The sequence below is a fragment of the Peromyscus maniculatus genome, chromosome 12, assembly GCF_049852395.1.
Source record: "Peromyscus maniculatus bairdii isolate BWxNUB_F1_BW_parent chromosome 12, HU_Pman_BW_mat_3.1, whole genome shotgun sequence".
Lineage (NCBI taxonomy): Eukaryota > Metazoa > Chordata > Mammalia > Rodentia > Cricetidae > Peromyscus > Peromyscus maniculatus.
Window position 1 is genome coordinate 5,574,284 of NC_134863.1, and position 129,766 is coordinate 5,704,049.

Genomic DNA, 129,766 nt, shown 5'->3' on the forward strand with positions numbered 1-129,766 from the left:
CATCATATAACCACACCTCAAGATAAGAACCCTTTAGCAATGCCTCACTGGCCCGAGTTACCAGGTTTCATGGCTTTCTTCCAACAAAAATGATTTCCAAGGTGTTTCAGTGCCTGGAAGACTGGCAGGTCCCACGTATCAGGCAGAGTGTCCACAAGAGCCCTGCCTCACCCTTCATGGCTTCCTCAACTCATTTTGCCAAGTTTGACAGAAGCGACTCTATTTTGCATTTCACAAAGCTACCAAAAAGGGGAGGTCTGGGGACCAAAGACAGACTGGAGGCACAGCACTCTGTACTCTGCATGTTCAGGCAGCATCTTGCTGACATTGACAGCCCTCTGTTCCCTAACTGGTCACCTGGGAAGCTGAACACAGGCGAGGCTCTTGATATTAACGGTGACATGTCCTGAGATGTCCCTGGTGATGGCTTGGGGACACCAGACACTGCACTGCCTGGTCTCATCTGAAGCTGGCTCAGAACCAGCATCCAGTGTGACTCTGACTGGGTTGGAGACCCCAAGGAGTCACCTTGGACAACAGGATCTTGCAGGGTTGTAAATAGTCTTTGAAAAGGAGAACAAGCAGAGCTTGATGGTAAGTCCCACAGGAGGAAGGGAGCATCACATGATGGTCTCCAAAACTGGGGGAGTTCTTAGACTCCAGTCAATTTGGGGCAACACACACACACACACACACACACACACACACACACACAGAGTCAATTTAGTTTCTTCTTTGTAAAACTTGTTTTACATTTGTGGTATATATGTGTGTGTACTTTGTACATCTTCGCTACCATATGGAGGTCAGAAGACAAGTATGAGAATCAGTTCTCTCCTTTTATCGTGTGGGCCCCAGGACTGAAGCCAGGTCATCAGTGTTGGTTATGAGGCGGCGCTTGAGGTGGCCGCTGCCCACAGTGGCCATGCCTACAGAGGAGAGTGCTGGATGTATCGGTGATGGAAGAATCACGAGCCATGGTTACCTTTCTAGAGCTTTATTGGGAAAGAGAGAGAGATGCAGTGAGAGGGAGAGAGAGACAGTGAGAGGGAGAGAGAGAGGGAGAGGAAGAGGGAGGGAGAGGGAGAGGGAGAGAGAAAGACTGAAGACTGTGAGGAAGAGGGAGAGTATGGAAGGAGAAGTGATATGGAAAGAGAGGGCACAGAGAGGGCACGCCCGCTTTTTAGGCTGGGACACCATCGCAGGCTGGTGACGTAATTAAGGACATAATCCTTACAATCAGGCTTGGAGGCCTTTATGCATGGAGCCATCTTGGCATCCCTAATTTAGTTGATTCTTAATTTGTTGTAATGCATGAATCAGACTAACAGATGTTAATGATTAATATCCACATTGTGGTAGATCGAATGAAATGTGCTCCATAAGTCCTGGGTATTTGAATACTGGGTTCCCAGCTGAGGGTTGTTTGGGGAGCATTAGGAGATGTGGCCTTGCTGGAGGAAGTGTGTCACTGGGGGTAGGCTTTGAGGTTTCAAAAGACTCCACTATTTTAAGACAGCTTTTCTCCACCTCCTGTTTGTGGGTCAGGATGTGAGCTCTCGTTTGCTATACTGGTTGCCATACCTACCTACCTAAGACATGATGGTGGTCTCACCCCCTGGAACTGAAAGCCCATACAAACCTTCCTTCTGTAAGTTGCCTTGGTCATGTTGCTTTATCTCAGCAACAGAAAAGTGAATAATGCACACACTGTGTAGAATGATGACAGGGTTCAACCAAGAAAAGGCACCCAGAAGAAAAATGGGCAAAGACTGAATTCCGTCTCAAAGACTGCCTGTGATTTTTAAAGATGCCTAAAACCACCAGTCGTCAATGGAATCTGAGTTAAAACTTCAAGAGGCAACCTTTTCATTAAGAGTACAGTCCAGGGCTGTGAAAGGCAGGGGTGGGGTGGCTGTTCTCAGCTGGCCAGGAACATCTGTTAAAACTCTAAACTAGTGTGCATTTCCTTTGACCCAGTAACTAGCTTGGAGAAACTCAGACCACAAAACCTCACACAAGCACACATGCTCAAAGATAATCACCGAAGCACTGTTTTTGAAACAGAGTCTCACCATGTAGCTCAGGCTAGCCTTAATATCATCACAATCCTCCTGCCTCAGGTTTGCAACACTATGTTTATTTTATTAGCTTAGCATTTCACTCATTTGTCCTATTAGCATAATTAATTGTACAAAATGATGGCGCTAGCTGCTCTCACCGCTGTCGCACCCTGCAGAAACAGCTTGGGAGGAAGGGTTCGTTTGGCGGCTCCCTGCGGCAGCAGAAGCCTTGGCCTGATTCTTCTCATGGCAGCCAGGTCAGGAAGCAGAGAGGGCTCTGGATGGAATGTAACTCCCCTTCCCATCCACCGACCTGTTTCCTCCAACTGTACCCCACCTCTCAAAGGCTCCGTGACCTCCTGAAGGTGCCGTCAGGTGAGGCGCAAGTGTTCAGGGTTGTGGGGAGCATGTTACACATACACCAGAAGATGGTTGTAATCATTTGAATGAAATTGGCCCCCATGATCTCATAGGGAGTGGCGCTCTGAGGACGTGTGGCTTTGTTGGAGTGGGCTTAATAATAAGTATGGACTTATTGGAGGAAGTGTGTCACTGTGGGGGTGGGCTTTGAGGTCTCTTTTGCTTTAGCTTCACTCAGTGTGACAGTCAGACCACTTCCTGTTGTCTGTAAGATGTAGGATGCTCAGCTGCTTCTCCAGCACCACGTCTGCCTGCATGCTGCCATGTCCCTCCATGATGATAATGGGCTGAACATCTGAGTTGTAAGTAAGCCACCTCAATTAAATGTTTTCATTTATAAGAGGTGCCATATAATGGTTCTTTCTTTATATCTCTAGCTCTCTAATAATGACATGGAGACTTTCTATTAATTATGAAAGCTTGGCCTTAGCTTAGGCTTGTTCCCCAACTATCTCTTAAAGCTTAAATTAACCCATTTATATTAATGTATGTTTTGCCACATGACTCATTACCTCTCCTCAGTACTGTATGTCCGACTTCCTCTGCATCTGGCTGGAAAAATCTCCCTGGCCTCCAATTATTTTCCAGCGTTCCTATCTCTGCTCAGAATTCCCGCCTATCCTCTCTTGCCTAGCTGTTGGCTATTCAGCTATTTATTAGACCAATCAGAAGGTGCCTTAGTCAGGTGAGGTTAAACAGAGACACATCTTCACACAGTGTAACAAAAGGTTATCCCAACATATCCCCCTTTTAGTTCAATAAAAAGCTCCTTCTCGAACATCAATAAACTATATACAATAAGACAATTATCAGGTAAGAACTGCATGTGGCGAAGGTACTCTATTATCTGTTCTATCTTGATGAGTCCAAAGTTTTGTACTTAAATCACTTTCTATCATAACTTGTATTAACAACCTAAAAATATCTTTTTAGACCTTAAAACATTTATTTATTTATTTATTTATTTATTTATTTATTTTGGTTTTTTGAGACAGAGTTTCTCTGTGTAGCTTTGCACCTTTCCTGGAACTCACTCTGTAGCCCAGGCTGGCTTTGAACTCACAAAGATCCACCTGGCTCTGCCTCCCAAGTGCTGGGATTAAAGGCATGTGCCACCACTGCCCGGCTCTTAAAACATTCTCTTTTTCTTTTCTTTTCTTTTTTTTTTTTTTTTTTAATGCCGAGTGCCATTTATTGAAGGAGGGAGGAGGTCTTAAATACAGGCTTACAGCACAATGGGAGAACCCTGGAGGGCAGAAGTTCGATACCAATGTTTTACAATCTTGCATCTAAGCTGTTAATACCCAATATGCAAGATACACAGACAAGGAACTTCCCTTAAGCATTCAGGAGGGTGCAACCTGGCAGGGAATTAACATAGGGAGGACATTAAGGTCAAGGTCAGCAAGCAAGACAACAGTTACCCAAAACGGGGGTCAGGACCCTATAGGTCTCCCCTTTTTACTAAAAAATGAGCTTCTGACTTAGGTTGCATGGGATGTCAGCAGGTTACCTTACCCATCATGGAGACACCTGCCCAGGCCACACAGGTGCTCTGTCTTAGGTTGGTGAGCGCCCCCCAGGCATTGCCCGTCTCTGAATACTCATTATCATAGAGGCTCAATCATGTGTGAGCTGCAGAGTTAACTGCTGCCAAAGATCTTAAAGTGGTGCTGGGCTTGCAATCTGTGTGTTCGATACAGAAAAGACCAACAGAGGTCCTCTCTCACCCATAGCCAGTAGGCTAAAGGCAACTGAGCCATTCCCTTCCTTAACGAGCCTTACTGCAAATTGGAGTCCTTATAAGATGGTATCCCAAAAGCAAATGGAACTTGAGTTTAAAACATTTTCTTCAATAAACAATTTAACTTTTATGTCTCTTAACCTTTATAAACTTTATATCTCTTTTGTGAGTTTCTTTTCTGAATTTGGTTAACAAGGAAAACTGTAAAACTATAACTATCTGGTCTTCAACATCATCAGAGACCTAAGGACAAACTATTACCTGAGTAAACAGGAAGTACAGAGCAAGCAACTTCCAAAGCTATAGAAATGACAGAGACAGATGACTGCCTAGACAGTTACCCAAGGCTCCTCTGCAACATTGGGGCATCCATCTTCAGCCTACAGGCCTAGAATATCTGACAGACTTTTCTGTGAAGCAGGAATTTTGAAGGACTGGCCTACCCTGTCTTGACAAAGTTTGGCAGTCAGCTTCCTTTGTGCACTGCTTGTTAAGTTTGGACAGCATTCTGTCAGCAGTCAAGGCAAGGGCAGTATTTTGCTCAGTGGATAACTTTGCCACATTTGAAGCAAACTCCATTTGGAGGTTCTTCATCGCCCATTATTTTCTTTGAAATAGATTGGTGCTGCCAGAAGAGATGTATCTCACTATAATGAAAGCCTTATGTTATTAAAACATCTTAAATGCCATATCCTGTAGATCTCTGAAGTGTTTGAATACCACCTATCTATCTAAAATATAACTCTGTTTAACCTTGAAAACATACCTAACATGACTAAAAGTTTGATTGTTATAGCTGACTAACTACTAACCTGAGTTTCTTAATTATCCTAAACAGTGTGTAATAATACCTTTCAAGAACTAGAACTTTACATTTTTAAATGAGTTGCATAGATGCAATACCTTAAACAAGAGTAGAAACATATATACAGCATGTTGTAACAAAAATAACCAATATACAAAAATCCATACCAATGTAAAATGTTTGAGACTAGTTGCTTTTTAGGTTAAAAGTAGATTCTATAATCTACCCTTTTATCTTATAGTTCCTACAGCCCCCCTTTTTTCTTTTCATCCTGTATCCCTCTTTCCCCCCAAACACTAGATAGGAGAGAATGAGGGAAAGAAAAGGAAAGAAAGAGATACCTAAATCTAAGCTTCTTTGCTTAGTTTTCTCCCTAACCATGACCAATAACAACTTGTAGCCATTCCCCCTAAATGATGACAAATGTCCATAACCCACCAAATGACCAAAAACCACATGTCCCACCTCTTGGAAAGATGGACATCATGTCTTTAAAATTGCTTCCTGATGTCTGGGGGTCATGGCATCTTTAAGGGACCCTAAAAAATTTAAGATGATGATCCTGGGAGAGCTAGCTGTATCATCTGTTGTCCAGTCTTTGTGTGATGGGAAAGTACAGGACTTATCTGAAGTCTTGACTGGAGTAGTCTGTGAGGCTGGACCCTCTCAGCTAGCTGCTTTGAAATTGTCCTGGATGCAGTTTTTTGAGGAAATGGTGACAGAAACATTCTGAGAGGCTGGATCACCTGGGCTACTTGTCTTCATTGGTGTCTGGTCCTTTTGTTCTGAAAACACACAAACTTTTAAAAGCAACATACGCATCAGTATTTACACAAGTATGGAATGTGTGTTGTGTGCCAATCAGCTAAAGATGATTTTTGTCTTATGTTTGAGGAGGTAAAAGGCATCTGTCAACTTTATAAATCTGTTTGGACTGCATAACCAAACTATAATATAAATCTCTATCCATGCCATATGAAAGGATGGCATGTAATAATAAGTCATGAGGACTCTGTAGCCAGCAAGATTTATCATGTCTCATCCAGTCTCAGAGCTGTTCCTATGTAGAGGGATCAGCATATACCTCACCTTTCCTCTAGTCTTCCTTGGTTTCCGTCTTCATGTCTGTAGCCAAGATTTTCAGGAGGTCTCTCCCAATCCAATCTGATCTTCATTAATTTTGAAGGAATCCATAGCTTTTCATTTCCTGTAGATACAAAAAGGCATAACCTCTCCCCCAATGCAACACATTTCCTGACTTCCATTCTGAAGTTAAGATATCTTTAAACTGTATAGGCTGGTTTAATTCAGCAGTTTTTCCCCCCACTATCCAGTGTCTCTCAGCAGCTGTTATTTTTTTGATAATTGGCATTTAAAAAATTTAAAGTTAATAAAATACAATACAGGGTCTAAACACCCTGTGTTATGGTATTTCCCATCTTTATGAGGCTTTTTAAAAATATTACTTTACTCTGTCTTTAAAGACTTCACTTTATTATTTTCAAACTATTATTTTTTCTTAGTGACTGTTTATACCCATTTTCTTTCTTCAGCACCTAGGCAAGCACCGGGACTGCCTGAGAGACTGGTTGCTAGAAAGCCTTGTCTGGCTTCGTGTCTGGAACTTTTCTTAGCTTTCTCAAGTCCTATAATTGGATTTACATGCCTCAGTGTTGGATGCCAAATATAACAGTCTTTCTTTATATAGCCAGCTCTCAAATAATGAATGGCACAGAGACCAAAAACCAGCTGGACTAACTTCCCACTTAGCATCTCCATGTAGAATGTTAAAACGTTCTTGGGATCTTCAACTCCTTTCAGCTCTGTTGACTGCAGCACACTTCTCTCTCTTGGGCTGGTTCCACTCCCTGTTAGCAGCTCTCCTTGGCAGGTATCCCATGACTCTGGCATCTCCAGCATCTTGGGGTCTCCAAGGGAATCCAGGTTTCAACTTCAAAGCTTCATGAAATGGCCTCTCTAAGCCTCCATTCAGGGACACCCCTGACACATGCCTGGCCTCAGTAGCTTTCCTTAGGTATGGAGGTAAATTTCATAACTGCCTTCTTCTTTCCTTAACTCTAAAGCCAGTGCCATGTGGCCAAAGCTGCCAAGTTCTGCTGCTTACTAGGGCTGGAACATGGCCTCTTTTTTCAATTACATTTTCACCAGATTGCTGTCCTTCACTGCCTAAGCTTGACTGTCCTGAAACTGGACTTCTAGACCAAGATGAGCTCTAACTCAGAGATCTGCTAGTCTCTGGTAAGTGCTGAGATTAATGGCGTGCACCACCACACACACGTGCTAAGATTTTCTTTAATTCCTTTTCAGAAGTTGGAAACTTTGCTGAGTGGGATCTTGCCTTGAGGTCTCTATTCCCTTTATTCCATTTCTTTATCTGTTTATCTCCTTAATCTGTTTATCTCCTTGAACAGAAGATTTAGCTCTGCTCCACTTCCTGGAATAGTGCCCCTTTTCTCAATCTGCACATTTTGTATTTTATTTGCTCATTTTTCTCCTTTTCATTGTAAATCTTCATTAGAATTAACACTAATAATCACATGACAAAGTCTATACTAGGCTGTTTTGAGATTTCCTCTGTCAAGGAATTAATCTAAAATCTTTCACTTTAGCCTTGCAGACTAGGACAAGGGAAAAAGTAGCCACATTCTTCACCAAAATACCACAAGAATGATATCTAGGCCCATATTAATATTCTTCTTCTCTGTAACTACTTGAGGAAGGTCCCTACAGTTCATTAAATCACATTCAGCACCACTGTCTTCCATGCTTCCACTAGTATGGTCCATTAAGCAGCACTTAAAGCATTCAACCGCCTTTCTAATCCGTAGCCCCAAAGTCCATATTACTCTAAACAAAAACATGGTCCAGCCTATCACAACAATACCCCAGTCCCTAGTACCAACTTTTGTCTTAGGATTTCTACTGCTGTGAAGAGACACCATGACCACAGCAACTCTTATAAAGGAAAACATTTAATTGAGGTGTCAGCTTACAGTTCCAGAGGTTCAGTCCATTATCATCATAGTGAGACATGTCGGCATGCAGGCAGACATAGTTCTGGAGAGGTACCTGAGAGTCCTACATCTTGCAGGCAACAGGAAATCAACTGTCACAATGGGAGTCGTTTGAGCATAGGAAACATCAAAGCCTGCCCCCACAGTGACACACTTCCTCCAACAAGGCCATACCTACTCCAACAAAGCCACATCTCCTAATAGTGACACTCTCTATGAGATTATGTGCTGCTAGCCACAGGAAAATGTAATGGAATTCGGCTACTATCACAAAAGATACTACTTGGAAAAGTCAAGGACCTTTCCAAAGGTCAAACCATGGCTTAAGTCTTGGTGATATTTTAGCTGATTCCTACAATGATTTTCTTGTATGCTTTGTGTGCTTCCAAGAACTCTTAACAGTGTATTTATCTAAAATACCTATCAAGCATCCAAGGCCAAACAATCTCCTTATGGAAACAATGCCTGTCTCCTAGGTCAGGTGGATAGCTTTATTTCTTGTGCAGTTTAAGCTGAGACCCTGCTTTCTTATACAGCCTTACTAACATTATAGACTCCTAACTTCTTACCTAACCACTTCTAGGAATGTAGACTGAGCACATAAATTCTCTTTTTTATATACTAACTGATCGTTAGTTCTCAGTTGATCTCCTCCTTTACCACTCCCCCTTTGGGTTGTAAAAGAAAGCCTGGTGGTCACTGCCTGAGGAAAACTCTAACCTGCCTTCCTGTAGGAGTCAAGCCTGGTGACCTGGCTGGAGGAGGGGGATTGCTATTGCTTTGGTTTATAACTGAATACCCTAGAGAACTTAAGGATGGAGGACTGAGAGGTATAAGGAGGATTTTGACCAGAGAGAACTTGAGGATGAGATGGAAGATGAAGAAGAGCCAGACGGGGAAGTATTAGATGGGTAAGAACAAGATGAGAAGGAACTAGATGAGGCAGAATTCAGATGAGGGAATTAAGATAGAACTTAGAGGGGACAGTAGATAAATATAGAGAGAAATCAGGCAAGAAAGGAGCTAGGCATGAGAACAGAACTGAAGCTGTGTAGATAGGCTTTTATCCCAGAGGAATAAAGTAGACAGACAAAGAGCTTGGTGTACTTAGATTCATTTCCTGAAAATAATTCTCACCGTTTGTAGCTTCTCTTCTGGGCCCCTGGAAAAAGATTATTAAGGCAGGTCCTTGTTAATATTCGAGATCTATGGGGGCCAATGGCATTCAAACTTCTGTAGTTCCTCTCTGGCCTGGGACTCCCCACTTAGGCTGGACTGGCTGCCAACAGCCCATTCTCTTGTCCCCACCTCCCCAGAACTGGAATTACAAGCATGTGCAGCCCACAATTCTTAGGTGGGTTCTCGAGATCACAGTTAGGTCCTCACACTTGCAAGAGAGAAGTGTTTCCTTGACTGAGCTAGCCTCACAGCTCCTTCCTTCTACCTTCATGCCGTGTGTGTGTGTGTGTGTGTGTGTGTGTGTGTGTGTGTGTACAAAATCTAGAGTCTACCAGTAGAAAAAACATTAACTGTCTTTCTGAGCTTGGTTTATTTTTCTTAGAATGATGTTCTCAAGTTCAACCTTCTCTCTCTCTCTCTCTCTCTCTCTCTCTCTCTCTCAATATATTTTGTTATAATAGAGTGTCACTATGTAGCTTTCTTGGAACTCACAGAGATCTGCCTGCCTCTCCCTCCTGAGTGCTGGGATTGATGTGTGTGCTCCATGCCTGGCCAGCTTCCTTTATTTTTAATGGTGTGTTTCTGAGTGTGTATCTGGGGCTGTAGTTACAAGAGGTTGTGTGCTCCCTGACATGAGTGCTGGGAACTGAATTTAAGGCATCTGCAAGAACAGCTCTGAGACAATTCCTCAGCCTTTCCTGGTGTGTGTGTGTGTGTGTGTGTGTGTGCTCATGTTGTATGTAAATGACATGTTCATATAGATGCCTGCTTTTGTGCATAGGGGTACATGTGCATGTGTATGCATGCACACACGTGAAGGCCAGAGGTCAGTAAATGGTGTGTGTCTTTCTCTCTTGATTCCACCTTATTTTTGAGATGGGTCTCACTGAACCTGGAGCTCACTGATTGGCTAGACTGGCCACCCTCCTGCTCTGCCAGGCTGTTGGGGTTACATAAGTGCACCTGCCTTTTGCATGTGGGTTCTGAGGATGTGCGCTCAGGTCCTCATCATTGTGCAGCAAGCACTGGGTCCATCAAACCATCTCTCAAGCTGTATTTGTTTATTTATTTTGGGTCAGAGTCCCTCACTAAGTCTGGAGCTCATGGTTTGGCTGGGCCAACTGGCCAGTGGGCTCCAGAGGTTTGCCTGTCTCTGCTCCCCTCCCCAAATGCTGGAGTTACAGACATGCACTACAGTACATGGCTTTTACATGTGTGCTAGGATTACAGACACGGCTTTTACATGGGTGTTAGGGATCCAAACTCTGACCCCATGTTCACACTGTGCCAACTGAGCATCTTCTGACCTCTCAATCCATTTTCTTGCAATACCACAACTTCATTCTCCTTTTCTTACTTGTTCTTTGGCTTGTTTTGTTGTTGTAAAGCAAGGTCTGGAGCCCAGGTTGGTCTGGAAGTCACTATAGAGTCCTGGATAGCCACCAACTCAGGGCGCTCATCCTGCTTCAGCCTCCGAGTATGGGGGTCACAGGTGTGAGCCCCCACACCGGGCTCTACTTTCCTTTGTTTAAATAGAACTCCATTCTGTGTGTGTGTTGTATGCACGTGTGCCGCATGTTCTATTTTTTATTTATTTCTATATGTGTGTGAAGAAGTATCTAGAAGGTTCACACCAGAAACCAAATCTGCAGACGCGGTGTGTACAGTCTCTCCACTTGCCTGGAGTCACATGTAGGACTTCGTCTTTGCCTTCTGCTCCAGGGTTCCTTCCTTGCAGATGAGCCCACTGCCATACAAGCTCATCTCTCCCTCTGCAGACACCAGCTCTTTCACCTGCCATTCATGCTCCACACAGCAGCCATGGAATAATATGAGGGTGGAAAGTGATTGGCAGTTACTCCTGCCAATGGTTGTTCACAACTTAACAAGACCTGCAAATACCCTGCTGTGGCTTGGTCCCTGTCCTGGTTAGGGTTTCTACTGCTGCAGCAAAACACCGTGACCAAAGTAAGTTGGAGAGGGAATGGTTTGTTCGGCTTACATTTCCATACTGTAGTTCATCACTGAAGGAAGTCAGGACAGGAACTCAAACGGCAGGAACCTGGAGGCAGGAGCTGAGGCCAAGGAGGGCTGCTGCTTACTGGCCTGCCCCCCTGGGTCTTGCTCAGCCTGCTTTATTATAGAACCCAGGACCACCAGCCCAGGGATGGCACCACCCACCATGGGCTGGGCCCTCCCCTATCAATCACTAATTAAGAAAATGCCCTACAGCCAGATCTTATGGAGGCATTTCCTCAATTGAGGCTCCCTCCTTTCAGATGGCTCCAGCTTGTGTCAAAGTGACATAAAACTATCCAGGACAGTCCCCTGTGTCACATTTAGAAGTGGGATTTTGGGAAGTGGGGGGTCCTCGTGTCTGACCTAATCAATGAAGTCTCCACTGGTAGATCAGTGCACTGATTGGGCGGTGGTGGGAACTGTGGAGAGGGGCTCAGGTCGGAGGAGCGGGGAGGCTGGAGCAGTGCCTTTGACGGGCCTGTCCCCCCAGGGCTTTTCCACTTTCTGCTTCCTGGCTACGGCTAGGTGAGAAGCTTTCCTCTGCCACACTGTCCCACCACACCACTGTGTACCTTTGCAAGCCTAAAGGTGATGGAGTCAACAACCAAGCATGCACTGGACCTCCGCAACCGGGAGCCAGAAGAGACTTGGCTGCCCTTAAGTTGATTTTCTCAAACATTTGTCGCAGTGACAAAGAAGTGATGAACTCCCCACCCCCACCCCACCCCTACCCTCCCACCCCCCATCACTCATTCTTCCCTCTGGGCCCCATCACTCTGGCGTCCCCCATGCCGAGGGATCACTTGTGAGAACCACAGTTATATTTCAAGTTTTAATTGCTATGCCATAGAGATCCATGAGACAAAAATGCCTCTGGTCCATAAGCCCCTTGCCCTAGGATGGATAGTTCCTGGAATGCTGGAGGCTACTGTTTATGGGAGAGAACAAGCCACATGTTTTCACTCCCCTGAACAGGTTTGTATGACCCATCTGTTCGAGTGTGCCTGATCACATGTGGGCGGGAGGCTCACAGGCAGGAAATGTGATGTGTGCTTGCCCCTGATTGGACCTGATGGGAAATGTGAATTGTAGGTTTGACCATCTTAAGCCCCTGCAAACCGTGACTCGGACCACTTCCTGGGAGCCCCAGGATGGACCTGGCCAGAGCCCATCCTCCTGGCCAGTATTTAATTAGAACTTGCTTCGAATTTGGTTTTAAATTATGGTAGTGGTCTTATTCTCGACTGGTGGGATTAACACACTGTGCAGTTAAGTCTCACTGCCTGGGATTCCATCCCCCTTCATCCCACAGTGCCCTCTTAATTCCTAGTCATTCTTCAGCTCTCAGCTCCTGTATTCCACCCCTCCCCCACGGCACCCCTCCCCCATGGGTTTCCTCTACCTACTGTCTTTATGCTCTGTGATGACTGGCCCTGATTGTAAACTTGACTGGACTAAGAGCTGGCTTAGACAGATGAGACTCAGTCTGTGTATCTGTTGGGGGCATTTCCAGGAAGACTGGCATGTGTGACAGTGACTAGGAGAAGAGACACACCCTGGATGTGGGTGGCACTTCCAGCAGGCTGACACCCTGGATATTAAGGGGAGTTGGTGGAAGGCAGCCTGTGTGGCCCTTTCCCGAGTAAGTGCTGCGGTTGGCTGACACAGACTCAAGCTTCCTCAGCCTTTCAGCGTGGACTCAACACCGGCCACTCTCAGGGTCTTCTGGGCTTTTGGTGCTGGGCTAAAACGCTCAGGTCCACTCCTCAGTGGAACCTGGTTCTCTGTCTCTCCAGAATCACTCAGCCTCTTCCTTCTGCCACTGAGGACACACTCCCCATCCGGCAGGCGAAGCTCAGCCAAAATGCCCACACCAGACGCCAGATGTTGGTGCCTCCATTTGAGCTTCTTGGCCTCTGGAAGTGTAGGAAGTTCATGTCTGCTGTGTACAAATATTGCTGTCATGTGGATTTTAAGTGTCCCCAAGGTCCATGTGGTAAAGGCTTGCTTTCAAGGGCAGTGATATTGGGAGGAGGTGGGGGCTTTAGGAGACAGAACCTGGGGTATCTGAGGTCATTGGAGGTATGGTCTTGAGAGGGAACAAGAGACTCCAGTCCCTTCCTCTCTCTCTCTCCTTCACCTCCTGGTCACACAAGGTGGATGCCTTTGCTGTGCCTTGCCAGGATATGCCTCCTCACAGACCTAAAGCTGTGGGCCAACAGACTGTGGACTCAAACCTCTTAAGAAGAGACCTTTTCTCTTTATGAGACATTTAAAAGAGATTTATGATGTTTTTCTTTATGTGTAGGAATGGTTTTGCCTGTACGTATGTAAGTGCACCACATGTGTGCCTGGTGCCCGAGGAGGCCAGGAAAAGGCACCGGGTCCTCTGGAGCTGGAGATACCGTCAGCTGGAGCCGCTGTGTGGTGCTAGACACGGAGCTGGGGCCAGGCTCTTAACCGCGGAGCCCCGTCTCCAGCCCCACCTCCTAGCAGTTTGTTTTGTTTTATTTTTCGGATTGTTGTTTGTTTGTTTGTTTTCGGAGACAGGGTTTCTCTGTGTATCCCTGGTTGTCCTGGAACTCCCGCTGTAGACCAGGCTGGTCGCGAACTCACAAAGATCCACCTGCCTCTGGGATCAAAGATGTGTGCCACCATGCCTGGCTACGTCATTTTAATTTAAATTGTTGTTAATTTCTTTTTTAAAGACAGGGTTGACTGTAGCTCAGTCAGATCTCAAACTCACTGTGTGGTCAAAGCTGGCTTCCAGCCCCTGTTCCTCCAGCTTCCCAAATGCCGGAATTACAGCTACGTGCCACCATGCTTGATTTCAGCTCTGGTGTCTCTGATACCTAACACAATTACCGAGACTCGGATATTTTATTATAGTAAGGCAAACACTGCATGTGTTTAAAAAACGATTGTATTTTGGAAATACTCTAATGCACAGAAAAGCAGAAGCGGTAATGAACTCGCGCGTACTCACCATTCAGCCTCAGCAACTGTCAAGATTCTGCCATTTCACTTTTTGACTGCCTGTGTGGTTCACACGGATCGTCAACTTGACAAGATCCAGAACCACCAGGCATGCCAGTTAAATTAGCCTCTGGCACGTGATGAAGGAGGTGGAAGACCCCTCTTTACTCTGGACAGCACCATTCCCCGGGGTGGGGTCCTGAACTAATTAGGAAGGAGAACGTGAGCTGAGAAGTCGCATTCATCTTGCTGTGCTCCTGACTGAGGGTGCGACGTGACCTGCCACCTCCGGCTGCTACACCGTGGCTCCGGCCACCGTGATGGACAAACCCTTCCTATTTAAGGTGCTCTCTGGGGTGTTTTGTCCCAGCAATCTGCAAAGCAGTGAATACACAGCACATCATCTTTTCTTTCTTTTTCTTCTCTCCTTCCCAGGTCCTCAGCATATAAGGAGATAAACGCTGTTTGAGGAGAAACTCTATGTGTAATGGCCCCCCGAACCGCACACAACCAGAATTCACCATGCAGGGTGGTGCCAAGGCCTTTGCAGAGCCTTCCCTTCCCCACACTTCATCTGTCTGTCTGGCCATCCTGGATGCTGCAAGCCACAGCAGAGGAACTGCCTCAGGTTCAGGTGCTAAAGTGATTTGGCCTTGAGCCCAGCCCACCCCCCCAGCCAAGCAAACACAAAGAGACGCATCCCACCGATTCACCTACTTGGCTGAACTGTGCACCTGGTAGCCTCCTCGGGAGCTTCCTTCTTGGGTATTTTCCTCTCCTACACAAAGTGCCTACGCCATCACTGGAGAAGGACAAAAACAGGAAAGTCCCATCTTACGAGAGCTAACAGTAAAGGCTGGCGTGGCCCAAATCCACAGCGAAGACGTGAGGGAAGGCGAGGGGTGTCGCTGTCCACTTCTGGCTAAGAAGTCTAGTAAGGAGAGGGAGGCTCACTGCCGCCAACGACTTCGACACTTGCCGATGTGAGCCGTAACGGGACAAAGGTGTTTATCCTGACTGGTGTCACAAATCATTTCGCAGCTGTCATTGTTGGCAGCTGCTGTGCTGGAGGGCTTGTGGTACATTATCGTCACCTCGGGGAAAGCTGTCACAGGCCAAAGCCCATTGTCATCCCAGGGAAAGGAGACGTAAGGGAGAAGAAGGCTTTTCTTTTGTGAGACCAAGCCCCATGCAGCCAAGGCTGACCCTAGGCCACCATGTGGCTGAGGACGCCCTGGAACTTCTGACCCACTGCCTTCAGCTTCCACGTGCTGAGATGGCGGATGCGTGCCGCTCTGCCCGTTTGTATAGTACTGGGGGTTGAACCCAGGGCTCTGCGCCTGCTAGGCAAACATGGAGTAACTGTGCTACATCTCTAGCCAGAACTTCTTAAGAGTCAGTCTAAAAGCATCTGAGGGCTGGTGGGGTGGCTTAGCGGGTAACCGCGCTTGCTGCTGGGCCTGGGGGCCTGCGTTCGTTTGTCCCTGGAACCCAGGGATGGCAGAAGAGAACCGGTTCCCGTCGGTTGTCCTCTGGCCTCATAGGAGCGCTGCGGTGTACATACACAGACACACTAAACAAAAGCGTCTGAAGGGCTTTCCAAAAAGCAGAGTCATAAAACCAGACCCGTGGGCAGAGGGCAGAGGCCAGCACAGAATGCTGGACTAGCAGGGCCACTCCGAGGCTTTTGTGTCCCAGCACCCCAAGGAAACAAACAGAACAATGAAGCCAGGCGTCTGTTACAGCCAGGGCTTTGTCCGTTTGTCAGTCCAGTCATACAACCATCACTAATGGTCTCCCGCGGCCAGATGACCTACCTGATCAAGCTAAGCATGGCAGTGCACACTCTAGTCCCAGCACTTGTGGGCGGCGGCCGGAGGAGTGCTGCAAGTCTGAGGCCAGCCTGGGCTACACAGCAAGGCTTTACCTCAACAAAACCAAAACCAGACAAAAGCCAGATGAACCTGTAAGGAATCTTACAAAACGCACTGTAGAGAAGACCAAATCCGGTCCCTGTGGGCCGCAGACTCCTCCGCCCACACTAGCCCCTTGTACCTGTCTCCCTCCGGCGAGGGGTGCCACAGACTCCTCCAAACTGTCCACCTGTGTGGTAGCCAGGCCATGTGGGGCTCGAGAGTCCTAAAGGCCAGAGAATCAAGTGACAGTTGTGCAGGGTAGGAGACTGGGGGCAGTGGGGGAACCAGAGGCTGAGAAATATGAAGGCCCCCATGCTACTGAATATCATTTTTCACAAAAAGAAATATTAACTTAGAAAAACCATCACTTCTTGGTCTTTGGCTAAGATCAAGTATAGAGAAATCATCATCCATGCACATGCTGGACTGTCCTTCTCCACCAGTGCAGGGGCTCTGCCTGCACCTTCCTCTGTGACCCAGGTTGTGATGTCACCCCCACTAGCCACGTGTGCTGTCCTCCTGAAGGCAGAGGCCACTCGCTCAGCTCAAAGTAGCACAGTTTGTGTGTTCCTCCATGTCCTCTCACAAACCCCTACTTAGTTCATATGAACAAGGAATGAAAGAGAAGGTAGGTGTGTAAAGGCATGTTACTGCAATTTGGAGGAGTTTCTTCTCAGTGCCAGGTGATACCGGGGAAATTTGGGGGTCCCTCTTGGGGTTAATGAAAACTCAAGGGCAATTTTATTAGCTTTTAAAAGAAAAGGCTCCAAATCCCACAAGCTGTACATTTCAGCAGCTTCTGGGTGAGGAGAATGGAGGAGAGAAGGCATGCTGTCTACCACACGGCAATAGGCAGTTGCATGTGTGTGTGGGTAGGTTGCTTTGGAAAAAAGTAAGAAGTTTGAAGTGTTGGGAAAGCATGCTTAGAACAGAGACGGAAGGAAGATGAGGAGAAGATGCAGTTTACTGGATAACCTAGAAAAACTGGAGGCTTACGAGGCTGTACAGCTGCGGCCTGGTGATCTACCGCACTAGGCACGAGGATGCTGGGAAGGAAAGCTACAGTATTTCATTAACAGACCGGTTATCCCGCCCATCCCCTATCATGGCAGGAAGGAGCCTCCTTCCTAGGAGTGGTCCTTTAGCCCAGCCACTTGACCAGCCTCCACTGAGGCCAGAGATTCTATTCTCTTGACCAGAAATTTCCCCTTAACCATCTTTTAGTTCTACTCTTGAAGTGACTAAGGTAATGCCATCTTGTTCAGACTCCATTTTGTGTCTGCTTAGACACTTCTTAGACAATCGTGTCTGTTCTGACAACATATTCATGATTTCCATGACCCTGACCATAGTCCAGATGTATTAATCAAATTGGTGCAAGCTAAACATAAAGTGAAGAAACTAAAAAAGGTATAAATCAAAATTAATCGTCGCCGGGCGGTAGTGGCACACGCCTTTAATCCCAGCACTCAGGAGGCAGAGGCAGGCGGATCTCTTTGAGTTCGAGGTCAGCCTGGGCTACAGAGTGAGATCCAGGACAGGCTCCAAAGCTACACAGAGAAACCTGTCTCGAAAAAAACAAAAAACAAAAAACAAACAACAACAACAAAATGTCATATTGTATCTGAAATAACTACTATGTTCCTCCAGAAACAAATGTTGCAAGGTTAGTTTGACTCTCACCTTAAATAAATGTAATTTTGGGTTTTGTGGGTTTTGCCTTTAAAAATGCTGGATCCTTGAGCTTCGTGACACTGAGATTTTCTGAGCATTAGGCCGCTCTTGGTTGCTGGCCAAAAATTAAATGACTCTTTTTTTCTTTTTGAGACAGGGTTTCTCTGTATAACCGCCCTGGCTGTCCTGGAACTTGCTCTGTAGACCAGGCTGGCCTCAAACTCACAGAGATCAGCCTGGCTCTGCCTCCCGAGTGCTGGGATTAAAGGCGTGCGCCACCATGCCTGGCTGGCTCTTGTACTCTTAATTGGCTTAATTATTGTGGTGGTCTGCTTCTTTCTTGTGTGAATTATTTTACTCTAACATCAAGACTTAAAAGCTGATGGTTTAGGCTGTTGAATTATAGCTGATCCAGTGAGATCTCAGATGTATCAAATAGGGCAAGAACATGACCAGCAGTCAAGGATTAAGCTTCGAGGCATTATGGACTGAGTTCAAGACGTGATTCTGCCTCTCTCTAACTGAATGACCTTGGACCAGTTACTTACCTTACCTTACCTTCCTCTAGCCTTCTTACCCCTGTCCAGCTGCTGTGGTTGGACATGAAAGGTCTTCAGAGACTCACATGCTGAAGGCACGATGCCCAGCTGGCAGACCCAGCCATTGAGAGGTGACTGGATCATGAGGGTTCTGACTTGGATTCATAATTTCATAGCCTATTTATTATATGGGGGGAGCTGGGCGAGGGTTGGAGGAAGAGTACCAGAGACTTGCAGGTAAGAGGTCTTTGTCTTTGATTTTTTCCTGTCTGTCTTAATGACTTTCCATTGCTGTGACAAAACACAATGACAAAGCAACCTATAAAAGAAAGTGTTTAATTTGGGACTTAGGGTTAGAGGGGCTTCGAGTCCACGACCACCATGGCCGGGTTCATGGCAGCAGGCAAGACTCTGTGGCCGTCGCTGAGGGTGCTCCGCTTGAGATACAGCCATGAGGCAGAGCCTGGGAATGGCATGAGTCTTTTGAAACCTCAAAGCCACACATCCCCCAGGACACACATGCTCTAACGAGGATGCACCTCCTAATCCTTCCCACATAGTTCCACCAAATGGAGCTCAAACATTCAAGCATGAGCCTAAGGGGGCCATGCTCCTTCAAACCACCACATGTCTCCCTGTTTCCTGGCTGCCATGAGGTGAGCAGCTTTTCCAACGGGACTCTTTCTCCACCATGTTCTACCTTCCCCTGGTCCCACATCAGCTCATGGAGGAACTGTGCATACAAATAAGTCATCCCTCCCTTTAGTTATGTCAATGACTGAGGCACAGTGAAAAATCCTGACAAAAATGTCACCAACCCCACCTCAATCCACCCCACATCCACCTTGCTCCAGCTCTACACACTTCGGTCTACCTTAGACCACCTTGCCACAAATTCACTCTGACTGTTAGTGAAAACTGTAATGATCACATTAAACACATGGGAAGTTATGTGGGATAATTAAGAAAATGCAGCTGGGCAGTGGTGGCACACACCTTTAATCCCAGCACTCACCAGGCAGAGGCAAAGCGATTCTCTGTGAGTTTGAGGCCAGCCTGGTCTACAGAGCAGCTTCTAGAACAACCAGGAGTGTTACACAGAGAAATCCTGTCTTGAAAAACAAAAATAACAACAACAAAGTTAACCTTTAAGTGCTGAAGCGATGGCTCAGCAAAGGACCCGGGTTTAATTCCCAGCATCCACGAGGCGGTTCACAACTGTCTGTAACTCCAGTTCCAGGAAATCTGAGACCCTCTTCCATGGCGTGTGGACATAGATGCAGACAATACTTCTGCACACAAAGAATGAAATAACTCTTTGTGGGGTGGAGAGTACCACACGTGGTGGCACACGCCTATAATCCCAGCACTCAGGAGGCAGAGGCAGGAAGATTTCTGAATTCAGTACTATTCTGGTCTGGTCTATATAGTAAGTTCCAGACCAACCTCAGAGCTGCATAGTGGGAGTGTATGAAGGAGGAGGGGAGAGACAGAGACAGACAGAGAGACAGAGAGAGACAGATGTTTCTTGCCTTTGGGGTCATCCTCTTTGGCCACCAGTTTATGAACCTTCTGTGCCTGGGGCTCCCATTTCCCTGCAATTCAGGGCTCCCTCCTTCAGGAAACCCTCTCTACTCTGTCTTAAGCAAAGATAGAAAATATCTGGAATTAGATATAATAGAAGGTATTCTATGCACTAAAGATAAAATTATCTGGCTATGCGCCTGCCTGTGCTAGTAAATTACAAACACTTTGGGGGAAGACTCTAGACCTTTCTGTTTTTCTATCTCTGATGCATGTGCCCGGTATCAGGCCTGCTCCGGACAGGAACTCAGCTGTCTTAATGATCACAGCAGGCGTTTCATCCCAGACTCCACTTTAACCTGGAGCCACCGAAGCCTGGCAATGACGATCTCTGAAATTTCTCTGGAACTCTGCTTCCTTCTCTGTCCCCTCTGTTAATATTCTGACTGGCCCCTTGGGGCCACCCTGTGTCCTGATGTAAAAACCTCATTTTAAGGAAAAACTCCTCCCTTTCCTCTCTCTCTTCCATGCTCTCTCTCTCTCCATTCCCACGAGGTGTGCACATCTCCTATCCCTCTCCCTTCTCTTTCTTCACTGTCTCCCTCATTCCTATCTTTCTCTCCATCTAGTATAATAAACTCTCCACGTGGATGCAGCGCCTGGATGTGCATGACTTTCCATGCACAGCTGTCCCCACTGCATCTGTCCAGCATGTTTTCCCTCACGCATGGGCTCTGGTCTGGTTAGCCTTGGGTCCCTCATGTGCATAATTCATAACACCCTCCGCAGTCCAGGTTCGCTTGGGCTTCTGTTATTCCTGGAAATCTGACTTAGACCTCCTTCCTCCAACATTCGCTGTGCACGATTCCAGTTCCTGTCTGGTTCCTGACCTACTGACTTCATTGAATCACACTTCTCACGGAAGTCCGAGCTACACACCCTCTGCTCACGTGCTTTCCATGTCTTCAGGTGAGGGAACTTCCACGGCCTTCCACACTGCTTCCCACCTCCTGCCTCCTCACAGCCCCCGAACTGTTCCAGCAGCTGTTCCCAGGCTGTGCACGCCCTGGACAGGCTCTTCAGACACTCTCTTTGCTAGGAGCACCCACTCCACCTCATCTTTCAAGATCAAGTTCAGTGCCCGCCCGTGAGATGGTGCGGTGGATAAAACTGCTTGTCTGGCAAGCGTGTGTCCCAAGTTCAAGCCCCAGGACCCACTGGGGAGGAAGAAAACAGACCCCGAAAGTCTTCTGACCTCTACATGCCCCTCGGCATGCAAATGCCCACATCCACTCACATATCTCACACATGGACACCTATATTACATACACATCACACATATTACACACAAACACCCATCCTGTGTGCATCACACACATTACATACACATCACATACATTACACACAAACACCCCATCCCATGTGCATCACACACAGGGCATACATACACACATCACACACATTACACACACACACATCACACACATTACACACACACACATCACACACATTTCACACACACACATCACACACATTACACACACACTTCACACACAGGGCATACACACCACACACATTACACGCACACTACACACATATTACACACATAGCACATACATTACAAGCATTACATACATCACATACACATCACATACACCACACACACAAAAAACACACACCACATATCAAGTTGAGAAATCTCTTCTTGAGGAGACATGAGCCATTCATTACACCTCTCCCACACAGATCTACTCCTTGCCTACACGCTGTGCCTCCAGGTTCTTTAAGAACTGTTATCCGCTACACCTTCTCCCCAGACCTCCTGGCACCCCACTGTAGCACCCAAAGCAAGCGCGTGCACCGAGTCACTCAAGTGGTCATCCGTTTCCTTCAATTTAATAGTCGGCAGCGTGCAACACGTTCACTGTGCGTCCTCTCATCTTAACAATGGGAATGAAGAGCTCCGGGGATATGCCGTGCCTGGCCCCCAGCCACTCCGGACCTAGACTTGCCAATTAGGAATCTTATTTACCCATGGCACTTAGCACTTGGCAGGGGAGAGCAGGACTTAAAGACAGGGAGTGGTTTCCCAAGTGGACCTCAGGCCGCCCAGCTCCAGAGCACTCCATGCTTGGTGGACTGCAGCTGTTCTCTCCACAGCGGAGGCCAGCCGCATTGCTCTTGATGGCAGCTGTGTGCCTGGCTGCCTGTGCTGACCGGCCTGGGTGGTGATGGAGGGCGCAGCACAGGCACCGGCTTGCGTGCAGACCTCTGCTCTAGCGCATGGCCTGACTCCCTGGCACTCTTACCACAGCTTAGGTTACGGCTTAGCCAGGCGGACTCAGGAGAACTTGTCCTGTTGGGGAGGTGGGGTCCCATGCAGGATCTGAGGTGGGAGACGCATGGGCTGAGCCCCGTCAGGGGAGGTAGTGCTAGGTAGGCAGGGGTAGCGGGCCAGCTCACAGAGGGGTGTCCCTGAGTGCCGAGGGTAAGATGGGGGTGTGTGTCAGTGTGTTGACGGTCAAGCTGTGGGACAGACAGGATGGGCTGACATTTGTACCCTATTCCCCCTTTGCTTTTTCAAGACAGGGTTTCTCTGTGTAGCCCTGGCTGTCCTGGAACTCACTCTAGACCAGGCTGGCCTCGAACTCCCAGAGATCCGCCTGCCTCTGCTGCCACCTAAGTGCTGGAATTTACGGCGTGCGCCGCCACTGCCGGGCGATATTTGTACCTTTTGCTCCTGATTGTTGGCTTGTTCCTGTGGAGTTTCCAACGTGCAGCGAAGCCATGGCTGTTGTGGTATTCTCCCTCTGCCTCTCTGGCTGAAAGATGCCCGAGTGTCGAGCAGTATCAACTCCAGCCCGAGGTGGCAGAGAGTCAAGTTAAAGTCCCCCGATTTCTTAGCCCAAGCGCGTAGGTAGTTACTTCTTCCTTAGTGGTTTCCTTGGCTGGAAGGCCTAGTGATCCCACTTCAGAGTGCCGCTTCGGAGGTTGGAAGCAGTGCCCTGGTGGAGAGGAGGCCAGTGGATCGCCGGAGAACACTGGGGTGGTTTGGCCGTGATTATTACCGTTCATTGCAACAGCAGGTCACAAGCTGGGCGTGGTGACTCAACCTGTGATCCCAGGACTCAGAAGCTGAGGCAGGAAGACACGGGTTTGAGGCCAGCCTGGACGGCATACTGGAGCATGACCTCGTCTTATAAAACAAACAAGAAAACTTATAATTTTGTGTAACTGGAGCATTTAATGGGCCTCTTCCTGTTACCCTGGGGACGATGAGTCAGGGCACAAGGGTAAAGACGCACTTAAAGATCTCTAGTATCCCATTCTGTAAAGAGAGCCCCAGCATGGTAACACCCAGTACTGCTTCTCAAAGGGCTACAGAGCCGGCCCTGCCTTCCCAGCCAGCACCACACTGCTGTGTGAGGCTCCACAGATCACCCCACCAAAGACCACCACTCACACATGCAAAGGCAAGAGCATTTATTTCTCGAGAAAAGAATTCCTGTATGCAGGAGTCAGCCACACAACAAAGTGGTGAGGACCCCCAGAGAGGCTCGCAGGGTCCTCTTATAGACAGCCAAGAGGGGATTATGTCATCCTAAACAGGACTGGCCAAGCGAGCAGCAGCCACACTAATGTGTTTCTGATTGACTGGGACTGTGAGTGCTGAATCATGCCTGGTGTGCCCTACCTCCCTCACCTGCCTTATCGGACACTGAAACAGAGACCTAAACAAAAACTGAAACTCAGGCCTATTAAAGACTGGGGCCATGAGAAGCCCACCATGGTTGGTGCTACCGTGGCCTCTCATTCCCCCATCTCGAATCCTAGAGATGTCCCGGTGTCAGGGCCCAGCGAGTCCTGACCTGGTGCTTTGTGCTGCTGTCTTAGGACCAGCAGCTGCACTGCAGAGATCTGCTTTTTGACAAACTTGACCAGAGCATCGATTATACAGGGTCCGTAAGTTAGGGCCAGCGTCAGAAGGACCAAGGCAGATACCAGAGTCGTCAGTCAGAGAAGAGTGACTCATGCCACCCCTCACTCCGTTGCTTTTTGATCTGTCTATCATGCAGCCTTTTTCTGAGGAGGGTCATAGAGTCTTTGAGTGGTTGGCATGGAACCAACATTGTTCTCCCAGAGTCAGACAGAGACCTCCTACTTGTAGGAACAGCAAGTCTAGTCCCCGTCTATTCTGGAGTACTACCTCTGCCAAGGAAGAGGGGAACTCTTCTAGATGGGTGATAGATTTTTCTAGAGTGGCTATGTCAGCATCTATAACCACACTTAAGGATCTGTAGTTCTGGTCCTGGAGAATGAGAGCTGATGTTCCAGCACCTGGAGCCCCGGCCAGGCCAAGGCCTAGGAGAAGGATACTAAGATAGCCATGAAAACCTCCCATTCGTCCCGTTCTGGGGGTCCTAACTGGTAGAAAATCTCCTCCTTGTGGTAATAGGTTGTCTTGGGGACTAATGGCACCAAGACACAGAAATCCTGAGTGTGATTCAGAACTTGGGCGTGTACGCAGCGGGTTAGGCTGGTGGTGCAAGCCCACCAGGCGTCATCTGGGGGAACTGGGGGAACCTGTCCCTGCTGGACTCTGAGTCTCGCTGCACAGATTGGCAAAAGTGGGTGGCCTGGGGCCGGCCTACGCAGAGGCCATTCTCTGTCACAGACCGTAAGGCGTGCCTCGCTTTGCCTGACTGTTGCCATCTGCGTGACTGGTGTCGAGGAGTCGGTACAGTCTCCCATTGCTGCGATCCCTTCGTAAGGGGAGGGTTAAAGCCAGCAGGTTTCAGTGAGACGGGTTTTGAGGCATTTAAAACCAAATAGGAAGCTTTTAAAAGATTTAAAGGTCCTGGATTGGGGGGTAGGTCCGTGGGGGCAGTTTTACGTGTCAATGACAGTGTTGTAGTTTCTGTGGGCCTCGGGAGGCGGGGCATGGGTCTGGTCGGGCTTGCTACCTTACTGGGGCCCTGGGGCTGCCATGGTTGTAGGGGCTGGGTGTCTAATTGTAGGGTGAATAACGCTCCCACATCTGCGGGTGCCATTCTGGCCTTGTCGTACAGCCTTAAACCCAGGTTTTTCCTGATGTCCAACCAGAGGCCTTTTTGCCAGCGTCAGAAAATCGAATCAATACCGTGTTGCACGCCCCCTTTCCACCAAGCCCAGGGTGACAGGCCGGTTCATATGCCCTTTTTACTCTGATAAGGTCCCTGGTCTTTGGGGTCTCCCAATAGGTGTAACCTGTGGAGACACAACTCCATAAGGCACAGAAATAGTCACTTGCTCCCCACGGGTCCTTTCCTGGGCCTTAGTTCTATCATGTCCAAGGCAAACATAGAAATAGAGATTGTGGTGATATTTTATTTGTGCTTTAATAAAGATTGCCTGGAGATCAGAGGAAATAGCAAGCCATTATAAGTAAACACAGAAGTCAGGCAGCGGTAGCACACGCCCTTAATCCAATCACTTAGCAGGCTGAGTCTCTGTGTGTTCAAGGCCACACTAGGGAACAGAGCCAAGCGTGGTGACACACTCCTTTAGTCCCAGTACCAACCATAGAGGCCTGGAGGTCTGTGCAGACAGACAGAAAGTGACAGAGCTGCATAGGAAGAGGAAGTGAGGTAGCTGGGCTAAGAGCCAATGAGAGGGCAGAACAGCAAGGCAATAAAGGTGTGGGTAGACAGGAAGTAGCTGGCATTTAGAAGCTGCAGAGTTGGTGAGGTAAGGTTGGCTGGTGGCTTTCCCTATTTCTCTGATCTCTAAGGCTTTCACCCCTATATCCATGTTTTTTATTTAATAAGACCATTTTAGAAATTCGTCTACAAGAGATAATATTTTTGAATAAACAAGTCAGTATAGACATACCCATGTGACACCTGGTTCACCATTTTGGTGAAAAGTGCCCCCAAGTCAAAGTACAGATCAGGAAACCAGGTTCCCTAAGGGGGCAGATCTAATTTAGGACCTACCTCAAGTCTGTATTGGTGACCTTCCATCACTTAGCTGGTTCTATGACTTTCTGGATTTTTTTTTTTTTTTCTCGAGACAGGGTTTCTCTGTGTAGTTTTGCACCTTTCCTGGAACTCACTCTGTAGCCCAGGCTGGCCTCGAACTCACAGAGATCCGCCTGCCTCTGCCTCCCGAGTGCTGGGATTAAAGGCGTGCGCCTTTACTGCCTGGCTGACTTTCTGGATTCTTAATTTGAGAGGGTCCTGTGGGTGTGTTACAGCCCTCCACAGTCCAGGGTTGGCCTCCTCCAGGGCGTAGTCCTCAGGATCGGTGTGTGGATCTACAGGCTTCACGGGGGAGCGGTGTATCAGGTAGGGATCCATCCACTTTGACGGCTGTGGGCATTGTCAGGATGATGGTGTAGGGTCCCTTCCAGTTGGGCTCCAAGGTCTTCTCTCGGTGTGCGGTTACTCCCCGCTCAGAGAGCTCAGCTGCCGAACTCCCCTCTCGCCCCTCAAAGCGGCGTCTCCCTTGTGTGTTCCCAGTCCCTGGCACGCCCTACTGGGCAGCTCCTCTGCCCAGAGCACTAAGACAAGTGGTACCTGACCACCTTCCCGGCAAAGTGTGGCTCTGTGCTTGTTGCCGTATCTCGGGAGGGGTGTTGTTAGTTTGTTTGACACAGTCTCTCTGTGTAATCCTGGCTGGCCTGGAACTTTCTATATAGACCAGGCTGGCCTCAAACTCACAGAGTCGGCCTGATTCAGTACCTCCTCAGTGCTGGGGTTAAAGGTGTGTGCCACCATGCCCAGCCCCCATGGCTGTTGATTCTAGGAACACAGTGCAATGTCTGACCTTGAGAGGGTCATTCCCAGGCCTGGCTCCTGACAGGAGGCAGCTGACAGTTCTTACACCATGTTGTCTGCACGGTAGCCCCCAGTTTCCAGGGCCTGCTTCTGGCAGGAGGGGGAAGGGGTGCTAGCCAGCAGGAGCCAGCTTCCCACCGTCCTGCCCCAGGCACAGGTCTTATCTGCTTTGACTGCTGCAGATGGTTGGTGGCAGAGCTGGGCTGGCTGAAGAGGAAGGCAGAGGTATCTGCTGTATGCCCTACCCGGTGACTTCTCCATAATTGTATTTATATTTGTTTTGTTGTAGAGATAAATAGTTGCATTTAAGGAAGGAAGTGGAAACAGCAATTCCAGCATCAGGAAGGAGGTAGAAGCAGAAGAATAACAAGGTGGAGACCAACCAGGTCTATAGAGAGAAATTTTGTTATAAATAAAGGAAGAAAATATAAAGAAAAGGAAAAAATAAAAGATTCTTGTACTCCTGCAGCCCTGCTCCTCTCTAAACTGTTTTTCTTTCTGGTCGATACTATGGTTAATCCTGTAACTGTAACGAGTATGTCCTACATCTTGATTTTGCCAGTATGCAGAACTGGGAAAATGAAAAATGAACACGTTGATGCCTCCTCCTGCCTCTCAGCTTCCCCACCCACCGACTTAATTTACTCCAGCCCAGCATTGTATAAGGCTGGGCTATGAAGCACTTAGCTGAGATTCAGATTCCCCACTGCTGGACAGGTGTTTGGGATTTGGGGTGTATAACAGTTACTCTAGTTCGTTTTCTTGCTGATACTGTGAATTGAACCTAGGGCCTTACACATGGGCCACAGGGCTATTTGCTGGCCCAGTCTCTAGCTGATTCTTGTGCACACTGAAGTTCCAGCTTGATCATCCTCAGGCCTCACTTTGAAACTGTATTCACGTCACCTTTCTCCCCTCTGTGACAAAAGCAACTTATGAAAGGAAGGATTTGTTTTCTGTCATAGTCTAAGAAGCTACATCACTGTGGGAAGGCTGGCAGCAGGAATGGCCGATGTCTAGAGTCCACATGCTGGAGACAGGGACAGGAGCTGCATCGCTGTGGGAAGGCTGGCGTAGGAATGGCCGACAGCTGGCCACACTAGGAGGTGGCACAGCAGTGAAGAGCACTTGATGCTCTTTCAGAGGACACAAGTTCAATTCTCAACACAACCGTCTGTGATTCCGGTTAAGGGGCTCTGATGTCCTTTCTGGTCTCTGAGTGCACATGCAACCTAAGTACACATCTACACACACACACACACACACACACACACACACACACACACACCCCACAACTTTAATCCCAGCACCTGGGAGACAGACAATGCAGGTGGATTTCTGTGAGTTCAAGGCCAGCCTGGTTTATATAGCTAGATCTAGGCCAGCCAAAGCGACATGGTAAGACTCTGTCTCAGATAAATAAACAATTTTAAAATTTTTTTTTTTTTAAAGAAAAGGAACCATAAGACCATCTATACAAATTTGGAAAAAGTTGACACAGAAACATTTGACAAAATAAAAGTTCCCCTTCGTGATAAAACATGTAATCAACTGGGAACAGAGAGAGAGCTCTCAGTCTGGAAAGGGGGTCTAGGGAAGTCCACAGCTAACAGGCAGCTCTTCCGGAGACCCAAGAACGCTGTGACACTTTTCAGAGCTGTGACTGCCCTCGGCTAGCATCCTAGTGCTGTGAAGAATTCAAACCTGCTTTTTTCGGAATTGTCAACCCCCACATGGCAATCTGTTCAAATTGTTTGTTTTAGGGTTGATAATAAAGCACCCCCCCACCACACACACACTGTAGTCTTTGCTGTCTGCCATGCCATCCCTGGAGGGGGGAGGGACAAACGCCTGGCACCTGAGTCATTCAAGAACCGGGAAGTCACCGGCTCAGAGTGACTTGGGTTTTGAGTTTCCAAGGTCTTAGTTCTCTGGGTTAAGCCGACATGAGTCAAGAAATAGAATCTCTCTCACTCATAGACCCCACAACGATAGTATCAAACCCAGTACTTTGTACATACATAGAAATAAATGGTGCTAAACACAAAAGGAAAGAGGTCCTGCTTCCGAGGACTAGACGATTAAAATCTTCAGATTAAATGCAACCCATATTCACATCCCAGCTGCCTCTTTTGAAAGACAGAAATGGGTAAGGTTATTCTAAGTTTCATATGGAATTGGACAGGACCTGTGATCCCAGATACTCTACCTGAAGCAGGGGAACCATAAACTCAAGGAGTTCCTGGGTTACAGATTGAGTCTGAGGTCACTTGGAGGCCTTATATAAAAATAAAAAAGGCTGTAGATACAGACCCGTGGGCCAGCACTTGCTCCTCATATTCAATCCCCAGCTCCACAAAGGGAAAAAAAAACCTACAGAGAAAAATAGTTATGAAAACAACCATGTTAAAAGGTTCACTCCTGATATCAGTAATCAACATGATGTAATTCTTGTGTGAGCCTCAAGGTGCAGGACTGAAAACCTAGAGATAGGGAACTTCTTGGCTGATTTTGACAAAGCTGCCTGGAACATTCAATGGGGGAAGTAATAATCTTTTCAATGATGATATTCCCATGCCAAGAAAAAAAGAACACGGACTCCCACCCCAGATCACATATAAAAATTAATTCAGCTGTGTAGCTCTGTCCTGGCAGCAAAAAAAAAAAAAAAAAAAAAAAAAACAGAACCAAAAGTGGCCGAAATATCTAAATGCAAAAGTCAAACTGCAAAGCTCCCAGGAGAGCACTGAGGTAGGATTTCCTCCAAGCTGAAGCACCCTTCCCTGGAGTGAGTCCTGGAGCCTGTGGGGCGGGGTTAGGAAGGTTGCCATATTCCTTCCAAGATTCAGCCCCTCCCTCCCCAGGGCTTGAAAGCTGCAAACCTTTGCTGGGGGACTCTGCGGAGCGGCCAGCTGCTGAGCAGGGAACTGCAGGGATGCAGGCTGCTGAGCCAGAACTGCAGGGATGCAGCTTTCCTGTGCTGGGGGAAGCTTTTGTGTGATGCAGCTGCCTTTGAGTCACCCACAATTCTGTAGTGGCCCGGTAAGCTCTCCGAGCCAGATGTGGAGGGTTGTTTCCTTGATCTGTTGTTAATTGCTTGTCTGAGGTGAGTACATGTTTGTTCCTCCCTGGGAAAGTCACACAGCGGCTGAAAAGTCTTCCCCCAGATACAAACAAAAACTGTAAACTAGCATAGTGCTGCATGACTTTAATCCCAGTATCTGGGAGGCAGAGACCAACATAATCTACATAGCGAGTCCAGGACAGCCAGAGCTATGTAGTGAGACTCTGCCCTATCTCAAACAAACAAACAAACAAACAAACAAGCAAACCACACTCAACAAAAACAGAAACTGGAAAACCAGGCATGTAGCTCAGACGTGTAATTTGAGCACATGGGAGATTGAGGCAGGGGGATCACAGCAAGTTCCAAGGCAGCCTGTACTACATAGCAAGACCTTGTCTCACCTTCCCCTACCACCACCACCACCACCACCACCACCACCACCACCACCACCACCCACACATACACACACACACACACACACACACACACACACACACACACACACACTTGCTGTGGAACACTTGTTTAATGCACAGATGTGTTGCCGTCTTTTATGCTGCATTTGTTTAACTCTGTGAAGCTGTGTTACTGTGCCTGCCTAAAACACCTAATTGGCCTAATAAAGAGCTGAACGGCCAATATCGAGACAGGAGAAAGGACAGGCGGGGCTGGCGGGCAGAGAGGATAAATAGGAGGAGAAATCTGGGAAGAAGAGCTCAAGGAGTGAGAAAAAGGTTTGCAGAGGGTTCCAGTGGCTGACTCCTGTCCCCAGGCCATGGCTCCTTCAGGTGTGTAGCCGCTTATCTGCACCCCCGGAACTGATGTCTGACCCCGCTTCACACTCCTTCATAATGTCTGCCAATGACTCTCTAAAATCACTTTCTGTCTGCTGGGGGCTCACTAGCTCCCCGCATCCTCACTCATGTTTACCGGGACTTGGGAAGACAGGGAGGCAAATGCGTGGCTCCGTCTGCTCTCTCAGACTTGGTCCCAGCCCTGATGGTCTTAACCTGCCTCACTTCTGTCTCTTTGTGTCTTGTTTTGTTTGGTTGGGTTTTAGTTGTTTTTCTTTATTTGAGATAGGGTTTCAGGTAGCCCAGGTTGACCTCGAATTCCCCCAGCAGCTGAGGCTGGCCTTGAACCTCTGCTTCCACCTCCCAAGTGCTGGGGTTCTGCATTCCTGCCTCTCTGTGGGTTCTCTTCTTCTGTTTTTGGTGGAAAGTCAAACTCAGGACCTCACAAGCTAACAAAACTTTCTACCCCTGACTAGGTTGTTTGCTGCTGGGCTCTGGACAGAATGTGATGGGGCATATTCTCTCACTACAGAGGCAGAAACCGGTAGGGGTTTTTTGTTCATTTGTTTGTTTTGTTGTTTTTGTTGAGACAGGCTCTCTCTATTATATAGCTCTGGCTGTCCTGGAGCTCACTCTGTAGACCAGACTAGACTCGAACTCAGAGACCTGCCTGCCCCTGCCTCCTGAGTGCTAAGACAAAGGCGTGTGTCACCATGCCTGTCTTATTCCTAACCCTGTTCTGTAATAGTCTGTTTTCTATTGCTGTAACAAAATACCTAAGACAAGGCACTTCAAAAAGAAAGGGCTATTTATTTCACAGTTTACAAAGCTGAAAATTCCAAGGTCAGGGGACCTCACTGACTGAACCTCTGGTAGGGGCCCCTTTGGAATCACATGATTTGTAGACAGCATTGGGTTGAGAGCGCATGCAAGAGATCCTGTAGTGAAGATGAAATGAGAAGCCTCAGAGCTTCTCATAGCAAGTTCCAAGGCGGCCTAGACTTCGGCTGTGGCCTCTTTTTGGTATTGCTCTCAGGTTCCCATGGTAACCACTTTAAGCCTTTCAAAGGCAAGAGTGTTGGCTAAGCAGTGGCGCTGCAGCCATGCGGACGGATGTTGCGATGGCGGAAGAATCATGAGCCATGGTTACTTTTCTAGAGCTTTATTGGGAGAGAGAGGGATAGAGAGAGAGAGACAGACAGACAGAGACAGAGAGACAGAGGGACTGGATGGAGGGAATACGGAAGGAGAGAGTGCAGAAAGAGGGCACAGAGAGGGCATGCCCGCTTTTTAGGCTGGGACGTGGTTGCAGGCTGGTGACGTAATTAAGGACATAATCCTTACAAAGAGTGCCCACTGTTCTGACCAACTCCCACCAGGCCCAGCTTTTTAATGGTCCCACTACATCTTAATACTGTCCACTGCCAGTGAGCACTGAATCAGGCCATCCCATAGTACACAGCCTCCCAATGACGTTGTTTCACCTTTCCTTAAGCTCTGCGAGGGGCCACCTAAGTGTGGCCCTATGAGCTTCCTTCCAGGCCTCCACATGGTTTTTTTCCTACTGCATTAGTCCCCATGCTGTTCATGATGCTGCTTGTGCACAAAGGCTCCCTTTGCCTGTCTCCACCTCCTTGGCTAGGTGGTTGAGAACTGCTGATTTCTCTTGGTGACTCCCCAGCCTCCTAGGTGAGTAGCCCTGTTCCCTGTCATTTTAGGTTAGGCTGTAGGGCCTCTTTCACCCCTGGCTTGGTACACTGTAGTAGGACAGGCTCATAGGGTCAAGGAAATTGGCTCAAGCCAGTTGCCAAGGCATGCACATAATGTGTTTCCTTATGAGCCAACCTGGAGTGTGCCTGAGGGCCTAGCAACAGGTGCTATCAGAGTTCCTGGTCTCTGTCAGAGTTCCTGATCATGCCCAGCCAATGAGGGACGACCATGCAATGCCACCAGATTGTGACACAGACTGGGTGCTGGGAGGAGGGTATATTGCAGTGAGCTGCAAGAATATATTATAGATATTCAGCTGTATATAATAAGCTACACCTTGACCGACCAAGGTGTCCTTCAAGAGGAAGCCATTTATTAAGGAATATTTAGTGTTATTTAGCTTTAATATATATCATCTGTCTTCTGCTATAAAATTCTTGTGCACCCATATACTACTAGGCCACAATGGCAAATAGAAAAGCTTCTCAGACCTACTGCTGATCCACTAGGTAACTAACACCCCCCCAGGGCCTAGGAGACAGGCGGGTTGTAGATGCATAGCTTTGTTTCCTGTGCAAATGAAGCTCAGACCATCCCTTGCATTCAGGCCTAGTAGCATTGCAGAGCTATTGACTCAGGACAACAGGGCTTTTTACATAACCAGGTGCAGTAAGAACTGGAGCAGAGCTGCATGGCCAGAGAGACGAGAACAAGGAGAATTTCTGTAAATGGTGAGTAGAGCCTCGTGGCTTAGAGAGAAGAGAGGACAGCAGAGTTTCTCAGAGCCAGGGTAAGGAGCAAGGAAGGAAAGATGGAGAATGAGGGAACAGAGGACGAAGTGAGCAAAGCATATGAGCAGTGGCAGCCTCCTGGGCAACTCGAGGCTTGCTCCACAGCATGTGCTGCAGGTGAGCCTGGCCAGGGCCACTCATGAGCTAGAGTCTCCATCTTGGGTGTCTTTGGTATAATATGAAGAGCGACAGGATGGAAGAACACATGAGTGTGCATGTCCAGGACCTGCTAGCCTCCCCCACAGCTGAAGGTAGAAGGGACGCACACCACATCCCAGGGAGCCCTGATCCCAAGATCAGATCCTGGTAAGGGTTGCAAGCCCAAGAGTGGCCTTATGTTCCTGGCACAGTGTGACCTGGGCCTGGATGCCCAGCTCTGGCTTCTCCCTTGTTTGGGCAGGGCTGACCCAAGCCAGGTCTGGGTGCCAAGTCCTGAGGGCTGGACAAAGGCAGGGAGAGCAGATAGGATCTGAGGCCCAGCTCCTGGGAACTGTGAGGGTGCCCGCCCTGTGCTTATACTGACTTCCTGCTCCTGGGATCTCGGTCTAGCAAGTTGGGCGTGGGCACAGTCTGAGGGTAGGGAGGTGGGGTGGACATCCTCTCTCAGCCCTCCTCATGGACCCTGCACATCAGACACAGAGCAGTGGGAAGCAACAGTGTGTAGTGAGGTTAAAAAAAAAAACCTAAGTTTCTGGTGTTGGGTGGGAAGGGGACAAGCACACCAACTTCTTATGTTATTTACCTAAGAGAGTGAGCGATGACTGAGACAGACACAGGATGTGGGACAGACAAGAAGATAGACAGGAAAATGGGGACTAAGAAACACAATCCTGTACACACACACACACACACACACACACACACACACACACACACACTCACACACTCACACATACACCAATTAATTTAAAAGAAGATGGAGTTGGCCTACCTTTAATCCCAACACTCAGGAAACAGGTAGGCAGATCTCTATGAGTTTGAGGCTAGCCTGATCTACATAGGGAGCTCTAGGCTAGCCAGGGCTACATCCTGTCTCAAAAAAGGAGATGGAAAGGAGCATGTGGAGATGAAACATAGGATATTACAAATAAATTCAAATGCAACTGTAATTACAGAAGACATGAAAGATCACGAAAGGTTAAGTACTCTGGGTAAGGAAAATGCAATGTCTTATTTTATGTTAATAAAACAAAATGCCTGAGACTGGTTAATTTACACAGATTTTCTCTTTCTTTGCTCCAGGTTTGAGAAGATCAAGAGCATGGCCTTGGAATGTGCTTGGCCTCTAGTGAAGAGCTCATGTTGCAAGAGCTCATGTTGCTTCAGCTTGCGGCGGGAAGAGAAAGGGCAGGAGGCACATGACTTACAAAGGAAGTACAGGGCAGCCTTGCTTTGTGGTGGTGACTAACCCAGTCCCAGGGAGCGAGAACTTGCTTCTCTGAAGCAACATGAAGCCTTTACAAAGGTGCTGGGTTGGTGCCCTAAAGACTTCTGGCTAGGATCCACCTCTCAACCCTGTCATGCAGAAGCATGAAGACTTGGCAGGAGCATCAGCATGTTCAAACCGCAGTATAAAAGGCCTTTCTGAGACACTGACTAAGACTTTGAAGGCCAAAGGACAGAAAGACATGCCACGAAAATACACCAGTTGTGTCAGATCAGATGACAGGCAGCAAGGCCATGAATGTGCAGAGATGCTAACAGCAAATCAAGTTCCTGGAAATTCTAATAAGAGACAGAAAGGAGAGCCGGGCGGTGGCGGCACACGCCTTTAATCTCAGCACTTGGGAGGCAGAGGCAGGCGGATCTCTGTGAGTTTGAGGCCAGCCTGGTCTACAGAGTAAGTTCCAGGACAGGTTCCAAAGCCACACAGAGAAACCCTGTCTCCAAAAACCAAAACCCCAAACGAAACAAAACAACAACAAAACGAGAGAGAGAGAGAGAGAGAGAGAGAGAGAGAGAGAGAGAGAGAGAGAGAGAGAGAGAGAGAGAGGAGGCACAGACGAGAACACACAGAAAGAGAGGGGTTCTCCGTCTGTGTGTGTTTTCTTGTGCTCGCCTCTGCTGCTCAGGGTGACTCTGAACTCTTGGGATAAAGTGATTCGCTTGCCTCTGCCTGAGAAGCTGCTGATCCTGTAGGCACCTGCCATGTGGTCTACGCTGATTTAGGAGTCAGTGGTATTTTTAAAATTCATTTTATTCATTTTATGTATAAGTGTTCTGCGTGCCCACGTGTATGTGCACTGTCTGTACTCAGTGGCCGCCAGAGCCAGAGGAGGGTACAGCGTCCTCTGGAATTGGAGTCATGGACGGTTGTGACAAGCATGTGGGTGCTGGAAATCAAGCCCCAGTCTTCTGCCAAAGAGACAAGCATTTTCAACTGCTGAGAAGTCTCTCTGGCCCCCAGGAGTCAGCGTGTGTTTGTGTGTGTGTGTGTGTGTGTGTGTGTGTGTGTGTGTGTGTGTGTGTGTGTGTGTTGGAGGTGCATGTGCGCATGTGTGTGGAGGCTGGAGGTCAGCCTCGGATATCAATCCTCAGGAGTCATCTCCTTGCTTTTGAGGCAGGGTCTCTCACTGGCTCTTGCCAATTAGGCTGGATGACCAGAGAGCCCCACAGATCTTCCTGCCTCTGCCTTGCCAGCACTGAGACCACAGTGTGCTCTTCATGTGGGTTGTGGGAGTTGAACTCAGGGCCTTGTGTTTGCAAATCAAGCTCTTTACTCTGCTGGGAGCCGTGCGGCCTAGTTTTGGGCCGGTATATGAGTACTTGTCCAACAGGTCTCCAGATGAGGCAAAGCGCACAAGGGCAGTCTCCCTGGGCAAGGACCAGAGCACTTAGGGACAGCGCAGCCGGCACCCGCCCTTCTCTCTCTTAATAATGATGATCCTCTTGGTGGTTATCAGTGTCACTTTGTCAGTCACTCACGGACAGATGTGATCATTCCTGGAAACCACTTTTTTTTTTCCTCCAGTATTTTCCCTAAAATTCTTTGGAAGCTGATGCTTGTCAGGTTTCTTGTCTGGGGACGCCAGCTGTCACTCCAGACCCCGGGAGCTGTCCTGACTCAGTGCTGACAGGATCAGAGGCAGAGCACCTCTGTTTCTGTAAACACACTTCGTTAAGTTTTGAACAATATTGCAGTTCTTGAAACTGTTTGCCTATGTCAACAACCTTTTGGTTTTGTAAGACAGGACGTACTTGGCTCAGTATTTGGCCAAGCTAGCAAAATGAAAAGTGTTGTTTTTTTGTTTAAAAGATGTTTTGATGTAAACGTTGGGGGGAAAAAGCATATTGACATATTTGTTTTTGCTGGAGGTTAACGTTGGACGGTGGAAAAAACATGACTGTTAGTGTGGGAAAACACGCTTGTTTTTTATGTATAAATAAAGATGGCTGGAGCCGGCCGGCCGGCCATTTGGGTGAAACTCATTTCTTCACGCCAACACCCCTTCCCCATCTCAGGACCTGAACCTAGGCTGTGATGGGACCACAGCATTACCCCAACTTTTGTGTCAACTTTTGCCAGAAAAATTAAAAACATATAGACTGGGTTTCTTGGGAAAACACAGTTTTCCAGAACAGAATGAACCTAAAAAAAAAAAAAATTTCAAATTTTGATGGCTTTACAAAATTATACAAGTGTCATCGTCGGTGATTTAAAATCCTTATGTGCAGCCCCTCACGCTGTTTAAATAGCTCCACAAGCAAACTCTGACTTTGAAGAAACCAATCATTCCAGTCATGAACCAATGATTTCAGAGACTGAAAAAGTAAGGAACGTTTTTGTTTCATTTTGAAAAGCTAATATAAGCTTGATATGCAAACTACAGAAGAATAGGACAAAAGACAAAATGATGCTGAATTCAGCTCACAAGCAAAAATGCAAGCTGACTCTAATATTTGCAAAATGGACAACTCTTCACAGTCACTGTGCAGTTGGGCAGGGCGTGGTGGTGCACACCTTTAGTCTCAGCTTTTATGTGTTCTTGGGCTCTGACTTGGTCCTCATGTGTACGCAGAAGCGCTTTACCAACACGGAGTCTCCCCTCAGGCCTCAAAGTGGTGATATTTGTAATAGGCCCAAATTGGAAACACCATAAATGTCCCGAAGGAAACTGGTGATCAAGTGCCATGCTAGAGTCACAGCACAAACTACAACTCTGTACTGAAACTGGCCAGTTGGAGCACACACCTTTAATCCCAGCACTGGGGAGGCAGAGGCAGGGGGATCTCTGTGAGTTCGAGTCCAGTCTGGTCTATAGAGTGAGTTCCAGGACAACCAGGGCTACACAGAGACCATGTCTAAGAAAGGGGGTGTGGGAAGCCGGAGAAATGGCCCAGGGATTAAGAGCACCTATTGCTCCTGGAGAGGACCTGGGTTTGATCCTAGGTCCCACACATTTGTTCACCGCTGTACCTATAGTTCCAGAGGAACTGACTCCCTCTTCTGACTTCTGAGGGCACCAAATGCTTGCATAGTACATATACATGCATGCAGGAAAAACACCCACACATAAAGTGAATAAGAAAGTCCATACACATGTAAATATGTATGCTGTGTTAGTGTTACGTATGTGTGTGTGCACGTATGTTTGTGTTTCTACATCCACAAAACAAAAGAGAAAACTACCCGAGTATTTCAGTAGATGCTGAAAATCACCCCGGAAACTCAATAGTCATTCACATACTGAATAAATTAACAATGAAAAGAGGAATCTGCTCAGAGAGAATGAAAAGTACTTGGGAGATCAGAAACACAGTGTAAACGCCATCACCCAAGACTATTCCTGAAAACCACACCCCCATAGGCAACTTAAAGAAGGGTGGGTTTATTCTGGCTGTAGAGGTTCCAATCAACGTCTAGAAATGGAACGGTGAAGCAGCAGCCAGAGGAGACCAGCTCACCTCATGCAATGCCCTTGGGGTCTCTCCAAGTTGTGTGCAGTGGACTGGTCAGTTTTTTCTTTCTTTTTGAGACAAAGTCTCACTACTTAGCTCTGGCTGGACTTGAACAGAGATCCTCCTGCCTCTGCCTCCCCAGCGCTGGAATTAAAGGTGTGTGCTCCAACTGGCCAGTTTCAGTACAGAGTTGTAGTATGTGCTGTGACTCTAGCATGGCACTTGATCACCAGTTTCCTTAGGGACATTTATGGTGTTTCCAGTTTGGGCCTATTACAAATATCACCACTTTGAGGGCTGAGGGGAGACTCCGTGTTGGTAAAGCGCTTCTGCGTGCATATGAGGACCAAGTCAGAGCCCAAGAACTCACCTAAAAGCTGAACATGGCAACGTGTGTCCATAACCCCAGCACTGGGTGGGGTCCCTGTGGCCACTGGCCAGCCAGTCTAGCTAAGATGATGAGATTCATCGAGAGACCCTATCTAAAAGTAGAGAATGAGAGGGAAAGAAGACCAGTGTTAACCTTTGCTCTCCATGTGGACATCATGCATGCACCTGAGGGGAGGATTCTTAAAAATTAAAAACCAAAGCTTTCGTGAACAGCCATGTGCATGTTTTGTGGGGACACGGTTTTCATGTTTTCTGAGATAAATCTCCAAATGTTCAGTTGCTGGATTATGTGGTAATATACATTTAGCTTACTGTTTTAGATTATTATTTTCTGTATTTTGAGTATTTTGCCTTCATGTGTGTTTGTGTACCACATGTGCACCTGACCCCCAAAGAGATCAGAAGAGGGTGTAGGATCCCCCAGGACTGGAGTTAGTGATAGTTATGAGCTGTCGTGGGTGCTGGGAACCAAACCCAGGTCCTGGGCAAGAGCAGACAGTGCTCTTAACCGCTGCATCTCCCCAGCCCTCCGCGTTTAGCTTTTGAGGAAGTGGATGAACTGCTTGCGTGGGTGCCCATGTCCTCCCACTTTCCCAGTGGAGTGCAGCCATCTGCTTTCTCTGTGTTCTCACCAGAGCTTGGTGGTAATGATCCTATTTTTCATGGGCCTGATGGACAGTGAGGTGGAACCTCCTTTCACCTGCTCCGTTTCTCTGGAGAGAAGTCTCTTCATGTCTTTTGTTCAATTTATACTTGAGTTGCTTTGGTTTAAAAATGTTGAATTGGGACATGTTTGTGCATTCTGAGAGAGAGTCCCCCATTGCCTGTGGTAGTGCAGCCGTTTCTATGCGCTTTTTTAAACCTGTTTTCAGGTCTTCCACAAACCAAAGGCTAATTTTTATGAACATCAGTTTTGTCATTTTTTTCCTGTAATTGAGCATGCTTTTGAAGGTCTTTTATGCCTCCCCCCAATTTTTCTGTTCTCATCTAAAAGGTACTTGTGTAACTCCCGTCTCAGCTGGGAACAGTGGTGAACTCACGTCTGTGACAGTAACTGATTTCAGCTCTTGTGTAGCTAGAGTTTTCCTGCCTTGCCCACAGTCAGGACAAATCTTTGTCACCCGCCAGTCCCATAGCCGCTCAGACCCAACCAAGTAAACACAGAGACTTATATTGCTTACAAACTGTATGGCCGTGGCAGGCTTCTTGCTAACTGTTCTTATAGCTTAAATTAATCCATTTCCATAAATCTATACCTTGCCACGTGGCTGGTGGCTTACCGGCGTCTTCACATGCTGCTGGTCATGGCGGCGGCTGCAGTGTCTCTCCGCCTCAGCCTTCTGCTTCCCAGAATTCTCCTCTTTCCTTGTCCCACCTACTTCCTGCCTGGCCACTGGCCAATCAGTGTTTTATTTATTGACCAATCAGAGCAATTTGACATACAGACCATCCCACAGCACTCTTGTGTTGCTGAGTTGCTTTGAATGCTTGTAAAAATGTGAGTTGGCTAAACTTGTGTGGGCCGAGTTCTGGGGTCTCCGTTGTTTCACTGAACACACGCAGCCGTCACCCCACAGTGTCACACGGTCTCTGTGGAAGCACAAAAACACGGCATTGGGGGCTGGGGGCTGGCTCGGTGGGGAAGGTGCTTTCTGTGAAAGTGTGAGGGCCTGAGTTAGGAAAACCAGACGTGCCGGGCATGGTGGGACACGCCGTCAGTCCCAGCACTCTGGAGGGGAAGCAGGCAGATCTCTGAGTTCGAGGCCAGCCTAGTCCACAGAGTAAGTTCCAAGACAGCCAAAGATACACAGAGAAACTCTGTCTCAGAAAGCCAAAACCAACCAACCAACCAAACTGTGGCTTAGACAGACACACAGTGTGAACAACTGTAATCCCAATGCTACTACAGGATAATGAAAGAGAGGTGAGACAAAAGAACTTCTGGAAGCTCCTAGGCCAGCTAGCCTGGCACAGACAGCAGGAAACATCAAAGACTCAATTTTAAAGCAGGGTAGAGGTGTTGCCTCCACCAACCTACTCCGTACACATTCACGTCCTCCTCCATGGTCTAGCCTATGAGCTTCCCTACCTTCAGTGCAGAGGCACTCTAGGTTTGGGCCAGGATCTCCCCCCCACACCTATCTGCCATACTCTAGGACTCTCTCACCTCTATCTACCCCCCCCCACACACACACACTCCCAGCTTGGAACAGGAAGCTCTGCCCACTTGCCTGAACACTACCCAAGCTACTCCTAACTTCTAGACCTAACCCACATCCATGCCCTCTCTTCTCCCCAACCCTGCTCCATCCATAACAAACTTAAAACTAACGGAGGAAGTCATCACGTCCAGATCTCATTGCAGTGACAATTTAAAAGATCTGTTTCCTTGATTGGAATGAAATATCTGTCTTCATCTTTTCTGATTAGTTTTAGTTCGAATTCTGTTTTGTCAGATGTGAGGATAGCAATGCCTGCTTGCTTCCTGATCCCATTTGATTAGAGCTCTTTGTCAACTCTTTACTCTAAAGTGGTAGAAAAACGCCTTTGACAAAATCCAACATGCCTTCATTATAAAAGTCTTGGAGAAGCCAGGCGGTGGTGGAGCTCGCCTTTAATCCCAGCACTCGGGAGGCAGAGGCAGGTGGATCTCTGTGAGTTCGAGGCCAGCCTGGGCTACCAAGTGAGCTCCAGGAAAGGCGCAAAGCTACACAGAGAAACCCTGTCTCAAAAAACAAAAACAAAAACAAAAAAAACAAAAAAAAAAGTCTTAGAGAATGTAGGACTAAAGAGAACATATCTCAGACAATAAAAGCAACATATGAGAAGACCACAGCCAACATCATCATAAATGTAGATAAGCTTGAAGCAATCCCACAAGTCAGGAATGGGACAGGAATGTCCCCTGTCCCTGCTCCTTTCCGACACTGTTTGAAGTAGTAGGAGCAGTAAGGCCAGAGAAAAGTATTAAAGAGATAAAGAGATAGAAATCAGGAGAAAAGAAGTCACACTTCCCTCATTTGTAGATAATATGATACTATCTGTAGAATTAACCGTCTTATTCAATAAGAAACACAGAGCCAATACAGAGATGAAAGCCAAGAGGTCAGAGCAATAGCTAAGAGCTAAAAACCTTACCCTTTACTATTGTTGTTGCACTACTTCTCCGAAAAAGACCTACTTCCTGTGTCTGCCTTTTTTTAGTTTCTGTTCTGCCTTCTCATTGGTTGTAAACCCAACCACATGACCTCCTAGTCATTGCCTGTCTGTACAGACCTCCAGGTCTTCTATGGTTGGTATTGAGATTAAAGGTGTGTGTCTCCATGCTGGCTGTATCCTTGAACACACAGAGATCTACCTAGCTCTGCCTACCAAGTGCTGGGATTAAAGGCATGCACCACCACAGCCCAGCTTTTGCTATGGCTTGCTAATAGCTCTGACTCCTGGGCAACTTTATTTATTAACATACAAATCACATTTCAGTACAAATAAAATATCACTATAACTATCTATTAGAGATCACAAAAATTCTATCAGAAAACTTTTAGAAATGATAATCAAATGCAATATGGCAGGATATAGAGTCAGCTTGCAGAAATCAATAGCTTTTCTGTGAATCAACGTCAAACATATAGAGAAGCTGATCATGGGCACACTCCTATTTACAATAACCTCAAAGAAAATATTAAATATCCAGGAATAAACCTAACCAAGGAAGTGAAGGACCTCTGCAATGAAAACTTTAAAACTCTGAAGAAAGAGATAAAGACACTAGAGATGGAATGACATCCCCTGCTCGTGGATGGATTCGTAGAATTAACATTGTGAAAATGACCACTTCACCAAAAGCTATTTACAGATTCAACACAATCTCAATCCAAACCCTACCTCCTTCTCAGAAACAGAAAAACTATTCTAAAATTCATATGAAACAAGAGACCAAAGACAGCTAAAGCAATCTTGACCCCTCTACCCCCGCCCCCCCCCCCACAATGCTGCAGGGATTAACATTACAGATCTTTTTTTTTTTTTTTTGGTTTTTGGTTTTTGGTTTTTGGAGACAGGGTTTCTCTGTGTAGCTTTGCGCCTTTCCTAGAACTCAGTTGGTAGCCCAGGCTGGCCTCGAACTCACAGAGATCCTCCTGCCTCTGCCTCCCAAGTGTCCTACTTTTCAATAACTAATTTTTGTTACTAGGAGCAAAGAATGTCTTGGCAAGTTTTCTACCAAGCTTTTAACTTTATCTTTCTCCACTGGTAGGCCTCAATACCATACAGACATTCCTTAAAATACCTTAAAACATAAATTTCTAAGGATGGAGCTTGGTGGGCACAGCATTTGCTGTCACTATGTTCAGGTGTTGTGTCCTCTTTGTAAATGAGATCCACAACAGGTACTGTAATACTTTTGCTTTACTTATGAAACAGAGATTAGAAAACGAAATGAGGGGAAAGTCTATTGTATTCACCAATAGTTTGCTTATCATGTTCTTTCTTCCCAACATCTTGGAGTTCTTCTGCTGTGAAAATATCTGAACAACTTATTATATGAACTAGTATATAGTTAAATATTTAAGACAAATTGTTGAAGCTGGAGAGATGGCTCGGTGCTTAAGAGCACTTAATATTCTTGTAGAGACATCTGACAACCTTCTGTAGGCCTCCTTGGGTACCAAGCATTCGCATGGTGCACAGACATACATGCAGGCAAACACCCATACACATAAAATAAAAATAAATAAATCTAAAAAATTTTAAAAAATCCCCACAATTGTCCATTTTCTGTATTCAGGGATGATTAGCAGTAAGATGTGTTTTAAAAATTAATTTGCTAGGTTAGCATAAAAGTATCTGGTTCCACGTTTCCACCTCTTTTACACTTATTTTAAGCAGACCGTAGTGATGTCTTTTAGTGATGTTTCGTGTTTCTTGTACTCGATACTTCTCCAAGTCCCTGCTGTTGTGGCTGTTGTGTTGTTAAATGAACCTGATAAGCCCATGTGTTACACCTGGCCCCCAGCTGGTGGCGCTGTTTGGGGAGGTTTTGGAACCTTTAGGAAATGGGGCCACCTAGCTGGAGAAAGCGGGTCCCTGGGGACAGGCTTGAGGGTGCTTCCACGCACCCCACAGCCATGCTTCCGCCATCACGATGGCTGTCTCCCCTGAAAGGGTGAGCCAAATGTGCTCTGCTCCCTAAGTGTCAGGCAGCTGGGCACACGGACAGGCAAGTCACGAGTCCAGGCGGTTTACAGTGTTCAACAAATCTGCAATTTTTCAGTTTCTGTTTCTTCAGGCATATATTTTTCTTCTCCTTGGACTATTTTTTAGAGACGCTAACTACACGTCCATTCCTCTGTCCGAGGTGCCTGGGGCTCAGCCGTCTCCCACCCCGGCCTTGTTCCTTGAGTGTTGCACTCGAGTCGGCTCCTGTTTTTACATCTGTGTGTTCACTCATCATATCCTCTGCAAACTGTGCCAGATTTCTGTCCTATTGTTTGTTTGACCCAGGGTCTCGCTATATAATCCAGGCTGGCCTCTCACTTGCAATCCTCCTGCCTCAGTCACCTGAGTGTTGGGATTACAGGTGTGCATCACTGCACCCAGTGAATTAATAAACTTTTGAAACTGGGGTTGTCTAATGCTGATCACAGGCAGTGAAAAGGTGGCCTCAGATAACAATATCAGCAATCTAACCTCCCAAATACAAAGAGTTACGAGCAAGGACACTGATAACAGTGTTGTTTGTAATAGAAACACATCACTTGCAGGGCTGGGAATGTAGCTCAATGTAGATTGCTTGTCAAAGACAAAACCATGTTCACTTGTCAAAAGATGCCTGGAGGGATGGCCAGTAATTGGCTGAATGCAGTCAACCCTCTTGGTCTACAACCACAGACTCAGCCAACTATGTATGAAAATAAGTGAAGCCAGGTGTGGTAGCATATACCTTTAATCCCAGCATTTGGGAAGCAGAGGCAGGTGGATCTGAAGGCCAGCCTGGCCTACAGAGCAAGTTACTGGACAGCCAGGTCTATATAGTGAGACTCTGTTTCCACCAAGAAAAAAAATTGGCATGTGAAATATATAGATATATGTGTATGTCTATATATTTTATATCATATATGTGAAAGAACATATTTTCACATATATATGAAGACAATTATATCTGTGCTGAACACTTCTGTATGGTTATGATTCTCTGAACAAAGTAGTACACCAGCTATTCATTCATACATCATTAACAATTTTTTAGGTATCTAAAGTAACCTAGAGATGATTTAAAGTATGCAGGGGAATGTCTGCAGACTGAAAGATCACACCATTTATACACCAGCTCTGAGCATCTGTGGATTTGGGGAATGAGCCCCTAGGTGACATCCTAACATTGATTAGTTCAATGTCCCTCTGAGCCAGAAGGCGAGCTCCACTAATTTCCACACCCTTTGGGGTTGTGGCCATTCCCATCTGTGACTCTCAGAGCTTCAGAAGAGGTGGACATTCCCATCTGTGACTCCACCGGCAAGTGTTGGGGACAGACACCACACTGCACACCACAAACGCCCCAATCATGTGGGCATTTTTAACAAAGTGGGAAGTGTTCCCAATCTGATGCCTAGTGACAAAGGGGACTCCAGAAGGACTCGGTGATTTCAAATAGACAAGGGTATAAAGTTGTGCGATGGTGTGTGTGACAAAGGATAGAGGTCATGGAGGTGCTAGACGCTGGAGAGTTGAAGTAGGGGGAGGGAGTGGAGGAAGCTGGTCTGGGCCTCGGAGCATCACTGCTACCTCTCTGGGGCTTGGGGAGAGGTCAGGCTGGACTGTATGGGGACTGCATCCAGTTTGGGCCTTGAAGGCATGATGAATCTACAGGACCCCAGGGCTGTCACATGGGGCTCCCTTCCCACCCTCACAAAACTCTCCTGCTCACTAAAGATGCTGAAAACACAGTGACCCCTGATGATGGCTAGTTGGCACTTATGTGGGTCTGAGGTTCAATGATCTGCGAAGGTCAACTGAGCCAGTGAGTGACTTCAAGCCCCTCTGAGGCTCCCAGGAATAGCACCAGGGACATCTAGACTATAATTAGCCACTTCTACAAGTTTATAAACCTGAGGCAGGGGGCTGCTATGAATGGGGGAAATGAGGCACAAGAAGCCAAGCTAGTTTAAAAAGTAGGGGCGAATTTAACTCCAGGCCTGCTCTGGGCCACAGAAGACGCCCATAGCAACAACTGAGAGTGGACTGCAGGGGTCCATGCTTCCTACCCAGACCACCCTGGGTTGCCAGCCCAATGGCTAGTGACATGGGAGGTCTCAAGATGCTGCCTTTGGGCCAGTGAGAGCCCAGGCTCTGGGCTTCCGCTAAGAAATGGCTCCAGGCAAGAAGAATTTCGTGGTTCTGTAAACATCTGCCGAACTAGGGGGAAGCATCCTGGACCAGAAGCTGGAAGGGAGGAGGAAGGCTGGCTTTTCACTCCCTTTGAAATAAAGCCTGTTAGCTAAGAGCTTCCCAAATCCAAGCCCTAAATAGATTGTCCATGGAAGGTCAACGGATCCCCTCAGGGCAGGGTCAGCCAGCAGCTGTTGGAGATAAACCTCGCTTTTCTGCAGACTCAGGCCTTTCTCTCACACAATTAATGGGATCCTGTGCCACTTCCCCTGGGGAAGCAGAACAATAGCTGTGCTGGAGCAGGTGGCCTGCCTGGCAATCCCCCTACCAGAGACTGGGATTCATGTCCCCATACAGTGCCTGGCTCTGGCTCCCTGCTACACTCTAGCCATACTGACCTTCCCCTGCTCCAGGATCAGATCCATTCGGAGCCTTGTCCCACCTCTAGGGCGACTGATTTCGTTTTATTTTATTCGGCGAGTGACGGAACTTGCTAAGCAAGTCCTTTACCCCCAGCTACCTTGCCTAGCCCCAAACGCACATGTACACCAGGATTTCTGTCTGCCCCCTGGGAACTTCTTCCTGGAATCCTGCTGAGATATCTCCTCTTCAGGGGGCCTTGCTGCTTCCCTTCCTACCTGGTGCTTCATTGGTGGTTTATTAAGTGTCCTGGGCTGCGTGCTCCGGCGGAGAGAGTGTCCAGTGCACAGCAAATTCCCAAGGAAGGAAAGTACTTTTCTGTGTCTTGATGGGTCGCTTGGACCACCTTCAATCTCGGAGGAGGCTTGAAGAAGCAATGTGAACCCTAGCTGCCCTTTTCTGGAGTGGTTCTGATCCCATTGCATGCTGGGGAATATGAAGTCTGAGGTTCTGTTGCCAACTCCTAGAGATACTGTGAGGCTGTTACCACAGGTACGTGAACTTGCTGGGACCACCCTGGGTGTCAGGATGGGAACAGTACAAAAATAGTGGGCAGGCGGGAAGGAGGGGAGCCTTGTGGTTTGCAGACCCAACTGGCTGAAAGCAGTAAGCTGCTTCTTGTCTGGGACAAATGAATGGCAATAATCACTGTGTTGAGACTCCAGACACTGGTAGGAAAGCCAACAGGCAAAATCTATCCTGGCTTGGACCTTCTGGGGCCTGGATGTAAAGAGGTATCCTCAGATGTGTCCATCAGTGCAACCTTACAGAATAGCAAGACAGACAGACAGACAGACAAGCCAGCAGCAGCAGGAAGAACCAGTTTAAGACCCAGAGGAAGGTGGATCTGATCAATGTGTATGCTTCTGGCCAAGGAGAGCCATAGAGGATTATAGGCAAGGGCCTGCAGGAGCTGCCTTGCTGGGAGGTCTGGAGAGGCTTCAGCAGTTGCTCCAGGAAGATAGCACAGAACTTGAAGGGATGGGGCTGGCATTTCCCTGGCCTAGAGCAGGGGAGCAGGACTGAGAGGGTGAGCCTTGGAGTTTATACCCACTGGGCAGGGGAGAGGGTCTGCAGAAAGGCAGGGAAGGGTTTACAGAGGTGGAAGGCAGCAGAAAATATACGGTGGCTGGGAGGAGCCATTCTACCTATCAGGAGAGTTGGTTTGGTTCAGGAAGGGTGTGCACATGAGGTTCTCCCTGCCCCAAGGCCTGACACCTTGTTCTAAGCACCTTTCCAAGCAGGCACTGGGCTTGCCCCATTGACCTCTCACTCAGAGCCATCTCCAGGAGGAAGCTGAAGCCCAGAAGGGAGAGATTTATCAAAATCTCCACGTCTGTGGCTGGTCTCAACAATGGCATCCTTTCTCTATAGAGGGAGGCCCCGAGTTCTTTTGAGCATAGGAAAACAACAAAAGAAAAGTCCAAACACAACAACGACAAAAAACCAGCCCATCCGGAGTCCAGGGCTATCTGGGAAGAAACAAAGGGAATGGGAAGGCGAATGCTGGAAAGGGGATGGTGCCCTAGCTGGGCTGTGGGGCCGGGTGCCTCCACCTGAGCCTCAGGGACCCAGAACGTCCAACCCAGTGGACCTTTCAAGAAATGGCTGGGCCATTGTGCAGAAGAATGCCCGGAAATCCCGCGGCTCCCTCCTCCAGCGAGGATGGGGCTCTTCCTCCTGGCCAGGAAACTCCAAGTTGGCTTCCGGAGGGTGGCCTGGGGGCTGGGGTGGCAAAGCATCACAACTGCTTGCTGGACGGCAAGGCACAGCCTCTTTATGTCCCTTTGTGTCTCTGCTGTGCTGGGACCATAGTCTATGTGCTGGAGGAGACTGGGGACTGAGTGATACCTGACACCCTGGACCTCAGGGTATGGAGGCAGGGAGCATCACAGAAGAGACAGCACAGGCCTTTGCACCGCCCACTTTGTACCAGGCTCTAGGTTCTAGGGAAGAAGTGAGTGTAGGCAGGCGGTGGTTGGGCAGATTCTCTGATGAAGTTATAATCAAGGGCATGGCCAACACAGGCTTGCCGAGCATCTCAGCTTGGTGTGCTGAGGGACAAGCAGTGTGGAGGTTTGTTTCACCTCTGCCCAGGGGCTCCGGGAACCTCCATGCCAAGCCTTTGCATGGAGGGGTTGGAATGATCTGGGATGTAGCGAGTGGAATTGGTCGGTTAGGCATGCAGCTAAAATGGAGAGACAGGGCACGCAGATCGCCTGTGAACGCTCCAAGGTCAGCCTGGAGTTGGACAGAAACTGGTAGGGTCTCAGACTGCTGCTGCCCTGCTTGGGGGGGGGGGGGGGAGCGGGACTAGTCCTGAGAGCTGTGGTTTCTTCAACTGTAACTGCCCAGGGGGTCCGCGATTGGCTGTAAGACCGAAGGTCTGCTCATGGATTGGCTGGCCTAGCTCGGGGCTGCGCCCTGGGGGCAGAGTCCGCCCCCCTCCTCCCCCAGACTTCAAATAAGAAATCCCCAACAGGCAAGGAAGAACCAAATTGGTGTTGTTGATCCTCCTTTCTGGTCCACTGCAGGAGGCGCCGGAGCCAAGGCACCAGAACCAGCTGAGCGCACAGCCTAGGCAGCACCGAGCGCACCCGGGAGGCCCCAGGGTCGTCGGGCATTCGGTCTTTAGCCATGGGGTCGGCAGCGTTGGAAATTCTGGGTCTGGTGTTGTGCCTAGTAGGTTGGGTGGGATTGATCCTGGCGTGTGGGCTGCCCATGTGGCAGGTGACTGCCTTCCTGGACCACAACATCGTGACGGCGCAGACGACTTGGAAGGGGCTGTGGATGTCGTGCGTGGTGCAGAGCACGGGGCACATGCAGTGCAAGGTGTATGAGTCTGTGCTGGCGCTGAGTGCCGAGGTGCAGGCAGCTCGGGCGCTCACCGTGGGCTCTGTGCTGCTGGCGCTGGTGGCGCTCTTTGTTACCTTGACCGGCGCGCAGTGCACCACCTGCGTGGCCGCGGGCCCAGTGAAGGCACGCGTGGCGCTCACCGGCGGAGCGCTTTACGCGTTGTGCGGGCTGCTGGCACTTGTGCCGCTTTGCTGGTTCGCCAACATCGTGGTCCGCGAGTTCTACGATCCCGCGGTGCCGGTGTCTCAGAAGTACGAGCTGGGCGCGGCGCTGTACATCGGCTGGGCGGCCTCGGCTCTGCTCATGTGCGGCGGGGGTCTCGTGTGCTGTGGCGCCTGGGTCTGCACCGGCCGCCCGGAGTTCAGCTTCCCGGTTAAGTACTCGGCGCCGCGGCGGCCCACGGCCAACGGCGAATACGACAAGAAGAATTACGTCTAAGGGCGGGAGGCACGGCGGGGCCCTTCCCGCAGCCAAGCCCGTGTTCGGAAGGACGGACGCGGGAAGCCGCACGTGGATGGCAACCACAGCCGAGTTGAGTAGCGCAGACTCCGAGGCAAGTCAGGCTGGGTTCCGGCCAGACTTTTCCGCGCTCACAGAGGGTCCTCTGACCGTCACCAGCCAGCTCAGAACAGACTACGGGCACTTGTGAGGACCTGACCGACCTCCTTTTCTATGCGCAGTTGGCCGCGGCGTGGGTGGGGCTCTCGGATTTCATCGGTGAAGCAGGCACCAAACTGCAGCTGACAGTTCCTATTGAGACCCTGGCGAGTTCTGGATGCTGCCTTAATGTCCAGTAGCTCCTGCTGACCTGAGAGGGCAGCTGGAGAACCCCCGGCCCGCAGCGTGGGCTGCCAGAGGGATGTGTCAGAAAGGGCATTTTCCTTGTTAGTGGAGAGGAGCCACTGAACCAAAGGACTTAACCTGGACCTCGTCTCACTCCAGCACTCCCCCAACGTGGGGGCAGGGGGGCGGGAGGGGCGCTGTAGGTACCAGAGCCTTAGAGGGGCTTCCCTCCTCGCAGCTTGGGTGGGGTGGGGCGGGCAAGAATTTGCTTAGTAAATGGTTTGAACACTCCCAACCGTGTCCTGTCCTCTGTCCAGCTAGCCACTCTTTGTGCCCAGCACCGCTATTCACCCATCACCCTCTTCAAAGTCTCCCACAGGGATCTCCCCCAGTCCTCAACTGGGAGATGCAGTTACATTTGCAAGAAGCCAAGAATGTGGACAGAAAATCCCGGGGTAAGTGCCGGAGTCAGGCTGGGATATATGAGGGGAAGCTGACGCCAGGAGGGGGTCCAGCTGGAACTTCACCTCGTGAGAATGGATTTGGGTGGTGAGAAGTGCTGAGGGTAGGTAGCCAGGCTGCCAGCTTCTCCCGGAAGACCCTAAAGCATTTTTTCCCAGTGCTTGCTCAATACAGCCAGACCAGGCACTTCCCTCGTTTGTGGGAGCCAGGGTGAATCAAGGATGTCACCGCCGGTCCTCAGCTCGGACTGCAGGACTGCAGTGCGTAACTGTTAAATGGGAGGAGAGGCACTTGCTCAGAGAACCTGGGTCTGACTCCAGCCCTTTGTCCTAGCTCCTCTGGTTAGTGCGGCTTTACAAAGGGTCTAGGGTCTGTGTCCTCAGTGTTGGTAATGCAACCGTGTTGACAACCACAGGGAGCCCGGGGTGTGACCATCCTGGGGAAAGACCCCACGAAGGAAAGGCAAGTAAAGCCATCAGCCACACGGAGAGCTTATTGTTTCTTCCTATTCGGGCAATTTTACCTTTTGCTAAGACCAGAAACAGAAGTGAGTAGGATGGAGGGAGGGGCTACTAAGCCCTGAGAGCAGGAAGGCTTGGCACCTGCCCCCCACCCTGGCCTCCAGAGGTCTGTTCAGAAACGGTTGGGCCTCTCATTATCAAGTCTTTCAGGCCTGGCTGGGTTCCTCACAGCAAGGAAGGTGTTAATTCTAAGACTATGAGCTCAGAGAGACTCAGGGCAGATTCTGGAATTGGGAACAGAGAAGGCAAGGGTGGGACGCATGGGGAGGCTGACTTTCCGGTGGCCCAGTCCCAGCGAGACAGCGCAGTGGAAACCTCATGTGCAGAAGGGATCAGGGACAGCCGCAAGCGTGGGGACACGGGGTCCTAGAGCTGGCCCTGCGCCCTAGCTGGCACACTTGGCTGGTGCTGTACTCTGCCCAGTAGTGTGGGAAGGGAGCTGCTCCACCTCCAAACGGCCAGGGTGGCCACGAGAAAGTAGTTAGCTGGTGGCACTACCAGCGGTCAGGAGAGGAGCCAGTCCCCACCCATTGTACCTCCTCATTCCCCCAAGAGCATCCTGGGTATTTGGGACCCCCCTTCTAGGTCACTTTGTGGGCTTCTCACGACTGGCTTAAAATTACCACCAGTACTTGGAATAGAGGGCGATGGCTTAGGCTACCTAGTGAGATCCTGTCTCAAAAATCAAAACTGAAAAAAAGTTGAGAAACCTGCCTAAACAACTAACTCCCCCTTCTAGGTCTGTGTGCCGTGCTGAGCTCGGACGCCCAAGTGGGTATCTCTTCCTACCATGTCTGCTCCTCCAGTACTTACGTCCCTTCGTCACCTTCCAGCCTCTCCAGGGACAATGACAATGGCGCTAGCATTCTAAGAAGCGCCTGTTGCAGTTAAGGTGTCAGGGGCCAGAGGTTCCTCTATGTTGAAACGTTCTGTGGGTGGGTGTGAGCGATGCTGACAGAAGCCTGGAACAGTGTTTCCATTCAGGCACTACTCAGCAGTTAGGCCTCCTTGATTTGAGGCCTTCCCCCATACTTCCCCATTTGCAAAGCAGTGTGACCCTGCATGCCTGCAGGGACCATTGGAGCACCGTGAATGGTAGGGAAGCTGAAGGCCATGGTGAAGGCGACCACAGTGATACAGCTACAGTCTGGCAGGCAGAGCCCGGTCCTTCCTGGCATTACCGGGCAGCGGCCATCGCAGGTACTGGTTGTGAAGATACTTGGTACTGAAGCCAGCCCAGCCTCTGCCTACTGCCATCAGGGGGTCAGGAGAGCAGGTGGGGCAGACCTTGTCCCAGGGGCTGAGTAGAGAGTCTCTGTATCTGGCATGGAGAATGGCAGCATGCAGGAACAGTGTTACCCTGGGTCCCAGAAGGCTCAGAGTACTTCCAAATACTGACTAAGATCTTAGGAACAAATGGGATGGAACCACAAACAAACATTTTACTTTATTAAAAACCACATAGTCCCACACTTCAAATGTATCTTGCAATCTAATAGATGCCGGGTGATATAAATAAGGAAAAGGAGGTCACTTCTGGAGAAATCAAATCCTGGAAGAAAAAAAAAAAAGGTTTCACACAATTCATCCTTTCTCCCCATGCATCAAACAGACTGAACAAGGCCTTCCAGGATCTGCTTTGAGCAGCTTCCACAGTAGGGTGAAGGTGAGTGTGGAGCGGAAGGCCACCCAGATCACTGTCCTCCCACATCCCTACAGCGTCTCAACTGTCCCCATGAAAGTACCCAGACCTTCTCACCTGACAGTCCTTGCCTGGCCACTTATCCTGCCAGGGCAGCTTCATGGCCCCTCCCCTGCCTGGCCAGTTCCCACTGCTCCCCCCATCATGTAGCAGCACCCTCCCCTTCCCTGCCATTATGCCCCTGCTGGACGGCCACACACACGGCAGTGCTGTGGACACGGTGCAGGAGGGAGGTCCACCTCCGGTCAGCCCTGGCACACACCGCTCCCCACAAGTCAGTACACACTTGCCACCCATGGGCCAAGGATGCTGTTGGCTCTTTTTTGGAGTCAGACTGATTATTTACACAGCCAAGGTCACTGCTGATTACCTGCAAGTGTGACCAAGGATTCCCTGGTCCAGTCTGGACACCTTCCTTACTACGGCCCTGAATGTTCAGGCTACCCTGACTGGATGGAGTCCCCGAGACCCACTAGGTCATTCTGGTCCCCTACAGCTCAGAGTTTAACAAGGAGAGGGCAGTTCCTTGTGTCAGAGCCTTGGAAAGGCTGCCTGACCAAACAGGCTGAGGAGGTTACACAGGCACAGCAGAAAACCCCTACTTCCTTTTTCCCGTGTGGTCCCTCAAATAGAAGGATCATGTGGAAGAACAGTGAGGGCTTCAGTAGGGAGGTGTTCTGGGCCACACACATGCAGCAGGCCTCTCAGGATAGCTGTCCACAGCTGAAGGCTCATGCGGAGCCAACATTCTGTGACCTGAAGCTGGGTAGTTGTCAACAGCTTCCTTTCTTATCAAAGAGAAGAACAGCCCAGAGTGCCACTGCTGTGGGCTCCAGCCCAGGGCTTGTGGTTACGGCTGTAAGAAACTTTGGGTGGTCCCTGGGGCTAGCACTGGCTAATCTGTGTGTCACACATGATGCTCAGCCCCATGGTGTGGGCATTCGAGAAAATTTAGGGTTTTCTGGGGGTCAAAGGTGCTTAATGAAATTAAGCTTCCTCAGAAGTGCTCCATTGTGGCCCTGCTGGATTCTTAGGGCAGACATTCCTGGGAAAAATCTGCAAACCCTGCTCTGATCTGGAACACAAGTAAAGCCTCTGTGGAGGGAGACAAAGCAGGAGCGGGGCTGGGGGCCAAGGACTGCCCACCCTGGCTTACCCTAGGACAGCAGAGACACGAGAGCATCCAGGAACTTGCTCCGGTCCTCAGCTTTCAGCTCAATTACTGAAGTAATGAAAGGAAAACATCTTGTGAGTGGGAGGAGTGAGGAACGAGGCCGACAACCCTCCATCGCATTCCACACTGCGGCTCCCGCCAGGCTGGAACGTTCCGCAGTATTTGAGTTAAACTTTTCCCACTGTACTCCCACTTCAGATCTGCTGGCTGCACCGTGGAGAGACCAGAGCCTTGTCCTCAAGGACTCCCAGGGCATGCAAGGGTCAACAATGTCAGCCAGCGGACGGACACAAGGCATGTGACGCCTCTGACAGACTTGGACAGGGATTGGCACAAATGCCTGTCCCCACAGTGATGCAGGCCACACCGGCCCTGCTCTGTCCTGCGCTTCAGCTTCCGTGTCCGCTCCCGGAGAGGACACACAGGCTCGGGGTCACGTGGGACGCTCCATGTTGCTGGCCAACTCCCCAGGAGTGCAAAGCCTTTCCTACCAGGCAGGTACTGTCCACAGCCACTTCCACACCCCCTACCTCCGGCTCTCCAACCCTCAGGGAAGCGAGGCATCTTCCAGCCCAAACCCCCCCTGTGTAACAAAGGTGGGCTGTGGTCACAGGCAGGAAATGGGAGCTGTTGTTCAGGGGGACCAACTCCACAGGCCACAGCTACAGCTGCCTGGCATAAAGAAACCTACCCGAGACGGTGTAGGAACCTGAACACAGGCTAGTGTTATGGAATCAGAGCGTGGTAATTCCTGAGAGATTTAGATAAAATACTGAGGTAGCGAGGTAGTAGTGGCACACACCTTTAATCCCAGCACTTGGGAGGCAGAGGCAGATCTGTGAGTCTGAGGACAGCCTGGTCTACATAGTGAGTTCTAGGACAGCCAGAGCTACCTTAGAGAGACCTTGTCTCAAAACAAACAAACAAACCAACCAACCAAACAACAACAAACCCAAACCTAAAAACAGAGAGGTGTGACAGAGTGAGCTGTGTTCCCCAAGTTCCTTTGTTGAAACCCCAACTTCCAGTATCTCAGAATACGACACCTGGAGACAGGACCTTCAAAGAAGTAAATAAGGTACTCAGGGTGGGTCCTAACCCAGCATGAGTTGTGTTCTTCTGAGATCAGGCACAGACACACACAGAGGGGTTTAAGAAAGAAGACAGCCTCATAGCCAAGGACAGAGGCCATCAGCCACTCTGACACCCTGACTTCAGGTGTCAGGCGTGGCACTGGCAGGAATTTTGTCGCCCAGTGAAGCAGTGACAGTAGTGTGTTGCTATGCTGAATCTGCCTTACTCTAGAATGTGTCAACAAGGGGCTAGAGAGAGGGCTGGCTCGGCAGTCTCTGAGAGCATTTGCTGCACTTGCAGAGGGGCCGGGCATGCAGGCGAAACACCCATAAACATGGAGGAACGGGGGCTGGAGAGGTGGCTCAGCGGTTAACAGTGCCACTGACTGTTCTTCCAGAGGTCCCGGGCTCAATTCCCAGTACCACATGGCAGCTCACAACTGTCTCTAACTCCAAGGCTACCTGGAGAAACCAAAATAAAATAAAAAATTGTCAACAAGAAGATAGGGCTAGGTGTGGTGGTGCACCCCTTTAATCTCAGCACTTGACAGGCAGAGGTAGGAGGGTCTGTGTGAGTGTGAGGCAGCCTTGTCTACACAGTGGGACCCTGTCTTAAAAATAAGATAAGATAGGCACAGTGGTGCATGGCTTTAATTTCAGCACTCACGAGACAGAGGCAGGGGCAGGTGGATCTCTGAGTTCAAGGCTAGCCTTGTCTGTGTAGTAAGCTCCAGGACAGCCAGAGCCATGCAGAGAGAGCCTGCCTCACAAAACAAAACAAAAACAAACAACAAAAACCAAAACCAAGACAACAAATCAGCCGACCAAACCTATGAAAGACATGATGGCCATGCTTGCAATCTCGACACTTGGAAGGCCGAGGCAGGAAATTATGAGACCCAAGGCCCGCTTAGACTATGTAACAAGCTACGTGGTGAAGCTGTCACTGGGCTCTTCATTCTCTAAGTCACACAGTAAGTGTGATGAGTGTCAAACTGTCTCGCAGGTATAGAGCTACAGCCTCAGGCAGGGCTCTTCATGCTGCCAACCTTGGGTTGCCACAGACTGCTGTTTCCTTGTCCACATGACAGAGACTGGCCCGACCAGTGAGGCTTGGGCTCGAGGGTCACACAGCTTGCCCTTCAGGGGCGGGAAACGATTTGCAGGGGAGGGCAGTAAGGCTGCATCCAGGCTTGTAGCTTCCAAGCCAGTGTTCTGTGGATGTTGACAACAACTTTGCCTGGGGCTGTTTTGGTAGGACAAGGGGCTGGCTGCTGGTTGGGTACCTTCCTTACTAGCTTGCCTAATTCCAGGGCCAGTGCTGGCCTGGAAGGTGTGAGGGCAGAAGTGCGGCCATGGGCAGACTCACCTGAGAGGTCAAAGTGGTTGTGTAGAGTCCGAGAGCTGGTGCTTTCTGCTGCCTTCTCAAATGCTCGGCCAAAAAAGCTATAGGTACAGGACAGACATGTTGGGAGACAGACCACAGACAACAGACCCTTCCAACCATGTCCCTGTGATAGACACCAAAGGGCAGATGGCATCCAGGCTCGGCAGAGCTGGTGTGCCAATGTGCCGACACGCCCAGGCCTTCAGCCTCGCTGTCCCAGAGCAAGCAGCAGCTACTCACTTCTTTCTGTCTGAGCTGTCAGTCTCTGGGGGGATGCCCACCACGGTCACCGTGCCCTGCTCTATGCTCAGGGGTGCAGCCATCACCAGGGGCAGCAGCTTGCAGCGTCGATTCTTTGTCTACAGAGACAGGGGCACTCTCAGCACTGCAGAATGGAGCACACTGCTCAGCACCTAGAAACTGATAGCATCAGGCTAGCCCCTAAGGCTTACAGGGGTGTAGTCACCAGGGATGCTAGAATTCCAACTTGATATTTGGCTCTTAGCCTCCCAGTTATCTGCTGGCCCAACCCTCTTAGCACCCTAGCTAGGCCTTGCTTTCCTCCAGTCACCTCCTCCAGGTCTCTAGGAACACCTCCCAACGCCCCTGCCTGGTCTGTTTTCCTTCCTCAGTGCTTCCTGTTGGAAACTCATCCATGCATTCACGTCTCCTGGGTCTCTCCTGCACACAGTTAGGGTGGAGGTGGTGAGGTCTTCCCTCAGTAACACACCTACAGCTCTCACAACACCATCCAGGTGACCACCTAAGTGGTCACGCAGTAGTTTATGCAGGACTGAGATGTGACCCAAGATGCGAACCAGGTCAGCTGGCGGGTGTTTAGGAATTGTCTGATAACTGACTAGACCCCTTCTACAGATGAGGAAGCAGAGGCACAGAAGTCAGACACTCTTTCTCGAAACTGATACATGAGGCTGAGATGTGAAGGAAGCCAAGAGGACTGCAAAGCTCTTGTTTGGTCTGGTTCATCTTTTGACACTAATCATTCCTAGGAGGTAAAGGGATCGGTTCAGGACTTCTGTGGACACCCAAATCCAATAATGTCCTACTTCTTATGAAAACACTGTATAACCTATGCATGCCCTGCATACACTGTAATCATCTCTAGACCACTTAGACCTCCCAGCACAATGCCTCCACATCACTTCACTTACATGAAGTCAGTGCACAAACACAAGTTCTGTTGCTTACAAGTTTCTCAAAAAACTCTTTTCAGGGCTGGGGATCAGATACACTGACAGGGCCTCACATACACTAGGGAGGTTCCACCACTGAGCTATTTCCCCAATCTTCATAAGATAGTTGGATCAAAGACTGGTGAGTCTGAGGAGGTGGAGCCCACGGAGACAGCGTTTGGTATCTTCAGAACATCAACATCACTGTTTTACTGGCTGACTCGCAGAGTGAGTAATTCTCCTCATAACCCTCATCCTGACACAGAGAGAGCCTGACAGCTGAAGTCACCAGGAGCTGCCCTTTGTGCTTCCCTACCTAGAAACCTTCTATTAGCTGGCTTAGGACCTGTCTAAAACCAACTGGGTTAGGATGTGTTCTAATTAAGGTACTGCGCCACAAATCTACAGAGTAACATTATTCAAACCTTTGTTAGGAAGCAAGTCTATATGACTAACTCCATCTTTTCCTGCTCTGCCAAGGATGAATATAAATTCCAGTCACATGGCTTTCTGGGTGTCCCTCCCTATTAGCTGAATGACATGAATAGTGAGTGAGAATATCAGAGCTTGTAGGAAACTGGAAGGTTCCTAGAGGTTAGCTGAGTTAAAATATGGTTAAAATAAAGAGTATGTCCAGTCTCTGCGACTGGTGAACAGCAGGTAAGCCCGGGCCATCATCTAACACTACTTGGCACATATATCTGCCCTCTTGGACCCACGCCATTGCCACCTCCTCCCCACTCCATCCAACTCCTCACCGAATACACAAAGGACTTGAGCAGATGTCTGCTGAGCAGACTCAAGGATGCTGGCTTGGAGAACAGTGCAACATCTGGAGTGCCCTGGAAGGGAAGAGACGGTCAGAGGAATTCACGAGGGTGGGGTGAGGCCTGGCACTGCGTGGGTAGGGAAGCCTAACCTCCATGAGGGAGCAGTAGAGAAAAGGGCCCTGGGAGGTGACGAGGTTGGTGCAGAGGCAGCTGGCGATGGTCTGCTGGGTGGCTTGGAGGTGCTTCTTGGCAAGCTCCAGACCGAGGTACAGCTTGTCCAGGTTACTCCTGAAACAGGGCAGATAGTGGCCTTACACGCTGCTTGTTGAGTGCTACTGCTGAAATGCCAAGTCATGAATAAAGAGCCTGATTCCTGGTTCAGGACGGGGTTGGGGATAAGAATTTATCTCCTCAGCCAGGTGCTGGTTGCACAGGCCTTTAATCCCAGTACTCAGAGGGAGAGGCAGGAGAATCTCTGAGTTCGAGACCAGCCTGGTCTACATACAGAGTTGAGTTCCAGGACAGCCAAAGCTATACAGAGAAACCCTGTCTTGAAAATAAAAATTATCTTCTCTCCCTCTTGAGTTCCCCTTCACATGAGAGGTAGGAACAACAAGATTATAAACAGTGATGGAGTAAGAGATTCGAGACTCGGGATCAAAAGAAGGAAGACTAATGGGCGTGCTGGTACACACTTGTAACTCCAGCATTCAGGAAAACTGTGACTCTGAGGCCAGCCTGGGCGACGAAGCAGCGTGGGAATGTAGAGATCCCATAAGGAGGACTCAGGAAGGTATCTGGAGGGCTCTCCTAGAGTAGGCTTAGTCACGCCAAGAGGAAGCATCAAGATTCCCCACACCCACCAACAGGTGGACTCTTCTTCTTTCCCCAAAGAGAATATTCCCTTCTGAAGATTTTAAATGAGCCCTTTGGGAAAGCAGGGCTGGCCTTCAAGCAAAGCCTCTATGCCCAACAAGTTGTGCCCGAACACCCAGGGCTCAGCCAAGATTCCACAGCTTCCTTCCTAAATACAAAACATACCAGACATCTGAGAAACACTTAGAAAGTGCTCCCGAAGGAAGCAGACGTTAGAGAACAGATGACAGGTAAAATGACTCCATTGTCCCGAGAGGTCCGGGTGACCATAACACTTCTTAACAAGAACAGGACACCATGAAAAAAGGTCAGAGACCAGACAGTGTTGGCAGAAGCGAACACTTTGGAAAGAAATAAAATATTTAGTCAAATGCCAGAGGACAAAGCTAGGAAAAGCTACCTCAAAATCCACAGTGAAACAAATCATGGGAACACAAAGCAAAAGCATAAAGCAGGACGTCCCGGGAAGACAGAAACACGACTAAGAAGCTCTGATGCTGGAGGGTAAAGAACAGTCAGAAGCAGCTGCGGAACTGCAGCGACTTGTCTGCAGACGGGGTACAGTGGGGGAGACAAGCTAGAACAGATCCTGCAAGCATCTGTTAGTGGGGCAGAGTTGGGCGTTGTAACGAAACAGCAATCAAAACGGGTGTTGATGACCCATACAGCAGCCTCGGCACTTGGGAGGCTGAGGCAGGAGGATTGTAAACTTGAGAGCAGCCAGAGATACATACAGAAAAATGAAACACAGGAAACTACCTTCAATGAAACCCAAGCTCATTTGAGGGTGGAAAGGGCGCTGTGACAGAGGGGATGCAGGGTGCCTACGACACCCACTCCTTCTCTGAGGTGGTCTGAGAACTGTGCTGTAGGAACACACTAGTGTGGTGACACAGGCAGCCGGCCTCGCAGCTGCAGGTCCGAGCCAGGGCAGGATGACGGTGCAGGTTCTCCTGGAAAGAGGGACTGTGAGATGACTCACGGGGCTCAGTTGGAAGTGCTTACCACTTGAACTGCGTCCCCAGCACCCTTGTGGAAAGGCAACTACAGTGGGCACGTGCCTATGACTCTAGCACTGAGGAGGCAGAGGCAATGGGTCCCTGGGGCTTGTGTGGCCAGCTGGCTGAACTGGTGAGCTCCAGGTTCAGTCTGTCTCAAAATCCAGGGTGGAGAAGTGTGTGTGTGTGTGTGTGTGTGTGTGTGTGTGTGTGTGTGTGTGTGTGTCACAGACAGGAAATGGACCTGAAGAAAGGAAGCAATTAAATCTTCAAACGGGAGCTGGAGAATTGGCTCATTGGTTATGAGTACTGTCTGCTCTTGCAGAGAACCTGAGTTTGACTCCTAGAATCTACATGGTGGCTCACAGCTGTGCATAAGTCAGTTCTAGGGAATCTTACACTCTCTTCTGACCTTCAAAGGCACCAGGCATGCATGTAGTGCTCATACAGATACGCAGCAAAGCATTCATACATGATAAAATAAAAATTTTAAAAACTAGAGAAAATATACCAAACCAAACAACGAAATAGAGCAACTCAAAGCAGACATTAAGGTTCTAACCTTTCAAGAAAACAAAAGAAGAAGGGACCCCAAGATATAAGAAAAGTGACATCAATCTGTCACACAGCCACCATCACTGTGGGTGCTTGGAGTCAAGCAATGAAAACTCCAGGCAACTGGATGTTAGGTACCAAAACATTTATGAGAGGAGTTCTGCCAATGGCACATGTGAGGGGAGTTTTTGTCCCATTCAACAGCACATAAGAGAACCTGATAAAGACCGAGAGCTGGAGCAGTGTAGCTCCAAGAGTCTACCCAGAGCTCTGTCTACATCGTCCTTACAGAGAAGAACCTGCTCACAGTGGGACAAGAGAGCAGGAGAGGTCAGTAAGAAAATAAGAGTGGGGCTGAGAGTGTGCTCAGGAAGCACACGCTTAGCGTGTGCAAGCCCCTAGGTGTAACCCCAGTATGAAAAACAAGAGGAAAGGCACAGACAGACAGACAGCACACCCTGGGATCTCACTGTGGTCTTGGAGGACTGACCTGCACAATCAAGCAAGGAAACTCATCATGAGAAATCCAGACAACAAAGGAAGCACAGCCAGTGCCGTTTGCAGACCACGTGATCCTTCCCATCCAAAGCTTAAGAGAAGCCACAAAAAATGTCAGACCAATGAGTTCAACAAGGCTGCAGGCACAGGCGTTGTAGAATATTAGGGTGTGTTACTTTTGTTTATGCTGCATTTGTTTAACTCTGTGAAGCTGCTACTTCGCCTGTCTAAAACACCTGATGGTCTAATAAAGAAATGAACAGCCAATAGCGAGGCAGGAGAGAGAAATAGGCGGGGCTGGCAGGCAGGGAGGATAATAGAGGAGAAATCTGGGGTGAAAGAAGAAGTAGCCAGAGAAGGAGGAGGACTCCAGGGGCCAGCCACCCAGCTACACAGCAAGCCATGGAATAAGATTACAGAAGTAAGAAAAAGGGAAAAGCCCAGAGACAAAAAGTAGATGGGATAATTTAAGTTAAGGAAAGCTAGCAAGAAACAAGCCAAGCTGAGGGCAGGCATTTATAATTAACAATAAGCCTCCATGTGTATTTATTTAGGAGCTGGGTGGCGGACTCCCTAAGAGATAAAACAACAGGGTACATGATAAAAACACAAAAACTGCTTGTATCTCTATGTAGCAGCAATGAGAAAATAAAAAATGAGATTGAGAAAAATCCAAATATTTATGTCGGAATTAACAAAGAAGGGGCTGGTGAGATGACTCAGGAGGCAAAGGTGCTTGCTGCACCAACCTGGCAACCTGAACTTGATCCCCAGAACCGGAGGATGAGAACAGACCCCACAAAGTTGTCTTCTAATCTCCACACACGTCTCCACCCCATCATGCATGTGTGTGCTTGCATACACACAATGATATTTTATAAATTTTTAACAAAGTCAGTGTCAAGTTTATACTCTGTTACTCAGGCAACATTCAGCCACGTGCATGCCTGTAACCCAAGTGCTTGGGAGGCAGAGTCAGATGGACTAGAAATTCAAGGTCATCCTTGGACACACATCATCAAGTTCAAGGCCTGGGATTCATATGCTCCACAAACTGACTGATCTACAGATTGAAAGCAGGAATGGAAAATAGCAATGGAAAAATTCTTCAGGGACTGTTGAGCTGCTAATCCCAAGATTAAGTTCAAGTTACCTAGAACAGCAAAAATAATCCTTAAAAAAAAAAAATTGGAAGAGTCATGTTTTCTAGTTTCAAACTTACTACAAAGCTACAGTAATCAAAACAATGTGGTGCTGCATAAGGTTAAGATTTAGATGGATGTAGGAGAACCAACAGTCTAAAATACGTCTTAATGCTTATGGCCAACTGATTCTTACTTAACACAAGTGTTAAAATAATTCAATGGCAGAAAAAAAAGTTTGGTTTTTTTTTTGTTTGTTTTTAAAAAAACAAATAGCCCCAGGAAAAGTAGGTATCCACATTAAGAAAATACAATAAAATAAAGTTGAAAGTCAGTGAGATGGCTTAGTGAGAAAAGCCTGATGACCTGAGTTCAATCCTGGAACCCATATGATAGAAGGAAAGAACCAAATCCTGCAAGCTGCCCTCTGACCTCAGGCACACATACTGTGGCACCCATGTGCACACACAATAAATAAATGTAGGAATAAAGTTTTAAAAAGAATAAGTTGCTGTATGTGTTCTTGTACTAACTACAAAAACTAAACTCTGAAGAGTTATACACCCAGTGTAAGAGCTAAAACTATAATGTACTTAGCAGAAAAACTGTATAAAATTGTGATTTGGATTCAGCAACGGTCTCTTAAGAATGACCCAAAGCACAAGAAGGGAAATGAGATGCTTTGGATCCATTAAAATCAGCACCTAACTTACAAACAGGAGATCTGAAGAGACAGCGCTTCAAACAAGCTGCACAAATGGCCCATCAGCACAGGGAAGAATGCTCTACATCATTACCTCAGTGAGATACAAACCAAAAGCACAAACTACCACTTCATACTTCAAACACGACTACAAATGTTGGTAAAGACAGGGAAAAACAGCATCCCTCATACACTGCTGGTGGGAACTTGAGCAGCTGCTATGGAAGATAGCCTGGCAGTTCAAACTTCTACATGATTATGGAAGATCGTCAGAAGGTAGGAAAACCCATGTCCATTTGTTAGTGAAATGGTACATGAAATGTGGTATATTCATCCAGTGGAATACGATTTACAATGAAGAAAAGTGCTTATCGCTAAAGCATAATAACTACACGAAGTGAAAGAAGCCAGATGCAAAACCCACACACTGCACATAGTTCCTACAATCTGCAGAGCAGTTGTTCAGGGATAGGAGGGCTGGGCGGTGATGGCTAAGGGGTGCAGAGCTTCTTCTGGGGCAAGAAGAAGCTTGAAAACTGCACAGTGCTGTACATGCTTTTCTTTGGGGTGTGCTGTATATGTGTTTTGCTTTTTTAGGATAAGATATCACGATATTGCCCAAACTGGCTATTTTTCAACTTTTGAGGCTCCTGCCTCCACCTTCTGAGTACCGGGATTATAGGTAGACACCATTACTAATGGTTGCATCATATATTTTAAATGAGAAAATGTCTGACAGCACAAAGACTATATCTTAATAAAATTATTTATTTAGAGAAGGGGGGTAGGGGAGAAGAACTGGGGAAACCCAGAAGGCAAGGTCCTACATTAAACAGCAGTTCTATTAAATTAGAAAAGCAACCTGAACAAGCCTTTTTGTAAAAACCTATAGAATTAAATTCAAATATGTATATGACTAGAGTATTATGGTCCAGACCCCATGAAGTCATTATTAAAAACAGACAAACAGTGGGCGGTGGTGGCGCACGCCTTTAATCCCAGCACTTGGGAGGCAGAGCCAGGCGGATCTCTGTGAGTTCGAGGCCAGCCTGGGCTACCAAGTCAGTTCCAGGAAAGGCCCAAAGCTACACAGAGAAACCCTGTCTTGAAAAACCAAAAATAAGTAAATAAATAAATAAATAAATAAATAAATAAATAAAAAATAAAAACAGACAAACATCAAGCTGAACAGGGCAGTACACTTTTAATCCCAGAACTTGGGAGGCTGAAACAAGTGAGTATCTGAGACTTTGAGGCCAGTCTGGCCTACATAGCTAGTTCCAGGCCAACCTGGGCTACACAGTGAGATTCTCAAAACAAACAGGCAAGCAAGCAAACAAAAATAAATAACAAAATGAGAAGCAGAGTGACATCACCTTTGACATACTAGTGTTCCAGAAAGTCACAACTCCAATACTGGAATGTCCTACTTCATGATACATTAAAATACAAAAGGAGAATTAGAAATAAAAGAATTGAAAAATGAAGAATTAGAAGAAAAACAAGAATGAATAACAATGTCTTAGCAGAGTCAGAAGGCAGAAGAAAAAGAAGACAATCACAAAGGGAATGGAAAGGACTCAAGGATGCTGGGGATGGTGTGCACATCACCAATCCCAGCACTTGGGAGGCTAGGGCAAAAGGATCATGAATTTGAGGGCAGCCTGGGCTAAGCATTAAGTGTGAGGCCAGCCTGAGCTACAGAGGCCCCACTTATTTCAAGAAGAAGGGAACACTGGGGCAGGGCCAGCAGCTTAGCAACAGCTAACTCTCTGTAGCTGCTATGGAACAGCCGTTCTCACGCCCAGGGCGTCCTTGTGATTGGTCTCCCTGTGCAGTGTGAAACTGAGGCCACGCAGGGGTGGCTGCCTGGATCACACCCGGTACCTGGAGAGGCTATCGAGAGCCTGGATGAAGTGGTCTGTCCCTGAGCCATCCTTCTCGGGACTCTCCATCAGAGACATGGTGGCAAAGACCACATCGCTGGCCAGGAATTTATGCTTGAACCCAAAATGAATGCTGAAAGTCTGCACACGCATGTCCTTCATCCTGTCAAGGGAGGAAGCAATGTGGCTGTCACTCTCGACTTGTGAGAAAGCTCTTATGCCCAGACTAGACTAACAGACACCCTAAAGTTCCTCACAGGTCCCCAAGAACGCTGTGTGACCAGTGCTTGGAGGATGAGGCAGACTAAAGCACCCAGGCCCTGCAGCCCTGACCTCAGTTGCTTGGCTGGCCTAGGGATGAGCAGTGCATACCCATCAGGCCTGAGGTATGGGCAGGATTCTCGTCTATGCCCTAATATTAGCTGGCTAGGCAGGAGCACCCGGGGAACAGGGCCTCAGTGGTGCCTGAAGACCTGGTAGGACACACCATATCTGTACCTGGTCCTGGTGCCTTATTTCTGATTCCAGTATGTCTGTCTACATCACAGTACCAGTATTTAAAGACACTAAACATGCCAGGTGTGGTGGTGCACACTAATCTTAGCACTCAAGAGGCAGAGACAGGTAGATCTCTGTGAGTTCAAGTTCAGCCTAGTCTACAAATGAGTTCTAAGTTCTAAGATATATAGGACTATGTGGAAAGAAAAAGAAAGAAAGAAAGGAAGGAAGGGAGGGAGGGAGGGAGGGAGGGAGGGAGGGAGGGAGGGAGGGAGGAAGGAAAAAAAGAGAAAAAGGAAGGAAGGAAGAAAGAAAAAAAGAAAAGCTTTAAACATTATGGGCAGTTTGAGAAAGTGCATTTTAGTTTATTTTTTTTAAATCATTTTTGTAAACTTACTATGTGAATGTGTGTCTATGTGTACATATGCCCAAAGAGCCAGAAGAGGATAGAGGATCCCCTGCAGCTGGAGTTACAGTTGTGAGCTGCCATGTAGGTGCTGTGCTAGGAATTGATCCTGGGTCCTCTGAAGAGCAGCCAGTGCTCTAACCACTGAGCCACCTCTCCAGCTCCACAGTATGCATTCTTTTCAGAGCAGGAGGGTGCATTTTAATCCAAGGAGAACTCAGGATTTCAGAAACAGTCAAATTTGAGTCAGTTATAATAGTTTGTACATCCTTGGGGTTAGTTCTTACTTTGGCATCAGTATGGTTAAAGCAGAAGCTCTGTCTTTAGGGGGAGTAATCCAGATAAGCACTTACCCAAATTTATTTGCAGATTCTTCAATCATTTCCCGCAAATTCTCCTTCAAGGAGACGTCCATGGACTGAAACTTCTGTTTCACTTGCTTCAGGGGAAGCCTGGAGGGAGCAAGCTGCGTGAGTGAGACCTCAGATACCGACAGCAGGGAGACAGGCTTGCCCTGGGGCCACTGTGCGTGCCCACGGGGATGTCCTGACAAGTGCATTCAGACCCTAGCTAGGACATGGAGGAGGAACTGTACTTTATGTCCAAGTAAGTCACAACAGGGTGGGGACAGGGTAGGAGGCCACAGGCCAGGGCAGTCACTCACCCCATGTCTGCAAGGAATTCCTGGAGTCGCTTCTGCCCGTGTACGGACCAGAGCTTGAACCTGGCTGCAGTGTAGCTGGTGTTGTACAGGCTTTCATGGAGGGACCAGTGCTGATACAGTGCCAGGCGGAGGCTGGGTCCAAGGTCAAGGAGCACATGCAGTGTCCATTGCCCACTACCTGCACGGAGCTATCAGTGGCTTCTCCTTGGGTTGGTATGGACCCACCCAGAATTCTTAATGGACAGCCGGGTTGGTGGGACCCTTTTGTTGGGGCCTATCTGCATATCTATGTTGGGGGCAGCTTGGGGGCAGCAGACCCCAGAGCTCTCTGACTCACGCAGGGAGCATCTGAAATTGAACCGTTTTTTTTCTCTGTGACAGACCAAGATGCAGAGCTCGACAGTCAGCCACTATGGTCAGAGCCCCATATACCATGAGAAGCAGAGTAAGCAGCTCAGGTTACTATTTAGTCTGTTGCCCCTGGTCTGCCTGGCCCAGCCTAACCCTTTTTTTTGTTTGTTTGTTTTTTGTTTTTCGAGACAGGTTTCTCTGTATAGTTTTGGTGCCTGTCCTGGGTCTCGCTCTGTAGACCAGGCTGGCCTTGAACTCACAGAGATCCACCTGGCTCTGCCTCCTGACTGCTGGGATTAAAGGCGTGCACCACCACTGCCTGCCCTTACCCTCCCTAATCTTAAAGCCCTTCTTCCATCGTTCTTGAACTTGCCCTTCACCACTTACAGTCGAGTACACCTGGTCCCCACCAGAGGCCTCTCCTCTACAGGGATCAGGTTAACCGCAGTCTTGCTGGCGCCTTACCACTGCTCCACTGGCTACCTGGTGTTTCTTGTCCTCGTCAGTGCCCCTCCTTCCCAACTCCTGGGGCCCAGGGACTGCTGTCCACTTTGCGTCAGCTCTCAGCATGACCTCCCACATGACCCAGACACGGTCTGTGACCAGCAAATACACCACGAACACACTGCCCGTAGGAGGACAGAGGCAGCTCCATCACCACAGCGATGGAGCAGAGAGCACCTGCCTAAACCCCAAGGCACTAAGCTGCAAAGATACTCATACTCAAAAGAGATCCGGGTGCAGTCTACAGAGAGCATGTTCTCTTCCGCCTCATTTCGGTGGTTATGCCGGGACACGTGACGCTGCAGGATGCCAACATCAGTCACATACTTCATTCTAGAAGAAAGCATGGCAGGCTGGACCAGCTCCTTCCCCAACTCAGGGAACTCTCCACCAAGCATATTTGTTCCTGAATGAGAACTGAGGAAGCTTGTTTAGGTATGAACTAGCCAGCCAGGGATTGACAACAGAGAGCAGGGCAGGGTGGCCTCTGGCCAGGCTACATCCCATCTTTAGGTATTGAGACACCTTTTGTGAGCAGCATGGAGGGGGCTGGCTAGGTGTCCAGCCATACAATCAATTAGACCCCATAACAATCATCCACACAGAAACTAGACTAGCACATATATCGCCAGCAAATGCAGACGGGGTAGGCAGACCCCACTGGGATGGGCCACGCTGGTGACCAGAGGGTCTCATCTGAGGCTAAGAGCAGAAGTTCCTAATGCTGCATACACCACCGTTTCTAGATTCTATTTCACTCACATGCTTGCCCTACGCCATCCTTTTTTAAACAAGGTCAGAAGGCATCAGAACCCCTGGAGCTGGAGTTATAGGAGGCTGTAAGCCTCTCAACGTGGGTGCTGCACTGAGCACTGAACTCAAGTCCTCTATAAGAGCAGCAAGTGAACCATCTTTCCAACATCCCCACACCATCCTTAACAGGGAAGGACTGAGGCATCGCAAGGCCGAAGCCGGCTCAAAGGGGAACCCAAGCAACAGAACGCTGATAAAGCTTGGATTCTTTCAACTTCCTGGGCCACCCAGAAGGCCCAGTACACAGCGGGGATTTTGCAAACTGCACAAGGAAGGAGGTGAACAGTTAAAGGCAATGCTCAGGGACACTCGTGGGGGTCTCCTGAAGAGGTTAGAACCCCAGGCCCGACCTGCTAATTCTCTTACGTGTCCCGCTTGATATCTAGAGGCTGAATTGCTTAAGGGAGCGAGTGAGACACTACTTTCCCCAGTTCAGAGTCCACCAGAAGGGAAGCCTGCCACACCCACAGAGGACCAGACTCCACTTTATACCAGCCCTCCTTAGAGTCCCCTGCTTCCCTTTTGAGATCAAAGCCGTACTCCCTGGCAGGACCCCAGACCTTCACGTTCACTTCCTACATGCATCCAATGTCTCCCCCTACCTCTAACATGCATGGGCTACATTTAGTGCCTGCCTCTAGGCCACAGAATGAAGAAGTCAAACCAAGCCCTTCTTCCCACCGTTGGCTCCACCCAGTGGACTTCTCAGGGTGATAAAGAGGCCAAGCTAGGCCACAAGCAAAGTCAGAGATCTGGTACTGAGCCCAAGAGCCCAGGCAAGGAGAGGAGCCCCCCCTTCTCCATAGGGTTTTTAATGACACTGCCTCCTATCTCCTTGTGGCAAACTCAGGGACTGCCACATGCACACAGCACAGAGCTGTCCCCCAAACTGAGGGCATCTCCCTTACTGAGTGATCTTGTCATGCACCCACTGGTCCGTCAGTCCAACAATGGCCCACCTGAAAGGAAAGCAGAAGATGATGGAGTCAGCTACAAGTTGCCTGGACGTGGTAGGCTGTGTCTCATGGAGCCAGCTGACATGATGGACAGCCCAGGCTCCACATTCCCAGGACTGTAATGCTAGCATGGCCTCCCAACTCACTGTGTCCGTCCCAGGATTTGTAAATAATCATCTTAGGGCTTCTTTTCTACTGTGATTTTGAAATATTGACATTTTCAAACTGCACCTCTCATCTTAAAAAATGGGACACCTAAGGCAAGGTTTTTGTTAAGATAGTAGAAGAAACACAAGGTTGGGCTTCCAGTTCTAGGGCCAAGCTTGGGTAGACATAAACTATACATGGGTCAGACAGATGCCACCAGTGTAAACCAGTGACCTAAAGGACCCATCACAAGTCAGACAGGAAGGCATTAGGCCACCCACCCAGTAGAAGAAGTACTCTTAAGACAGGTACACTGACACACCCAGGCCCAGCCCTCCCTAGTTCCTGTCAAAACTGGTTGCTGCTGGCTCTAGTAGGAAACTAATTTGGCTTGAATACAAAGCAATGTAGCCAGCAGGTACCCATCACTGGTACAGGAGTCCTGCCTCACCTGACTGTAGGATCTTTCATGATAGACTCCAAGTCAGTACTCAGCACACAAGCTGGCTGGGGCAGCTGGTGGGCAAGTGGCCAAGTAATGGCACACAGTGCAAGAATGAGACTGAGAATGGAGTAGGCCAACAGACTAGCACCCTCACACCTGGAGGATGGCGGAACACCCTTGGGCTAGAGGTGACCCTGCAAAGTCCTAACCTGTCCTGACTCTATGCAGACAAAGGTAACCATCACTGTGGTGATGGGAGCTGAGGAGCCTTGGTAGACAGTGCAAAGAAAACAAGTACCACAAACAAGGGGCCGAGGAAGTGGAGCCAGGTCAGACTGCTTCTCACTTATAAAGACCAGATTTTATTTCTAGATCAACCAAGTCGGCAGTGACTGGCAGGCCCACTGGTCTGTGTGTTCAAGGCCCTGGTGGCAGTCTGCACAGAGAAATTATAGGCAGGGACAATTCTGCATTGGATTGTACCAGTGCCAGGGCTGCAAGGATGCCTAGTAAGGGCTATCTCACTCAAACCTCAAATTAGTGTACTTACAGGGCATAAGGCTAAGCATTAGGGTGGAGACAGGAGCTGCACTGGAGCCCCACTGACCTCTATAAGGTCGTATGAGTCCCCTAGCCTCACATTTAACCCCTGGAAGACTGGGGTTAGAAATCATCCTGGGAGGGGCCGTGCCTAACATTCCTGGGGGAAGCAAGGGGCCGTCATGTGACACTGATGTTGGCTGGTGGCAGGCCTCCCAATATGGATGCTGCAGGGTGTACAGGAATGTGTGTGTGCTACATACCACAGCATGTCATTCAGGTCCTTGGACATCATCCATGCCAGGTCAAACATCACCATGGCTGACTGCAAGAAAGCAGAAAAGCCTGAAGCCAAAAGCCACTGAGTTCACAGAAGGGGCAATACAGTGGGGACAGCTCTAAGATAAGGAGCCCAGCCAAGGCCCACAAATCAGGGTATTCAGGCCTCTTTCCAGCACGTAAGAAAAATGTCCCATCAGAGTGAAGGAAGGATGACAGAGTAATTCCACCGACTCAAACATTAGTCTCTGCTATCTAAAGTCACTTATATCTGTGTTTTTAATCATGTAGCAAATGAAGACTGGAAGAAAGTGCCACCCAGAGGGAAGCCCAGGCATAGCACCGTGCAGAGACCTCTGTACATCTTACAGGTGATGCTCAAGGTGACACTGAGAACCTATGTCAGGAGGCCCTGCTGTCTGACTGTCTACTATGCATTTGCATTCTTCCTGCTTGGAGGCAGCCTCAGATTCATCCCCAGGTCGCCGGGATATTAAAGTGGGAGGGGCTTCTGGACTCCCCCTGAAGGTCTTTCAGGGACAGAAGAGGTAACAACCTGAGTGGTGAGACTGTGAAGGTAACGGATGCCTGACCAGCACACTTAAGGTGAGATGGTGGCTTCCTCCAGGGAGCAAATTTTAAGGGAATTGTCCATGTATCTGGAAAAAGTCAGGTATCATTTCTGAGAACATCAATCCCCTCCCTATGTACGGCAAGAGCTGAGCAGAAAGCCAGAGGAGGCAAAACTTGACTACAAATGAAACATGGGAAATACAGTATCAAGAGTCCAAGGTCTAAGAGCCAATCTGAAGACTGAATACAGTGTTTTCAGTGAAAACAATTTTGATTTGTACTGAGCATATATCACTTTTGCACTATCATAAAGTAAACAAAAAAAATCCCAAATCAAATTAACATATGTTAAGAACCATGTATCTTCTGGAGCTAGTGAAGGCCCAAAACTCTGGCCAACACTAACAGCCTAGCAACAGGCTTTCTACACTAAATTCTATTTAAAAATCAGATGTGCCACTGTAATTCTACACTTTAATCTTGCACAGAGATTAATACAGATGTATTTACTTATTTATTTTGAGATAAGAGTCTCATATAGCTCTGGATGGCAGTCAGGCCTTGAACTCAGAGATCTGCCTGCTTCCGCCTCCCAAGTGCTGGGATTAAAGGTGTGCCACTGTGCTAGCTAGTTTGATGTTAGCGTTGCATAAACTGAAGTCCTGAAAGGAGGGAAGCCTCAGTTGAGAAAATGCATCCATAAGGTCCACAAGCCTGTAGGGCACTTTCTTAATTCAGGATGATAGGGGAGAGCCCAGACCATTGTGGGTGGGGCCATCCCTGGTCTGAGTTGAGCAAATCATGAGGAACAAGCCAGTGAGCAGCACTCCTCCATGACCTCTGCAACAGCTCCAGCTTCCAAGTTCCTCCCTGTTCTGAGATCTTGCCCTGACTTCCTTCAGTGATGAAGTGAGGGAATGTAATGAAACAAACCCTTTCCTCCCCAAGTTTCTTTGGTCACGGGGTTTCATCTTAGCAATAGTAACCCTAACTAAAACAGCCACCATGCCCAATTTAATATGTATTCTTAATGATTTGATTTATTTTATGTGTGAGAGTTTTGTCTGTGCACATGTGTGCCTGGTACCCACAGAGGAAGGGGCAGATACTTTGGACCTGGACTCATGGACAGCTGTGAGCTGCCATGAAAGTGCTGGGGACCAAACCTGGGTCCTCTCTAAGAGTATTTATTTGCTTTCTTAACTGTTGAGCCATCTCCCTAGCTCCGTTACTTTGTATTTCTGATGATGAACAAGAATAGCTGCCAGCATACCCGGCATGAGGGCAGACTACCCTAACAGCTGCCTCTGGAAGGAGTGGAGAGGCCCTCAACTTATAATGGGCACACCCAACCTGGCGAAAACAAGACAAAATAAGCAGCATTCAATAGCTTGCCCAGCATTTTAGCTGAGTTGTGCCACCCTGCAGAGCATGTTTGGTTGCCCTGGACCCTTGGCTGTGAGGCACAATCAGAGAGTAGCCTAGAAAAGTTCAAAATTCAGAATGTGAAGCATGGAGAACACTCTCTCTCTCTCTCTCCGAGACAGGGTTTCTCTGTGCAGCCGTGGCTATCCAGGAACTCGCTTTGTAGACCAGGCTGGCCTCAAACTCAGAGATCCACCTGCCTCTGCCTCCCAAGTGCTGGGATTAAAGATGTGCACCACCATGTCTGGCTTTACTTTATGAAATAAAGTTTTGCTTGATTCTAGAATTAAAAATAATTAGCAAGTGTTGAGGGGTGGCTCATTGGCGAACACTTTCCTAGCACGTTTGAGTGCTAGGTTTGGCCCCTAGCACTACAAAATCTGAAGAGAAAAAGAGGCATATTATTATTATTATTTACAAAGGGGAAAGATGTATTTTGGATTGCAGTTTCAGTCACCACAGTGGGAAGGGCATGGCAAAGCAGAACAGCTTATGTCAAGGCTTCCAGGAAGCAGAAAGAGTCTCATTATGGTCTTTAATCTTGGTAGGTATAGTAGTGTATAACTATACTCCCAGCTACTCAGGTGGAGGCAGGAGGATCATTTGAAGCCAGGAGCTCAGGGCTAACCAGGGCTGTATAAGAGGGCCTTGTCTCAAAAAATTTGATTTTTACTGATTATATATCACTTTTGTACCACCATAAAGTAAAAAATAAATAAAAAAATGATAAGGCAAACCACCAAATTGCACTGGGAAGCATCCATTCTAGTCAGCTTCCAGAGGAACAGGAGCGGACAGCTCAGAGAGGCAGTACCACCACCCAAGGGCAAATGCTGGGGAGATGCAACTCTGACGCAAGCCAGGTTTTTCTGGCTGTCAAACCTTTGCTCTCTTACAGCCTAGGACACTGACCCCTAGAGTCAGAACTTAATAGTGCATCAGATCTATTCATACTTACCGATGTCCCATAATATTCATACTGCTCGTAATCAAAGAGGATGTCTCTCCTGTAACAACACAAAATGGTGTCTTTGACTGGAAGCAGCAGGACATGAAAGCAAATTTTTTAAAAGGCTAAAACTTTAGTTAAAAAAAAAGCAAATTAAATGCTACCATTTGTTTTCACTTACAGATTCTTTAGCAGAATGTATACATATGTTTTAGGCAGGTATGGTCTTAGAATCTTGTTCCTGAAAAATTATCTCAAAGCAATTCAAAAAACAAGAAAGACACAATACTGTGTGAATGAAAAAGAAAAAAAAAAAAAGGGCGGTAGTGACGCACGTCTTTAATCCCAGCACTCGGGAGGCAGAGCTAGGAGGATCTCTGTGAGTTCGAGGCCAGCCTGGGCTACCAAGTAAGATCCAAGAAAGGAACAAAGCTAGACAGAGAAACCCTGTCTCGAAAAACAAACAAACAAACAAACAAACAAAAAAACCAAAAAAAAAAAAAAAAAAAAAAAAGAAAAGAAAAAGGAAGGACGTGACTGCTCCTAGGTATGGTAGAGGAGAAGGTTTACTGTAGATAAAAGGGAGAGCATAGCCAGAGGCAGGGACATCTGGGAGAGTCCAGAGTGGACATGACCAGAATGGCTGGGCCATGTGAGGAGGGAGGGAAGGGAAAGACAGACCAAGAAGCCAGAAGGGTAAAGGGTAGACAAAAGGGGTCACTGGATTATATACGGAAGGGCAGCCCAGCCCATGGGCTGGAGAGTTTAGGGTAGAGGGCTGGGTATGCCTGCCATACCTTTACAAGTAGGGACTAGGGGATGCTGGGAGAACCTGGCAGCCAGGTCCACTTTGACAAGTTAAATAGGCACCTCAGCCATTTGTCCCGGGGCGTGAGCCCTGACATTGTCTGCACAAAGTCATTAACTATAGACTTATTTGCAATGGTGAAGTACTTACTAGAAGTAATCTATAGTTTAAAAATGGAGAAAGGGTCAGATATGGTGGTACACATCTGTGATGCCCGTGCTCAGGAGGCTGAGACAGGAGACTGAACAGTTGAAGGCCAGCCTGGGCTACAAGTTAGGCAATGTCTCTAAATACACAAATAAAAAGGCTGAGGAGATAGCTCAATTGACTAAGGATACTTACTACTATGCAGGCATGAGGAACTGGATTGGGTCCTCAGCACCCATATAAAAAGCTAAGTGTTGTGTGTACTGGCGTTAGGAGAGGGGAGGCAGACACAGGTGATCCCCAAAGCTTGGAGGACAGTCAGTCTACCCAAACTATGGGCTCCAAGCTCAGTGAGAGACCTTGCCTCCAAAAAATAAAGTTGAAAGCAGTCAAGAAAAACACCCTGAACATATTCCAGCCCACAACTCCAGCGGAAACCCCTTGTTCCACCAGAGGCCATGCTGAAAGCCCTAACTCCATGTAAAGCCCCTCATCCTCCACCCCTGCCCACAGACTGCCAACACTCTCAGTTCCTGCCCACCCTACCCCAAACTTCCCGTCCTTGTCACTGCCTGTCTGGTATATGCCCAATCGCCACCCCCTCCCTGTCACCATATCCCAGCCTGCTGAGAATCCCCTGCTAGTTCAAAGGCCACTCCTGCCACCATAAGTCCAGTCCCCAACTTAGGTGGAGACCCTCTAATTAATCACAGGCCACTTCGGCCAGAAGACCTGAGAGGAAACAGAAACCAAGGAACTGAACACCCATCAACAAAGACATACTCAGAAATCAGCACCCAGACCTATAATCACCCCAAACTCAGATGCCTAGATGCCAGTGTAAGAACCCAATCAACAGCCAGGGCAATATGGCACCACCAGAGCCCAGCTAGCCTACTATAGCAAGTCCTGAATATTCCCACACAGCTGAAGCACAAGGAAACAACTTTAAAACCAACTTTATGAAGATGAGAGAGGTCCTTAAAGAGGAAATAAATCCCTTTTAAAAGCCAAGAAAAAAAACAAACAGTTGAAGAAAACAAATAAAACTGTTCAAGTCCTGAAACTAGAAATAGAAGCAAGGAAGAAAATACAAACTGAAGGAATTCTGGAAATGGAAAATCTGGTTAAGCAAACAGGAACTACAGATGCAAGCATCATCAACAGAACACAAGACAGGAAAGAACAGAATCTCAGGCGTTGAAGATACAATAGAAGAGATAGATACATTGGCCAAAGAAATGTTAAATGTAAAAAATTCCTGATGCAAAACATCCAGGAAATACGGTACACTGTGAAAAGACCAAATCTAAGAATAAAAGGAATAGAAGAAGGAAAAGTAACCAGCTCAAAGGCCCCCAATTTTTTTTTCAACACAGTTTTTCTGTGTAACAGCCCTGGCTGTACTGGAACTCGCTCTGTAGCCCAGGCTGGCCTCCAACTCAGAGATCTGTCTGTCTCTGCCTCCCAAGTGCTGGGATTAAAGGTGTGTGCTACGACCACCCTTGCTCAGAACATATTTTTAACAAAATCGTAGAAGAAAATTTTCCTGACTTAAAAAAGGAGGTGGCTATAAAGATACAAGAAGCATATACAACACCAAATAGATTGGACCAGAAAGGAAAATCCCCATGACACATAGTAATCAAAACACTAAACACACAAAACAAAGAAAGAATATTAAAAGCTGCAAGGGAAAAGGGCCAAGTGACATACAGGCAGACCTATTAGAATTACACCCGACTTCTCAATGGAGACTCGAAAGCTAGAAGGGCCTGGACAGATGCAATGTAGACTCTAAAGTCAAATTTAAATAACATCTATCCAAATATCTGGCCCTACAGAAAGTACTAAAAGGAAAACTCCAACCCACGGATGTTGTGGATATCGCTCTATATAAATAAAGCACTGATTAGCCAGTCACCAGGCAGGAGGTATAGGCGGGACAAGGAGAGAGGAGAATTGAGGAAGGAGGAAGGAAAGGGAGACTGCCTGGAGCTGCCGCCGCCAGAACAAGGAAGATGTAAAGTACTGGTAAGCCACAAGCCACGTGGCAAGTTAAAGATTAATAGAAATGGGCTGAATATAAGAGCGAGAGCTAGACAATCTCACACCAGCAAAACCAAAAGGGATGCATGTGCGCACTCGTACACACTCTACCACCACCATCAACAACAACAAAATAACAGTAACTAATAGTCATTGGTCATTGATATCTCAATAGCAATGGACTCAACTGAATATTTTTGCATCTATGTTCATGAGGAAAATTGGTCTGTAATTCTATTTCCTTAGGGGTTATAGGTCTATTCAAATTGTTTATCTGATCTTGATTTAACTTTGGAAATAGAAGCAGTCATTAAAAGTCACCCAAACGCCCCCTACCCCCCAAAAAGCCCAGGGCCAGATGATTTTAGCCCAGAATCTTATCAGACTTTCAAAGAAGAGCTAACGCCAATACTCCTCAAATTACTGCATGAAATAGAAACAGAAGGAACATTGCCGAAATCATTTCATGAGGCCACAATCACCCTGATACCCAAACTACATGATTCAACAAAGAAAGAGAATTACAGACCAATTTTCTTTATGAACATTGATGCAAAAATACTCAATAAAATATTCACAAACCAAATCCAAGAATACATTAACAAGATCATCCACCATGATCAAGTAGGCTTCATCCCAGAGATGCAGGGATGGTTCAACACATGAAAATCTGTCAATATAATACACTAAATAAACAAACTGAAAGAAAAAAAAAAAACCCAACACATTATCATCTATCTCATTAGATGCTGAAAAAGCCTGACAAAATCCAACATCCCTTCATGATAAGTCTTGAAGAGATCAGGGATACAGGAACACTCCTAAACATAATAAAGGCAATTTACAGCAAGTCAATAGCCAACATCAAATTAAATGGAGACTCAAAGCAATTCCACTAAAATCAGGAATAAGACAAGGCTGTCCACTCTTTCCCTATCTATTCAATATAGTAAATGAAATTCTAGCTAGAGCAATAAGGCAACTGAAGGAGATCAAGGGGATACAAATTGGGAAGGAAGAAGTCAAAGTATCGGGATTTGCAGGTGATATGATAGTATACATAAGCTGACCCTAAAAATTCTACCAGAGAACTCCTATATCTGATAAACACTTCAGTAAAATGGCTGGATACAAGATCAATTAAAAATAAACACAAACAAAAAACCCAAAACATCAGTATCCCTCCTATATACAAATGACAAACACGCTGAGAAAGAAATCAGGGAAAGAACACCCTTCACAATAGCCACAAATAATATAAAATATCTTGAGGTAACTCTAGTCAAGCAAATGAAAGACAAGAACTTCAAGTCTTTGAAGAAAGAAACTGGAGGATATATCAGAAGATGGAAAGATCTCCCATGCTCATGGATTGGTAGGATTAGTATAGTGAAAATGGCAATCTTACCAAAAGCAATCTACAGGTTCAACACAATCCACATCAAAATTTCAACAAAATTCTTCACAGACCTTGAAAAGACAATACTCAACTTCATATGGAAAAAAAAAAACTCAGGATAGCTAAAATAATACTGTATAATAAAAGAACTTCTAGAGCTATCACCATCCCTAATTTCAAGCTATACTACAGAGCTATAGTAATAAAAAAAAAATGCATGGTATTGGCATAAAAACAAACAGGCTGATCAATGGAATCAAATCAAAGACTCAGACTTAAATCCACACACCTAGGGACAGCTGATTTTTGACAAAGAAGCCAGAAATACACAATGGAAAAAAGAAAGTATCTTCCACAAATGGTGCTGTCTAACTGGACATCAGCATGTAGAAAAATGCAAATAGATCCATATCTATTGCCATGCACAAAACTCAAGAACAAGTGGATCAAAGACCTCAACATAAAACCTGATACACTGAACCTGATAGAAGAGAAAGTGGGCAATAGTCTTCAACGCATTGGCACAGGAGACAACTTTCTGAACAGAACACTGATAGCACAGGCACTAAGAACAACACTCAATAAATGGAACCTCATGAAACTGAAAAAAATTCTTTAAGGCAAAGGACACCATCAATAGGACAAAATGTCAGCCTACAGAATGGAAAGAGATGTCCCCCAACTCCACATCCAACAGAGGGCTAATGCCTAAAATATATAAAGAACTCAAGAAAGTAGACATCAACAAACCAAAAATCTAATTTTAAAATGGGGTACAGATCTAAACAGAGAATTCTCAACAGAGGAATCTCAAATTTCTGAGAAACACTTAAAGAAACATTCAACATCCTTAGCCATCAAGGAAATGGCTATTTGACCTACAATTTGTCTTGCCTGCAAGATGTGCTGAGGTAATGGTGATTCAGAACTTGTGGGAATGGCCAACCAATGATTGGCCCAACTGGAGGCCCATGTCATGAGAGGGAGCCCACACCTGACACTGTCTGGATGGCTAGGCTGGATAGCACAGAGACCCAGGATAGAACCACACACAACTGGAAAAAAATAAATAAATAAAATCAATGAAATGATTCCTAGTGATACTCTGCTACACACATAAATCAGTGCCTAGCCCAACTGTCATCAGAGACTTCATCCAGCCACTGAAGCAGATACAGAGACCTACAGCCAAACACTAGGCAGAGCCAGGAGATCCCTGGAAAGAAGGCAGAGGAGTGGAGGACACCATGAGAACAGGTGTCTCAGGGGCCACAGAGTCAGCTAAGCAGGGTTCAGAGACTGAACTATGTCCTCTGCATATATATTACGCTGTAAAATTTAGTACTCGTGAGACTCCTAACAGTGAGTGGGGGATACCTTTGACTCTTTTGCCTGCACTTGGGACCCTTTCCTTCCTATGGGGTTGCCTTGTCAAACCTTGATGAGGGTTTGTGCCTAGTCTTATAATTTTTTTTCCGAGACAAGGTCTCTTTGTATAGCCCTGGTTGTCCTGGAACTCCTCTGTAGACCAGGCTGGCCTTGAACTCAGAAATCTACCTGTCTCTGCCTTCCAAAGGCAGGAATTAAATGTGTGTGTCACTACTGTTGGCTTGTTCCTTTTGTTTTGGTCTTTGGTTTTTTTTTTTTTTTTTTTTTTTGAGTAAAACTGAAATTTATTATATGCCACAGTCGTCCTAGGGACCTCCATGCTATATATATAGCCTCTATGGTTCTATGGGTTGTGGTCTGATTGTTCTTTATTTTATATCTAGAGTCCACCAATGAGTGAGTACATACCATAACTGTCTTTCTGGGTTTGGGTTACCTCACTCAGAATGATTTTTTCTAGTTCCATCCATTTGCCTGCAAATTTCATGCTTTCATTGTTTTTGTCTGCTGAGTAGTACTCCATTGTGTGGGGTTTTTTTATTAACATTAATTATGCATATTAATGGGGTTTTGTATGCTATTTCCATATGTGAATAAAACCCTCTTTTTTTCAATAGCACTGAAAAAAAAAGATTTTCAGTCATATTTTTTAAGTTTATTTTTTAAGAATTTTTAAATTTGTTTGTGTGTTTGGGTGTGGTATAGGTGTGTACATGTGTATGGAGGCCAATAGCAGTACTTTCTCGTTGGGACGGCTAGCTCACAAATGATGACACTTATTACTAATTATGAAAGCTTGGTCTTAGCTTAGGCTTGTTCTCAACTAGCACTTATAACTTAAATTCACCCATTTATGTTAATGTATGTTCTGTCACATTGTATTACCTCATCTCAATACTGCCCATCCTTTCTCCAAATCTGGCTGGCAACTCTGCCTTTCTCCTTCCCAGAGTTTTCTCTCTGCCCGGAAGTCTATACCTCCTGCCTAGCTACTGGCCATCCAGCTTTTTATTACACCAGTCACAGCAATACATATTCACACAGTGTACAAATAACCAACAACAGGCCAAAGGTCAGCATTGGGTTTTTTCTTTTTTTTTTTTTTTGGGTTTTTTCTTTTTTAAATTCTTCTCTCATACGTTACATCCCCACCAGTTTCCTCTCCACTCCTCCCCATCCCACCCCACCTTCCCTCTCCCCCAGATCCACTTCCCTGTTTCCCTGTCAACTGAATCTGGCATAACAAATTACAATCAGACTAAGCTGGGTGGTGGCGGCGCTTGCCTTTAATCGGGAGGCAGAAGCAGAAGGATCTCTGAGTTCAAGGCCAGCCTAGTCGACAGAGCAAGTTCCAGGACAGGCTCCAAAACTACACAGAGAACAAACAAATACTAAAAATTTAAATATTTATTTTATGAGTATGAATATGTACCTGTGAGGACCCAGAAGTTACAGACGCTTGTGAGTCACCATATGGGTGCTGAGATCAAACCTAGGTCCTCTGCAAGAGCAACAAGTACTCTTAATCACTGAGCCATCTCTCTGGCCTTTTTTATTTTTTTGAGTTAGGGTATCACTAGGTGGCCATGGTTGGCCTGGAACTTGCAGAGAACCACCTTCCTCTGCCTCCCAAGGGCTATACTTAAATGGGTACATCACCACACCCAGCCTTAAACACTAAGTAGTTTTTAAAAAACTGTTCAGAAGTATAAAAATCGGTGACCTGAGAATATGGCTCAGATAATAGAGTGGCAGCCCAGGACCACATAAATTAGGTGTGGTGGCTATAATCTCCTGCAATCTCATCACTAGAGAGGTAGAAATAGTTAAGAACTATTAAGAAATAGTTAAGAAAGTTAAAGGTCATCCTTGGCTACACAGCAAGTTTGATGTTAGCCTGAACTACATGAGATTCTTGTCTCAAAAACAAACAAAAAACAAAAATGAATTCAGAAGTATAAAAAATGATTATAGTCAGAAATAGTGGTACCTGCCTGTACTCTTAGCACCTGGGAAACTGCAGGTGCATCGTAAATCAAGTCAAGGCTAGCCTGGGCTATACAGTGAGACCTTGTCTCAAATATTTTAAGTAGAAAATGCAAAATTAGATGTATAGTTTGATAGTAAAATATGCACAAATATGGATAATTCTGAGAGAAATTCAGCATGTTTCAGAGAAAAATTCAGAAAACAAATCCAAACACCTTGAACCGTGATCAGCTTATGGACAGTTTTCCACTTAGCCATCCTTACACTTCCAGAAATGGCCTAACATTGTCTTTTATAGGAGGGGCAATCTTCTTTCCCGTGGTTGGTGGGCAGAACCTTCAGCTGGACCACAGAGGCTGATAGCTAAGACCTTTAGCAAGCAATTCCTCCAGTGCCCAGTTCAAACACACGTTTACTTCAAGCTCAAATAACCATTCTAGCATTTTCATCTCAAAGTACGCCACTTCTTTACACATGCAGTAAGAGAAATTATGGGTAACTTAGTTTCTGCTCATATTTCTTTCAATGAAAAGTTTTATACAATTGGCAGGTATCTGTTCTTTTATAAAAATTTTAATAAATGAAAGTATCTACATCTGAAAAAAAATCTGGCAAAGGCATCATTCCTAACAGAAGGGCCTGATTTGGGAGACTGTCCTGTCGTTCTAAGAACCCAAGGACAATACACAGGGTGATTCAAGACAATGACCACATACTCACACCAAAGTGACTGGCCCCAAGATTCCTCTTTTTTTTTTTTTTTTTTTGAGACAGGGTTTCACTTGTAGCCCTAGTTGTCCTAGAACTCACTCTGTAGACCAGGCTGGCCTTGAACTCACAGAACTCCCGAGTGCTGGGATTAAAGGCGTGCCCACCACTGTCTGGCAGCCCTAGATTCCTAACTAAGGGAACATGGCATTCAGGAAGCCCCAAAGGTATCGCAGAGCTGCTTCACGGGACTCACCTCCGGGCCTCCCACTCTCTTCGCTGCCTCCTCTTTGTGGTTCGTGCCGCAATCTCCTGAAATAGTGACAAACAAAAGAAAAGTGTGGTGGTTTGAATGAGAACGGCCCCCACAGGCTCATGTTTGAATGCTTGTTTCCCAGTTGGTGGGACTGTTTGGGAAGGATTAGGAGGTGTGGCCTTGTGGGAGGTGTGTTGCTGGGGGTGGGTTTTGAGGTTTCAAAAGCCCACTCGATTCTCAGTGTGCTCTGTCTGCCTCCTACTTGCAGTTATGGATGTAAGTTCTCAGCTACTGCCCCAGTGCGATGCCTGCCATGGCAATGACAGACTCAAAGCCCCTGCAACCATGGGCTCTCAGTTAAATGTTTTCTTTTATAAAATGCCTTGGTCATGGTGTTTTGTCACAGCAATAGAAAATCTAAGACAAAAAGGTTAAGCCTGACAAGGCACTTTGAAAGAAGCCCCTAGGCACAGACCCCTTGAGGGAGAATGTGGGTTTTGTCCATGCTCCAAGTCCAGCCTATACCTGCAAACCTGAATGGCTGAGGAAGGGGGCGACTGGGTCACTTGGCCTCCAGAACTTGGCAGACACCATCCAAATACTGAAGAGCACAGGCTTTCCTTGCATGTGCTCCACACTACACTCAGCATCTGGCCACTCTGCCTATTCAGCATCCAAAACACCTAGATATTACAGCCAGGAAGATAGAGCTGTGATCCTTAGTGCCTGCTAGACATATCTAAAACCCACAGATGTTACAGAGGCTAAGTACGACTCCAAAGGTGGGAGCACAGGCACGAGTTAGGGACCCCTGTGTGGCCTGGTTTCCCTTTGTGGCTCACCCAGACTTGAAGGCCAAGAAGCTGCCAACCTGGGCACACCAACAGAAGGAGAACAAAGTCCCCAACGAAAGATGCCTTATCAAGGCGAGGAAGGGATACATTGTGAGACCCTGTCTCAAAAAGAACAAACACCCCAAAATCAAAAATCTCCATAAAAAGCCAAAGGAAGCTCACACAGAATAAACCCAAACTCCTGAGTATTAAAGAGAAAAAAAAGGCAATAACAAAAACTCATGCACACACACAAAACAACAGCCAAAAAAAAACAAAAACAAAAAAACCCCTACAATCCCTTATGTGTGTGGGAAAGCAGAATACACGACTGGATGTCTCCTCAGAAACCACGGAGGCACAGACCTGTAGGCTCAGCCTTCAGGAGGCTGAAGGACAGGAATGAAAGTTTGAGGCTAACCTGGATTATACTACAAGACTCTGCCTCAAAAATAAAATCTAAATCGGGGTACGATTATGCTTTCCTCAGATAAGCACCAGCAAGTCTGCTGGGAAGTAAACAAAATGAAGGGATGGCTGGAGGAGCAGCGTGAGAGCAGGTCCGAGCCGACATCCCGAGACCACCCAGAGCTCTGTGACAGGAAGACGAGTGAGCACTGGAGACAGCAGGACACTTAGCTGTGAAGGACTCTGACCTGCCTCAGAATGCCACGCCTGGCTCACACATAACTCTCCTAACTGCTTCCTCCAGAGTGCCCACCCAGCCCAACGTACCTCTTCTAACCGCGTCCGCTTCTCAGAAGGCTCTGACCCATCATCACTCTCACTTCCTGAAAGATCTTCATCCTCTGCTTCATCCCTAAAGATGTCATCATAGGCAGGAACTTCGAGGTCATCCTCTTGCTTAATGAGCAATTTGATCTATGTTATAAAACAAAAAAAGCAATCATGATTTTCTTCTCCCCCTGCCAAAAAACAAGTTCTCATGATGCTCGTGTAGACTCTTACTTTTTCCTAACCGGCTGACTCCCAAGTGTTCTGTACATACAAACAGCACCTGTCTATGAAGAGCTCTAGGCTTCTCCGTACCGTTCAGTACAGCACTAGAGCTGTCCCACACGGCATACAGAGATTATGAAACTAAATTGTGAAAAGCATTTACAGTCTACTCTGGGCAACATTTCTTTCTTATGCTATACATTAAAAAAAGTCCCACAGTTGGCTTTTGATAGAGGATGTGAAAATGTTGCTATGGTTGTATATTTGGATATGGTTTATCCCCCAAAGGGTCCACCAAGCCAGAAGCTTGCTGACCGTGTAGGGTGCTGAGTAGAGCCATTTAAAGGTGGGTTCTGGAAAGAGTTAGGTCAGTCATAGCTCTCCCCTTGCTGATGCAGTAACACCATCTCTAGAGACAGAAGCTTGGTCTCCACCGGCAGGGTGGTCATAAAACTTCCTCAGCTTGCTGCTGTTTCCTGACTCACCATGGAATCTTTCTCCCTCTCCCACACACTTCCTCTCTTGGGAGACCATTCACCATAGGGGTCTCACAAGGGCACAGCAGATGTTTGTACCACGCTCTTGAATATCCAGGACAGTAAGTTAAATGTAACTTTTATCTATAAAGTACCCAGTCTCAGATGTTTTCTTACACAGATACAAGTAGGTCGAGACTTACACTAAGCCAATACAATTTCTGTCTCTCATAGCAATTCCAGACTGATTTCTCTTGAAGAAGTTTCTTCTATGAGGATTTCAGTCTGAAGCCACGTGGAAGGAGACCAAGTCAGACTGCTTGGTCAGCTGGTCTGTGCTAGGTTGCATATTTAAGGTGCAGAGGTTCAGAATAAGTACAGTAGAGCCATTTGGGGCTAAAATATCCTGATCCTTCACTTTCCAGATGATGCAATTCCACAAACGTGTTGTGCACATGCCCACGAGCAGGTAAGATGGGGTTCTTACGCTGAAGATATCCCCTAACTAGAGAAGATCCATGCAATGCTGCCACAGCATAAGAAGGTACAGACTGATTAAAGGGAGAGCACACATAAGGGAAGGCTCTAAAAGGGCCAGGTACCTGAGTGTCATTGTACACATTCACAACGTTGACTGGCCTGTGGGTGTCACACACAAAAAATACACTGTCTTCATCAGGCTGGAGGATATCCAACAGGTCTACGTTGGCTCCACAGTTTATGAGGATGAAATAGCGGAACTGAAAGGCGATAGAGACACTGTAAAGGAACTGCACCAAGGAGGCCCCACCCCCCTCAGCACTGTCAATCTCGGCGCTCCTCTGCCGAGCACATGTGGCCAGGCCCAGGAGGAACACTGCCCACAGCTGGCCTGGTTAGTGCCTTTCCCAGATGACACTGTAAAATGGACTCTGAGGCTTTCCGTACTTCCTGAAGAGCATGCTGAGGCTCAGCAAACGCAAGCCTTGTGCACAGACTCAACCGTTAGTGAAGAACAGACCAGGACTCCACGCACACACCAACGTCTCTCTGAATACTGCTAACTACACTGTCCTGCTGCCTTACCACATTCACAGCAAGCACTGTGTGGGTTAGGTCCGCAGGAAATCTTGGGCAACCCATACTTTATGGCCTCCTAAATAGTAAGTCCTTTATCAAAAGGAACCACCCACTACAGGAAAACCTTTCCTCAGTAACACCCAACTGCCTGGGTAGGCTCACACTTGTAATATAACACTTCGAAAGCCAAGGAAGGGGACTGCCCAAGAGTTCAAGGTCAGCACAGGCTGTCAAGTAAGGTCTTGTCTCACAGCACTGAAGGGAAAACTCAGTTGGTACAGGTACTTCAGTTACGAATAAATCTCTTCCAAGTCACCCTAGAATTGGTCAGGGACTCTAGAGGCCTTTGACACACTCTACCCACTCCGTACGTGTCCCCTTTCTTGTCCGGCCCCAGGTTGAGAGGTAAGGAGTCTTGGTTTTGCCACTTAAATGCAAAGGGAAAACATGTGTTTGGAAACTGGAATGTAGACAGCAGAGGTGTATCCTGGGAAAACACGCGAGGCCAGAGTAGGTGCTGTCCACATGCATACCTTTTCTATTTTTGAGACAGGATCTTGTTATGTAGATGAGGCTGGCCTCAAAACTTGCTATATGTAGTTCAGGTTTGCCTCAAATTCCTGATTTGGGGGGGGGGGGGCAAATGTTGATTCTGGCATCGTAACTTGAAGTGTAAGGAAACAGACACTTCAAAACACACTTACCCTACTAATCATTCTAAGATTCATTATTTCATACCTGTTCTTTATGTTCAAGAAATGCAGTTTCAAGTTCTTGCCACCCAGAAACTGGAACCAGAGTATACTGCACGTGGTCACACTGAAACAGGGCCTGGAGAGAAAGCATACTATCAGAACCCCGTCATTTAGGATAACTACCTTGAATCACCAGAAGCAAACAAATTAGCTGAGCTGAGAGAAGATCTATGTGATACGCTGTTTGGTAAAACATCAGTAGGAGCCGGGCAGTGGTGGTTTAATCCCAGCACTCGGGAGGCAGAGGCAGGCAGATCTCTGTGAGTTCAAGGCCAGCCTGGTCTACAGAGTGAGATCCAGGACAGCCAAGGCTACACAGAGAAACATTGTCTAAAACAAAATCGGTAGGAGAAGCTAGGTGGCAGGGGTGTGCGTGCTCAATGCACAGTTCTGCCAAATCTGTCAAATTTTGCCAAAGTCAAACACTGAAGGGAAAAGTTAATTTTAATTACAGGTGTTCTGAAAAGTTCCTGACCCCCCCCCCCACTCATTGTAAAAACCACAGTACAGTCAAAGCCCAAACTAATGATCTTCTCTTTAATAGACAGGGAATCCTGTATTTCCAGCACTCACGATGACGCCACTCCCAGCTATCACAGCCCTCTCTCAAATTCGATCTTTGAGAGGTCATTTACAGGTTCAAAGGTTTCAGAAGCGAAGCCATTTTTCACTGGGGTTATTGTAAAAACAAGACAAAGCAAAAACAAAGCACTACTTACTTGTCTCGCTGTTTACGCTTCTCTAGTGCCGGTACAGTTCGGAGGGGGACCCCTGGGCCCCTCCCCTCCCGCGCCCCACCTCCTGCCGGGGCCGACCCTGTTGCCTCTCCGCTCGCCCCTGCCCTAACTTCCTAAGATACTCAAGGCTCACCTGAAGGATCTTGCAAGCACACAAGGCATCCACATCCGAGGCCACAAAGAGAAGGACCCTCTGTTGAAGGAAATGCGGACAGGTGGGGTGAGCACGGGGACCTCAAACTCGGTGGCGACACCCCGTCCTGCTCGCCCACTCACGGACACGCGCCCCCATCCCTTCCCCCGGATAAGGTCTGGGCCAGGATCGCGGAGTGGGAGTCACCTGGCTGTGGACCAGCTCGTAGAACTCCTTGCGGAAATCGGACACGAACATAGCCACTGCGGCCGAATACCCAGAGCTGGCGCTGAGACACCGGCAGCCCTGGAGGTGGTCAAGACTCCCGCCAAACCCCGGCTCTCCCGATTGGCCCGTGCCAGCAGCCAATCGTTCTCAGCCTTCTCCTCCTTTCTGATTGGGTCCCGCTGGGCGACAGCCAATAAAGCTCCGCTATTGGCGGCTGGAGAAGTCCCGCCCCCTGCCCACTCCCCCAGAGAAGCGTCATCTGGAGTCCGGCTGCGAACCTTGTTACTCCCTTTGACGCTAACTTCCAGTCACCCAAAACCACCTACGCTCGGCGGACATCTTTACTTCGGGAAGGTATGCCTACCATTTCACCTGGGATGCTCAGGAAAAAAATACTCCTAGACATAAAGTAAACTCAGTTACATATCGTTTGAGGACGGCGATTACGTTTTCAAGGCACTGTTGGTCGAGGTAGAGGGTTGGTATATAGCGTACTTCCGCCCGAGTCCATGATGGCTGAAGCCAAGGCCGGAAACTACCTGCATTCTGGGTATTGTAGTCAATAGCGAGAATGGAGCCTACCAAGTTTGTTCGGAAGGGAATGCTACCCAAACATTATAAATAATCGCTGTCCTGTGAAGTAAGTCATCAAATGTTTTCGTGTGTTCTTTGAATACTTTTCAAACTCCAGGCCTCTCCGTGACTTTCTGCTTTTCGCTGCCGACGCCAGGCCGCGGTACTGTCCCTGTGGTCTCCCTTCCGTCACTTCCGGCGAGCCTCTCGCGGGTTCTGGGTTTTGGAGCGGCGGCCGCGACCGTGTAGAGGGAGCTCAGGGCTTCTATTGTAAGATTCACGGAGAGAAGCGGCGTCACCGAGTGCTGTCAGTCATGGTAAGCTGGCTGGGGACCGGGAGCGGGACGAGACCGGTGCTGCCCGCGGCGCTCGGCGGGGACGGCCTGGGTCTGGCGGCCGAGGTGCCGAGTCACCCGGGCCTGCGCCCCGCCGGCTCCGCTGTCCCGAGCGCTTCTGTCCCGAGTGGGATCCACAGTTACGAGCCTCCTCTTTTCCTCTTAGCTTGTCCGAGTCGTGACTCGTATGCTTCTTGGCGGGACTCGGGCCTTGAGAGTAGAGAGGAACCTGTTACTTTGTGTCCATAGTTCTCTTAAGAGCTCGACACGCAACAGGTTTCCATGAACTCAAAGTTAGCTGGGGAGTTCCTGGGGAGTGGCGCGAGGGAGGAAAACCCGAAGGACATTAAGCTTTTCCTAAGTTCCGTGGCCTTTTATGCAGCAGAGATAATGCCTTAGGACATATGTCACGTTGTGTTCATGAGGTTGTGATACCAACAGTAGACAACACCCTTCTTTAACTCCTGCAGTCCCCCTGGGAACATAGGTAGTTAAAGAGGTAGTAATCTCGAAAGTGGGACACTGGGATTTGAAGTCACACCCATCTGGCTGCAGTGATGTTTCATTACTACTGTATGTAGTGTTGACTCCATGTCACTTGTTTGTTAAAAACAAGAAGTGGTTATTAGATTTTACCCCGAGTGTCACTGTTAAATCAGATTTCTAAGTTCATTTATGTAACCATTTGATGTGTTAGGCATCAAAGCTTTAAACATGGAAGACAGGAGCAGTAAAGGACATGTTCATGGGTGAATGAGTTGGAGGGATATTGCTAGGGGTGTCGCGTACTCTAAGGATGTTATTTATGTTTCAGAGAGAAGCAGTCAGTGGCTTAGGTGGATGGCATAGGGAAGGAGCTTTGATGAGCTCACCTCCACTCTTCATTCAAAGGGGGTTTTGTGGGCCATGCACCTACGACTGAGTCAGACAGTTCTGGTGCTTAAAGAAAAAAATAAGCCGGGCGGTGGTGGTGCACACCTTTAATCCCAGCACTCCAAGGCAGAGCCAGGTGGATCTCTGAGTTCAAGGACAGCCTGGTCTACAGACCGAGATCCAGGACAGGAGCCATACTACACAGAGAAACCCTGTCTCAGAAAAATACGGAAGAACCATCTTTTAAGATTTATTGGTGGGGGATGTGTGTGTGTGCAGTAGAGGTGGGGGGTAGGTGAGTCTGTGTGCTTGGGTGCACATCTGTGCGTGTGGAGGTCAGTAGACTACAGCACAGTGTATGCGTCTGTTCTGTGCTGTGAGCGTTCTGGAGAAGCACTGACCCTGCCTCATGGCCAGGCAGGGGAGGCTTGCTGAAGGAAGAAAATGACTGTAGTAAAAAAGCCAGATGAAGACAGGCAAACACGGGCTGGCATCCATGGGCAGCGGCCTTTCCTCCACCTGGAATGTCTTTTTGTTTTCCTGTAGGTCTCTAGTGATAATCTCCTCCTGAACACTTGTTAATATCCGTCCTCAGGTGCTCTCTGTCTCCATTCCTGCCTCTGGTCTTTAAAACTCCAAGGCATTTGTGCTTTATTGTTACCTTCCTTGTCTTTAACATGAGATTCACCAGAGCAGAGGTGGTATCTGCCTTCTTAGTACCCCAGCATTCCTAAAGTGATGTTCCTTAGAGCCCAGATCAGAGCCGTGCAGATAGGAAGCACTTAACAAAGAGGTGGTAGTCTAAGGTAAGGGCAGAGGGGAAGGGGCTCCAGACAGCACACCAGGTTAGGAGATGGTGGGTGGTCAGTATACACCTCGGTGAGGTGTATGTAAGGCCCAGCCTTGATCTGAGAATATGGAATAGTAGCACAAAGAAGGGAAGGATAGTGGAAACTGGACCTGAGGGATGAGACGGGGGAGAGAAAAAGGATTTGAGGTTCATTGTGCTGCCTAGGAAGTCAGAACACTCTGGCCAATGAGATTACATTTATCACATGTTCAGTGTTTGGCTTGAAGACATGTACCTTTGAGCTAGATACAGTGTCTGCACTTGGAGTCCCAGTAGGTTATGTGGAAGGCTAAGTCAAGATCACTTGTCGGGCGGTGGTGGCGCACGCCTTTAATCCCAGCACTGGGAGGCAGAAGCAGGTGGATCTCTGTGAGTTCAAGGCCAGCCTGGACTATAGAGTGAGTTACCCTGTCTCGAAAAACCAAAAAAAAAAAAAAAAAAGAAAGAAAAAGAGAGATCATTTGAGCTAGCTTAGGACTTCACAACCAGCCTGGAGAACATAGTGAGTCCTCATCTTTTTTTTTTTTTTTTTTTGGTTTTTTCGAGACAGGGTTTCTCTGTGTAGCTTTGCGCCTTTCCTGGACTCACTTGGTAGCCCAGGCTGGCCTTGAACTCACAGAGATCCGCCTGCCTCTGCCTCCCGAGTGCTGGGATTAAAGGCATGCGCCACCAACGCCGCCACCAACGCCCGGCTAGTCCTCATCTTTTTTAAGCACCTGTGTTTGTTTGGATAATAACACCGTTTCTTTCTTCCTTCTAGTTCTCCTTCAACATGTTTGACCACCCGATTCCCCGGGTCTTCCAGAACCGCTTCTCCACGCAGTACCGCTGCTTCTCCGTGTCCATGCTTGCAGGGCCTAATGACAGGTCAGATGTGGAGAAAGGAGGGAAGAGTATGTGCTTGTTTTTACTTTGAACAGTAACCTTTCCTGCCCCCGAGTCCATGAGTGAGCCTTGTAGTCAGTCTCCCCCAGCCCTTAGTTTGCATGTGGGCATCAGACACTAGCATTATAGTAAATGTCACTCATTCTAGGGCATGGGGGGGGTACTAATTATGTTTGATGACAGTGCCATTCAGAGCACAAAAATAAATAACTTCACGTAAGATTCTTAATGAGCCGGGGCGGTGGTGGCACACGCCTTTAATCCCAGCACTGGGAGGCAGAGGCAGGCGGATCTCTGTGAGTTCGAGGCCAGCCTGTTCCACAAAGTGAGTTCCAAGAAAGGCGCAAAGCTACACAGAGAAACCCTGTCTCGAAAAACCAAAACAAAAAAAAAAGATTCTTAATGAAAAGTCATTATGAAATTCTGGTTACCCTAAAAGCACTGTTTAAAGCTTTTAAAAGATGCATCAGAAAATATACGTCTTGCCTTTACTTTGTTCTATCCCTTTTATTTTTATTTATTTAATATTCCTGAAATATTCTTTTTCACAGTAATTATGCCGCCCTCAGCCCTGGATCAGCTCAGTAAGTATTTCCTAAGTGACTCTGACAATTTGGGTAATATAAGTATGGATGCCAAAAATGAGCATAAGCTCTTCATTGTGCTCAGATCCAGGTAACTTTTGTCAGGATGTGGTTAGAATCTTCTTTGGAGGGTGTGCTAGGCTAGAAGGACCAAGGCCTTAGATGAGGCAAGGTGTGGTTGTGCTTTCCACTGCCTGGGCACTATAAGCACCCTTCAGAGAAGGGGATTCCTCTCTCTGTCCCCTCCCATCCAGCCCCTTACTCCATTGCCTGGCTTGCCTCGATTGCTTTTCTAGATACAAAGGTACAGTGCATAATGCTTGAGCAGTTCATACTGTGGTGTGGGCTCACTAGATTGTCCCCTAAAGGAAGAATGGTTGATTTACGAGAGGACCACAGGAAGTAGATCTTTGCCTCCTTTCCAGATAGCTCTCCTGAGCTCCAGACCTGAGTTTCTCACCTCCAGTGTGACGTTGCATCCCCAGGAAACCAGAGGTTGAGCTATCACTTTCTTCCTATGCCAGATAAGGCCCCTCGTGAGAGGAGCCACAAGCTTCCTTTCTTGGCTATGGACAGACTTAATTATGGATGCACTCTTGGCTTTTGGAACTTGATGTTCCCACATTGAATTCATCCTGTGGAGACTGGTTATGGGATGTAGTGGTGACTTGCAGAAAATAGGTTCCACTTTGCTGTGTTTGGGCTTTGCACTTTGCCCTGCCCAACTATTGGCTCAGCTTCTTTGGCTTTCAGTATCTCAAGCAGGGACACCATCAGTGTCTGTTCATTGGAGCTGCAATGATAATTGGGAACCTGTCACTGGTTCTAGTGACAAGTGGGGAGGTGACCTATGTGCCAGCTCTAGCTGGGCTGTGTTCCTTGGAGGCTTCTATTTAGGCAGCAGGTAGAATGGAGCTATGGGGTTCACAATAGACTGGGTCCTTGGTCTTGCTTTTTGGAGTGAGCTGACCAAGGAGCCCAGGTATGTCCCTTAGAACAGTGTCCTGGAAGGTACTCGGGACCTGGATCAGTGGGCTTCAGACCAGATTAGATCAATGTTCAGACCTTTTTTTATTCGTTTGCTTTGGCTGTACTGGGGATCAGGCAAGCTAGGTGAGTGCTTATTCACTGAGTTATACCCTGAGCCTTTAAAAGGTTTTCTTCTTTGAGACTGGGTCTCACCCAGATTAACTAGGCTGACCTTGAACTTAAAATCTTCCTGCCTTGACTTTGTGAGTGTCTGGGTTTTGGGTATGTGCCACTGTGCTCAAACATGATGGAATGTGATGGAAGAAACCCTTTTTAACCAATTAAGGCCAAGGGAGTCCTGATTTGTGAAATGCAGGTTATTTCTCTGACTGGAGGAAGTCAGTGTCACAGAGGACTGGGGAGCTTGAAGTCAGGCTCTCCATCAGTCAGTGGCTGAGGGATACTACAACAGTCTTGGATCTTTGGCTGGAGCCTGCTCTGGGGCACCCAAGTATGTCTAGGGGTCAACATGGAGCTTCCACAGCTGGGGGTGTTTTAGTGATCCAGAGCCCAGCTCTTTGGCCCTGGGCTACTTGTCTCAGTTACACTATGCTTGCAACCTTAGTGAGGCTGTTTTCCAAGTTGCTTTGGAGCTTCCTACCCAAGCTCTTCCCTGATTCACTTCATCCATTCAACATTTAGAGAGAGGCCAGAGTCTACGTTACCTCCCGATGCTAAGTGGGCTTTTCTTGCCAGACGTGGTGGCATACACCTGTAATCCCAGCACTGGGGAGGTAGAGGCAGGCCTCTGAGTTGGAGGCCATCCAGGGCTGTGGAGGAAGTCCTGGTGTGTGTGCTTAGCCTGACAAGCTGCAGTCTACTTCAGTGACAGTGTTCCCAGGCTTAAGCAGACTTGTCCTGGATCCCAACATCACCACTCCTGAGCAGGGTAATTTGGGGCATGTTACTTTAGCCACATGTCTTGGTTTTTCCTGTTAATTTAAAAAGGGGGAGATGCTAGTACCTTATTGATTATTGGAAAGATTAAACAAATGCCCAGGACATGGCAAACACTGTTGGTCTCCTTTCAGCCCCTTCCCCCAGTGTCCCAGGCTTTTCCTGTCTCATGTGGCCAGGCTATCCTTTCTCTGCCCTGTGCCTGTGGAGTCCGTGTTCACCAGCCCTGCTTGCTGTCTCCTGCCCTCTGTGCAGCCCTAATTTAACTCTTAGACCACTGGAATGTGGACACATATCATGTTGTGACCTTGCTGAGTGAGCTAGGGCTGCCCACTGGGCCTGGATATGCGTTTCTGTTCCGTGCGTTCTCATCCTCCCTTCCTGACTCACTCTCACACCCTCTCCTTCCCGGGTTCCTGCAGTGTCTGCTGGTGCATATCAGTTCACAGTCTTGCCTATCTAAATCAAAACCTGTAAAGGAAGAGATTTTTGTATGGCACATGGTTGGCACTTAAATTATTGGTGAATAAATGAACGTGCTTCTTTTATGAACCATGGTTTTAGAAAGTCGTGTCTGTGCTGGTGCTGCGTGATTTAAGTCACCAGGCTCCTCTAAGGCCACATGGTCTGTTCTTGCAGACAGTGATACCCTTCTGACTGGGCAGTGTAGGGGTGTGGGGGCAGGCACTGAAGTTTAGGGGACAAGGCCACTGGATGGGGCAATTGGGTGAATAAAGTTCCCTTCACAGGAACTGGTGGTGGGTGGGATACCTGATTGTGTTTTATAACCTCTTTGTTCCTAGGCCGGCTCAACATTACCTATCCTATGCTGTTTAAACTGACCAATAAGAATTCAGACCGAATGACACACTGTGGTGTACTGGAGTTTGTTGCTGATGAAGGCATCTGTTACCTCCCCCACTGGGTGAGTTGGGCTGCTAGGGTCTGTAGAGAGTCTTTCCTTTGGGAACCTCATAAATAGAGACCCCTTTTGCATGTGTGTGCATGCCCGAGAGTCCTTCCTTCAAGTAAAAAGGCCCAGTAAGAGGAGGACCTCTTCAGCACTGTGCTGTACTGTCTTTAAACATTGTGCTTAACTGTGTAGACACAGCCCAAGCTGACGTGAAGGATGTCATTGCAGACGGGTACCTCATGGAGGGCGTGAGCAGGTACAGAGCTTTCCCTGGAGCAGGCACCTCAGAGAGGCTAGCAGAACTATCTAGCACTGGGGGAGGACCCTGAGGTGCCAAGCATTCTGTAGGGTGTTGTGGAGATGGTGCGAATCCCTTTCTTCCCTCTGTCCGTCCCTTCTGTCCTCTGTCCATTTGACAAGCTCAGGTTTGGGAAACCTTCCCAGGGAAGCCTGTGTCCTGATCTTTGTGCCTTCATGGTGTCAGGTGACCTGAAAGCCCCTGGGTAGGCTGTGGATGGGGCTGAGGACACAGAAATGGTTTGTCTGCTGTCCTCCACTGCTACCAGTACAGTGTTCTGCGGCTTCCTCCACCCCTGCTTGTTCCATCACAGTGACCCACACATTTCAGAGGGGCAGCTTCTCTTTTTCACAGTTCCATGGGATTCTAAAGGTCATTTCTTTTCCAGCCGGGCCCCGGGGCACTTGGTGAGTTGTGGCCGTGTTCTCCCCAGCAGGAGCCCTGCTTGGACTTGGAACTGCTTTCAGGCCTTCTCTGTGCTGTGTGTGCTCGTCCCGGACTTACTGTAGGACTTCTTGCTAAAGCCTAGACCTGCCCCGCTCCTCACTCCTGCCCTTGTGTCTGCTGTGCTCAAGGCAGTGTCCTCCCTTCCTGCAGGGCCCTGGGCTCAGCTACTGAGATGAAGTGGGAGGTGGCGACAGCATGGGCTCTGAAGAGCCTCCGGTTAGGTCTCAGCCTTGCCGTGTGGGGGCTGCTTGTCCAGATTCTTTGACAGCTTTAGCCCAGGCAGCTATCTGAATTCCTTTCTCTGAGATGCCACGTGGCACCTAGGAAGCCTGTAGGGTACAGGGCTGTTTTCCCCTTGTGAGCTGACCTTCCAGTTCATGGCATGGGCAGGCATTTGCCTACTATCTCCCAGCCTCTAGGTCAGGTGACAAGGGGGTATGTGAGTGGGTTGTCAGTGGACTTTATCTTACCTGCAGCAGCCAAGTTTCAGAGAGAACCAGGCTGCAAGAAATGCTAGCCTGTCTCCTAGCTGCTGGGCCCTCACCTGTTAACCATACTTATCTTAGTTTGCCTGCCAGCATGGGGTGCCACCAGGCCAGGACCTGCCATGCCATCTGCACCAAACTGCCCACTCATGGACCAGGCAGAGAGTGACATCTCAGGTCCTTTTCAGAAGTCTGTTTGTTCCCCAGGGCTTGGCCTGACCCTTTTCCCTGTGTCGTGCTGTCTGTGGCTCTGTCCTGCTTCTGTCTGGGGAAGCTGCAAGTACTCTCTTGTTCTGTGTGTTCCAGAGCCTCACGTCACAGTTGCCTTCTTCCTAAATGACCACTTTATATTGCTTTGACCTGATGCAGGCTGGCTCTGACCCTTAGGACACCTGTACTTAGGGTCACAGAGCCCTCACTTGTCAAAGCCAGCTGCCTTTCCAACCTGTGTGGCTGCCTGTGGCATTTGGAGGAGTGGCTGCCCTCCATTTCTGTTATTCCAGCCCTTTAGTACAGTGTGCTGGAGCCTCTGCAGCCTCGTCCTGGGGCTGCTCCTCAGCACACCCCATTCTCCAGACTAATGCCTCCTTACTTGCACCATAGCCCTCTGCCCCTGCTTCTTCCTTTGGAAGATTCTCAAAGACTTGCTTCAGTTAGCCTTTCATGGGAGGGGCCAGCATTGGGACCCCTAAAGATAAAAGGAGGTAGCCATGTCTTGATTACTGTTGAGGTATTAGGGAAGGCCAACGGAAATTCGCTTTGCAGTTCTTTCTACTCATCCATCTGTGTATCCAACTTCTATTCAGAAAGATTTAAAATGAGCAAAAATCCATCCTGGGTCCTGCACATCCCTCTTCCGTGAACACGCCTCCCCACCTCTGACTTGGTGGTACTGCAGTGCCCTGGTTCCCACGTGCCAGAGTCTCGTGGCCTTTGTTCATGTCTTTCTGTCCCCACCCTCAGTCTTTAGCAGCCTTACTGGGTGGTTATTCAGTGCGCGTCTATTAGTGTTCTTATGACCCTCTGTAGCAGATATCTCTGGGCCTTCCATGACCAGCCTTTCCTTGTGTGGTCATTCTGTCCTAAATGTGGTCCTGATTGCTTCGGGGCCTTGAATGCTGCTTGTGGGACAGCTCTGGAGCTGGGAAGTTAAACATCCTAGGGAATGCTGTATACAAGAGGCTGGAAACTGATGGCCTGTCTAGGTGGCCCTGGCAGAGACAGATCATGCCTGATGATGCAGCCTCAGTTGAATCCCTTACTTGGTCTGCTTTCCATGTTTGTCCCTCACTGGATTTTTCTTCTGTGGCATCCTATCATAATTAAATTGCTTGTTCCAAGTCTTCATCCTGGGCTCTTTCCCCCAAGTAAGACTTTGACCTGCTCAGTGTACTGACTGCCAGATGTTAGCCGTGGAGGCTTCTTAATTTTCAGGAGTTTCATGCAAATTTTTTCTTTTTAGATGATGCAGAATTTGCTGTTGGAAGAGGGGGGCCTGGTTCAGGTGGAGAGTGTCAACCTTCAGGTGGCTACCTACTCCAAGTTCCAGCCTCAGAGCCCGGACTTCCTGGATATCACCAACCCTAAAGCAGTGTATCCTTCGGACATAGAGTTCCTCTGTCCAGGAGGGTTCCCGGCTGTCACTGCACAGCATGTGGAACCACACATTTGTTTCTGGTTGAAGTTGTGATTGATAGTGACAGCTTTGCTAGCACATCCCCTTGGTCCTGACTTGCAGGCACTTCATAGACTCCAAAGGAGAACCTTCTTTTAGTTTTGTGGCTGCCTAGAACAGAGACCAAGAGCCACAGTATATGCTGTGGGATGGCAGAGCAGCTCATCAAGTGGTTCACAGCCACATAGAACCCAAGCTCCAGGGGACCTGATGCCCTTTCCTGGCCTCCTGGAGTACCTGCATGCACATGTACATCCATCCACACAGACACACCCAAAGAAAACGTTCTCAATCTTTAGAAAGCCCCCGAAAACAATCTCCTAAGTCTGCGTTATAACACAGGAAAGCTCAAGATCCTAAAAGGTTACAGAAAAGACAAGACCCCTCCTGCACTGACAGCCAAACTTGATAGACTCCAGAGTCTGCCTTAACCGCCAGTTCTGTGGAGCCCTTGACCCAGGTTCAGCACGAACTAGGTAATCAAGTCCACTCTGCGCTCATAGTTAGGACCCATTCACTTGAAGACGATAAAGGTGGACTGAGTACATTTTCTGTGTTTTAGCAAGTAGGAAGCAAACGTTTTATGTTTTAAGATTTTTTTTAGTGTGCACCTCATCTTAAACTGGATATATGTATTTATAAGTGTGGCCAGTGTGAATTAGGGACATACTTTGTGTCAGGTGTGCATAGCAAGATTTTGTCTAAAGAAAAACAAAACAAAAATCTTGAACAGCAACGTGGACATGTAAAAACAAACATACAGACAGAATCTGCTCTTCCTTCCCTTCCTCCCCGTTAACTCTCCACTCACTGTAGAAACAGGCTGTTGTGCCAAGGGTCCACTCCTGGATGCCAGGGGGCCTTGGCAGAGACATATTTGCTGAACAGGTCCTAGACAGGATGGTCTTTGTGAGCCCCTGCTGGCTGAGTCCTAGACAAAAGGACATGTTGGATACTCATCTCCACAGTATAGACAGTAGCAGAAATGACTTGTCCTGCAGGCAGGGGACATCTGTTGGAAGAGCTGCTTAATTTGTCCTTCAGAATGACCTACAGATGTTTCGCTGTCAGTGCAGGAGGGATCTTGTCTTTTCTGTAACCTTTTAGGATCTTGAGTTTTCCCATATTACAATGCAGACTTAGGAGATTGTTTTCAGGGGTTTTCTAAAGATTGAAAACTTTTTCTTGGGGTGTGTCTGTGTGGATGGATGTACATGTGCATGCAGGTACTCAAGGAGGCCAGAAAAGGGCATTAGGTCCTACCCTGGAGCTTGGGTTATATGTGACTGTGAACCATTGGATGTGGGTGCTGGGAACCACACTTTGGTCCTCTGAAGGAGTAGTATACACGCTTAACCATTGAGCCATCTTTCCAGCCCCTATTTTACTTTTTAATTATGTATATGTGTGGGTATTGCATGTAAAGACTAAAAGAGGATGTCGGATACCCTAGAGCTCAGCAACCTCTCACAGACACTTGGTGGTTCGATTGAAGGTATGCATCTTGTCATGTTGCCTTGACAGCATGTATGCAGATTAGAAAATGCATTGAGAAACTTTGCCTGTCTGACCACTGGAGATGTGATTGCTATCAACTACAATGAGAAGGTAGGTGAGCCTGGCTACCTTACCCCTAAAAGAATGTTATGTTACTGTGCCTGTTTATCCCAGAGAGAGGGAAACCACAGACCAGAGAGATAATTCCATCTAAGTCTGTTTTGGTGATCCAAAGAGTTTATTGGGGTGAGCTGGGGTGTGGCTCATGGAAGCTGCATCAGTGGGGTTCTATAGGTGGACTTTGCTTTCCTGACTGACAGTTCCCAAATAACCAACACAGAGACTTAATTATAAATGCTTGTTCAATAGCTCATGCTTGTTACTAACTAGCTCTTACAACTTAAATTAACCCATTTCTATTCATCTATATGCTGTCACGTGGCTTGTGGCTTTATCTGTCCTCTAGCATGTCTTGCTCCCTCTGTGTCTCCTGGCGACTCTTCTGACACTGCCCTTCTTCTTCCCAGAATTCTCCTAGTCTAACTCTCCCACCCAATCTCTCCTGCAGTTATAGGCCAGTCAGCTCTTTATTAACAAATAGGAGTAGTACATATTTACAGTGCACAAAGATTGTTCCACAGCAGAGTTCCCTGTACAATTTAAGGCAGCTACTCTCAGGGAGGGGCCACTTGAGTCTGGGAACTTCTTGTCTTGGTGGGCACCAGGAATGCCTATGGTGCATATACAGACATGCAGGCAAAACATTCAGAAACTTAAAATAGAAACAAATATTTCCTTCCCTTTTTCTTTTTTTCTTTAATTTGTTAAAAAAAGTCTTTGTTGGCTGAGCCTGGTAGTACTTGCTAGTAATCTTACCATCTAGGAGACAGCAGGTTTCACGAGACTCCCCTCTCTCTTCACAAGAGAATGTTCGAGTCCATCATCATTGTCCACTCAGGTATTGAATGAGGCTTCTTTCTAAAATTGATTTTTATCACCGAATTGCTGCCTTTTGTTTAATTTTTTTTTTTTTTTAATTTCCTGGGTTCACATTTAGAGCCCTAATTCACTCAGTGTGATGGTTAATTTTTTTAAAGATGTGTGTGTGTGTGTGTGTGTGTGTGTGTGTGTGTGTGTGTGTGTGTGTGTGTGTGTGTGTTTATATAAAGTAAATCACTGGGCTATCTCCCTAGCCCACTATGGTGGTTAATTTTGATTACTCCTTAATGGGATTTAGCGACACCCTGGAACAAGTCTTTGAGCATGTCCACAGGAAGGCTTTTGTAGATAAGGTTGAGATGGGAAGACCCACTCTAATTAAGGTGGCACTGTTCCATGGGTCGGGGTCCTAGACTGAATAAAAACAGTATGAGCTGAGCACCGGTCTCATTTCTGACTGGGTGCAGTGTGACCAGCTGCCTTGAGCTCCTGCTGGAACTGTGAGCCAGAACGGACCTGGTTTCCTTGGTCGTTTTCGTCAGGTGCTTTGTCAAAGCATTGAGAAAGGTGATCTACGTTCAGAAACTGTTAAGACTGATGACATTTATAGGCAAACAGGCTTAATATTTATACATACTCATCATACCGCTGCTTTTAAAAACATCTGTTAGTGGGCTGGAGAGATGGCTCGGTGATTAAGAGCACTTGTTGCTTTTGCAGAGAACTCAGTTCAATTCCCAGCACCCGCATAGAGGGTCACAACTGCCTGTACCTCTGGTTTCAGGGGATCTGACACTCTCTTCTGGTCCTTGGGCACCAGACAGGCATCTGGTACAAATATATGCAGGCAAAACATTCATAAAATAGAAATATTTTTAATCCGTTTCTTTAAAGCCTTTGCTAGCTGAGCATGGTGGTCGTGCTGATATTCTAACCCTCCGGGAGGCAGCAGGGTTGGGGGCTCAAGGTTGATGTAGACCGCAAAGCAGGTCCCTTCCCTCTCCCCCCACCAAAGGTCTTTTCTATCCTTTTATCTAAGCCAGGCCTTTGCCATGTTGGGATAACCAAAACCACGCTAACGGTGTCCCCGTCCTTGTTACACCCTCTTGAAAGCGGGCAGCCCCTTGAGGAGCAGAGCCTGCTGTGGGACAACGTGCTGTTGTGACCTTGGAAGCAGAATTCAGCTGCTTGAGGATAGTGCCTCTTGGGGTCTCTTCTCATGGGAGCATACATTTTCTTACATGGATCTTCCCTTAGCCGCTTCCTGACTTGGGTCTGTTGAATCTGAACACTGCTTACATTCATCCATGGGTCTCTGCTTCCCGTAGGTCTCTTATTCAAGACAACTTAGTAGGTGAAATGACAGGTGAGCTGTCACAAAGCTCAAGCAGGCATCACTTCCCCACCATCCACAGAGTTGTTGATGGAAAGTATAACATAAGTCTTGCCGACTGTAGCAACAGAGCGTGACAGTGTGGCGCCTCTACAAAGCGATAGCTGTGGAGTTAGCCGGGACCAACCCCAGCTTGGCATAGCTTGGCCTTCTCTGAGACCAGTGCCAAACTCCTTCACACAGCACTGATCCCCTCAGACTAGGTCCCCACAACTGTGCTCGGGAACCTGGTCAGCCAGTTCCTCACATGGTGTCAGTGTGGGGATCCAGCTGCATCTCTGGTGGTTCCCTTGTATCTTATGTGTTCAAGTCAACTAATACTGAGAATTCTTACTTCCCGTTTCTATTCATTTTAGATCCTAATATTTTGAGGGTATGAACTTAATAAATGTTCTTATCTTTAGCTTTGTCAGATTATTTTAGGTAATACTTTTTAAAATAAGCAGCTTCAGTGTTGTTCATAATAAGGTGATAATGATTTTTTAATGGTGATATTCAAATTATTAATAAAGCTTTTGCACAATAAGGAAGGGTAGGTTATATATTACATAGCACATACATAGATTTGAAATGAAATTTAAATGCTCACTTTAAAAAAATCTTGTTTTCCTTTATTTTCTTACTATCATTTTATTAATTATTTTTAGTGTGTATGCGTGAGAGTGTGTGTACGTGCATGTGTGTGAGAGGACCATCTCATGTGTTAGTGGGTACTGGTCCTTGACCTCTACCTTGTTGGTACAGGGTCTCCTTGCTCACTGCTGCCTAGGCCACACTAGCTGGCCTGTGTACTAGCCATTTTCCTGGTAGGGGCATGCTGGGATTACAGATATTTGTGCCACTGTATCCAGCCTTTATGTGGGTTCTGTGGATCCAAACTCAGATTATCAGCCACTGTTTTACCCAGTAAGCCCCCTCTTCAGCCCCCATCATTTAATTTTATTCATTTGCTTTGCAGGCCTGGGCATTGAACCTAGGGCCTTGCACATACTGTACACATGCCCTACAGCCAAGCTGCAGGGCTGGGGGATGCAGGTAAAGATGCTGGTTCCAGGAGTCTGGTGATCACACAGTAGGAGGAGAGAACCAACCCCTGAGGGGTGTACTGTGAGACCTGTTCACTGTGGCAGATGCATGTTCGTCTACACTCTAGGTCTGTGTGAAACAATGGAGCTTTATACAGCCTTAGCCGTTTCCTCTTCTCTCCTCTCCTCTGCTTTCCCCTCCCCTCCCCCCTTCTCTCTCTTTGGTTTTTTGAGATTAGGTTTCTCTGGGTAAACAGCCATGGCTGTCCTAGAACTTTGTAGATCAAAGTGGCCTTGAACTCAAAGATCCACTTTCCTCTGCCTCTGAGTGCTGGAATTAAAGGCATGCACCACCACACCTGCCTTTCTCTTCCCTCCCTCCCTCCCTCCCTCCCTCCCTCCCTCCCTCCCTCCCTCCCTCCCTTCCTTCCTTCCTATGTAAGCAATACAATTCATTTATCTACTGATAGGCATTTTGGGAGGGTAGACTTAGCATTACTGGTGTGAGCATTCTTACATTTGTCTCCTTAAACACTTAGCTAATTCTTCTCTTAGAATAAATTCCTAGATGTGAATTTCTAGGTCAGGAATAATCTTTTGCAATACGATACTAACTAGCTGGTGGAATTACCCACATGTGGAGACCAGTACCCTTCGATCAAACCCTACAGCGGCACTGTCAGCGCTGGAAGGCATGGTGATGGTGTGAAGCCAGGCCGTGAGTCACACTTGAACTTTCTGTTCTTTCTGCAGATCTATGAACTGCGGGTGATGGAGACCAAACCTGACAAGGCTGTGTCCATTATTGAATGTGACATGAATGTGAGTGACCTTTTCAGATTTTAGGGAGGTCAGGAAGGACCCCAGGAGGGTGCCACAGAGGGGAAGAGGGGAAGATGCTGTCAAGAGTGTAGGAGGAGGCCACTCACCTAGTAGTCCCTAGGGAATGGGAGTTGTCAGCTGACTACTGAGAAGAGTTACACCGTCTCTTTTCATTTATGTGACACTCTAAGGTGTCAGACTTTAGAAGTGGAAGACAGATGACTGGTTGCCAGGAACATGTGGATTATTGTAGTTCTATTTAGTATCTTCCTGTGGTAATAGATACACAGGACCACCATGGTGATAGCTATATTTAACTAACCACACACCTTCCAATAACAGCAGTGTGTCTATGATGTTGGTGTTCTTGTAGTGATGCTGAACTGTATAAAGTGCTGCTGTTAGAAAAACTGGGCAGAACGCACATTTAGTGCTATTTCTTCGAACTCTCAAGCTACTGTTGTCTGAATTAGTTAAGGAGGCTGAGTGCGGCCATGTCTCAGAATTTCACCTTTTATTTTCAAATCACAGGTGGATTTTGATGCTCCCTTGGGCTACAAAGAACCAGAAAGACCAGTACAGCACGAGGAGTCAATAGTAAGTGGTTTTCTTGAGTCCTCCTTCTTAACCATGTGTGTGATATTTATACCCATGCTTCTTTTTGCGTGTTTTCATTACATTTAAATATGTTGTGTGGGGGCTAGGGGCACATGTGCCATGGCATGTGTGTGGAGGTCAGAGGACAACCTTTGGAGTTGGCTCTCCCTCCACCACGTGGATACCACGGATTGAACTCGGGTCTTCAGGCTTGGGGGCAAGCATTTTTACCTGGTGAGCCAACTAACTTGCTGGCCCCCTCCTGTGTTTCTTTGTGAGTGGACTCTGAAGGGACTAGCTAGCAGAGTCCTTGCTGCTTTTTAGGCTTGCCTCCTAGGAGGACAGTGTGTTCTAGCTGATGGAGATTGGGGAGCTCTGGGGGAAACTGACCATCCACTCTGAGAAGCTCACCTCCTGTTTTTCTGTGTTCCTGTCAGGAGGGAGAAGCTGACCACAGTGGCTATGCTGGAGAAGTGGGCTTCCGTGTGAGTACCAGGCGATGTGGATCTCTCTGCATCCTGATGCCAGGAACTGTCCTCAATGATGCTTTGTGAACATTAGCAGGACATGAGCTCTGGGTACCCATATGAGCAGACAAATAGGTCACTTACTCAATTACCAAACCTTTCAATATGTGCTTTCTCCTGGAACCTTGGCAACTTGGAAAGGCTTCCAATTTCTCTTGGTCCTTTCAAAACTTATACCTAACATAGGACTTGGGCATGGTCTCTAGGTATGGGGAGCGGGGGTGGGGGGGGTGTCTGTGTGTGTCTACCAAAAGTCCAATTAGTGTAATAGATACACACAGCCCTTCCTTTGGGTTCCGCAGTTGTTAGCACGTGTGCTTTGACCTCTGAGAACGTCCTGCTTTTATTTGCCTGCACCATTTGAAAGTTTGCTGCATGTTTGCCAGCCAGGCTCCCTGGTGAACAGAAGTGGTTCATGTGCAGGCTGAGGTTCTGGGTAGAGTGGAGGGGGTATGACCAGACATGTGGGAAGGAGGGGCCTGGCAGGTATTTGCAACAGCCATCACAGCTGCTCCCTGTTTCCTAGGGCTCCTTTGGGCTCCCTACAGTTCTTGGAGGGGCTGGTAGAGATATCTTGGCTGGCAGCACTCAGGGGGATCTGGGCTCTGCCACCTATTCTGGGGTCTCTGAGTAGAATGCACACATTGCTCACTCTTGAGTTTTAGCATTCACCTCTTAACTTCCTTGTCTAGGCCTTCTCTGGTTCTGGGAATAGACTGGATGGAAAGAAGAAAGGGGTTGAGCCCAGTCCCTCCCCCATCAAGCCTGGAGACATTAAGAGGTAGGTCTGTACGTGTGTGTCCCTGCTGAGTGTTGCCATTTTGCAAGAAAGGTCTGACACAGACCTTTGTGCCAAAGCTCACGACACAGGAGAGCCCCATTTCAGCGCTGGAAACAAACCAGCAAGCTACTGGGTAGGCTCAAGCCCTTGCTTGTCCTCTGACAGTGGTAAAGCGTGATGGTGTTGGTCTAGGGACTCATGGTAAACCCTCTTCTGGTGGCTCCCAGGTCAGGGATAGGGATGTGTTAGCTGTCTACTATCTGTGTGACCAGAAAGAGAACACTGGGGATGGGTGTCAGTGGAGCACTTTCAGAGAAGTCTGAGACTGAGCCCAGAGCCCACAGTCCCTGTCTCACAAGCAGTGCTTGTACTTGGTGGTTCCTCTAGCAGGTGCAGAGGGCAGAGCAGAGTATACCAGAGAACTACCAAGAAGGCACTAGCTGTCTCTCCCTACCTTCCTCTTGATGGTCAGAAGCAAGTCTTAGTCCTTCTTGGAACTAACCTTCCTCCTTGTCTGTCATCTTCACAGAGGGATTCCTAATTATGAATTTAAGCTTGGTAAGATCACTTTCATCAGAAATTCACGTCCATTGGTCAAAAAGGTTGAAGAGGTGAGTTTAATTTGTTGGTCAGTTTTACTTACTAGTAATGAGTGTTTTTGTCATTCCGAATAGGGTGCTTCTGTCACATTTAACCCCTTCTTGTGGCCCTGCTGTTCTTAACGGCCGCGAACTCTGTAGATCCATTGCAGGTCTGCTGGCTAAGGCCTGGCAACCCAGAGGCCAAGAGCTGACTCTAGGTTTGGCCATGGAAAGATCTGGGACCCCAGGTTGGTCTTGTCTTTTTGCTTACTGTTTTGGACAGGAAATTGAACCCAGAGCCTCACATGCTGAACTGTACCCTTGCTTAACTCTGGTTCTTTCTAGCCTAGACTTTTTTGTTTTTTTTTTTTTTTTTTTTTAAGATTTATTTATTATGTACACAGTATTCTGTCTGCATGTATGCCTGCAGGCCAGAAAAGGGCACCAGATCTCATTACAGATGGTTGTGAGCCACCATGTAGTGGCTGGGAACTGAACTCAGGACTTCTGGAAGAGCAGCCAGTGCTCTTAACCGCTGAGCCATCTCTCTAACCTAGAACTAGAGTTTGTCATTTCTGCACAGTGACTCCTGAGTAAGTGGCGTGGCTGTAAGAGTCCTGCAGAAATGAGTACTGCGAACAGGCCCAGCTGGCTCCATCACTGGACATGATGCCTGGGTATATAGGTGCATGTGCTTGTAAGAAATCAAATTGGCCAAAATCATCAAGACATTGACAGTTAGCATGAATACTGTCATGGAGGTTCAGACTTCTACAGGTCTGGCACTGCCTTACAGTGGTGACTAGCATGATACTAGCTCACAGAGCCTCTGTGTACGTTGTAAGTAACATCTCATTGCTGGAGTATATACTAGCGAGCCTGATGCTGTGATTGTGTCTGTCCAGATGCATGGGTACAGAGCCAGATCCCCCACGACACGTGGTGTCAATGTCACCCCGTTGAGAAAATGACCTTCACAAAGATATCAGGACAGCAGGCCTCTGACCAGCATGTTCTTGTCACGGGTTTGGGGGTGGGGCAAGGCTGCCTTAGAAGCAGGAGGCATTACCACACGGGAACTTACTCCAAGGTGTTGGGCATTAGTTTTAAGTGGTTCGTTCTGTTGCAGATTGCATTCTACACAGCAGTTGTGTCTGGAATACAATTACCCAAGTGTGACATGTGTTTCCAGGATACCCACATTAGACCCTAGGCTTTTCTGGTTCCCTTCTCAAAGGATCACCCTTAGCTGGTCATGGTGCATACCTGTAATCTCAGCAGTTGGAGGTTGAAGCAAGAGGATCCAGGAGCTCATAGCCAGACTTTGCTAAATGAGATCTGTCTTTAAATATATATATAAAATGGATATAATATATATCTCCCTTGAGGGGCTTCAGTAGTGCAGAGATCAGCTGTGCTGTGAGCCTACGTAGGAGGAGCTGCTGGACCTTTGACAGACACTCTTGGCTACTGAACTCTTTCTAGCATCTGGGGTGGCCAGAGACAAAGACTAGGGTGCTCTCTGCACATCTCAGGTTGACACGCTACCTCTTGTGGCCTTAAGCTGACAGTGTTGAAAGTTTTCTAGGCTCAAGGGAATAGATGTCAGTAGGCCTCTTGTACCTCCAGGAAAACTTCCTGCGTCCTTCATCAGATGCAGTTAGGCTTTCATTGTGCTGACACTCCAGTATGATTTCTAGAAGGAGAGTGAGGCTGCAGGCACAGCAGGATCTGTTTCACCATAACTATTTAAGTATGTGAGATTGAAGAATAGCTTTACTGTATTGTGGAAGCCACTAAAGTTTGATGAAAGGCAATGGAATAATAAACTTGGAAAAGGAGGCAACTTCAGCAAGTCTTTAACAGAAGGACAACCGGTACCTGCTTTTATATTGACCATAGACAGTAACATTCTAAGCTGGGCCAGGGGAAAGCCAAGAGGCAATTTGGTGTAGATTCCAGAACTCTCAGAAAACACCTTTGGAAACAAGGGGTAAAGATAGAATACCTATCACAGTGCACTTTGAACCATAGAACCTTTCCCACACCATTGGGCTTCAGCCTCCCCCACTCCAGGAGAAAGGCCTCGTGGGAAGTCAGTAGCCAGGACCTCTATCGCAGCACATAGTAAAGGACTGCATGTTTGTGTCTTGTCTGTTGTGATTGCCAATTGGCTGCTGCTGGACTCCAGACAGTGGCAGCCAGGCTTGCTTACCGCTGTCGAAGACCTAAATAATGATGTTAAACAGCAGGGTTTCCGAAGAATGTTCCCTCCCAGTAAAGGTACAGAAAACTTGTATGTCTGAGTTAGGGGTAAAGCTGGGTGCTTGAGTGCTTGGTCAGTGTGGCCTGCTGTCTGTCCCTAGCACAGAGGCGACAGGAAATGAAAGGGTCTGTCCAGGTAGTGCAGATGTGCAAAGCCGGGCATGGCAGTATGTACCTGTAGTCCCCGTGCTCAGGAGACTGAAGCAGTGGATGACTTGGGCTTAGGAATGCAAGAGCAGCCTGGACAACAGAGAAGACTTCATTGCAGAAATAACCGAGTGAATGAATGAAAGGAAGGAAGAGAAGGAGGAAGGGAAAAGAAATCGTGAAAGTAAGTTCTCTAGATGGAAGGCCGTTAGTTTGCAGATCAGACGGGACCTACTGCTTTCAGATAGTGAGTGAAAACAGCTCTAGACTGAGCAGGGAAAGATCTAGAAAGGTCAGAGGTCGTACCATAGGTTAGAGACATCGTCTTTGGATGCATGCACAGTAAGAAGTTCTGAAAAGTCCTGAGGGAAAAGCTCATGGGTCCCTCCCCTTATAACTGAATTATTGACTATTGATAGGTTCTGGAGAGGGAGGGAGGGAGGGAGGGAGAGAGAGAGATTTGTATTCAGTTGTACAGCCGCTGCTGAGCCCACCAGGTTCCAGTAGATAGCTCCAAACCCATGTGCATACAGACATCCTGGTTAAATCCAGTCAGTAACAAAAAGAACAATCGGACAAGAATAGAAAGATTGTAGGGAAGAGGGGCTGTGGCGTGTGCAGGAGGCAGATAAGGTGGGGGTGAGATCAGTCTGTATGTGTTAATACATGTATAAACTTGGCAAAGAACACGTTTTATTTAAAAACATTTTCACAGGAAGCCAAGCATGGTAGCACAGCTATAACTCTAGCACACAGGAGGCTACAGCAGGATTGTGAATTTGAAACTAGCCCGGGCTACTTAAAATGACTCTTCCAACAAAGCAAACAAAATTCCAAGGGGAAAAATTTCCAGCCTGATATTCTATACCCGACTCTTTCTGGGCTGAGTGTTGTCTTCACAATGTGACTGTTAGGACACAGGGCTTTTGACAGGGTATAATTAAGGGAAAATGGGGCCCTAATCCAATCAGACCTATGTCCTGGAAAAAGGAAATGTGCACATAGAGGAAAGGCCAGGCACAGACAGAGAAGAGCCATATTCAAGCCAGAGAGCCTGCAGACACCTTGGTCTCCGCTTCGCATCTCCAGAATGCTCACAAATTAATGTGGTTTTTTAGCCAAGTCTGTGACATGGCAGCTCTACACCAGACTGGTCCACTAGCTGACCTACCATTGAGATACCAGGTTCAGAACAAAAGTATTTTCTGACACATTGACCTCACAAAAGACATCTTTGAGAAGCCTTTCTGGGGAATATACTTTGGGCTGAACCTTACCAAATAAAGCAAGTAGAAACAGCTGGAGCCAGTGGTGGTTCACACCTGTAACTCTAGCACTTACAAGGCTGAGGCAGATTAAAAGTTTATGTGATCAGATTAAAAGGCCAATGTGGGCTAGAGAGCAAGAAACTGCTAGCCCCAGCTTGAAATACACTCTTCAAACCCGAAACTGGTCAGTCTGTTGTGATCTGATGGACAGAGGAGAGAGTCAGAGCACAGGAGGCCGTGAGGCAGAGGACTGCATTCTGCAGTTCACCTGTGCTCTGCCCTCCGTGCTTGTCATCATATCAGCACTGGATTAATTGGTTAAAACGTGATGAGGGAAAATCCTGCTGTGCCTTTTTGCAATGCTGAAGAAACAAAATTTGCTGCTTGTGAAAGAGTTGCTTGGTAGTGTTTTCTGTGGTTGGTTGGCCTGTATGTAAAGAGCTTTTTAAAATATAAAAATATAAAATAATCCAGACTTCCAGGAAACAAACAAACAAAACAGAGCTGTGTGCAGAGAGGAAGCTGCTTATCACAGCAGTTTAGGTATCATCGCCCTGGAAGTGAAGGGATTATGTTAGAAACTCGGGTCTGAGATTTGGGGATTAAGTAAACACATGTGCAGGAAAGTGACTGGAAATAACTTTGGGTTGGTGAAGTGGAGGGCGATTTTTCTCTTGGAGTGTTAGACCTTTTAACATTGAAAGTGATTGTTGTGGGGCTGGAGAGGGCGCTGACACACAGGAGGTGGATTCAGTTCCCATCACCCACATGGTAGCTCTTTTAAACCATCTGTAACTTTGTCCTAGGGGGAATCTTGTGCCCTCTCCTGGCCTTTATGGGCACTGCATGCACATTTTACACAGATATATGTAGGCAGAACACCCATACACATAAAAATTTTAAAATACAAAATGATTATTATGTAAAAGGTCCTCAAACTATCATGGTTCAATTTATAATAATTTTTCAACTTTCTAGTGATGTGAAAGTGATAGATGTTCAATAGAAACTGTACCTAGAGTTTTGAATTTTGATGATTTCCTGGGCTAATAAGTGGTATGTAGTTGAGTCTGAATGCAGGATGACAGTAAGGAGCCACCGGTTCCCTTCCCTCCACATGGGCACAAGGGGGCGCCACCAGAACACTGCTGTGGTGTGTAGTGGAGCTGGGTGCTTGGAAGGGAGATGTAGGAAATGCCTTTTCACCTTGACGATAACTCCAGCTGAAAGTGGCTATCAAGACAGCGCCCTCCACAAATTGAGGGAGGTTGTGCAGTAAGTCTGAAAGTCACAGCCGAGATTTGTGGATTTCTCAATGCCATAAAATCCAGACCTTTGGTGTGTGTGTGTGTGTGTGTGTGTGTGTGTGTGTGTGTGTGTGTGTGTGTGTGTGAAGATGTGCTCCGTGTGGGAGAACAATCCCTCGGAGTTGGAGTTACAGGCAATTGTGAGCTGCCCAGCATGGAGGCTAGGAACTGAATCTGGGTCCTGAAAGAGCAACACCCACACTTGTAACCACTGAGCATCTCTCCAGCCCTCCTCCAGCATTTCTTATTATGAATAATGGAGTAGGGAAAGTAGATAGGAGACACGAGTCCATAGAATAAAGCAATTATTGTAAACTTTGAGGAGTTTCTGAAAATAATATCCTGTTTCCACACCTAGGATGAAGCTGGGGGCAGGTTTGTTGCTTTCTCAGGAGAAGGACAGTCGCTGCGGAAGAAGGGGAGAAAGCCTTAAGTCCAAACTGTCGGCTGGCTGGAAAATAAAGATCGTTTGCAACACACTGGCTTATAGTTACTGCCTCTGACAAGTTCAGAGAATGCTTATTTATGGTTTGTTTATAGAGTTACCAGCAAAACAGCAGAACCGGAGGTTGTGTGCTTAACTTGGGAAAGAGAAATCGCTCTCAGGACCCATAGGTGGCCGCCTCCTCTACTTCATGCATTCTGCTCCAGGGCTCCCCCAGGCCATGCAGACCAGTTCCGCTTCCTGCCTTGGTTTTCCTTCCTAGGTCAGTATAGGGCGGTGTCTTCAGCAGATTACAGCTACTCAGGCCAGAAGCTGAGTACCTGACAAAGATAGTCTCTGCCTTTATTTATAGTCTTCAGAAGGGATCTCATCCAGACAAATTCATCCTCATTTTGATCTGCTGGCTGTCAGTGAGTTCCATGGGGAAGCCAGATGTGGAAGTTAGAATGAATAAATGCTGAAGCTATGCCCCCTATTGCAGTTTTATTTATTACCCAAAGTTCTGATAGTTTGTCTGTTTTTTAAGTACTAGGGTTGAATTAAAACCTCACGAATACTAAGCATGCCGCATACTCTGCCACCGAGGTTCACCCGTGCCCCATTTTCTTACTGTTTTATTGTCCTCATATCTGCACTTTGTATGACGTAAGATCTTTTGACATGCTGATCCAATTATTTAAAATTTGTTCCTTGAGAATAATTCTTATTCAAGAATTAAATAAACTGATTAAAACTCACCTCTAGCTGTTTGATTGGTAGTTTGGGCCACTAGCCAGAAGTCACAGGAATGCCCACTTACAGCAGCCCGACACCTCATCCTGTCATTAGAAGACTGCACCTCTGAGGTTTGTGGAGGTGGTGGAGACGGTCAGGCCTAAGAGGGTGCCCATGGAGGATGCACTCTTCCTATAGGATGACTAGAGTGTGTCCATTCAGTGAGAAATATCCATAAACATCATAATTGGCTCCTGTTGATAGTTGTTTTCTTACTCTGGGGGGCCCGCCACCCAGCTCCTAAATAAGTCACACAGGCTTATTAATTATAAATGTCTAGCCTTGGCTTGTTTCTTGCTAGCTTTCCTTAAATTATCCCATCTACCTTTTGCCTCTGGACTTTTCCTGTTCTCTAACTTCTGCAAATGTTACTCCATGGCTTGCTGTGTAGCTGGGTGGCTGGCTCCTGGAGTCCTCCTTCATCTCTTGTTCTTTGATCTTTTCCAGATTTCTCCATGTAATCTTTATACGTATCCTTTCTCCTGTCTTGCCATTGGCCATTCGGTTCTTTATTAGACCATCAGGTGTTTTAGACAGGCACAGTAACACAGCTTCACAGAGTTAAACAAATGCAGCATAAATATAAGTAACACACCTTAAAATATTACTCTCCAACATTCTGTCTCTGTGACACATCATCACTGGCCAAATGTGGCTTTGGAAGTCATATGTGCTGCAACCTGTCAGGCTGGAAAGATGGTGCAGTAACTTGCACTTGCAGAGGATGCAGGTTTGGTTCCCAGCACCCACATGGTAGTCCACAGCCATCTAATTCCAGTTCCAGAGATCTATGCACACACGGTGCACGTAACATTTATTATACATCAAATGAATGCATCTAATGTGGCGGTGGCGCATGCCTTTAATCCTACCACTCAGGAGACAGGCAGAGGGAGCTCTGTGAGTTCAAGGACAGCCTGTTCTACAGAGCAAGTTCCAGGACAGCCAGGGCTGTTAGAAAAAAGAAAAGAAAGAAAAAAAAAAAAAAAAAGAACCCCAAAGTGTATGTGACTACCAGGTGTGTGCATGTGGGAATTAGAGTACAGTTCTCAGGAGTCCCTTCTGCCACCTGGAGGGATACAGGAATCAAACTCAGGTCCTCATCTCACCTTATGATTGACATTAGCCTCCAGTTAGCTTTAGCTCCCCCTCCCTCCCCCTCTCTCATGTAGGGGTGTTTTGCCTGCATATATGTTTGTACATTACCTGTGTGCCTGGCGTCTGCCGAGCTCAGAGGAGGGCGTCGGATCCCCTGGAACTGGAGTTTGAGATGGTTGTGAGCTGCCATGTGGGTGCTGGGAATCAAAGGCAGCCAGTGTTAACTATGAGCCATCTTTCAAGCCCCATACATTGGCTCTTTTGTGTTGTTTAGAGACAGGGTCTCACAATATATTCCTGGCTGGTCTGGAACTCACAGAGATGCCCCTGCTTTGATCAGAGCGCTGGGATTAGAGGTGTGCCTCCAGAACTCCTCTCACCCTTAGCCACCCCACACCCGTTCCCTCCTTTCCTTACACAGGATCAAGCTCATCTACACTCTCAGTGTATGCTCAGACCAGATGCCTGTAGTCTGAGACCTCCAGGTGGGTTATTTGGAGTTCAAGAGTCTGTACTTGCAAAGCTGAGCCACATTGAGATTTGAAAAATAAAAACCGGGAGAGCTGGCCGGAACTGCAGGGTTCCAGACTGTCAATGACAAAGCTCTGAAGCCGAGTCACCCGCCAGACCCCAGGTGGTGAGGCCTCTGACAACCGGCCACTCAGTGAAGACGTCCTGTTTAGTTGCGAATTTACTTGGACCTCATTGGCTCACGTCTCTGTCAGTCACACGGGGCCTGGACATGGCGGTCGCCGGCCGCTGGCAGGTGAGTGTGCTGGGCTGCTGGGCTAGGTGGGGTGTGGCGATCAATCGTGGCCGCCCGCGCTCACGCTGTCCCTCCCCGCAGCCTCCCCGGCCCTGCGAGGTCTACCGCGCCGAGTGGGAGCTCTGCCGCAGCGCCGGGCACCTCCTACACCACTACTACGTCCACGGCGAGCGGCCGGACTGCAGGCAGTGGCTGCGCGACCTGGCCAGCTGCCGCGAGTGGGAGGAGAGCCGCAGCCCGCAGGCCCAGGTGAGCGCAGGGTGTGGGCGTGCGCACAGAGCCTTCGGGGACACCCCCTCGTGCTTCCCTCCTGAGAAGTACCCCAAACTGCTGTATCGAAGGGACTTCAGACCGCGTCAAATACAGAGGGAGGCAGAAAGGAGGCACAGACAGGCTTGGAGGCTTGGGGGGGGGGGGGGGAGGACAACCGCCCAGCGTTAGGGTCATCGGCAGGCCCTTGGGGACAGGACGGAGGATGAAAAGAGCCAAGATGCCTGGAGGGTGGGCAGTAGAGGACATAGGAATGAGCCTGGGAGTACCTAAAACCGTTCAAGCACGTGTGATCGGAGCTACCTTCCGAAGGCCGGCCTGGCTCTGAGAGCCGGAGAGTGCTGTAGAGGCCAGAGGCCAGCACTGGGGCTGGACCTTCTCTAGGGAGGTGTGAAGAAACCTCTACTTACTCTGAAAGCCTGTGGAATGACTGACGGACCAAAGAAAGGCTTCCACTTCATCTGGCTTGGTGAACCGGTGACTTTGCTGGGTGACTCAAAGGCAGCAAGCAGCATTACCTGAAGTCCCAGCGTGGGTGATCCCTGGAGCTCCGCGGACGCCTTCTGAGCAGCCCTAGAGTCCTCTCCCAGCCACTGTTACTGCTTTTATAGCTTTGGGTAGGAGGCTGGTCAATTTTTAACTCTCTGAGCTTCTTGCTCCTACATTTCCTGTGCTTCCCGAGTCAGTGAGCCTCCCTCCTCCCTCCAGGTGGGAGTGATTCAAAGCCTAGGAACTCGCTAAGACACAGGTGGCTCCCTGTGTCCATTCGTTAAACAAACAGTTGTCTCCTTGGGCGATCTCTGATACAGGGTGATAAGGGGAGTCGTGCCTTCCTGGGGCACACTCCAGTCTGGAGTCTGGTATTGCTTTCGCGGGCGGTGTGATGGGGGACAAGGGGCGCGAACACTCCAGGACAAAGTCCCTCTCCTCGCCAGCAGAGGGAGGTCAAGGAGCGAGATGTTAGGTGTTGAAAACATTCCTAAATATTCTGTAACAGACAAACGGATGTGGAAAACAAGCTGCTGAAACTTTTTTCCTCCCCAAGACAGGGTTTCTCTGTATAACTTTGGTGCCTGTCCCGGATCTCGCTCTGTAGACCAGGCTAGCCTCGAACTCACAGAGATTTACCTGGCTCTGCCTCCTGAGTGCTGGGATTAAAGGCCTGCACCACCACCCCCCGGCCCTGAAACATTTTTAAAAATCGCAGAAAACAGAAACATGGCAACCCCCTAATAAGTGAAAGTAAAAAACATGGCAGAAAGCTTGTTTGTATGGCAAGAAACTGGAAACTTACTGTCTGTAACTATATATGAACTATCATAAATTAAGGTAAAAAGCAAAGATGCCTCTGAATAGAGAAATGGACAAAGGTTACAGATAAGCAATTCGCCATGAAATCAGAATACAGAAGCAATTATTTCTGTACAATTTTTAAAGTACTTTTATTCTTATTTTATGTGTGTTTCGCCTGCATATGTCTGTACCATGTGCATACACTGCCCGAGGATCCCCTGGAACTGAGTTTCAGATGGTTGTAAGCTGCCATGTGGGTGCTGGAAATCAAACCCCAGTCCTCTGGAAGAGCAGTCATTGATTTTAACTACTGAGCCATCTCTTCAGCCCCTATGAAGTTAAAAAAAAAAAAGTCTTTGTATAGTATGGGTATGTTGTTGCATGCATGTGTATTTGGTGCACACATTGCATGCAGCGGCCCTCTGCTGGCATCAGGCATCTTCCCAACCACTCCCCACCTGATTTACTGAAGCAGGATCTCTCTGAGCCTGGACTTCCTTCCCTGTCTCCACCTCCTGAGTCCTGGGATAACAGGCATGCACCAACATACTCAACTTCTGTTTGCTTCTTAAACAATAATGACCTTTTTAGAGACAGGATCTGGCTATATAGCCCAAGCTGGTTTGGAACCTCAGGTCCTTTTGGCTCTGTCTGCTAACTTCTGCCAATACAGCTAGTCACTACCACTCCCAGTTTAAGAGGCCTACAGAGCACCTGACACCTCACCAGGGACACCCCTGTCATAACAAGGGGGACCTTTTATGCAGAGTCCAACAGTAACTTTGGACTGCTGTCTCTTCCTCACTCGGTGTCCCCACTCTCAGGCTTGCTCCAAACTCTCCGGGTCTGCTGTAGCTGAGGCCTAGGAGATGCTGAAGTCAGAGACTGGACATGGCTGTGCATGCTTATGATCCCAGCACTCAGGAGGAGGAGGCATCGATATCAGAAAGTGGAGGTCATACATAGTGGTCGTGAGGCCAGCCTGGGCTGCTTGAGACCCTGTCTAAAAAACCAAAGAGCACAATAAAATTGCTGCTTAAGGTGATAAATCAAGATGACCTGTGCTGCAGAGAAAGTGTGGCCTAGCTGTGTGGGTGCTAAAATGGAACGGTTCTCAAGGTATGTTATGTAGAAGCAGCTGAGCCACGGATCTGTGTGGACCATACGTTCCCATTTGTTCCTCTCTTCAGAAAAGTGCTGAGGAAGAGGGTGGGACGGGTACCATGGGACAGTAGCAGGGGCGCTGGGACCCCGTTGTGAGGCAGTAAGTGACGAGAATCTCATTTGTGCAGCGATCGCTCTGTGAGAGTGAGCAGGCACGGGTCCAGGCTGCACAGAAGCAGACCCTGGTGTGGGCCTCGAGGCAGAGACCCCCTGCAGACTGGAACCTCCCTCTGCCACAGGAGAAGGACAAGTGATGAGTGACAAGCAATTGCAACCGGCTCTTGACCTGGACTTTGACCTGGGAACACATGGAAGGCATTCCAGCTCTAACTGCCTGTTGCCCACCTGCATCCGGGCATCACACCACTGTGAAACTCTCAAAGACACCTGTGTCCACAATCGCAGGAAACCAAGCACTGTGGCAGGTACCTGTGAGCAGCCAGGTTGGTCCGTCGTGTCCATGCCACCTCCCTGAGAACACCCACACCACAGGTGGCAGTCCTGAGGTGTGAGAGCCTCAGGTACACAGTGGCAGCCCTGACTTATGTGGATACGTGGCGCAGTAGTCAGAAAGGTTGCTAAATGGTTCTGGTGCAGATGGCTGTCTTTGACCAAGAGAATTTGACCTCGATGCCTTGGGTTTGGTGATTACTGAGTTATCCAAGCATGGAGCTTGGATACTTGCTCAGCTGCGCTGGAGATACAGTAGAGCATGCTCAGTGGGCAGGGCAACTTGCCCCTCTGCATCAGCAACGTTTGCTGGTTTTACAGACTTTTAAAAAGAAATACACACAGCCTTGAAGGAACCACAGAATCTGGGGTCAAGAAATCCAAGTCCCAAGCAGAAAGTCAGACTTCAAGTCCAAAGAATATGGGATTGAGGCCTTCTGATTCCGCCTCGTCATGAATGTATTAAAAGCTGTTTTGCATGTTTCATTCCAAAAGCAACCTGAAAATTAAAGCCACGTTTGTTACACTTTCTACCTGTCCTAGTTAGGGTATCGATTGCTTCGATGAAACACCATGACCAAAAGCAAGTTGGAGAGGAAATGGTTTATTTAGCTTACACTTCCAGATTGTAGTCCATCATTGGAGGGAGTCAGGACAGGAACTCAAACAGGGCAGGAATCTGGAGTCAGGCACTGATGCGGAGGCCATGGAGGGGTGCTGCTTACTGTCCTGCTCTCCATGGCTTGTGCAGCCTTTCTTATTAAACCCAAGACCACTAGCCAAGGGATGACACCACTAACAATGAGCTGGTCCCTCATCCATCAATCACTAATTAAGAAAATGCCCACTGGGTGGTAGTGGCGCATGCCTTTAATCCCAGCACTCGGGAGGCAGAGGCAGATGGATCTCTGTGAGTTTGAGGTCAGCCTAGTCTACAGAGTGAGTTTCAGGACAGCCAGGGCTACACAGAGAAACCCTGTCTCGAAAAACAAAACAAATGCCCTACAGCTGGAACTTATGGAGGCATTTTCTCAATTGAGGTTTCCTTCTTTCATATAATTCCAGCTCAGTGGTTCTCAACCTTCCTAATGCTGCAAACCTTTTATACAGTTCCTCAGGTTGTGGTGACCCCCAACCATAAAATTATCTCACTGTCTCTTCATAACTGTAATTTTGCTACTGTTATGAATCATAATGTAAATATCTGATATGCAACCTCTGTGACAGGGTTGTTTGACCTGTCTCAACCCACAGGTCTAGAATCACTGCTAGCTTATGTCAAGCTGATGTAAAACTAGCCAGCACAATGCCCAACAGTGATATACTCAGATTAGTATTTCATTCTTTTGTAGTGGTTTAAATATTTACTTAAATACACACATGTGCCTGTATGCGTACAGGAGCACATATGCATGGACATATACCCACACACAGACACATGTGCCACACATAAACGAGTATGCACATATGCACACACACAATTTATACACACAGGCGCTCAAGTGTGAATATACATAAGCATGTACACACATGCATACTCACATAGGCACACATACATGCATGTACATGCACATAGATACATGCACTCACTTATACATGTGCACAGGCACACACACAGAAGAACACTAGCTCTTAGAGAGATCTCTTTATTACTAAGATGGCCAAATGCCTTGTGGCTGCACTGCAGGCCTTGTGTGAGATGCTAAGGCAGTCTGGTCCAGCTGCATGCCCAGCACTCTCTCTGTAGCTTTCCTGGACATAAGCAGTAGGGTGACCATCTCTGAGGCAGAATTATGGATCTCTTCAGAAAGGATTCATTGTAAAATAAAATCTCCCTCCTGAGCGTTCTGCACCGTTGTGAATGATGGCACTTGGGTGCTCACAGGAACTGCAGAGCAAGGACGGGTCTAATGAGAAGGCGGGGTTTGCCGTTTCCAGGGGGCGGTCACTTGGAGGGGAGGAATCTTCAGAGTGACATTTCCAGGCAGTGAGGGCAGAGAAGGTGCTAGAGAGTGGCAGTCTACAGAGCTATCTGCAAGGACAGCTGTTAGCTTGTTGAGCCGGCTCCTGTACCAGTTCATGATGGAGTCCTTGTGTGGCCAACTTCCTGTCGCCTGCTTCTCTGTTCCAAGCTGTCAATCCCACACCAACATAGAACTTGGATAGAATTTTCCTGCATTTACCCTGTGTTCATTCATTTTGTTGTTGTTCATTTCCAATTGAGAAACAAAAGCAGGACATTGTGTAAGGGGGGCTTGGGAGTCAGCACAACACACCCAGACTCCAAATTCTCAGCCCAAAGAAGACTTATTACCCTGGAGGGACAAGTGTGTGTGGGAGGAGGCTGCCTCTGGACAAAGACAGCAGGTGTTTCTGCAGGAGTGGTTTTTAAGAGGAAAAGGGGAAGTCTGTGCTGGGGTGGGTTGGAAAGTCCTGATTGGACAGGTTAGCTAGTGTAGCCAAATAGTGAATTTTGATTGGTGGACCTTGGTGTTTTAGTCAGGGTGACGGAAGTGGCCAAACAAGGGAATAGACCTTGTGGCTAGCTTTAGGAATGTCATCTAACAGTTCAGCAAGGGGAAAGGGCAAGACCTGCTGGCGCCATGTTTGTGATGTTTGAGCCTGTTCCAGAGCCCTTCACATTATACATGCTCTGTGCGTACTGGACCACTGTTCCAGAGCCCTTCACTTTATACATGCTCCTGCATACTCGACCACTGTTCCAGAGCCCTTCACTTTATACATGCTCCGTGCATACTGGACCACTGTTCCAGAGCCCTTCACTTTATACATGCTCCTGCATACTCAACCACTGTTCCAGAGCCCTCCACATTATACATGCTCCGTGCGTACTCTACCACCGAGCTGCACCAAACAAGATCAGCTTTGAGACTGGCAGGTTGACTCCCAGAGGCTTGTGGTAGTTTAAGGGAAAGTCATAGGTCAGTAATCTGGTTGGGAGTGTGGCTCCGAGGTGCACAACTTGCCTTGCTAGCACAAGGGCCCAAGTTTGATCTCCAAGCACTGCAACCAATAAAAAGTGAGGTTAAAACCAGGTGTGATGGTGTGCCATGCTGTATAAAAAGTGAGGTTAAAACCAGGTGTGATGGTGTGCCATGCTGTATAAAAAGTGAGGTTAAAACCAGGTGTGATGGTGCGCCATGCTGTATAAAAAGTGAGATTAAAACCAGGTGTGATGGTGTGCCATGCTGGGATCCAAGCGCTTGGGAGACACGGGCAGAAGGATCAGGAGTTCAAGACCTTCTTTGGCTAGATGAGGCCTTCTCTGAAAAACAAACAACAACAACAAAAACCAAACAAACAAAATCCCTAACATGATGGTAAATGTTACAACAAAAGTGCACACAAGTGTAAGATGCAGCAGTGTCCCAAACTCTGGACGAACTCCATAGTCACAAGAGTATTGTACATATTACCACTGCAAAAAGCTTCATATAAGTTTTTGTTCTGTTCTGTTTTGTTTTTGAAACAGGGTCTTACTATGTAGCCCTGGCTGTCCTGGATCTCACTCTGTAGACCAAGCTGGCCTTGAACTCACAGAAATCTGCCTGCCTCTGCCTCCCAAGTGTGGGACTAAAGGTGTGTACCACTCTGCTTGGCTACTACTTGGGTTCTTATCTAAACTGTGGAGAACATATTGCTATTTTCATGAAGCTGATGTGCACATAACAGCAACTTGGATAAAACCTTAAAAAAGTACCCTGTTTTTGAAAAAAAAAAAAAAATCTTAGAGGGCTGGAAAGTGCTCATTAAGAGCACTGGCTGCTCTTCCAGAGGACCTGGGTTCAATTCCCATCACACACATGATGTTCATAACTGTCGGGAATTCCAGTTCCAGGGGATCCAATATGTTCCCTCTTCTGACCTCTGCAGGCACCAGGCATGCAAGCAGTGCACACACATGCATGCAGGGAAAGCACTCACACACAAAACATAAGTTACATAAATCTAATAAAAATTAAAATAACCTAGTATTAAAAAAATAAGAAAAAGGGTCTTAAAAGGATACATGTAGGAGTCATGGGGCAGGGATATGGGAAGAGGGAATTGAGTCAAGGCCGACTCTTGGTAAGGAATCCACATGGCTGGGTTGGTAATTCTCCAGGGCTGTGTGATGAAATGTATACAATCTGATGCACACGTAGATGAATGCAGACATAAGTGAGGAAATTGAAATGCTCTGTGGAGTAACAAGTGAGGCCTCCTGAAGGCCTCTCTGCTGTCTCAACAAACTAAATTAGACTGAAATGGAAAGATCAGGTTTAATGAGTAAAGCTCTGCCGGGCAATTCCCCGGCCTGCAGAGAGAAGGGGACCAGAGGCCGGAAGAACCACGTGTCTGTTTTCTGGGATGCCCCTATATATACCCTGTGGGAGTGGTCTTGAGCCTCTCTCGGGGAGGAGCTGTGTATGGCAGGCTTTGAAGGGGTGGGTTTAGGGAAAGAGATGAGGAAGGGAGCCAAGGTGGATCTTCTACCAGACTACTTCCAAATACTTCACAGAAATATTTAAGAGTTTTACAAAGGATTAAGTGACTAACTCCAACTGACCAAGAAGACAAACAGAATTACAAAAATCATTGTTTACCAATCAATATCCAAATGTGTTCAACATTACCCTTAAGTGCTGTCTTCAAAATTAATGGTGGATATTCATTTTTATAAGATTGTTTCTTTGCTGGTTTCAGCAAAGGACATATGCATTACTCTGGTCAAGGGCATGGAAGAGTAGATAATTTAAGATTACAGCTGGGCATTACCTTAGGTTGTAAAAGTTGATTTCATGGGAAATCTAAGGCAAGTAAAGTTGATTGTTACATTGTTCTTTTAAAGGCAGGTTAACTAAACAGGCAGAGTGTAGGTAGGACAGCAGTCCTAAGTCTTAGTAACCCTAATTCCAATACTCTTCAAATTGTTCCACACAATAGAAACAGAAGGAACATTATCAAACTCTTTTTATGATGCTACAGTTTTTCTGATACCCAAACCACACAAAGATGCAACAAAGAAAGAGAATTACAGACCAATCTCCCTGATGAACATTGATGCAAAAATACTCAACAGAATATTGGCAAACCAAATCCAAGAACACATCAAAAAAATTATCCACCATGACCAAGTAGGCTTCATCCCAGGGATGCAAGGATAGTTCAACATATGAAAATCTGTCAATGTAATACACCATATAAACAAACTGAAAGAAAAAAACCCCCACAGGATCATCTCATTAGATGCCGAAAAGGCTTTGACAAAATCCAACACCCTTTCATGATAAACATCTTAGAGAGATCAGGAATACAAGGAACATACCTAAACATAATAAAGGCAATTTACAGCAAGCTGACAGCCAACATCAAATTAAATAGAGAGAAACTCAAAGCGATTCCACTAAAATCAGGAACAAGACAAGGCTGTCCACTATCCCCATATTTATTCAATATAGTACTTGAAGTTCTAGCTAGAGTAAAAAGACAACTAAAGGAGGGATATCAAAGGGATAGAAATTAGAAAGGTAGAAGCCAAACTTTCACTATTTGCAGACAATATGATAGGATACATAAGTGACCCCAAAAACTCTACCAAGGAACTACTAAAGCTGATAAACTCCTTTGGTAATGTTGCAGGATTCAAGATCAACTCAAAAAATCAGTAGCTCTCCTCTATACAAATAATAAAAGGGCTGAGAAAGAAATCAGAGAAACATAACCCTTTACAATAGCTACAAATAATATAAAATACCTTGGGATAACACAAACTAAACAAGTGACCTTTATGATAAGAACTTTAAGTCTCTGAAGAAAGAAATTGAAGAAGATACCAGAAAATGGAATGATCTCCCATGCTCATGGATAGGTAGGATTAACATAGTAAAAATGGCAATCTTACCAAAAGCAATCTACAGATTCAATGCAATTCCCATCAAAATACCAACACAATTCTTCATAGACTTAGAAAGAATAATACTCAACTTCATTTGGGAAAACAAAAAACCCAGGAAAGCTAAAAGAATCCTGTACAATAAAGCAACCTCTGGAGGCATCACATCCCTGACCTCAAACTCTACTATAGAGCTATAGTAATAAAAACAGCTTGGTACTGGCATAAAAACTGACATACGGACCAATGGAATCGAATTGAAGACCCTGACATTAATCCACACATATATGAACACCTGATTTTTTACAAAGAAGCCAAAACTATACAATGGAAAAAAGAAAGTATCTTCAACAAATGGTGCTGGCATAACTGAATGTCAACATGTAGAAGATTGCAAATAGATCCATATCTGTCACCATGCACAAAACTCAAGTCCAAGTGGATCAAGGACCTCAACATAAATCCAGTTACACTGAACTAGATAGAAGAGAAAGCAGGAAGTACTCTTGAACGCTTTGGCACAGGGGATCACTTCCTAAATATAGCACCAGTATCACAGACACTGAGAGCAACTATTAATAAATGGGACCTCTTGAAACTGAGAAGCTTTTGTAGGGCAAAAGACATGGTCAATAAGACAAAAAGACAGCCTACAGAATAGGAAAAGATCTTCACCAACCCCACATCTGTCAGAGGACTGATCTCCAAAGTATATAAAGAACACAAGAAACTATACATCAAAATACCCAACAGTCTAATTAAAAAAAATGAGCTACAGAGCTAAACAGAGAATTCTCAAAAGAAGAATCTAGAATGGCTGAAAGACATTTAAAGAAATGCTCAACATCCTTAGTCATCAGGGAAATGCAAATCAAAATGACTCTGAGATACCACCTTACGCCTGTCAGAATGGCTATGGTCAAAACACTAATGACAGTCTATGTAGGAGAGGATGTGGAGCAAAGGGAACACTCCTCCACTGTTGGTGGGAATGCAAACTTGTGCAACCACTGTGGAAATCAGTATGGCGGTTTCTTAGAAAATTGGGAATCGATCTACCTCAAGACCCAGCCATACCATTCTTGGTCATATACCCAAGGAATGCTGGATCACACCACAAAGATACATGCTCAACTATGTTCATAGCAGCATTATTCATAATAGCCAGAACCTGGAAACAACCTAGATGCCTGTCAACTGAAGAATGGATTAAGAAAATGTGGTACATATACACAATGGAGTACTACTCAGTAGAGAAAAACAATGACATCATGAAATTTGCAGGTAAATGGATGGACCTGGAAAATATCATCCTGAGTGAGGTAACCCAGACTCAGAAGGGCAAACATGGTATGTACTCACTCATAAGTGGATACTAGATATAAAGCAAAAGACAATCAGACTGCAACCCACAAATCCAGGGAGGATACCTAGCAGGGAGGACCCTAGGATGACTGTGGCTTATAATAAGTTTTGGTTTTACTCAATCACTGGGCAAGCTTTGGTGAAACATTTCATTATTAGGATAAAAATTTGTACTGCATCAAGCTGATGAAAGGATATGCTGGCTGTACTTTCAGGAGGGGAGGCTAAAAACTTGTTAGATTATGGATTAGCCTATAGAAAAATGTCTGCTGTAAATCAAACAGTGAAGGGGAAGATGAATAGGAATCTCACTTACACAACTTAAGTAAAATATAGCTCTCTGAACAGATGAAGATTGGTTTTTTCTGCATCCCAGAATCTAATAAATATTTATATGTATAATTCAGCTATTATTCGGCTTAAAAGGGCTTATTGGGAAATGTTATCATTTTTACTATTTTCTACAGAGAAAATATTTTCCAGTTTCAAATAACCCTGGACTTTTGAATTATAACCTGTTTTTACATTAAAAAAAAAAAAAAGTCTGTATAAAAAAAAAAAATCCAGCTGGGCAGTGGTGGCACATGCTTTTAATCCCAGCACTCGGGAGGCAGAGGCAGGCGAATTTTTGTGAGTTCGAGTCCAGCACCTGGTCTACAAAGTGAGTTCTAGGAAAGGCACAAAACTACACAGAGAAACCCTGTCTAGAAAAAACAAAACAAAACAAAACAAAAAAAAAAGAGTAAAAGAAAAAAAAAGAAAAAGAAAAAATAAAGTTTATTTATTTGTTTGTTTAAAAAGAAAAGGAGACAAAGGCAAGGTAGAACTTTGAGGAGGAGGAGGCAGACAAACAGAATGGCTGTTGCTATAAAAGAACACATCTTAAGATTGAATCCCGAAAACCAACTATAAGTGTTTAGCTAGTTAGATTAAAACACCATTTTATGTTTATTTGAGCATAGGAATTTACAGTTGCTGTGGTTTGCGTTAAGGCTACCGCTGCCATGGCATTGATAACTGTGTCAGCTATCATAGCTGCCAGAATCATTCAATTAATCTTTTTTTAAAAAAATTTACATTCCAAGACATAACTAAGTTGTCTTAAAGCACATTGCCCATGCCATGGATGAGTCAAGACAGCAGGACTCCAGACATGACTCTGTCTGAAACTTAAAGCCGGGAGACCAAGCAGAGTGTAATGAGAAGAAGCTTAGTAAATAAAGTAGAATTAGAAGTGACAGGCAGCTTCTATGTGGTTGAAATTCAGGAAAGTGTCCTTCTTTTGTTATAAGGTTGTTGTCTTCAGGTACCAGTTTATGGGATGGCTTTACCAATCCTGCTGGAATCCAGAGGAAGCTTGTTCAAGGAAGCACAGTGTGGAGCCTCAGCTTCGAGTTATGAAGGAAATGAGACCCGGATGTTGGCGAAGTCCTTGAATAAAACGCTTTTTTTTCTTTTTTTTCTTTCTTTTTTTTTTTTTTTAGGAAGTATTTGTTTGCATAGACCTGGCTGTCCTGGAAGTCACTATTTAGACCATGCTGGCCACCTGCCCCTGCCTCCTGTGTACTGGGATTAAAAGCATGTGCCACCACTGCCTGGCTTAGAGAAACTATTTCTAATTAAAGTGTAGCTGAGTCTGATGGCACACATCTTTAATCCCAGCACTGGGGAGGCAGAAGCAGGTGGATCTCTGTGAGTTCGAGGCCAGCTCAGTCTATGCAGTGAGTACCAGGATAGCCAGGGATACACAGGGAAACCCTGTCTCAAAACAACAAAATTAAAATGTAACTTGCTCCAGGGAAGTTAATCCCTATTCCCCACCCCCACACTTTTTTTTATTTGGTTTGGTTTGGTTTTTCCAGACGGTGTTTCTCTGTGTAGTTTTGGTGCCTGTCCTGGATCTCACTCTGTAGACCAGGCTGGCCTCGAATTCACAGAGATCTGCCTGGCTCTTTCTCCCAAATGCTGGGATTAGAGGTGTGCACTACCATCACCTGGCTTTTTTGTTTGTTTGTTTATCTATGTAGTTAAGTTATAAATGGATTTGTTCAATTATGGAGTTATAGGATAGTCATGGGACATGAATCCTCTGTGCTGAAATCCTCATTATAGAGAAAGCAGTCAGTGTCTCCAAACAGCCCAGCTGTTTGACTCATAACAAAAATAAAGCCTGGAAAGGCTTCAATACAAACATAAACAAGTTTCAAATGACCAAAGGAGATTAAATTTTGAGGCAGTGTCTGATACTTTTAATTGCTTTTGTAAAGCTTTAGTGGCCAGGGCTTACCATGGTTACTAAGAGCAGGTTGATTTCTGAGAACTGCACTGATTGAAGTAGACTAGGTTTAACATTGAGATGTGAGATTTTGAATTTAACATTGTGTGTATCATCTTTAAGTCTCCTCTCTCACACACCTGCAGCCACTGACCAACACCCTCACAACCTGCATAAACCCTCCCCTTTTCCTTTCCATTCGGTTTTCCCAACGTGTATAAACTTTCTACCTTTCTTTTGTCTGGACATATCCATCCATTTTAACATTCATATGTAAATTCTTTACTAGAATCTTTCCATCCATTTAACCTGTTAAAGGATTTACTGTTTCCCCTCTTAATGCCAAGTCCCCCCACCCTTTTAATCATTAGAGCATAATGGATTAAATAAAAGGATTAATAAAAGCCATTTTTAAAAGTCAGCAGCAACCAGGCGGTGTTGTCTTGCCTTTAATCCCAGCACTTGGGAAACAGAGGCAGGTGGATCTCTGAGTTCAAAGCCAGCAGGTCTACAGAATGAGTTCCAGGACAGCTAGGGCTACACAGAGCAAGCCTGTCTCAAACAAAACAAAACAACAACAACAACAAAAAAAAGGAGGAAATAAGAGAAGAAAGGAAGGAAGGAAGGAAGGAAGGAAGGAAGGAAGGAAGGAAGGAAGGAAGGAAGGAAGGAAGGAAGGAAAGAAAAGAAAGCGAAAGAAAGAAAAGAAAAGAGAAAAATAGTCAGCAGCAGCGGTATGGTAGTTGAGTTTATTTTCCCCACTGAAGCTTGTTTGTGAGTTTCCCTGTTTTAGTAGGAAAGGGAGGCCTGATGGTTACATGTGAAACATTTAGAGGCCTACTCAGAATCTGCCTTTTTAAAAGTCATTGAAAGAAACAGGGTGGAAGCAATCTCTTTACTATCTGTCGTTTTGTAGCTGGTTGTAGGACACTAAGTCTGTGAAGATCTTGGCAGGCTTTTGCTGTTAATGGAAGAAGATTCTGAATGTGTCCTAAGATAGGGACATTTATTTGTCTGTTTACTTCCTTCCTTACTTATTTTATGCCCTTGGGGCACAGTCTGAGCCTGGTGAGAGGCTCCACTGATTGTCTATTAACCAACTGAGGGCTGGCAGGTAACTGAGCCTCAGGTTTGAAGTTTTCTTATTTAAGAGACCCCGGTAATTAAACTTTCCTTGAAAGCTCTCAGATTTTTATCATGAACAAGTAACCTGTCTGTCCTTTGCATCCAAAGCTATTGCAGGGCCAGAATGTTCTTAAGGTGAAAGAAGACTTTTTTGCTTTGGATGGAATGGCCAGACATCCTCAGCTGAGGAGCTGGTGGAGGCCTGCCTCTGCTGTAGCATCGGATGGCAGGGCTGCTGAACTGTCTGATGAGGATAGGGCCTGGGACAAAGAGGCCCCACAGGAATTATGCATTCATGGTGTACCCAGAGATGACGTCTTAGTTCTAACATATCTAAGTAAGGCACTTAATGGTCTTGCATGCTGATGAGATACAGGAGGCAAAGAATTCCCCATGCTGAAAGCTGATAGAGAAGGCAAAATGGAAAACTGTACTCTTCCCTTGTGACAGAAGATGAAGCAGAGTCAAACTGGACTTGAAAAAGGTTGAAGCAAGGAAATAAAAGAGTTAGTGCTGGAGAAGACCCTTTGGGCATAGGGCCCCTGCTTCTGAGATTGACTGACAGGTTCAGCCAGCCTGGTGGGACCAAATTTCCCCCTTTCCTCCAAATTTTCCTTCTCCTCGACTGGGAGCTTTTAGAAGATTCCCATGCACCTCTGTAGTGGTTTGAATAAGAATGGACCCAGGGCTGGAGAGATGGCTCAGAGGTTAAGAGCACTGACTCTTTCTGAGGACCTCAGAGGTCCTGAGTTCAATTCCCAGCAACCACAGGGCTGTTCACAACCACCTGTATTGAGATCTGGTGCCCTCTTCTGGCCTTCAGGGACACAGGCAGGCAAAACAATGTATACATAATAAATAAATAAACAAATAAACAAATAAATAAATCTTAAAAAAAAAGATTTATTTATTATGTACACAGAAGAGTGTGCCAGATCTCATTACAGATGGCTGTGATCCACCATGTGGTTGCTGGGAACTGAACTCAGGACCTCTGGAAGAGCAGTCAGTGCTCTTAACCTCTGAGCCATCTCTCCAGCCCATAAATAAATCTTTAAAAAAAAAAAAAGAATGGATCCATAGGCTCATATATTTGTATGGTGATATTTTATTTGTACTGAAATGTGATTTTATTTGTATGTTAACAAATCAAGTTGCCTGGGGGTCAGAGCTAGTAGCAAGCCATAGCAGAAGCCAGGTGGGGGTGGCGCACACTTTTAATCCCGATCACATGACAGGCGGATCTCTGTGTGTTCAAGGATACAGCCAGCATGGAGACACACGCCTTTAATCTCAATACCAACCATAGAAGACCTGGAGGTCTGTATAGACAGTCAGTGATGAGGAGGTCATGTGGTTGGGTTTACAACCAATGAGAAGGCAGAACAGAAAGTCAATAAAAAGACAGACACACAGGAAGTAGGTCTCTTTCTGAGGGGAAGGACGGCAGTGGCAGCAAAGGGTAAGAAAGTGTTTTTAGTATCAGCTCTTAGCTACTGCTCTGACCTCTTGGGCTTTTAACTCTGCCTTTGGCTCTGTGGTTCTTACTTAATATGACTGTTACATCTACATATTTGAATGCTTAGTCATCAGAGAGTGGCACTACTTGGAAGGGACTTGGAGGTGTGGCCTTGGTGGAGTAGGTGTGACCTTGTGGGAGGAAAAGTGTCACTGGGGGTGGGCTTTGAGGTCCTGTATCTTTCTTTCTCTTCTGCTGCCTGTGGATTCAGATGTGGAACTCTCAGCTACTCTCCAGCAGCGTGTTTGCCTGTGGGCCACCATGCTCCCCACCATGATAGTGATGGACTAAACCTCTGAAACTGTAATCAAGTCCCCAGTAAATGATTTCTTTTTTAAGAGTTGCTGTGGTCATAGTGTCTCCTTACAGCAGCAGAACAGTGACTAAAACAAGGACATAGACAACTCTGTTTCAGAGTTGGCAGAGGGTGATATAGAAGGGGCAGCAGTGAGTCCTTAGAGGAGGGCCCATCTAAAAAGCCAAGATAAAACTTAACAGATGGCAAAGATCCAGAACGGGAGACACTGTATGTGACAGTGTGCATCCTTGGAGCATGTTATGTGAGTGAGGTAGCATCTGTGACATCAAAAAGTGAGACTTTTTGGACTATTACAATTCTTACTGAGAGTGTAGTTAAGAAAGTTTGGGAAGTTTTGCCCTTATTAGAGGAAGAGAATAGGTAAGAAAACCATTTTTAAAATAGCAGACTTTGTCATAGGTGATGACTTCACCATCATCCATTACCAGATGTAAAGTTTGGTGGAGGAGAATTTGACATTTTCTTTGGCCAGCAGCATAAATTCAGAATTGGTCACTGGGTCTCCTCTATTACAACTTTGTGGGAAACACTGAGACAAAGTCAGTGGGGGAAAATCTTCTAACATCATGATTAATGTAAGTTTTGTTTAGTAAGGGAAAATGTAATAGTACAACTGGCTGGAAGATGTCCTGTAGTTCGGTAGAGGGATAAAGTAACTGTGTAGCCTATAGATGTAACCAACCGTCTTATTAAATAAGAAACACAGAAACAATGTAAAAGAGAAAGCCAAGAGGTCAGAGCTCAGAGCTAAAATATCACCCTTCCTCCTGCTGTGTCCCAGCTTCCC

At 47.2% G+C, this 129,766-nt stretch overlaps 4 protein-coding genes across 5 annotated transcripts; 3 read left to right on the forward strand and 1 right to left on the reverse strand.

Annotated features, from left to right (window-relative positions):
* The first annotated feature begins 48,671 nt into the window (after positions 1 to 48,671).
* On the forward strand, positions 48,672 to 49,606 carry Cldn5 (claudin 5). The gene has a single exon (XM_006994458.4). It carries the CDS (start codon positions 48,810 to 48,812, stop codon positions 49,464 to 49,466), a length of 657 nt encoding a protein of 218 aa, XP_006994520.1. The 5' UTR covers positions 48,672 to 48,809; the 3' UTR covers positions 49,467 to 49,606.
* Positions 49,607 to 52,216: 2,610 nt separating this feature from the next.
* Cdc45 (cell division cycle 45) lies at positions 52,217 to 87,380 on the reverse strand. Its single transcript, XM_006994456.4, has 19 exons — positions 87,207 to 87,380; positions 87,000 to 87,059; positions 86,113 to 86,205; positions 84,918 to 85,055; positions 83,615 to 83,761; positions 82,047 to 82,102; positions 73,311 to 73,359; positions 70,339 to 70,400; positions 68,896 to 68,946; positions 67,388 to 67,507; positions 66,320 to 66,451; positions 66,009 to 66,107; positions 64,753 to 64,914; positions 58,243 to 58,381; positions 58,082 to 58,165; positions 56,371 to 56,489; positions 56,113 to 56,189; positions 53,653 to 53,718; positions 52,217 to 52,346 (listed from the first exon to the last, which is right to left on the reverse strand). Exons 1-18 carry the CDS (start codon positions 87,255 to 87,257, stop codon positions 53,654 to 53,656), a joined length of 1,704 nt encoding a protein of 567 aa, XP_006994518.1. The 5' UTR covers positions 87,258 to 87,380; the 3' UTR covers positions 52,217 to 52,346; position 53,653.
* A 62-nt stretch (positions 87,381 to 87,442) lies between these two features.
* On the forward strand, positions 87,443 to 111,402 carry Ufd1 (ubiquitin recognition factor in ER associated degradation 1). Of its 2 annotated transcripts, none has more exons than XM_006994454.4 (13): positions 87,443 to 87,581; positions 87,919 to 88,117; positions 90,619 to 90,751; positions 91,295 to 91,327; positions 94,057 to 94,178; positions 96,859 to 96,989; positions 98,607 to 98,679; positions 102,679 to 102,747; positions 103,279 to 103,344; positions 103,782 to 103,829; positions 104,564 to 104,652; positions 105,182 to 105,263; positions 110,579 to 111,402. In XM_006994454.4, the coding sequence occupies exons 2-13, from the start codon at positions 88,115 to 88,117 to the stop codon at positions 110,651 to 110,653; spliced, it is 924 nt and encodes a 307-aa protein (XP_006994516.1). In that variant the 5' UTR covers positions 87,443 to 87,581; positions 87,919 to 88,114; the 3' UTR covers positions 110,654 to 111,402. The 2 variants fall into 2 exon arrangements, with proteins under 2 accessions (XP_006994516.1, XP_006994517.1); XM_006994455.4 differs by having other exon boundaries at positions 90,619 to 90,725.
* Positions 111,403 to 113,187: 1,785 nt separating this feature from the next.
* Positions 113,188 to 117,011, forward strand: C12H22orf39 (chromosome 12 C22orf39 homolog). The gene is made up of 3 exons (XM_006994453.4): positions 113,188 to 113,303; positions 113,385 to 113,552; positions 116,159 to 117,011. Exons 1-3 carry the CDS (start codon positions 113,280 to 113,282, stop codon positions 116,282 to 116,284), a joined length of 318 nt encoding a protein of 105 aa, XP_006994515.1. The 5' UTR covers positions 113,188 to 113,279; the 3' UTR covers positions 116,285 to 117,011.
* The last annotated feature ends 12,755 nt before the right edge of the window (positions 117,012 to 129,766 follow it).

Coding starts and splice junctions, on each gene's coding strand:
- Ufd1 (XM_006994454.4), top strand. Junction 91,328..94,056: donor CTCAGCCCTGGATCAGCTCA/GTAAGTATTTCC, acceptor CTTTGTTCCTAG/GCCGGCTCAACATTACCTAT. Junction 96,990..98,606: donor ATCACCAACCCTAAAGCAGT/GTATCCTTCGGA, acceptor GCATGTATGCAG/ATTAGAAAATGCATTGAGAA.
- C12H22orf39 (XM_006994453.4), top strand. CDS start 113,280: ATGGCGGTCGCCGGCCGCTGGCAG. Junction 113,304..113,384: donor CGGTCGCCGGCCGCTGGCAG/GTGAGTGTGCTG, acceptor CCCTCCCCGCAG/CCTCCCCGGCCCTGCGAGGT. Junction 113,553..116,158: donor GCCGCAGCCCGCAGGCCCAG/GTGAGCGCAGGG, acceptor TCATTTGTGCAG/CGATCGCTCTGTGAGAGTGA.
- Cldn5 (XM_006994458.4), top strand. CDS start 48,810: ATGGGGTCGGCAGCGTTGGAAATTCTGGGTCTGGTGTTGTGCCTAGTA.
- Cdc45 (XM_006994456.4), bottom strand. CDS start 87,257: ATGTTCGTGTCCGATTTCCGCAAGGAGTTCTACGAGCTGGTCCACAGC. Junction 67,508..68,895: donor GTGCATGACAAGATCACTCA/GTAAGGGAGATG, acceptor GCTTTCTTCTAG/AATGAAGTATGTGACTGATG. Junction 58,166..58,242: donor TCTACTGCTCCCTCATGGAG/GTTAGGCTTCCC, acceptor CTTCCCTTCCAG/GGCACTCCAGATGTTGCACT.